We start from the raw sequence: 144179 nt of genomic DNA, 5'->3' as shown, positions 1-144179 counted from the left end.
AGTGTCAAAGGAAAGGGTTAGATAGACTCAGGAACCAACCTGAAATGGCTCCCACTAGACAAAGATGGGACAAATGGGGCATCAACAATATAACTAACTGCAATGGATTGAAGTGAACCTTGTGTGTTTAAATCTATGGTTCATACTGACACTAAAAGCAAACAGACAAACCAACCTAGAAGGATGACAGGAAACTAAATTGTTCTTTTGAAGAATGGTAAACAGAAGGATGAGTCCTGGTTTATCCTGCCTTTCCTATATGAACTGTACCACAGAGCAACCAAAGAATGAATAAGAAGAGTTTCTCTTTGCTCACAAGTTGAGACAGAATGGTAGCTTTTGTAGCCCCTCATGAATTTATAGATGTAGGCATTGGGCATCAATGGTCCCTAATATCATGAAAGGAGACACAGATATGTATCTCCTGAGAGAAGGACACACCATCACCACCACGGTTGCCTTGCCAAAAACGGGGAAAAAAACCTCAAATTTCATCAAACCTCTAGATCCAACTTCTGATTCACAGGAAAATCAGAGTACAAAGGATCTTATTAAACATACAATTAGAAAATTCAGATTGTGCAAAACTATTCCAAACAAACCATCCAAGTTTCTTTAATAAATCAACTCCAAGAAGAAAAACAAAAACCAAAGGAGAAACCTGTGGACTAAAAAAGATTTAGACATATATGAATACCTGTCCAGTGAAACTCCACATCATGTATAACTGCAAAAATGGACCCTAATTAGAATAAGGTATATTCCATGTATGTATAATATGTCAAGATGCACTCTGTCATGTACATCTAAAAAGAGCAAATAAAAAAGACTTAGAGATTTATTAACTAACAACATGTGAATCTTAGATCTTGACTCTGTTTAATTATTTTGAAAAGTGTGACAATTATGAAACAGTTGAAAATGTGGATAATGACTGAACACTTGGTGATGTAAAGAACTGCTATTGATTCTTTTAGACTTATCAGTGGTACATCAGATGAAATGATGTGATGTGTGGAATTTGTTCAATGTAATTGGGGGAAAGTAGGAAAGAGAATGGGGATATGAATGAAAAAAAAGGTTGACCAAGAGTTGATAGTTGGTCTGGCAATGAATATACAGGAATTTCTTTTCTCTTTTTAAAAATTTTTAATTTTTGTATTTCTTCTAATTAGTTGTACATGACAGTAGAATGCATTCACACATCTCGATAGATCATACATAAATGGAGTGTAATCTCATTTTTCTGATTATACATATTGTAGGGTCACATCAGTCATGCAATCATACATGTACATGAGGTAATAATGTCTGTTTCACTCTACAATCCTTCCTTCCCCCATACCCCTTCCCCTCCCTTTACTCCCTTCTACCTAATATAAAGTAACAATATTCTTCCCTACCCACCCCCATTATTGTGAATTGGCTTCCACATATCAGAGGAAACATTTGGCCTTTGGCTTTTTGGGTTTGGCTTATTTCACTTAGCATGATATTCTCTAACTCCATCCATTAACCATCAAATGCCAGAATTTCATTCTTCTTTAAATGGCTGAATAATATCCATGGTGTGTATATATATACATCACATTTTCTTTATCCATTCATCTGTTGAAGGCCATCTAGGTTGGTTCCATAGTTTAGCTATTGTGAATTGAGCTGCTATAAACATTGACATGTCTGTGTCACTGTAGTATGTTGGTTTTAAGTCCTCTGGGTATAAACCAAGGAGTGGGATAGCTGGGTCAAATGGTGGTTCCATTCCAAGTTTTCTGAGGAATCTCCACACTGCTTTCCATAATGGATGCACCAATCTGCAGTCCCACCAGCAATGTATGAGTGTACCTTTTTCCTCACATCCTCGCAAACATTTATTGTTGCTTGTATTCTTGATCATTGCCATTCTGACTGGAGTGAGATGAAATCTCAGTGTAGTTTTGATTTGCATTTCTCTAATTGCTAGAGATGATGAACATTTTTTCATGTATTTGTTGATTGATTTTATATCTTCTTCTGTGAATTGTTCAGTTCCCTAGTCCATTTATTATTTTTTATGTTGTTTTTTGAGTTCTTTATATATCCTAGAGATTAATGTTTTATCTGATGTGCATGTGGTAGATTTTCTCCCAATCTGTAAGCTTTCTCTTCACATTATTGTTTCTTTTGCTGTGAAGAAGCTTTTTAGTTAATCTATCCCATTTATTGATTCTTGATTTAACTTCTTGTGCTTTAGGGGTCTTGTTAAGGAATTCAGATCCTAGGCCAAGATGGTGAAGATTTGGGCCTACTTTTTCTTCTAGTAGTTGCTGGGTCTCTGTTCTAGTGCCTAAGTCTTTGATCCACTGTGAGTTGAGTTTCATGCAGGGTGAGATATAAGGGTTTAATTTCGTTTTGTTACATGTGGCTTTCTATTTTTCCCAGCACCATTTGTTGAATAAGCTATCTTTTCTCCTGTGAATATTTTTGGCACCTCTGTCAGTATAAGATACCTGTATTTATGTGAGTTTGTCTCTGTGTCTTCCACTCTGTACCATTGGTCTACATGTCTGTTTTGGTGCCAATACCACACTGTTTTTATTACTATAGTTCTGTAGTATAGTTTGAGGTCCAGTATTGTGATCCCTCCTGCTTCACTTTTCTTGCTAAGGATTTCTTTGGCTATTCACACAGGGGTTTCTTATACCATTCTCTTTCTATCTTGAAATCTGAATCCTTTGCCATCTGTAGCTATTTGAAATGTTCTAAAACAGTTTTTTAAAAATATAATTCACCACATTCAAAATCCAGGGCACAAACCAAGATGACTTGACCAAGGTAGATGGTTTCTGCTGCCTTCCCACCCCACCCACCACCACCTCCCCTTCCGCTAACCAAGCCACTGGATCTTTCCCTTTCCCATGGTGAGCTTATCTCAGGGACTTCGATAGCCTTCCCTGCCACTGGGTCTTCATTGTTTTAATATCTGCTTGTGAAACATAATTCACATAGCAACTGCAAGTCACCCATTTGAAACATACAATGCAATGATTTTTACACAATCACAAATGCATGCGCTGACCACCACCAGCTATTTTATAGCATTGCTCCTGAATCTTTGTCAGACATAGACTCCAGAAGTTCCTGATACCTTCAAATCCTACACAAAAGAAGATGGGGGTCTTGACCCTTTCTCTTGGAGTAGGCCTCTGCACCTTTGATGCCACGTGTCCTACAGTGAGACAAGTGTAGGTGCCATTTACTCTACACTCAGAGTAAATGCTACCTCACTGATCACCCCACCACAGAATGATGAATGATAGCCGCCCAGCATGAGCAAAGGCCTGAGGCATGAAGCGGGGAGGGTGGAACTCACAAGAATCCTTAATCATTTGAAAGTGAAAGAGGGAGGAAACAGGAGATGGAGAAATCTCAGCCCAGCTGAGGGCCCGAACGGGCCTCTAACACGGCAGATGCTGCTTGCCCCTCCCAGGGGGACGAAGCCATGCCCCACTGCCATCCACCCAGACGGAAAGCCTGTGCCACAAGCTCCCCTTTCCTGTCCCCCAGGCTCCCCTTTCCTGTCCCCTGGCCCACTCCTGAAACCTGCAAATCATGCAGGCCTGGCTTAACCCACAGCACACCTTTCAAAGCAGCAATTTTTCTTTGATTTGTAGGTGAGATGTGTCCACTGCAGGCAGGTCAGCCAGGAGCCCTTTCTCCTTCCGATCCTCCCTTCTCCGGGAATCAAGCTTCTTAAACCTTCTCTTCCCAGAGACCATCTGGATGAAAACCACTCAGGAAACTCCGCCAGGTAGAAGTCCAGAGCTCCATCTATCTTGTCCTGTCAGAGGCCAGTGCTGTGGACTTCAAGAATCCTTGTAGCTGGGGCCGCCACAGGGCTCTTGACCACAGGAGCGAGCCCTGCCTGTGCTCCAGATGTGCGCTCCATAGATGGTCCCGAGGACTGTAAAGCACCATGTTACCTTCTCCAGCCCTCACCCTACTTCTAGTCCTCTGGTCCTGCTCTGGGGTCACCCAATTGTGATATCCAGAGAAGTCATATGGTAGAGTGAGAAAAATTCACAGAGACCAAGGGCTGGATCCTGGCTCTGCTATATGACCTTGGCTAATAGAATTGACCTCTTGAATCCTCAGTGTCCCAGTCAGTCAGTAAAACTGGGGTTGTTAAAATGCACCTTGGTGAACAGTAGTAAGGATAAGGATCAAATTAGATCATGTACTTTAAAATTATTCTTTTCCTTGTTTATTTTGTCCCAGTCACCCTGACCTTGTTCCCTGAAGTTCCCAACCATCCTCCCACCTCAGGGCCTTTGCTCTTGCTGTTCCCTATGCCTGGATACTTCCCCTGCATATCTACAGCTCAAACGTTACCTTCTATCTAAGATAATGCCCGCATCCCTCATCCCTCTCTACCTCTTACCCTGCTTTAATTTTCTAAAAGCCCTAATATTACCTAACACTAAAGAGTACCAAGTTAATTGATTGCCTATGTTCCCAATGGGAATGTAAGTTCAGGGAAGGCAGGACCACATCTGTGTTGTTCCTGCTCTATCCCTGGTGCTGAGACAGTGCTGGGCACATAGTAGATTCTCAACAAATGTTTAATGAATGAAGGAATAAATGGCTGACTGCATGAACCAGTCACTTTGCACAGCACCTGGACCCTTGCAGGTGCTCAGTAAATAGGAATTATTATTATTTCTAATTGGGAGGTATTGAGAGGCCCAGAGGGGCTGGGAGCTGGACTTCTAGAAATGGGCGGGCTGAAGAGAAGAACTCAGATGAGACTCAAAAGGCCCCACCAGCTATGACATAGGTCAAGGGCAGGGATTTGCCTTCAAAGAACACCTAGCCTTCAGGAGACCTTGACCCTGCTCATTGCAAGCCCTGCTCCCCAGTATCCTCTGGGACTTGGGATGGGTTAGTAGAGGATTCCCAGGGACTTGGGTTGGGGTGGGTAGGGGATTCTCAGGGACTTGGGTTGGGTTGGGTAGGGGATTCCTAGGGTTCTGGTTCTAAGACTGGACAGAATTCCCACCCACACCTGGGCAGGGTGCCCAGCTGGCCCTACAATGGTATTGACAAGAGACTCTGTCCCCATAGGGAGTCCAAGCAGCAGAAAGTGCCCAACACAAGACAGAGTTTGCAGTGAACCTCCAGGCCAGGTAGAGAATGAGGGCAGGCCCCTCCCGCACAGCCAGAGGAGCTAGAGGACAGAAATGTGTGTGCATAGCTCTGAACTGCACCACCAGGGACCTGGTGTTTCCCAATTCAGAAAAGGTTGGGTCCCAGAGTTATGGAAGAAATCCCAGCTCCATCCCTTTAATTATGTGACCTGTGGAAAATCACTTGCCTTCTCTGATCCTCAATTTCCCCATCTGTCAGGGGGAAATAATAATAATAATAATAGGCTGATGGGATGATCATTAAGAATTATAGTTGTTACCATTTACCAGCACTGTTTGATGTATGTGTTGAGGGCAGGGTTGTTATATTATCTCATTTGATTCTCAAAACCTCCCTAATATTAGGCATTTCTATTCCAACTTTACAGAAGAGGAATCCAAGGTTCAGAATGAGTAGTGACCAGTCCAAAGTCACACAGCTAGTAAGGATCAGAGTGAAACTGGACTCAAGTCTGCTAGTTGCAAAGCCCAATTTTAACCACCATCTAGAGAATGCACTTAAAGCCCTAGTACCTGACCAGGCACAGATTCCCAATGGATGTGATTTTTTTTTTTTCTTCTTTCCCCAAGTTTTAGGTCTTGGGGTAGAGAGAAGTGGCTATGGAGCCCCAAGGGGCAGGGAGCCAGGTGGCTGTTGCCAGGATTGACACTCAGCCAAGCACAAGTGGCTGGGGCTGGCTTCCCCAGCCCCAACACCTCCTCCCCAGCCCGAGCAGACTGGGGTCATCTTCACAGAGGAAGTTCAGCCAGGTCAGGCCTGCCCCTTTCCCACAGCCCTGGAGTGACCCTCCACAGCTTTTCCACTCACCATTGGATGGAGAATTCCCTGGGGCCCATGCCCAGGGCCATTGGCATTGCACCCTCAAAAGGGGACAGCCTAATTCATATATGACCCACACCCATAAATCAGGGAGGGATAAGAGGTGGGGACATTCATAAATCCATATCAAACGGCCCCCAAATTATGACAGATGACATGGCAGTCATAAAATTGCACAAGCAAAACTCACCAAGTCATTAATTTCATGGCCGTAGAAAATAAACAGACACATTTTTTCGCGGCCCTAATAAATTTTTAAAAACTCAAAGAATGGTCCATCTGCTTCGAATAATTTTTAATTTCCTATTCTGTCTCATTCCCATTAGCTATTCCACTGAGATATTTGCTAAATTCTTTCATTTACCTCCTCCCATCTGTATTCAATTACCCTATTCCCAAATAGAGTGAGTTTTTGTTTCTCCTATGTGCGGGACAAAATACCCCCACCTGTACCCTAAAGCAAATGTTATGTGTGTTTTATTATCTGCTAGACCGTATGAGTCATTCTAACTCGATTGCCTGTACAGAAAGGCTTGGAGAGCAATGTGATTTTGATGTTTTCTGGCTTGGGTGGAAAACACCTGCCCGATTCTCAAAGCTAATCTATTAACGTGGTAAATGCTGTAGCAGATGTTCCTGAGTGAGCGAGGGGCCGCGCTGGGCTGCGACCAGGCCCAGTGTCAGGCGCATGGTGGAAATGCTCAGAGATCAGAGGCCAGCAGCGCCACTGGGGGCCAAGCTGTCACAAAGTCACATTTTCTGGCTGGGCCTTGGGCTTTGGCTGCCTGGAAGCTCCCTGCTGCCTCCCTGGGTTCTCAGCAGCCACTGGAGTTGCAAGGACATTTCAAGGTCATCTGGTCTACCCACCCCATCCCAGTTTTACAGAAGGGAGACTGAGGACCAGAGAAGAGATGTGCCTTACCCAAAGTCACACAGCACATAGGAAAAGAAGAACATTCTTTGAGGTTGCAGGTGGGTGCAGGCAGCTGAGCTGATGTAGGGCATATCATTTCCCCTAATATCTTCTACCTGGGAAAACCAGATCACATAAGGAAATTTTCGGTCTAAAATTCTATATGGCCATTTTTCCTTGTCCTGCAGGATTGGGCCAAGCCTGTGACACAGCAAAGAACTGAGAACAGAACTAAGGGGCCAAAGCCTTGCCCCAGGGTACATCAATTTCTACTCTGCATCTGCCCTGGCCCCTGTGAAGGTCCTTTGAAAAGCCCCAGGAACATGGGCTTCCAGGCAGAGCTACAGATCTACGGAGGACCTGGAGTCCCCAAAGTTACCCAGGGCAGGATCCATGTGGCTGCCCACATCTCAGTCCTTGTTGTTGCACACCAGCTCAAGGTTTCTTTCTAAGAGCCCCTGCTGTACTACCCAAGAGCTTTCTCCAGCCTGGAATCATGCTTAGTTGACACTCTGGACAGGCCAGAAGTACCAGGGGCTTGATGACCCCACGAGTAGCCCTAAAACCACAAAGAATGGAAATTGGGGGGTAAGTACCCCAGCACCCTCACCACTTGGAGGGGACAATTTTGAGACATGTCCTTGACAGCGGTTCTCAACCAGGGATAATTTTGCCCCATAGGGATAGTCAACAAAGTCTGGAGCCATTTTGGTTGGATGGTTGCTATTGGCATCTAGTGGGTAGAGGCCAGCATGCTGCTAATCATCCTGCAATGCCCAGGACAGCTCCCCACAACCAAGACTCAATAGTCAATAGTACCACAATTGAGCAACCCTGGCCTAAAACCTCTCCTAGAGGCCAGGTCACCAGCAGGATGGAGCCCCAGATGACCACACAATGTCCTGTTCATTAAGACTCGCTCTCCAGACTTCTTTCCCTCTCTGGCTCACTTCCCTGCTTCCCTGCCAGTGAGTGGGATCACCTCCCACATAACTGCTTTCACACAGATCCCTTTCTCAGGATCTGCTTTTGGGGGCACCATTCTAAGCTCGCCCATGACTTGCAGTCAGAGTAAGAACCTTAGGAGGTCTTGAAACCCATGCTTCATTTAGTCATTGAGATTGCTACCACACACATTCAGCCCCAGGGACACTCACAATGATGTGGCCACTAGAGGACATACACAAGACCACGTGGAAGCAGGCCCTTTGGTCCTAGGTGGATGCGCCAACCAACTGGACCTGTGCCCGCTCCACAACGTGACATAGGACTGGAGCACAGACCCAACATGACCCTGTCAGAACCCAGTTGACTTCTTTGCAGCAATTGACAAACTGACTCCAAAATATGTATGGACTTGCAGGGAAATGGCATAGCCAAACAATCTTGAAACAGAACCAAGCAGAAGCACTCCCACTTTCTGATTTCAAAACTTGGGGCAAAACCACAGTTATTAAGACACACTGGTAGGAGCTGGGATTGTGGCTCAGAGGTAGAGCACTTACCTAGCATGTGTGAGGCACTGGGTTTGATCCTCAGCACCACAGATAAACATTAAAAAAAAGAGAGACAGTGTGGTACTGGCACCGGGTAGATACCACAGAGCAATGGACAGCAACAGCTAACTCAAAATGAGAGAGTTAAAACTATAAAACTCTTCGAAGCAAACATGGAGGTAAATCTTCATCACCTTGGATTTGCCAAAGGATTCTCAGATATGGCCCCAAAAGCATACACAATAAAATAAAAAATAAATTGGACATAAAAACTTCTGTGCTTTTAAGGATAATACAACAGAATGAGAGAACGTATTTGTAAATCATATGTCCAATAAGGGATTTATATATGTTGAAGTTATATTATTAGGTATCTGTGCGTTTAGAACCATAATTTTCTCCTGATAAATTTAAATTTTATTGTATTGTATTTGCTGTGTCTCTAAATGGTGCCTTTTTTTTAATCTTAGAGTCCACTTTTTTCTGATGTTAATAGAACTATGCTACTCTTCTTTGGGTGAACCCAGGATTTCTTTTCTTCTTCTTTGTTGCATGCTTTAGAATTGATTGAGGGGTTCTCTTGTTCCACTTTTTCCCATTTACTGGTTTGGAAAAGAGACATTCTAACTCTTATTTTTTCACTGGTGACTTGGCATTTTGAAATTATCATATACTTTAACATACAAGGCACTTTGAAAGCTTGAATTCCATTTACAGAAGGTCTCTGTGCTTCACCTTTTGTTTAAGCCTATGGAATAGATATTGCCCTGGACTGTACCTGGATTTATTTGGATTTACTCACACTTTTATCACTTTCTTCATTCATTATTTCTTCTTATATCTTGCATTCTCTTCACGATATCAATTTTCTTCTCTTCGAGTTCCTTCTTCAAAAATTCTTTTGGGGGAGGTCTGTTTATAAACTCCTTTTCAGCATAAATGAAGATGTATTTATTTCTACCCTTATTCTTATTTTTGCATTTGATATAGAGAATATGATTCATGTGCCATAAAAGTCACCTTTTGGAAGTATACTATTCAATGGTTTTAATATATTTATAAAGTTTTGCAAACATCACCACTATCCAATCCCAGAACATTTTATTACTCAAAAAAAAAACCCACATCACATCAGCAGCCACCCCCGACTCCCCTCCCACATTCCTACCCGCTGGAAGTCATGACGGTCCTTTCTGTCTCTATGGATTTGCCTGTTCTACACACTTTATATAAATGAAGTCATACAATATATGACCTTTATGTCCAACTTCTATCACTTAGATGATAGAAGATGAGGAAGGGGAAAGAGGTGTGAGGGGGTGAAAATTGCAAACCAAAACAGAGGGGGAAGTAGCTGTAATGTCACACAGCACAATAAGGTAGCTATAGCCTACAACAATTAATTATGCTTTTTAAAATAACTAGATAAGAATTTGAAAGGTCCCAACATATAGAAGTGATAATATTTGAGGAGATAGAAATGCTAAGTCCTGACTCCTTTTTTTTTTTTTTTTTCTTCCTATTTTGGTACTGGGGTAGTTTATCATTGAGCTACATCTCCAGCCCTTTTTATATTTTGAGACAGTCTCACCAAGTTGCTAAGGCTGGCCTTGAACTTGTGATCCTCCTGCCTCAGACTCCTGAGCAGCTGAGATTACAGGGATGTGCCACCAACGCCCTGGCCATTTTTGGTTGTTTTGAGAAAATTTCATTCTGTTCCCCATAATGGCTATACTAATTTACATTCCTACCAAGAGTGTAGGAATTCCCCTTGCTCCACATCTGCACTGGCACTGTTATTTTTTGTCTTTTCTATAATAGCCATTCCAACCAGGATGAGATGAAATCTTATTATGGTTTGTATTTGCATTCTACTGATGGTGAGTGATGTGGAACATTTTTTTCCACACACCTGTTGACATTTGTATATCTTCTTTTGAGAAATGTCTAGTCAGATCATTTGCCTATTTTATTTGGATTATTTAATTTTTTGCTGTTAAGTTGGTATCACTTTTTTTTTTTTTTTTTTTTTTTGGCAGCGCTAGGGATCGAGCCCAGGGCCTTGTACATGCCAGGCAAGCGCTATACCACTGAGCCACATCCCTAGTCCAAGTTGGTGTTAACTTTTTAAAAGCTCTTAGAAGTTAGTAGTTGTTTTAGTCGCTTTTTTGCTGCTGTGACTAAAAGATCTGACCAGAACAACTGTAGAGTAGGAACAGTGTATTTGAGGGCATCAGTTTCAGAGGTCTTTGTCCAGAGAAGGTGGGCTCCATTCCTTGGGGCTTGAGGCTAGACAGAACACCATGGCAGAAGAGTATGGCAGAGGAAAGCAGCTCACATGATAATCAGAACTCAGAGAGAGAGACTGTCACTGTCCAGATACAAAATATATACCCCATAGCCACACCCCCAATGAACCACTTCCTCCAGCCACACCCCATCTGCCTCCAGTTACCCCTCAGTTAATCCCATCAGGGACTTAGTTCGATTGTTAGGTGAAGGCTATAACCCAATTATTTCTCCTCCAAACTTTCTTGTGTCTATCTCACACGTGAGCTTTGGGGGGACACCTCATATCCAAACTATAACAATAGTCTTCTTTCATTGTTACTATTGTTGATACTATTATTATCAGTCAGCCATTAATCTAATTTTTTCTAATATAGAAGTTGTGAACAGTTTTAAAAAAATTTTTTCCAATTCTTCTAAGGTCTTCTTCTCCCAGTCTTTGGTATTCCTTGAATTGATGATGATATATCTATGTATGAATTTCTTTTTATTTTCCTATTTAAGATCATTGAAGGGTCTGGGGTTGTAGCTCAATGGTAGAGTGCTTGCCTAGCACGTGTGAGGCACTGGGTTCAATCCTCAGCACCACATAAAAATAAATAAATAAAATAAAGGTATTGTTTGACTACAACCAAATATATTTTTTTAAATCACTGAAATTCTTGAATCTGAGGATTTTTTTTTTTTTTTTTTTTTTTTTTTTCAGTGCTGAGGATCAAACCCAGGGCCTTGTGTTGCAAGGCAAGCACTCTATCAACTGAGCTATCTCCCCAGCCCACTATGTTCTTTAATAATTATGGAAAATTCTCAGTAACTCTTTGAATATTGCTTCTTTCTCATTATCCATATATTTCCAAACATCTGATTAGACATATATTAGAGTTTTTCATTCCATCCTTCATGTCTCCTAACCTCTTTCATGTTTTCCATTTATTCATGATGTATTATGTGTAATTTTTTTCAGATCTGTCTTCCAGTTTACAAATTCCATCTCAAGCTGTGTCTATTCTATTCAACTGTTTCATTGAATTTTTAATTTTGTATGTAATATATTTAAATTTCTAATATTCCTGATAATTTTTATAATATCTTACTTCTTTCTTCTGCCCCAGAAACTCAAGATATGGAAGCTGCAGGTGCCCAATGACATAGGCATCCTCAGCGTGTGCCACAGTTGCAGCAGCCATTTATTTCCCTGGGGTGACACTTTCAGTTTGTTCCTGGCCTCTAGTATTCTCTTACTTTCTTACAGACTCTTCCATCCACTGAAGGGGGTTTCAAAAATATTTTTTCTAGTATTGTTAAATGTTTTATAGCTCATAAATCTATAAATCTTAAGTCATCATGTACATATATGTATATATTCACATATACACACATATATAATTCCTCTGTTCCTTTTCTAATGTTCATACTTTCAGCAAATAATTATTAAGCACCTACTGTGTGCCAAGAACTGAGCTGAGGAAATAGAGGGAAACAAGACAGAGCCTGTTCCTGCTCTCAGGATTGTCCAGGCTCCAGGGAAAACAGACACTTAACCAGGTAACTGCACCCCCATAGTTAATCACTGTTCTCCTGGAGTAAAGATGGCCAGGCTGAGATATACAGGCCAGAAACACTCTAATATTTGAATTGATTCTCTCTAAATAAATATTCAACATTTATTTAAAGGGAAGGAAAACCCCAAGTGTTTTTTCCTACCCTAGAAGGCATTAGGGAAGCTCCCTTCTGTTATCAATGTGTTGTTACTGGAACATACATCTTTTTTTTTTTTTTTTTTTTTGGTGGTACTGGGGATTGAACTCAGGGCCTTGTGCTTGCAAGGCAAGCACCCTACCAGCTGAGCTATCTCCCCAGCCCTGGAACATACATCTTTTGGGGGAAGACCAACTCCTCACCCCAACCCCAAGCTACTTAGAGAATTGATTATTTCAACCACATATAGCAGCCTCCAGGAAGGATGTTGTGGTAAATATTTTCCATCTCATTGCATTAAAACTGGTGTTTTATAGTTGCTATCCCAGCCATTCCTTAATTCTAATGTTCTGGTAACTACTGCTACATCCCAAATCACTCTAAATGATAACTATCTGCTATGGGTTGAATTATGTCCCCCAAGAGATATTTTGAATTCCTGACAACCAGCATTTCAGAATGTGACCTTGTGTAGAAATAGGGTCATTGTAGATATAACTAGTTAAGATGAGGCAAACTGGGGTAGAATGGGGTAGTCATCCAAATGACTGCTCTTCCTATAAGAGAAGGGAAATTTGGACAGAAAGACAAGGAGAACACAACGTGAAGAGAGAGGCAAACACTGATTGGCATGTCTCTAGGGCAAGGGATGCTAACCATTGCCTACAACCACCAGGAACAAAGGGACATGCCTTAACCAGATGCTTCTCTGAGCCCTCCAAAGGAAGCAGCCTTCCAGACACCTTGATTTTGGACTCTGGCCTTCTGAACTGTAAGGCAATACATTTCTGTCATTTCACCAGTTTTTGATCATTGTTCCTAGAAAGCCCTTGGGAACTAATGCACTAGCACTTTGCTTACGAATTCACAGGTAGGCAGTTCTCACTTTGTCATGCATTGCAGTTATTTTGGTGGTGGAGGCTGGGGACATCTCAAAGCTTCCTCATGCACACATCTTGAGGTCTGGGCTGAGAATATTCCAGCATCTGGAGCTGCATGAGTTGGAGCCTGAGGGTATCTCTCACTGGGCACATGGCATCCTAGGAGCCGGACTTCTTATAGAACTGACAGTTCCCAAGAGTACATGGGAGAAACTACAGAGCCTTCTTAACCAGCCCTGGAAGTCATCACTGCTGCTTCAGTTCTGGCCACAAAGACCCTCAAAGAGGACTCCCTAGGCACATGGCAGGGAACATAGACTCTGCCTCCTTAGAGGAGCAGCTAAGAATCCCTAGACACTTTTTAAAGCCACAACGAAACTAAAACCAGAGTTGTGAGATGAAACTCACTTCACTGCTTCCACTGGCCAATGAGGTCTGCAGTCCGGAGTGTTGCAGCCCTTGATGGTGGTCCATGCCCTCCAGTGTTGCAGCAGATCCCAGCTGTGCATTTCCAATTTCTTCTTTCTTCTCTGGCAAGTGGAACGCTAGGACATGCTAAGCAAAAGAAACACAACTCCTGCGGGATAATTTCTACCCCCCTGCTCCAGTGCGCAGCTCTAGGGGTTTATATAGCCCTTGGTTCACTGGTATTGGTCCAAATTTATGCTAATTAGGGTTTGGGAACCCTATTGGTCAGTTTGTGAGTCCCATTCTGGTTTGCCCTCCATTTTCTCCCGGCTTGGAGTAGCAGGAGGTTGCAATCATTAATTGCGCATGCTCAGTGGGATGCCTGGAGCTGCAAAGCTACATGGAGGGCGCTTTCACAGCAGGCGCCCCCCCCCCCCCCCCCCCCCCCCCCCCGCCCCATGTGCTGGCCAGGCTGCCACAGAGTGATGGATCCCCTTGCCTGGCTCACCTCGGCTCACCTCGGCTCACCTCGGCACTGGCCCAAGCACCTCAGGCCCGCAGCGCCTCCAACCCACTCAGGCCTCCACTCTGCCACCAATCCTTGGAAGGACTAGTAGGCCAGCTGCATGGCTTGGCAGCTGGGGAGCCATGTTAACAACGGCTCAGGGGACATCTGACTTGGGGAACTGAGGGAGGTTCCTGAGACAGCAGTGCTTGCCTACAGGAAGTCCTCAGCATGAGGAGTGAGCCAGGGGATGGGGAGTTCCAGGGACAGGAGCTGCCCTGGCCTGGAGCCTCCCAGCTGATGGCGGGAAACTGCCCCTTCTGTGCACCACCAGCCCCAGGTGTGATGGAGCCAGGGGCCAGGAATTCAGCTGAGGGCAGCTCTGTGCCAGGCCCTGGAGTCAGATAATCCACACTCTGCCCAGATGCTGCCCAAGCTGAAGGTCCATCCTGGGCTCCATCGACCACCCAGAGGTGGTGGAAGGGAAACTCAGATGTCTTCTGTACCTGACAGAGGCCCTTCCTTTTATCCTTAGTCTAAGACCATTTACAACCCTGCTTTTCCCACTAGTCTGGGGCTGGCTGACTGGAGGCCTCTCAGAGAGGGGCCAGAGTCCAAAATCAAGGTGTCAGCAGGGCTACTTCCCCAGAGGCTTGGGTACTTGGTCTCAGGATCTGGAATGGTCACTCTCTCCCTACCAATCCAGGTTGTGTCCTCTGAATTGTCCTTTGAAAGCTTCTCTTGGTCCCCACCCTGTCTCACTCTTGATAAGGACAAGATGCCTGAGGTCCCTGTGCCCCTGGTTGGGTATTTCCAGGTGATTCAGAAAATAAGTGACGGATGCCCCGATGGTCAGCATCCACGTGCATGAGGCTTTCTGGCACCGCAGGTCACACTGGAGCTGGAAGGGACCCTGAGAGAGCCTCTCCTCACCCCAGCCACACAGATGGTCACATAGAGTTAGACTACGGCCAAGGACGGTGGGCTTTCGGCCCCTTTTAGATTTGGGGGACACACTCGGAAGGGAGAATGCAGAGCAGGAAATGCAGGTGGGCTCCCGGAGGCAGAGCTGCGGTTCCGATGCCTTACCGGAGAGGCTCGGGAAGGCGGCAGTCGAAGCAGGAAGCTAGGCCAGATGTCGGGATGGCCTCTCTGAAAAGTGAATGGGCGCCCAGACAAACCACTCCTGACGGGAACTCACACAGGAGATTTTATTAGGCGGATGAACAGCGTCAGCCCTTAAGAGAGAAGAGCGCGCTTGGCGGGAGCTTCACTTAAGTAGTTGAGTTTCCCGGCTGAGGACGGTCTGGCCAATCACTGAGCAGTTAAAAATCAGCCGGCTAGGGGTTAAGCCAATGGCTGCCGAGCCCAAGTTGACAGGTGGACCAATGGCTGGCTAGGATGGCAGACTGACAGCTGGGGTGCAGTCATGCCTCCTTGCCTTTCCCCGCAGGCGTGTCCTGCGCCCAATCGCCCAGGAAGGAGCCCCAAGAGGTCGTAGGCAGCCCGAGACCCGAGGGACAGCCAGACTGCGGGGCAAACGCAGCGCCCGCCTGCTGCCTGCCACGGCCAGCCGACACCCGGCAGGTTCACCTGGGCAGAGCGCTGCGTCTGCAGCTGCGGACCTGCCACACCGCATCTGCTTGCCGGGCAGCCTACCCAGAAGCCCACTCTCCACTAGAGTGAAGCCCCAACCTGAGCCCATGGGGGATGGCAGTTCTGGAACATGAATAGCATCACAGTTAGTCCCACCTGAGGCTTAGGGTTGCCTTTTGTGCCACCATGTGAGTCTGTTATCAGCCAAGTTCTGCCCAGTGGAGGGGCGTAGGTTGGCTGTCCAGTTAGGGGGGCTCTTGTTTGACTGACCCCAGGGCTACAGGAAAGGACAGCTGTGAGCCATAAGCAGCAGCCCTCTGGGGGTTGGGTGAGCCTGCACCATAGAGGGGAAATTAGCAGCTCTCCTCCCCAGAGCCTCAGAATTCACCCCTGGCATTTGCAGTACAGATCACAGTTTCCAGGGGCATAGGCCTGTCCGCTGCCTCCTCAGTTTCCCTGTTCACAAAATGGGCCTGCAGGACCATTGCAGGGCTAGATCTCCTCCCAGACCTGCCTGTCTACGCTCCTGGGATTCCACTTCCACCCCACCCGAAGTTCCAACCAAACCCCCCCCCCCCACTTCCCATTTCCCCAGGGAGACTGAAGTGCAGTCTCCACTCAGCAGGCCTGAAACTCAAGGGAGGGCGAGGCAACAGTTTCTTGGCATGCCTACGTCCCCGCTGCCTGACGAGCAGGCCCAGGGAGTCAGTATTTCTTGAAATGTAAGTACCAAGACCACACTGGGTTGTCAGTAAATTCATTATCCCATTACACAGGCCTGAATTATTCAGCGCTCTTGAGGCCGCCCCAGGAACGTGCCCGAGCGCAGTCAATGCAGGCATTAGTGGAATGGATGGAGTCAGGCCCCAGGCAGGGTTGGTGCCAGGATGACGGATCTGGGCCCAGAGAGGCTGCCAGGTCTGGAAGGCATAAGGAGAGTCTATCCAGCAGGGCCTGGGCCCGGGGTGTTCCCAGGGGTGGGAATGGGGTTATATAAAGAGGCACAGTCCTCTCATCCCCTGAGGAACTTGTAGAGTGTGCTTTGGGGCCCCACCTGCTCAATAGGGCCCACAAACAGAAGATCTAAGCTCAGCCTCCTCCTGGCTTTGTGACCTCCAGTAGGGTGTTCACCTCTCTGGGCCTGTTTCTTCATGTGTAAATGTAGCGACGATGCCAAATGCTCCCAATAAACATTTTCCCTTTTAACTTTAATGATGGTACTGATTTTTCATTGACACATAATCACTAGAATAAAGACTATTGGCTAAAGTGTGGCCATGTGATCAGGTGCTGGTCAAAGGAATGCAAGTAGGCATATCTGTGGGAACTCTCAGGAAATTTTTCAGTTTCCTGAAGGGAAGGGAGTGAGTCCTGTTTTGTCCTTTCCTTTTCCCTGAAAACTGGAGTAAGATTGTAATGGTCGGAGCTCAAGCAGCTATCTTGCTCCATGAAGAGAAGTCACATGAGGACAATTTCCTTCAGAATAGTACAGTATTTAATAACTTTAAGCCCTGAAAACAGGAGACCTAGGTTTAAATCCCTACTCTGTCATTTATAGGCTGTGCAATTTGAGACAAGTTGCTGAATCTCTAAGCAACCCAGAAGATACTGCAGCTTTCCCATGTAGACAATAGGGAATTAAAACGGTACCTCTCCTTGTGCAGGGTTGATGTGAGGATTAACTGAGTTAATGAAGCTATAAGAAGTGATTGACACAGCTAAGTGTCATATAACTGTTAGCGGCTGTTATCCCGTTTTTTCATACCTGGCAGGACTCACCATTCGGCTCAGGAACCTGACCACCCCCTGTGCTGTCCACAGTTTTCTCTGAGTCTGGATTTTCCCTAGGGTTGGCTGCTCTTGGGCAGCAAGGTCAGGAACATTCTGAGCTTCAGCCAGGATGTGAGCAGCTTTCTCTGGGGAAAAGACCCCACCCTGAGCCAGCGAGGGTTGGAGGTAGAGACTGGGCTCCCAGGTTGGAGTCTAAAAAAGGAACTGCTCTGAGAGCCAGGTGAGGGTCTTGGGAAGAGAGAAAGAGAAACAAAGGCTCCTGACTTGTTGTGGATCCTGGGCAGCGACTGCCCCTCTCTGGGCCTCTGGGGTGTGAATCAGATCGGAGTTTCCAGCTCATTAGCCAGCAGCCAGAAGGCCAGGGTGGGAAACCAGTGAAGTTTGTTGGTTGGAGGCAACAGGGAGTGGTGGGGACTGGGGTCAGGGCACATGACCCAGCCGAGGGGAGGGACCAGGCCACCTGCTGGACAGCAAAGCGGGTCCCTGCAGGCACATTGTCCCTGAAATCCAATCCAAAGTCTTGGTGCAGCTTCTGCTTGGGTAGTGCTGGCTCCTGAAGGCAAAACACTGAGCAAGGCATGCACCACCTGTCCCCAGACCAGCTCAGGGGCCGCCAGAGCTGAGAGATGGAGCTGGGATCCTGCAGTGCAGGGCTGAGGCACGTGCCTCCCTGCCTCCCTGCCTCCCTGGGGGAACGGGTGCATGCTGAGTGTGGGGCTGGCAGGGAGGGAAGGGGGACAGGAAGTGCCACTGAGGGAGCTGGGGTCCACGCTTCCCTGGGGCAGGTGCTCTGGGCCCAGGGTGGCCGTGGGGTGAGGGAACAGGAGGTCTGCCCTGCAGCCCCAGGCCACTTTGACTACCTGAACTTCAGGCTCTTCCTCTGAGAAACAGATGTGGGAGGTTTTTGCTTCTTCACCACAGTTGGTGGGAGGCAGGTGTCCCCCCAGCCCTCCTGAGCGGGGACACCGAGGAGACTCGGGTCCTGATAGATCGGACGCTGGTCCTGACCCTTCGCTCTCCCCACGTCTTTACCACGTGGCCCTGCCAGCCTCCCCACGAGGGGGTGGTCTGCACGTCCTCACCTCCGCACTTGGGGCGTGGCCCAGGGGACCTCAGCAGACGGACGCAGGCAGGGACTGTCCACTGAGAGCATCCCCAGGCAGCCCATGGTTGCAGAAAGATCGGGACCCACAGCTTCAGCAGACCCATCCCACTAACCCTCGGGGCAAGAGAGTCAATGGTGACTTTGGAAGTAGGACCCTGGCCAAAAGGCCCAGGAGGACACGGGCTGCCCTAGCCCCATTCCCAGCTCACTGCACAGAAGCCCCCACCCCGTCTGGTCATCCACTGTCCCCAAGCTCCTGTGCCCTTGGCCCTGAGGCAGATAGAGAAACTCTCCCTGAAATGGGAATTCCCCACTTCAGGTTACAGGGAGCTGTGGCCGATCCCCACTTCCTGGCTGTGAGACCTTGGCTGCGTCACTTCTAAATTCGATCCTCACGTGGGGGTGGCTCCTAGGTCAAGGGGGACCGGGAAGGGTCGGTGAGGTGTCCCCGGTCTGCAGAAGGGTGAGAGCGGGGTGTCCAGCACTGGCATTTGGACTGCCAGTGGGGGTGGCCCTGTGGGATGGGGCATCGTTCATGAAAAACCCACACCTCAAGGGAAGGAGCCGCCCCCTCCCCCGGGGGCAAAGCTCCAAGTTCAGTGTGGAACCTGTCACTCCAGCCTGAAGGAAACATGAACAGGGTTACCCAGCAACAACACCAAATCGCCCACGGGGGCACAGGCCACAGTGTTTGGTGCTCTGTATCAATTCAGACTGCTTTGAGCGTTAACTAAAAAAATAGAAATAATAATAATAATAAATTGCTGCTTAAACACAAAGGGCTCCATCTTCTCCTATAATGAGGAGCCTGGAGGTAGATGGTTGATGGTTTTGGTTTAGGGCTCAATGATGTCTTCAAGCTCCAACACTCCGTCCTTCCTCTGACTGCCCTCACTTTTTGTTTTTTTACCCTTAGTCTTGTTGCCTCATGGCCACAAAACGGCTGCTGTGACTCTAAACATTTCATTTTTGCAAAACCGCATTCAAGGTAAGAAGAGACTAAGCAGGGAAAGGGAGTTTCTTGTTATCAGAAAGGAAAGTGTCCTGGGAAGTACTCCTTTATCTGTGGCCAGAAATGAGCCACATGGCCACCTCTAAGCAACAAGGGACAGTGAGAAAGCAGATATCTTGAGAAAAGGACAGGGATGGTTATGATGGCCTGCGACTAATCACAGTTCACCCCCCGGATGTGGGCGTGTTGCTGCCTGAACAGTATGAGGCTTCAGTCATTGTCAAGGCAGGAGGAGGGCGGGCTCTGAGGCAGACAATGTTGTTGGCTAGAAGTCCAGGAATCGGTTCACAGGACAGTGCACCAGGCAGGGCTCTTAGTTATAAACCACGGAAGCCATCTTGTGGCAAACAGCAGATTCCACTCTATTCCACTTTATTGCAAAGAGTGGAGTTCACTGTGTTGCAAATAGCTAATTCTGCTCCCCTGCAAACAGCAGGCTGTGGGAGGAACCCCGCCCAGGCACACCACAGGACTGTTCTGAAACACAGCAATCACCACCCCAGGGTGGGGGCCCGCCACACCACTGTCACACGGGCTGCCAGAGCATCCATCTCCCCCCGGCCACTGCGAACTCACACCGTCCACACTTGCTGGTGCAGGGCATCTGATTGGCAGGAGCCAGGTCATGTGCCTGCAAAGGAGTCTGGGAAGTGTTGATCTTCCTTGTGGGGAGGGAGACTCACCGTGTGGGCCAGCAGCTCAATGTGGAGTGAGAAGAGCTGCAGGGAAACCACCTGGTCAGTTCTCAAAGGAGTCCCCTGAGGCCTTGGCCACTAGATCAGTCAAAGCGTCCAGCAGAAGCAAAGACACACAGGAGTGGCGGTGACCTGGCAACCCAGGGAAACAAGAAAGACCATGTATCTCACCTGCAGGGGGCTCCCCAGATTATCCGAGTGCCGGGACGCAACTTCAGTCAGCAAAATTGCATCCCATGAAAATTCTGGTACCTGGTGAGCCTCCCAACAGAAGGAAATGACTGGACATGGTGACACACACCTGTGATCCCAGTGACTCATGAGGCTGAGGTGGGAGGACCGCCAAGTTTGAGGCCAGCCTCAGCAACTTAGAGAGACCCTAAGTAACTTAGCATGCCCCTGTCTCAAAATAAAACATGAAAAGGGCCAGGGATGTGACTCAGTGATAGAGAACCCCTGGGTTCGATCCCCAGTACCGAAAAATTAATAATAACAAAGTTAATTAGAGAAGGATGCAGGAGCCCTGGACTAGGGCCCAGTGGTAGAAGGCAAGACTGGATGTGAAGCTGAGACAGACACGGGGTCACATTGAGCGCTGCTGCTGCTGTTTTCTGACATGTGAAATTCCAGTTTGCACTTCTGGAAAAGGGACACAATGTTAGCTCCTTGAGAGAGTTGCCCTGAGGAACAGCCCCACCAAGTCCCTCAGTGCAGGGAATCATGTGTTTAAGTATCCAATGCCATGGTCTCAAGTGGGGCGGAGGGGGCCAGGTAGGGGTATTTTAAACCTCATAACCCTCCTAGGAGGCTGGAGGCTGGCCAGCAGGAGTTTGGCCCTATGTTCTCTGACATCAGCATCAGTCCTTGGTTGGTAACTTACATGGCAAAGGACACTTTGCAGATTAACTAAGGTTACTAAACAATTCACCTTAAAATAGATTAGCCTGGTGGGCCCAAGGTAATCACGTGAACCCTTAAAAGCCAAAGAGGAAGGCAGAGTAATTTAAGGTGCCCAAAAAACTCAAGGTGCCTTTGCTAGCCTTGAAGATGGAGGGGTTTGATGGGAAGGCTCAGAACTCTGTTGACAGCCAGGGAGCTTGGAAGAGGACCCCGGACTCCAAGAACTGCAGCACTGGCCAATGCCTCGACTCGAACCTGGGGAATGCCCCAGCAGAGGATCCAGCCTGGCCAAAATTCTGGCCTACACGAGTGTGAGGTAACACGTGGGTGTTATTTTAAAGCATTAGGTTTGTGGTGATTCATTACGCAGCCATAGAAAACTAAGACAGAGGACCGGGGTGTGGCTCGGTGGCAGAGCACTTGCCTAGCATGCGCAAGGCCCTGGGTTCAATCCCCAGTGCCACAAAATAAAAACAATAAAACCACTAAGACAGAAGTAACACCCCTGTGTTAGTGAGATTTTCATCACCATGACAAGATACCTGAGAACATCAGCTGAAAAGGAGGAGCTGGGCATGGTGGCACCACCTCTAATCCCAGCTACTCAGGAGGCTGAGACAGGAAGATCAGGAGTTTGAGCCAGCCTGGGCAACTTTCTAAGACCTGGTCTCAAAAAAACAGGGGAGAGGAAAGATGTATTATGGGTCACAGTTTCAGAGTTTCCAGACCATGGTCACTTGGCCCAGTGGCTTTGGTCTTGTGGTGGTCAAGTACATCATGGCAGCAGGAGCCTGTGGCAGAGGAAGACTCTTCATCATGGCAGCTGGGAAGCAAAGAGGGAAAGGGCTGAATTCCCAATATCCCCTTCAAGGCCACACCCCCAATGACCTAACTTCCTTCCATTAGGCCCCACCTCTTAAAGTGCCACCATTTCCTAAAACCACCATGGACCAGGCACCCAAGTCTTCAACACATGGACGTTTGTAGACATTTAAGTTCCAAACCCTAACAATCCCCATTATTTAGTTGAGAAACTCTGAGCTCACTGAGAACAAAGTGAATGGTGAAACCAATGTTTGAACCCAAATCCACCTGCCTCCGGAGTCCATGCTCTTGTTTTCCCCTTTGGCCTCTCCAAATGAGGAAACTGGGGCACCAGAGGAACTGCCAGTGCCCACTCCTCAGTACCTAAGCACAGAGAGGTTGGACCAGGCTATGGCTCTCATCCTCCCCAGCGCATCTGAGGAAACTGGAAGTCCCTGAATCATGGTCTATCTCCTCAGCCCACCTGCTTGAGTTGGCAATTTGGCTCCAGGAATCCTTGGAGTCCTTAAAGTCCTAGGTTAAAAGGTGCCATTCTCCCTGTGCAACCTGGCAGAACCCACCCAGATATGCTGAGACGTCAGGCCGCAAGCTTCTCTATGAAGACATCTAAAGCCAGCAAGCCCTGGAGAGCAGCCCAAAGGTATTGGGCAAACCTCACTGAATGTGGGAAGGGGTCTGAAGGGCCCTCAGGTAGGAAGCGAGTTACTGGGGCAGAACGGGGAGGGTCAGCTGGCCGCTGAGGGCATGGCCCTGAGGGCCTCCTCTTCACGTCCTAGCTTCTCAGGTGAGAGAAAACTGCTGCCCTATGAGCCAGGACAGACACACGCTCAAAGATGGATACTATTTGGCTGCCAGGGTGATTGTAAAAACCTGAAAGTCTACCCAAGGTTTAAAAGTGTTAAGTTTCACACCAAACACCAGACTTCTGACCTCTCCTGAAGAACCAGAAGCTCTGGCCACACTGGGCCCATCTTCCCACTTGTATTAGTCTGAGGTTAAGTGGCTGCAGCATCTTCTGATGGAACATGGGCTCAGGAGCAGCAGTCCCCACAGCCCGTCCACCTGCCCTCACTGGCCTCACCTGCCTGGCTCTGGGGACATTTGAGTTCCAATCCCTTAGGTGCAACTTGATTCTGTGACCTCACCCTTCTGCCCCTGCCCTGCCCAGTCCTTGAAGGCCCTAAAGCAGGGGACCCAACCTGATGTTAGCATGGTTGGAAGAAGTTGGGGTGTTAGTCTGGAAGCACGGGGCTCTCTCTCAGAACTGTCTTTGTGGACAGCTGTTCCCAGCGACCTTGTTTGGCTGAGAATATCCGAATGTCTACCTGCATCAGTCTCCTGGGTCTGAGCTGGCCGTCCACAGCCTGCTGTGGGTGCACGGGTGTGTATTAACACCTATTTTCTTTGCCCTGGTGAGCCTGCCAGTTCATTGGTGCCTAATAGGGCAGCAGCATTTAGCCAAAAGGGCAAGCGAGATATGTAGAAAGGATGCTGCCCACATCCACACGGCCCTGTGGGAAAGCCCGTCTCCCTGCACACCACCAGGATCACTGCCAAGGGGAAGCGTCAAACCCACTTGATCGTCAGCCCCAGCCTCCTAGGAAAGGGCCCTGTGACGGATCCGGAGGCAACACTTTGACTTCATGGTGAGCTGAGAGGCTGGTGCAGCCACGGAGAAGACAAGAAATGAGGAGCAAAGGCAGGAGGGAGGTGGAAAAATTAAATTTTGCGTGATCAGCAAGGTTTCAAACAATCGCTCGCCAACTGAAGTGGGTACCACGTCTATAAGTCATTCTGTTTTATAGACCATTAGGATCTCCGGAGAGAACCTGCATGGAGACCACTGCTTTTTGTTGAAATTAAAATGTCAGAGAAAAAGAAATAGAACAAAACAGGGAATCTGCAATTAATTACCAGGCCATAAAAATTCAATAATCAGGAGGCAGAGCGGCCGCAGGCCCAGAGGTATCAGAGCCAGCGTAACAAGAATGGAATACATTAATCTTTTCAAATTAGTTTTTTAATCTGACGGGGATATATGGTGACATGCCTCCCCTCCCCTCTTGCTCCCCCAACCTCCACAGCTCCGGCCTGAAGCCAGGCTCCAGGAGGAAGGTTCTGGTGTGAGCTGGGGGCCTGCAAGCCACCCAGACCCCCAGACAGGGCGGAGAGGGCCCCAGCTGAGCGCACGGAATGTGGCAGCTGGCCAGGCAGAGAAGCCCCAGAGAAGCCAGGGAAGCCTGTGCCCACTGTGTCCCAGGGCAAAAGGGGCTCGAGGTGCCTTGGACCCGAGCTTAGAGAGCAAGACAGAGACTGGGGAGTGACTTAGAGAGACCACCAGTCTCTAAGCTCTCCATTCCTTCTCTGGAAAATGGGAATGATATCCCTGCCACCCGAAGACGATGCATGCATTGCGCCCAGTACCCAGCAGGCCCTCGGCGAAGAGCCCCTGTTGCTATTTTCATTGCTGCCAGCTCTGGCAACAAGGGGCAGCGGGTACCACTAGGTCGCCATTCAGACGGCATTTATTTAGCACCTGCCGCATGCTGAGGCCCGAGGGAAGGAGTGAACAGAAGCGGCGGTCCCCACCTGGGAAAGGAGATTCATAGTAAGGTCAAAGGAACACTCGCAAGCAGGGTGTGGTGGCCCACACTGGTAATCCCAGCGACTCTGGAGGCTGAGACAGGAGAATCGCAATTGGACACCAGACCCGGCAATCTATTGAGTCCCTCCGCAATTTAGAGACCCTGTCTCGAAATTAAAAAATATAAAGTCCTGGGGATGTAGCTCAGTGGTACAGCGACCCTGGGTTCAATTCCCTGTACAAAAAAAAAAAAGAAAAAGAAAAAAAAAGAAAAAATTTAATTTAAATTATATCAAAAAAATTAAAATTACTTTTATTATTATTTTTTGGGGGGTAGGGTCAAGCAGGGTCAATGGGTAGAGAACAAAAGGAGCTTATTTTTGGAGCAGACCCACAGGCCTGGAGGCAGATGGCTACAGGTTCTCCCAGCACCCAGGGAGAGCAAGCTCCTCCCACGGCCCAACCCCGAGTCTGGGGGCAGCCATTGATTGGTCAAAGAGTCAGACCCACCCCGTTTCTCATTGGAGGTCGTGCTCTGGGCTCCCGGGCCTCCATCACAAACCTTGGCCTCCTGATGAGTCTGAGACTCTGCTAGACCCAGGATTCCCACAGCTCCAATCAATCTGCTGTACAAGTTTCTGACCTTCAGCCTCAGCCAACCTGCCCTCTCACGGACACCCACCACCCAACCCATCCGTTAGCCCCAGATGGAACTCAATACCTGGTCAGGTGAGGGGAAGCCCTCAGTGGGCTTCAAGAGCAGTCACCCCAGGGGCCTCTCCAGAGCAGCTGCAGGATGGCCTTCTGCCCTTCGGACTTTGACGCCTTTTAAATGTAACATCTGTCGCTAAGTGCCAGGCCCTATGCAAGTCCTTCACTTGGATTTTCTCAATGACTGAACTCCCGGAGTGGTCGGGACCATTAATAACTCTTACAGAAGAGGAAAATAGTGAAACTTGGGTTGCCTACCAATTCTGACAGTCCTGTTGTCTCAATTCCAGAGTCACTAAGAATACAAACCATGCGTGGTGGTTCATGCTTGTAATTCCCAGCTACTGGGGCGGCTGAGGCAGGATCGCCAAGTTTGAGGACAACGAGACAACTGAGCAACTCTCTCCAGCATTTAGTTCTGTGGCAGAGCACTTGCCTAACATGTGAGGTGTGAGGGGGCACTGGGTTCAATCCCCAGCACTCAAAACAAGAAAAATGCAAACCAGTACTGTGTCTTTCACTTTCCCAGAGGGTGGCCCACAGTGGATATTGTGGTCCGTGGATATTGTATTGTTCTGGCGGAACAACCCAGCAAGGGGGCCTCGTCTACTGTTCAGTCACTACCTCCCCAAAATGTCTTTGCTCCACTCATCATAACAGAGGCTACCATTTATTGAGCATCAACTGTGTGTCAGGCTTTGGAATCTGGCGTGTTTTATAATAAGATTGTGGTTGTCATTTTACAGAAAGGAAACTGACTCAAGAAATTGACAGGTCCAAGATCACACACTCATGTGTGGCACCCAAGGGCAGGATTCCAGCCACTAAGGATATTGTCTCAGCACTCAATTAGCCAGGTCCACCCCAGGGCTCCTCAGCACTCCCCAACCCCCGCCGTCCAGGAGTCCGGGAGGACTCCCCGCATCTCACCCCACCACAGCCCCGTTTCTTTCTGGGGCTACTTATTTGTATCACCAGTATTTATTAAACTCTAGTTACACTTGCACTCCACACACACACATCGACTTATACCCTACAGCCTCAACAGAGGTGATGGCGAGAAGAAGGCAGAAAGAGTAGGGTGTTAGAGCTGTGCTCCCAAAGCAAGGCGTCTGAACCACCAAAGCCGGTACCTCAAACCCTTGATGCGAGTCCTATTCCCGGTCCCGGCGCAGTTCCACTTGCGGCCACCAGATGGTGCCAGCCTCGCTTGAGCAGAGCTTGTAGTACGGCTATGTGGCCGCCAGATGGTGCCCGAGGCCACGACTCCGCGGGCAGAGCAGGGCGGGACAAGGTGGAGCCAGCCTGCCCGCGCGTCCAAGTCTGGCCTCGGTGGCTCCAGCGCACGTGATCTGTCGTCGTCTCCCACCCGCGCCATGACCCAGCCTGTACCCCGGCTCTCTTTGCCTGCCACGCTGGCTCTAGGCTCGGCCGCGCTGGGTGCCGCTTTCGCCACTGGCCTCTTCCTGGGTGAGCGGGGTCCGGCCGGCCTCTTCCTGGGTGAGCTGGGTCCGGTTGTGCAGCCCCCGCATAGCCCCAGTGGGCGGGCGAGCGGACGGACGCACGCACCCGGAGCAAAGGCGAGGAGCAAAGCTCACGATTCCGCGCACAAGGCTCTGGGACCACTCTGGGAGCCCCAAGCTCTGATCCACCCTCTCCCTGGCAGGGAGACGGTGGCCCCCGTGGCGATTCCGGCGACAGCAGCGCCTACTTCCCCCAGAAGACAGTCCCCTCTGGCAGTATCTGCTGAGCCGCTCCCTAAGGGAGCACCCGGCGCTACGGAGCCTGCGGCTGGTCAGTAGGGCCGGGTACGGGAAAGGGTATCCATCTCGGGCATGGTGGGTACCACGTGGCTCTGTGACCTTGGGCTGGGCGGTGGCCCTCTCTGGGCTTCCGGGTTCCTCCGCCCAGTGCAGTGGACTTTCCCTAGGGACCCCTTCCCTCTGGGCCACGCCCACTGCTGCGCCCCGCTGGGGGCGGGGGGTGTGCATCGGAAACCCGCGAGGGTGGGCGAGCGGCAGAGATGGCGTCACTCTTTCTCCAAACACAGTTGACTCTGGAACAGCCGCGGGGAGATTCCATGATGACCTGTGAGCAGGCCCAGCTTCTGGCCAACCTGGCGCGACTCATCAAGGCCAAGAAGGCACTGGACCTGGGTAGGGGCGCGAGACTCAGATCACTGGGGACCGACGTCACCGCGCTGTCCCCCACCCTGGGCTGAACTCGTCCATGTCCACATCCCCAGGCACTTTCACGGGCTACTCTGCCCTGGCGCTGGCCCTGGCGCTGCCCCCCGCCGGGCGCGTGGTGACCTGCGAGGTGGACGCAGGGCCCCCGGAGATGGGGAGGGCCCTGTGGAGGCAGGTGAGTGTCCCACACACCTGAAGCCGCGTAGCTCCGGGCACGGGAGCATGCTGGATCTGACCTCGCTCCTTCCGCAGGCCGAGATGGAGCACAAAATCGACCTGCGGCTGAAGCCAGCCCTGGAGACCCTGGGTGAGCCCCGGAGCAGGAAAGGCCTTGGCTCCATTTCCCAAATGGGGCCACCGAGTGAGAGCTAGTGGCCAGGTCTGCCCAGCGGGCCGAGGGCACTGACGCCCCCTCCCTTCACCCGGCCTCATGGTATTTGGCCACATGCAGGGGACAGGGGCGGTGATCCTGAATGGCCGGGCCCAGCCCTATCACGCCTGACCCGGCTTGGGCAGGGACTTCCGGCCACCTGGACCGCAGACTCAGGTGCCATGTGCCCTCTCTTTCCTGAAAGACGAGCTCCTGGAGGCGGGCGAGGCCAGCACCTTCGACGTGGCCGTGGTGGACGCGGACAAAGAGAACTGCGCAGCCTACTACGAGCGATGTCTGCAGCTGCTGCGCCCCGGAGGCGTGCTCGCCATCCCTAGAGTAAGGGCTAGGCCGGGGCAAAAAGAAAACACCCACTCCAGGCTGGGTCCCTGCCTCTGCCCATGGCTCCTGCCTGTGTCCCAAAGACCCCCTCTCGCCACCCTCCGGCAGAGTCCCAGGCTTTCCCCCACTGGAGTCCTGGGTCTCCCCACCCCCTGCTCCATCACCTCCCCGAGGTCCCGCCTCCACGGCTGGTTGGCTCCGCCCCTCCACAGGTACTTTGGCATGGAGCGGTGCTACATCCTCAGCAAGGGGACACCGAGGCTGAGCGTGTGCGAAACCTAAATGAGCGCATCCGAAGGGACGCCAGGGTTTACATCAGCCTCCTGCCCTTGGGCGACGGCCTCACCTTGGCCTTCAAGATCTAAGGCTGGCCTCTAGCTAGTGAGCTCATGGGAGGGAACCTGGGAACCTGACCCTCAGCTTTAAATCCTGTAATAAAGTGGGGTTGGACATAATGTCCTGATTTTCCTCCCTGTATGGCACTGAATGGAGGTGGGGAGAAGTTTTAACACAAGTAGCTTCTTCAGTGAAAGGGAACCTTGATGTCTCAGCCCCATGTGGTGACCAGAGGCCCCAGTCGCTCAAGCTTGCCTCCCCCTCACAGGGTCTGAGAGTTAGACGCAAAATACATCCTCTCTTCGTCCCATTCCCGTCTCCCTCAAGGACAGGTGAAATTCCTGGTACAGTGCAGCTGGGACTGGTGGGGAGACCTCATCTGGGAACTGACAATGTGAGAAAGAGAACTTGCAGGGGACCAGCACTGCCAAAGGTACTCCTAAGTTATGCCAGTTCTGCTGGCCATTTGCCCACATTTTCACGGAAATATCAGCTTCCCCACCTTACCTCTATAGTGGAAGCCCTGGTCAGTGACCATCACCTCTGAGAACCTGGCCACCTGGGCTAGACCTGAGAACCTCAAGGTTGGCTTGACTATATATCTTAATTTTCCCCTTAAGTCCTGAAGATAAGGGGACTGCTGTCCAAAACGTGAAGCAAACAGGCCTGTGGGTAGCAGACCTTCAGTATTACAATTTTAAACACATTTCCCAGAGGACAGAGAACTTGAGGTTTTCCAGCAAGCTAGTTTAAAGGCGAGGTGAAAAGGCAGTTAGGCTTTAGGCAGGAGCTTCAAGCTAGATTCTTTGCTTCTTTCATTCAAATATCCCCAATCCACAGGAAGATCTTATCTCCAAGACAAATGAGTCAGGTTCTTTCTACTAACCTCAAGACCTCAGGCAAAAGCTTTGCTGCCACCTGATAAGACCTGTTGGTGGAACTGCACGTAAAGACTGCGGGAAGCAGTTACAGGAGCTGCATGAACCTACAGCTGGAGATTTTCATAATCCCACAGCTCCAGGATTTACCTTGCAATCTGCACAAACCTCAGGGCCCTAGATATTACACCTACCCTCTTCTCTACTCATAAAAGCTGATTAGGATGCACACAGGTGACTGTAACTCAAACCTGTGTGCACTGCAGTCCAGATGAGTGAACCAGATGAACTCTGAATGTGACAGAAAACCCAATGATTAGCTGAGGAGTAGCAGGTCATTTAGATTTCAGGGAGCAGCAGGACCCCTAGCCAGATTTCCTCCCTGCAGGTCTCGGTTGTCTCCTGAGTACAAGTGTTGTTTTCATATGTAGCATGCATGGATACCTTTTCATTTTCTTACCTAGCAATAGGTCTAACTCAAGTTCCAACCTCCAACCTGCTCCCACACCTCTAAGAGGTGTGTCTGGGGAGACAGCCTTTTGGAGAGTCCATCCTGATTTACTTGGGCCACTCCAGTCAATTCCCCAGGACAAACAAGTGGGATCTATTTCAGTCAGCTTTTTCACTGTTGTGACCAAAAGACCTGACAAGAACAATTAGAGTAGAAAAAGTTTATTTGGGCTTCATGGTTTCAGAGGTCCTTAGTCCATAGATGGCTGACTCCATTCTTTGGGGCCTGAGGTTTGGTAGAACATCATGGCTAAAGTATGTAGGAGAAGGAAGCATCTGGGAGCATCACACCAGGAAGCAAACCGCTCTCCTCACAAAATACAAGCACCAAAGGCGTGCCCCCAGACCCACCTTCTCCAGCTACACCCTACCTGCTGTCAGTTACCAGTTAATCCCAATTATAACCCAATCATTTCACCTCTAAACTTTCCTGCATTGTCTCACACACAAGCTTTTGAGAGACACCTTATATCTAAACCAAACAAACCAGAAGAGGCCTCTTGTCCCCCCTCCATATGGAGAGCTTGCTTGAATTCTACTATCAGATTCTGCTCAACCTGCAAGTTTTTAGTATGTTATCATTTCTTGAATGAGTCCCAAAGTACTCCATTTTCTTTAGGTTTTGTATTTAGATGTGTTCAACAAATTTCCCCTTCTCTTACCTTCTTAATCCTTCAAACTGTCACCTCTCATCACAAAACTTGTTCTTTCGACTTTTCCAACCATAATCACCCATTAACATCAACTATTCATGCCCAGATGAAGGCCAAGGGAATTGCCCTTATCTCACAGTTCAATCCAGCTTTCCAGTCATCACTCCTTCCCACTAGGGCCCATATGCTTCCTCTCTCTCAGCGGTTAAGGTTCTGGATACTCCACTTCCCAACCCACTGATTTAGGGCTGCAGCACTGCTTGCAAGATAACCAATTCCACTAGAAACCAGCAAACAAGTAATTGTCTAAATATTTAAAATACAGTTCTTGTTTAGGTCATCCTTGATCACCTTCTTGTGGGAGAAAAAACCCTGCTGGTCACAATGGCAATATATTTAGGTCAAGTCTTCTGGTTCCCAGAGGTTTCTTTCAGTTGGATTAAGCCTCCAATTCCAGGGTCAGCCCAAGTTGATTTTCTGCAGCAATAGCTCACAGCGGCACTGGGGTGTGTGTGTATAACCTTTCAGCACCACCCCTACATTTTCCTGTCTTCATCACTTACTCTCTCCCACCACTCCTGGAGTTAACAATGAACCAATGTAATTCTGCACAAACTCAGAAACTAATGAGTGTGACTGTGTGTAACCTCTTATTTTATTGTAGTCTCAAAAAGCTCCTGGAATTAATTCTAGAGGCACAGAGGACTTGTGGCACAGAGTTAAGAGCAAAATGCTCACCAGAAAAATAAAGTATTGGCTAGATACCAGGGCGATTTGATCCTAGCTGGCAAATTTTTAACTGCAAATACTTGGAGCCATGAATTATGTATACTTGTTTTATTCATAATTTGTAATGTTCTGGGATACCAAAAGTAATTCTAATGATGGTTGAATTTAACAAAAAAAATCTTTACCCTCATCTTAAAACATCCACTGATCCATCTGATTCAATGGCAATATTCAATGTTAAAGGGAACATAAAAACAAACATGCACACAATTGCACAGTTTTCATAAAGGTCTATTTCATTATTGGTGTGTAGCGCATTTAACAGTTAAATACATTTAAATAATGTATAGGTGACTGCATGACTGCAGCATTGGTAACTAGATAACCAATTCAACTAGAAACCTGCTAACAAGTAACTGTCTAAATATTTAAAATACAGCTCTTGTTCAGATCATCCTTGTTTTGATCACCTTCTTGGGGGGGGGGGGGGAAGCCTGCTGGTCACAATGGAAATATATTAAGGCCAAATCTTCTGATATCCATTCCCAGAGGTTTCTTTCAGCTGGATTAAGCCTCCAATTCCAGGGCAAGCCCAAGTTTGTGGCCTCCAGCATTAATGCTCTTCCCGTCTACCAGAGCTGACAGCGTAAGCTTCACACCTGTGAACAAAGCAAACCATTATGAGGGGTGCGCAAAAGTTCACTTCTAATTACCACACAGAGCCTGGTTGTAAAACTTCCTCAGCCTGCAGCTGACCTACTAGTTCCAGCCACCAGAGGGCGCCTGGAAGCATCCAGGTACTGAGAGTTGGATTAGGTTAGTAATGCACTATCATGGGATAAGGTATCAAGTCACAGAACATAAAACGTTAGTAACAAGTTCAAAGTGTTCTAGAAAATATAATAATGCTCATACTACCCAGACCAAAATATACTGGAGAGATCAAATCATAATAGGACCCCAGAAAGGATAAACGAGACATGTGGGGACAAGTGAGGAAACCTGAACATAGTTTCCCTCTTAGGTAAAATACAGTCTTAGATATGATGGTGTTATAGTTACGAAGAAAATGTCTTACTCTTAGGCACACACGACAGGGTTGTGCATCTACATGTCTGCAGAACACTATTTAAAAACATATGCCAAAAAAGGGATTAAGTTTATGATGAAAGCGGTAAATGTCAGCAACAGGTTGGAAATACAGAACTCCCCATCCCAGACCTATTTGAAGAAACCCCATCAGACTGTATTTGAAGAAACCCTTCCAAGTCAATCAAGTGCATGCTCAAGTCATAGAAGTGCTGCTATAAAAAACAGCAAGGTACAAAATTCTATGTAAACAAGACTACAGAGACAGCCAAAGCAATGAATGAACTTGGACAAAATAAAAATTACTACATCTCAGATACAAGCGACAAAACTGAACAGGGAATGCATATTAAATAATGAGTCACTGCTGTCTTATTTGTGACAAAAGTATTGTGGTTATGCAGAATGTTATTCTGAGAAGCAAAGGAATAATCTTCTAAATGCTTGAAAGATCTGCAAATTAGAAAGCTGAGAAATGAAAATTAACTTTTAAAATACTATCAAGTTGGATATGGTGGCACATACCTGTAATCTCAGCAACTCAGGAGACAAAGGATCACCAAGTTTAAGGCCTGTTTCAGCAATTTAGTAAGACCCTTAGTAACTTAGCAAGACTTTGTCAGAAAAAAAAGGGGGGTGGAAGGAAAGAGGGTGCTGGGGATATAACTCAGTGGTAAAGCACCTGACCTATAGGTTTAACCCCCTGTACCAAAAATAATAATTATTTAAAAATAAAATACTGATGAAAAATCCTGCTTTATCAAGAATATTTGGAGCTGGGATTGTGGCTCAGTGGTAGAGTACCTGCCTAGCATGTGTGAGGCCCTGGGTTCGATTCTCAGCACCACAAATAAACAAATGAATAAAATAAAGGTCTATCAACATCTTAAAAAAAAAAAAAAAAAGAATACTTACCAGGCCTTAGAGTCTGAGTGTAGCCCACTCCAATTAAACTAGAGTTGTTGACCTTTGCCTAAAATAAAATTCAAAAGTAACAGAAAAAATTTTACACGGAAAGACAAACTCCTGTATGTTTATCATGCAGTTACAAAGAGATCAACTTAATTCATACATGAGATAGAAAATTTAATATTGTGTACTGAACCAAACAAAATCCAGATCCACTTAATTCTTGTGCATTCAACTCAAAATCAAATTATGAGTTGAGTCCAAGAATACTCTTGACATCTATTAGGATGTGTCCACAGACCCCAAACTGTCCATACAGTATAAGAGCCTAATTACTCTCATATAAACCATCCTGTTTAGTCTAGTCTAAGCACAAAAGCAGGCAAACATGTGGTCAATGAAGCCCACCAGGCTCACCAGAAGTGACACACACCAGCTGACATGCAGGGTATAAAGTTTAAATTTTTGACTTACACACATTATTACCTTCAGGACTCTTCCTAAAACCTCCAAATAGAGGTACTTCCTCCACTGAATCAGAATAATATATTATTTCACATTCTCACACTTCTCTCTAAACTACTGGGTTCTAGCTGTGTTTAACTAATCTGTGCCTGAGAGGAGGTTCCAAAGGGCATCTTTTATCAATTCAAGTCCCTGCCTTTCTTGTAGAATTCTAACGTTTTAGGATTTTGTCACAGACTTTCAAGGGCTGGCAGGAACCCTAGAGAGATAAGGAAAGGAGAAGCTCCTAGCTCCATTCTCTATTTTCATTAACCATATCAACCCACATCATAGGCCTATGGCTATAAATGGGAACACTTTGCCCTGTTTGCAAGGTCCCGGACTGTGCCTGGCTAGGTAAATTTTGCTCTTCAGCATTCTGAATATGGTATAAAGGTGATAAACAACCTGTGAGTAAAACATATTTGGAATGATTTGCTGACTATATGCTTACAATGTGTAACACTGAAACAATCTGAGAATTAAATGATTTAACTGTACAAGTTAAAGTGATCACCTAACACTTATAATTACAACACTATAACCAAGTCTTCATGGGCCACCAGTGACCATGTGAGTTATCTAAGGAAGACATACCCTCACTGATGACCTTCTTCTGCCCAACAAATTAAGAGCCTCAAACAAATAATAAAGTTCCTATTATTTAAAAGTAGGAATCAACCATCAAACAATGACAGGAGGATTAAGCAATGCTTCAAGGTGCTGCTAGATTGCAGTGACAGCAGCTTTACTTAGGTGTGAAATACTAGATAAGTTTCTGAACTAATTCCCAGCAGTTACTCAATGACACACAGGTCCCAAGCTTTCTTCCCCTTTTATGCCATGAACCACTAAGAGCTGAACAATGCTTCTGTTGGCTGGCATTCAATCCATGATGGTGACAGAGTCATACATTTGAAGAGAACAGTAATGTAAGTATCAGAGTGCACTGTGTGAATCCTGAAGTTTTTACTGCTATAGGGCAATTAGGAACAGTGAAGTGGGAGGGAAAAGGGTAATCATGAACTGAAACTGATTTCCATCTATGTCTGTTTGTCGTGATAAATCCAACTACTATGTATAACCATAAAGATCTTTAAAAAAACAAAGGCAAGAAAGAAACGGAAAAATAAATGAATCACAGCTTTCCCAATGGGAAAAGCATTCTGGGTGCTTTTCATTCTCTCTGATCACAATTGGGCTAAGATAAAACAAGACAGGCCTAAAACTTAACTGCGTAAATTATTAAAACACGCTGTCCTTAGGAATAAAGAACACTTTATGTAACAGAAATAACTTTCATGGATGGCTTAACTTTCTTTCATTCCCAGTACATACAGTACAGGCAGTTCTTGACCTATAAGCAACTGCCACACAGGAACACCTGCTAATCTGCCTGAAATTGAAGCCAACCCCTCTACACCTTCACAGGGCACTCTCTTCTACCTTAAACCACTATGGACTGAAGGCATAAACAGCTGAAAAGGACAGGGTTAGGGGTCAACCATCCCACTTTGCCCCTTTGAAGACAGGGAGGGAGTCCTCAAGATGCAGGACTTCTAGGGAAAGGTCTTAGGCAAAGTAAAAACATGCTGCACATCCTAGACAGGACTGAAATCAAGACCTGGTCCATTCCTGGCCTGCTCCCCTTTCCACTCCACCCCCCAACAACAGTTTTATGTCCTGTCCCTTGTCAAGCTTCAGTTTCTAAAGCTGCAAAACGGTATATGTACCAATGACCTTCCAGATCTAATCTCAAGATACTTCAAAAATCATAAAAAACATAAAGTTGAAGAAATAATGCTATTATTCCAGTTGAGCACAGGGGTGCAATCCTGTAATTTCAGCAATTTAGGAAGACAAAACAGGAGGATTTCAAGTTTGAGGCCAGTCTCAGCAACTTAGTGAGACTTTGTCTCAAAAGGGTTGCGGGGTATATCCTAGTAGCAGAGTACCCCTAAATTCAATCCCCAATACTGCCAAAACCAAAAAGTACCATTGTCTCCCAACACAAATAAGAACTGCTCAAGGCCCAAAACACTGGTTACCAAAAGCTTGGGGCTTGGGGTTATTAACATGAGTTCAGTAGCTTTTGAGGTTAAACAAACTTGTGTGACCTGGCCTAGAAATCAAACCTCTAACACTGTTTCCATAAAAAGATCAGCATTCCAAATTCTAATCCCAATCAACATGTAAACTGGGGATTGTCTGCACTGCAATTCAAATTTTCCACACAATTCAATATACTCAAAGACTGATTCCCACAATCCAAAACCCCATTTTAAGACCACAAAAGTACTCACAGAAATGGAAGCAGTGGGATCCAACTGATATTTAGCTGCAATGCCAAAACGAGTGCTGTTGGTACCTGATGTCCAAGCAAGGTTTACTGAAGTGTCAAGATCTTCACATACTTTCTGATAAATGGATCCTCCAAATTCTGTCCCATCATTGCTGTAAGATATCTTAAATTAGTAAATCTGAAATAATAGACAATGTAATCATTTCTAAGGCACAGGCTGATATTGTAGGACAATTAAACAAAAACCATTACTAGGGTTAGTGATGTAGCTCAGCAGTGGAGCACTTGCCTAGCATGTGCGAGGCCCTGGGTTTAATCCCCAGAACCACAAATAAATAAATAAATAAATAAATAAAATATTAAATAAAAAAATAAACAAAGTCTTTTCCTAATCCATATCTCCAATTCAGGGATGGGAACAATAAATCATGGTACATTTACCCAACAAAACTACCACACCATCATGAACAATCATGCTTTAAAATGCATAGTTATTATTATCGAAATGCATATTATCAAAATGTACCAAATAAGGGGAAAGGATTCTGAAACAGCCTTCTGAATATATTTTATTTATGTATATATACAAACATATAAAAAGGTGAAACACCAAAACATTAATAAAGATTTTATAACTAGCTTGTAGGATTATGAGAAATGGTTTCCTTCTTTGTGCTTCTCTGTTATTTACCAATACACTGTTTCCATAATGGAAAAAAAAATAAGTTCTTTCCATGTATCTATCTAACCATAGATGTATCTTTCCATGTATCTATACATACATTTTAGGCATTTCTAACAAATTGCACTCCCACATCATTTGTGATTAAATTAAATGAATGCACTGCAGCAGTCTAGCCATGCCTGATGATTCTTCCCAAAATATAAACATATCGCCAGGTATGGTAATCACATCTGTAATCCTAGTAACTTGGGAGGCTAAGGCAGAAAGACTACAAATTCAAGGTCAGCCTCAGTAATTTAGTGACACCCTGTTTCAAAAGTTTGTTGTTTTTTTTTTTTTTTAAAGGGGTGGATGGGATATAGCTCAGTGGTAAAGCACCCCTGGGTTCAATCCCCAATACCAAAAAATATAGAGAGATATATAGATGGACAGCATACCAAGCCTCTTGTGAAATGAACATTTTACTCTCTAGGCATCCAAGTATGACTAACATTTTTTATCTTATGCTTCTGGGGGTCACCCTAGAAGAAGTCAGTATAATTTTGTGAAGAGAAACCCTTGCTGGGTGCAATGATGCACACCTATAATCCCAGCAGCTTGGGAGACTGAGGCAGGAGGACTGCGAGTTCAAAGCCAGCCTCAGCAACTTAGTGAGGCCCTAAGCAATTCAATGAGACCCTGTCTCTAAATAAAATACAAAAAAAAAAAAAAAAAAAGAAACCCCCTTAGGGTGAAACTAGATTAATAAGATGATGGGAAACATCAAATACCATCCTGTGAGGGCCTGTATCACAATACCCTACAAAAGAAATACTTACACGTTAGTGTGTAGCTGAAAGTCCCCAGTCCTGTAGCCCACTGCAAAGTTATTCCTTGTCAGCTTTGATTTGGCACTGTCAAAGGTCATCTGGTACCCAGCAAGCCAGCCCTCATAACCAAAGACAGCTGAACCATGGATTGCAGGCCCAGCAAAATCAAAGTCAACATCACAACCAAGGTTTATACACTCCCTCTTGTAAGAAGACTTGATTTTACCACTTTTCTTTCTAGAAAATAAGAAAAAAACTGACTTAAAACTAATGCCAGTAGGAAAAATTTATACACATAAATTCTGCTTAGAGAGCAAACAACAGATTTAAATAAACTGCAGTATGACTGGAAAGGAAGTAACAACATGATCACAGGGTTAAAAACAGTTCAATGAACTAAAGGCAAGGACACATGGAGTAACTGAACTCCCACCACCAAAGGAAGACTGCTTTGCAGAACTGACAATCAGTCATGAAAGCCCCATAGAAACAAGTTAATTACCCAAGTTCATGCCACAATGAAGAGGCAAATATCTGAAAGCAAGCCAATGATAGCAACCGCAGTATTCCAAAAACAGAAATAGAGGTTAGCCACAGCAAGACGATTTAGCTAAATGTCAACAAATGCACAACTTTCCTAAATTGACAAGTGGAATGCTTTTCAAATTTAATGCAGATAAAATGTCCATGCTTACCCTGTATTTGGTGAAAAGGTAGTATCAAATGTCAGCTTCAAACCTTGACAAATCTATTTTGGAAGAAACAGAATACATTCAGCTTTATTTCCTTTTTGTAATACAAAAACAAAAATTAATACTACAGCACATTTCCAACATGTTACCTGGTCTTCAATTGCGATTTCTGTTCCCAGAGTGTTATCAGTGTTCCATTTTTCTGTGAAAGTCAGACCATACTCACACCATTTATATTTGGTCTCCAAGGTCCCAGTAACTTTACCAGTGTCTGTATTAGATGAACCAGATGTTGAGAATTCCTAACAAGACAATAAGAAACTTTATGAACCTTCTTACAAGCCTGGAAGAATCCACTGCCAACCTTAGACAACACTCTTAGCTCTTCACACCGTGCTACGCCCTAAGCATATACTAAAAGTGACAAATTAGCCTGTAAATAACTGCCACCTTATCTAATTACACTTTATATTCCCAACCAATCACAAGTCAACCTGTAGTTAATTCTCAAGGGAACAACAAAATGTGCACCTTTTAAAGAAAGTTCAGCTAAGGCAATTTTGAGATTCAAAATCGATGGGGGGAAAAAATGTCTGTTTTGGCACTGTCTCCAATCTTCGTGTTATTGAATAAAATAGCACAGATCCCATCACTGAAACTGGAGTTTATAGCAACTGAGATTCTATTTATTATGAAATGCTTCCTGAAAATTCTTAAAGGGAAAAGCACTCAATAGCAGCAGTACATGTCATCAGCAAGGTATTTTTAAAAATTCTTTTGATAATCATTCTGTTTTTCTGATAGTCTTCACCAGATTTCATGCCTTTCCAACCTCCTTACACATTCTCATTAAAAAAGTGGGGGAGTTTTACAGATTTACTCTACAGATGATCTATATTATACATATTGCATATACTACATTATGTATAATAAATATCAAAGAAATTATCTAACAGGGATCAATCTGAAGTACATTTAATCTTGTATTTGTAGCAAACATAGGTAATTTGCCAATCCCTAATCGTCTGCCAAATGAAAACAACAGGATGATATGAAGGACTTACCTGAAATTTAAGATTTGCTGTAGATAATCTAAGTATCTAATAATCTTAGAGAGCCCAGTATAAAAAAGCAGGCAATTGAAATCTTCCAAGATAAAATATTAAAATGCCCTGTGAGGGTTTTGATCCACAATTTTTCCTATCAATAATGGCTCTATACTCTGGCCACAAGCCAAGTCTAAAGAAGACTGATTTGATATAATAATAATAATAATAATAATAATAATAATAATAATAAAAGAAGAAGAAGAACTGATCAGAAATGTGACACCAGCAAGTTAGGAAATACCTACAATACCAATGGGGGAAGAGCAGTCATCCTTCACTTAGAAAAACAGAATATTTATAAAGCTATTGCTCTGTAGTTAAACAAATCCAAATCTCTAGGTCTTATACACAATTTCCTGAAATTATGTTTTCATTAACAGGAATTTCAAATCAAAGCTTGGTACTCAATCTCATACTAAAATGCACTGGCTTATGTTAGGAAAAAAAATTTGATACAAAATTAGAGGAGTCCTAGTGTTCAGTTCTGGGTTAAATAAATAACTCTTGAGAACCAGTTTACTTTTTGGGGTCTGCTTTCTCAAACATAATCAAAGTCTACCTCTGGAGGATTAAACTGAACTGCTACTGAAGGTTTTGCACATTTTCATGTACTCTACACAAAAGGAAAACATTATTAAAACAACATGTGTGAAACATATCATCCAGTAGACAGTTTGATGGGGAGTGAGTATGAATAGCAAATTTTTAAACCTGAGGGACAATGATTAATGACTCTAGAGGTCCCACCCCTGCCACTCATCAGTGCAAAGATCAAAAATCAGCCTATAAACATGCTAAGGAATCCTCAAGATACAATATCGATATCACCTCATGGGAAAAAATTTGAGCCAGATGACACCAATAGTTGAGCTTTTACCCTTCACTCCATCACTACACATTTTTGTCTCTACATTTTGGAGTGGTCTAAACATCTCTACAGTTCAAATGAGAAAGCAGGCCTTAGTGGAACTTGATTGGGGCAAGGTGCACATTACAGCATCTCTACCAAGATTGTTAAATTATATACATTAAGTGTAAATAAAATCACACTCTAATTCAGTTCCTATACATCTTTTATGATATTAAACCTACTTCCGTATCACTTCCTAATCCTATCCACAGTAAGTCCTCTCCAATAAAGATCTTGGTTAAGCAGTCTACTTGATGATTCTCTGATTATTCCCTGGTTATAGCTTCTCTCTCTGACTAGAAAAAAAGCTTTTAAAACACAAGGATTGAATTTCCCACTTTATTAAGAAGGCCTTTTGTGTTTCAACAAATATACAGCAAGAGTTTTTAAAGGGCCTTGATAGTTTATGAATAGGAACACACAGCCACCAAAAACCAAAGCAAACCAAACCAAACACCAGGTTATACGTGTAGATCAGTAGTAAACAAAAATCAATAAAAACCAAACCACCAAATCACTGCTCTATACCTATTAACTTGACCAAGTAAGTCACCCAACCATAACTAAATACCCAGGCTTCCTTGAAGATCAAAGGAACCAAGTGACAGATATAACAACCCCAGAAACTCAACAAGTCTGGGCATAACAAAAAACCACAACAGGATTATCTTTACTAAATACCACTTCTTTAATAAATATCACTTATATGTATAATAAGAATTTATCAAAATAATCAAGAATATTCTAACATGTATATATTACATCTACCTCCAAAACAATTACCAAACAAAAAATTTTATACTGTAAGAAAAAAAAAATTAAAAAAATTAAATTTTACTTTACCTTTTTGTATAAGTTTGTTAGGAAGGATCACCCTTCAACTACCAAAATATTAATCTCTTTAAAAATATTCAAATCAGGGCTAGGACTTCAGCTCAGTAATAGAGTGCTTGCCTAGCACATGCAAGGTTCTGGGTTTGATTCCCAGTACCATAAAAAAAACAAACAAAAAAAAAAACAAAAAAAAAAAACAACAACACTCAAATCAAAACTCTGTAAGTTCACAAAATACATGTGGAAATGTTCATGCAGGACTGCTAGAATATGATCATTATATAAATTATCAGTATACTGAAATTAATAAGTCACTGAGTATTTTTATACCCAGAACTCTGATAAGCATTAAGAGAAAAGGTTACAAAAAAGTCTAACAGGTTTCCTGCCTTCAAGCTTGTATAATCTGCCTGAGTAAACAGTCCCATATGACCAGTCTTTCCCCAGTTCCTTGTGCATACATAGTCAAATGGCAACAGACATGAAAGTTGGAAATCTAGTCCAAACCAAAATAAATCAGGTCATATGCAAATTTCTTAAAACAAAATTAACCTCTGCCTCTTCTATAAAACAGGTAGACATCTTTCAGTTATGACTATGTTACGGATTGAAAAATTATAAAGGTTCGTCAGAACTTGTTACATAGCTCACACTCACCACGCCACTGCATGACTTTGTTTTCACATCCAGTTTCACCAACCCAAAGCCTTCAAAAAGCAGAGAGCAAAAGATGATAAAAATGATTCTTTTGTTTAAAAGATGTATACCTTATGTTGACAATACTTTTTTTTTTTTTTTAAAGATTTCACATATTCCCTGGAGGGGGGATTATAAAAATATATTAATACACAATATTTAAACAAAAAAAAAAAAAATTTTTTTTTGGTACCAGGGATTGAAATCACTGAACCATATCCCCAGCCCTTTTTTTGTATTTTATTTAGACACAGGGTCTCACTGAGTTGCTCAGCACCTTGCTGTTGCTGAGGCTAGGTCTGAAAGCGATCCTCCTGACTCAGCCTCCCAAGTCTCTGAGATTACAGGTAAGCACCACCGCACCCAGTTAAACAAAAGTTTAAAAATTAGCTTCACATACACTAACTTGGTAAAAGATAGAACATCTTTATGCTGCTTTGCCTAGTGTACTGGTTTATATGTGGTCCATCAATTCCCCCAAAAAAGTTTCAAAACCATTTTAAACCTAAATATTAGATTAGAAAATCAGTTCGACTTAAATCACAGAATAGCTTATCATTACACAGACATTCAGGATATTTATCTTGAAGGGGAGAGTATCTCCAATAATCTAAAGAAAGATGGGAGTGTATGGAACAGAATCTTCAAGAAAACTCAAATTTACTTGAAAAAGCTCATAACCCTTTGAAAGGTATGTTTCAAGTCATAACCACAAAGTGAAACAGCAATATATCATAACTCTAGTCAGCCAAGGCCTAAGCTGGGGGGCGGGGGGAAGCACAAGCTTTTTCCAAAGCACAAGCTACTTTTTCTTTCTTTTTATTGGCAGTACAGACACTGAACTCAGACCCCAGAGCACTGAGCTACATCTTCAGTCCCTTTTATCTGATTTTGAAATAGGATCTTGCTAAGCTGCTCAGGCTGCCTCAAAGTTGCCATCCTTCTGCCTCAGCCTCCGGAGCAGCTGAGGTTACAGGCATGTGCCTGGCTATAACATCTATTTCAACAGAAGTTTATTCTAAAACATAACTAATAGAGTAACTAGTGCAGCAAGATATTTACTGTTTGAAAAAATTAATTTCCCTACGTAATCTAAGCACACAATTTCACTTTTGACCTGAAATTAAAATTAAAGAAGAAAATCATTCTTACCAAATCCTTTGTTGAAGATATCTCTAGCAGCTTTGCCAAGGTCAGCATACGATGGAGGAATACACATTGCTGGTAAGAAGAAACATTCCAGTGTTAAATGTTCCTGTTCTCGCACCTTCTGAAGAAAAACTAAACTATGATCTGCTGCTGCTTTTAAATTCAAGCAATCCAATTGGTTGAATTTGTTCTGATACCACCAGTGACTACACTAAAACTATACTATAATGATCCATTAAGAAAATATGGTCAACAAAAGCCTATTTCTAAAATGGATAAACATGTGGTTATACAAATTTGGTAAAGTTCTTCCAAAATAGAAAAACAGACCTTTTATTCTTAAATTTACAGTGCTTAGAGCCTCATGTCATAAGACCAAAGAACTAAGTGTACACACACACACACACAAACACACACACCTGCCAAAATTCACTGAGATGGGCTGATTTAAGTAAATAAGAAGAAATCAAAACTTAACCCTAGGCCCTTTCCCCTTTAGTAACCTCCCTAAGGTCAAAACCAACACTCAAAAGTGGAAAGAAAAACAACTTAATATTCTGAGAACTTAAATATTGGGACTTAGAAAAAACTACAGCTACTCCAGTGTCTACATCAACTAAATATCAAATGGCACTTTAAACATATTAACATGACTCTCAAGTTTTCAGCCAATGAAGTGAAACTTAAGGGCAAGCAATCTGAGCTCGTACACCAGCTCATTCATTCTACAAAGCACGTCCACGCCCTTAGGAGCACATGTAATGACCTTGCGCTCTCACAAGGCGGATAACTACTTCCGCTAGAAAAGTGACTGATCTAACCTTACAAGGATGAAATCCAACAATAAATAACTTTTTGCTTTCGAATTTGCCTAAGACACGTCCAAAAGCTGAAGATGAATGCAGTCACAGACTAACGCCCCGGGCCCGCTATCCGAGATCCAGCAGCCCAGCCCTTTCTCCGCAGAGGAAGTGATCAGACGACCCAGTGGTCACCGAAAGGGACCGGCTATTCAAATTCTTGGAGAGATGAGAGCAGGGTCGGGGAACAAGATGCGACTTTCTGATCCGCAGTTTGGACTCCGGGACACCACCGCCCCATCCCACAAAGATCCCTGCTCTACTTACGCCGCACGCAGCTCTGTCCGTAGGTCGCCATGGCGAGGCCGCAGGAAGAGGTGATCTGCGGAAGGGGCAAGAAGTGCGGTCAGCGGGGATCAGAGGCGGGTCAAAGAGCCCAAAGGGGGTGTCGGAGAGAGGGGCGAGGGGCCGCGGGGCAGCGCGGCCATCTTAGGAGCCAGGGCCGACCCCGAGTCCGGCTCGGGTCCCTGGTTGGCCGCCTAGGCCTCAGGGCTGGAGTGAGGCGGGAGCGGCGGTACCTGGAGGTCTCCTGAGGGGCGCTGCTGCCGCTTGGCTCGCAGCTAAGGCCGCTCGGCTCGCTAGGATGGGGCTGCAGCTGCTGCGGCTGGAGGGCGAAGTGAAGGAGACACCGTTCCGCCCGCCGCAACCCAGTCCTCCCCCAGCCAGGACCCCGCCGCTGCCCCGCGGGCTGTCTGCAGCGCCTGTCTGTGCAGCGCCGCCCTCTGCCCATTCCAACCTGCTCTGGAGTGGCCACGTGGACCACGGGCACCCCTGCCTCCGAGATGGGCTGCCTCGGTCCGACGGCGGGGGCCGGGAGAGTGGAAGCCGCCGGGCCTTGGATCAGGCAGCGACCAGGACAGCCCCAGAGCCGAAGGGGCGGGGAACGGCGGAAGCAGCGCATTAGCGAACGCGCGGGCGGGGGATGGGGCGGAGGCCGCGCGCGAGCGCGTCACGGGCAGGGTAGGTCGTCGGCGCGCACCACGGGGTCACGTACATCTGCCCAACGCCCTCTCAGTTCTGGTCTTCTAGAGGAGCAGTTCCACGAAAGGGGCTCCTGGAAGTAATCCGCAGGGCATTACCACCTGTCTTTCTAGTCCGAGAGAGGAGCGAGCAGGGCACAGGGGCGCCACCCTGCTCCTGCGCCCTTCCTGTCCTCGCCCATCATAGTATCATTGCGACGTTGGGCTAAGTTGTGCCTGATGACTTTCTGGGACTGCCTCTCCCTGAACACACTTGAGCTCCTCTCAGGCTGCCCCGCCCCATTCTCCCCGCTCCCGCCTCAGGGTCGCTCTTCTGTGGCCTCTACCCCACTCAGGCGTGAGACTGCTGCACAAGTTGTGGTAGGGAGACAAGCCTACTTCAGGGCCCATCCTCCTGTGGGAGAGAAGCCTGGAAAAAAATATAGGAATAGGGCTAGAACGCTGCACCCAAGTTGTCTGGGGTGCAGGAAAAGTTAGCCAAGAGAAAAAGAAATGAGCAGTCTATGTGAGATAGAAATGGGGTGAATTGGAACTTCGAATCAGTTACCTACCTCACCAGTTTAGCCCGTGGACCTCAGTTTCCTCATCTACAAAACGACAAAGTTAAATGAGATGAAGTGATCCTTCAATAGCCTTTCAGCTGTATAGCAGCAGTCTGAGCAAATCACCCCCACGCTGTCCATTTCCTTTATCTCTGAAAGTGTCTGCTCAAATGCTGTCAAGGTTCTACTCTTTCAAAACCAGGAAGGATGGCTACATGGACCTCCACAATCCAAAACGCAAATTAAAGCCGCAGCCTATTAATTTGCCTTCCATGAGCAAACCCAGCCAGCAGTCTTGCCTAGTCAAGGCTGGGTTTACTCATACTGTAAAAGGTTAGAAGGAGGGAAAGGCCTTTGCTTCTAAGAGATCAAGCTCCAGAAGCCTGAATTCATTCCTCATTCAAGCTCAGACAAGTCGGTGTTCAGTCAGCCTGGTTTCAAAGGAAACTAATATGCTTTAGGTGTGTCTGATGCTATTACAAGGCTAATGGCCAAGACTGGCATCTCCATCCCAACTGCCCCACACCACCACCTACTAGAAAAGCCCAGTCTCTGCTAAATTAGTCGCCTCCATTACCTTTCACATTGTGAATTATCAATAGCAATTTTTAAAAAATATATTTTTAGTTGTAGATGGACACAACAGCATTTTTCTATTTATTTTTATGTGGTGCTGAGGATTGAACCCAGTGCCTCACAAGTGCTAGGCAACTGCTCTACCACAGAACCACAACCCCAGCCCTCAATAGCAATTTTCAACCCTGGAAAACTTCACTTTCTTTGACACAGATCTGAGGCTTCGCCTCTCCAAACCTAAACAATGAGGACAGTATATAATGTTTGAGGAAGAAGATCTGTGGCTAAAAAAGTAATTGTAGGAGCAGAAAAGGGGGTGATCCCCTTCCTGCTCAAAATAAAGGCAGAGCAGGGTGGCACACACCTGAAACACCAGCATCTCTGGAGAATGAAGCAGGAGGATCTCAAGTTCGAGGCTAGCACAAGCAACTTGGTGAGACCCTGTCTCAAAATAAAAAATTTTAAAAAGGGGCTGAGGATGTAGCTCAGTGGTAAAGGGCCCCAGGGTTCAAGACCCAATATCAAAAAAAAAAAAAAGCTTATAGCTGATACCACTACACACAAGATAGGCTAACAAAAAAACATAATAAAATTATATTTTATTTTTATATTATTATATGTTATATATATTATTTATATTACATTTATATTATAATTTTATTTTATATTATATTTGACCATGGTTTTATATGACAAAAGAGTCTTCAAATTAAGACCCCAAAGACCTTAGATGAATTATCCATTTTTATGCTTACCTTCAATGCATGGACAGCTGTGAGGAAATATGATCAGACAAAAGGAGCATGATCTAATACTAATAGGTAATAGACTGAGGTGGGGAACTCAGCAGTATGCCTGTTCATTCTTCATGGCCTCCCTATGCAGCATTTCTTCCTCCAGGCACAGGGAAAGAAAGCACCCCTTCTGAAATGGAGTTCTTATGATCTATCAGACAAGGTCAGAGAATGCCCCACATACACTCCATAAAGGGGATTGAATCCAGGGGCACTTTGCCCCAAAATTGCATCCCCAGCCATATTTATTTTTTATTTTGAGACAGGGGCTCACTAAATTGCCCAAGCTGGTTGTAAATTTGTGATCCTCCTATGTCACTCTCTGGAGCTGCTGGGATTACAGGCATGAGCCAGATTCTTGAATGCTTTCAAGACATGAGACTTGTTGGTCGAAGACAAAAGAGTATATTACTTGTGGCACAGCAGACATAAACTTCATGTTTGCTTCAGTTCCCCTTGTCTTCTATGTCCCACAGGGTGATGCAGAAAAGCTAAGGTAGATGCTTTGAACACCTCACATTTGTTTAACAGCTGAGGAACACTGAGCTTAGGAAACACCATCTTCTAAGAAATTACTAACAAACCTGCACACTTACCCCAGAAAGAAACATCATTATGCTGCTCAGGAAATAAAATCTGTCTTCTATACCAGAGGGAGCCACTACCTTACTTCCAAGGCTAGTTACTATTCAAACATATTTGGGGAGATAGTCTGAGATGAGAGCTGTCAGACATGTAGAAACACCATGGAGAATTGTCTCCAGCTGGGCATGGTGATGCAGTCCTATAATACCTGCAACTTGGAAGAGTTACAAGTTCAAGGCCAACCTTGAAAACTTAGCAAGACCCTATTTCAAAATTAAAAAAAAAAAAAAAAAAGGTTGAGGATGGTAGTGTGCTCTGAGTTTAGTCCCCAGTACTGCAAAAAAAAAAAAAAAAAAAAAAAGAAATTTAAAATGAATGAATAATAAATAGAAGTAAAAGGGCTGGGAATGTAGCTCAGAGCTAAAGCACCGCTGGATTCAATCCCCATTACTGCCCCCAAAAAAGAGAGAAGAGGGGAATTAAACTCCATCTTTTGCACAGTGTTAAAAGAACTTGTGGGTATATTTTAAATCCATGCTCAGATCATAGCTATATTTATTTCCATTCCTCTTATATGCAAAATGCATTAGTACCTTTCAACAACTCCCCCAAACCTCTAAGCTTCTACAGTATTGTTCCTTCAAACTAAAGAAAAAAGCCTTCTGCTACACCCCCACCTCCACAGGCATCTGACACACAATGGTGAGAAAGGCCCAGCTAAAGACACCTGTCCAGATGTGGTGCACACCTGTAATCCCAGCGACTCTAGAGGCTGACGCAAGAGTATCCCAAGTTTCAGGTCAGCCTCATCAATTTAGGGAAACCCTGTCTGAAAATAAAAAAGGACTAGGGCTGTAGCTCAGTGGTAGAGCCCTCCTGGGTTCAATCCCCAGGGACAAAAATAAAGACACCATTTCAAACAGGAGGTACACAGGAGTCACAGGTCCACAGCAATTCTGAAATCCAGCCAGGCAAAATTTGGAGGCTCCTTTATTAGCCTCTCTTAAGTTGCTGAGGCTGGCTCTCTTAAGTTGCACTGCTGCCTATGCCAGAGGAGTCACCTGGGAAGAACCATCCCTAAGCACACATTCCCTAGCTCTGTTCCACACTGGGAGGGGGCCACCCCAGCCCACACATCCAAGCTCCATCCCCCTTACAACTCATACTTGTTTTTTGTTTCTGAGGATGGAACCTGGGGCACTCTACCACTGAGCTACAACCCCAGCCATTTTTTATTTGGAGACAGGATCTCACTACATTGCCCAGGCAGGGGTCAAACTTGTCATCTTCCTGCCGCAGCCTCCAGAGTCACTGGGATCACAGGTGTACACCTCCACACCCAGCACATACTCAACTCCTTGACCACCCCATGGGTTAGGGATGGGTTACTAGTAATTAAGTTCATCCTGGGAGGAAAATCCATGCAAATCCCTGAAGAAGGCTATGAACTGTTCAAATGGGAATTCTGATGTCTCCTGTATACAGAATTTGGTTTAGATGTGGAGAAGGTGGACATGGGTCCCTGTGAGCATGTTCCCTTGGCCTAAAGTGTCCTCACCCCTAGGAATGAGTGCAACCAGAGGATTAGAGTTGTGTCCTCTAATGGAGTCAGGGTGGAGGCCCCTTTTATTATTTTTATTTTTTTGGTACCGGGTATTGAACACAGGGGCACTTAACCTCTCAGCCACATCCCCAGCCCTTCTTTATATTTTATTTAGAGATAGGGTCTCACTGAGTTGTTTGGTGCCTCTCTTAAGTTGCTGAGGCTGGCTTTGAACTTGCAATCCTCCTGCTTCAGCCTCCTGAGTTGCTGGGATTACTGGTGTGTACCACCAAGCCTGGCTAATGGGTCTCTTTTGCTTAGGTTCCAGAGCAATACAAGGACCAGGGACTTGGAAATCTTTCTGTGATTGAAATGTGTTGAGATGAGAGAAAAAACAAGTTCAGGATATGGTTAGAATATGGGAAGTAGGGATATATGACTTAGCAGTGGGACATTCTTGGAGTGAGTACACATGGAAGTATGGAGTGGAAGTGAAGTTAACTGAAGTTGAGCTGGTCAGGACCAGGGAGAGGCTAGGATGTTGGTACTGTATGCCCCATGCACATTCAACATATGATGATGGGACAGGCAAGAGATGTTAAAGTCACCAGGGTGTTTCTAGGCAAGAAGTGAAGAGGACAACTCCCAGTCATGCCAAAGTCCTCAGGAAACAGAGAAGTGGCCAGGAAGTTGGTCATAAAGGATGACAACAGGCCTGGGGGTGTAGTTGAGTGATAGAGCATTTGTCTGATGTGTGAGGCCCTAGGTTTGATCCCCAGAACCATAATTTTTTTTAATTAAAGAAGAAGAATTATAACATGTAATGGATGGTAGAACTGATAGCATAAATGACAAAGGTGGTGATCTAGTAGGAGGGTGGAGGCATGAGGAAAGCAACTGCCCTTCCCATCCCCAACCAGCCCTAGAACATGGACAGGATGGAAAAATGAGCAGTCTTCCCTGGGCCCAGTATCCCTGGGAAATGTGAGGAGAGTGAGAGTATTCAGTGGTGAAGCTGAGGACTTGGTGTGGTTTGTTTTTATAACAGATCAGGGCTCTAGAGCATAGTGGACTGGGGTAGCAGGAAGGGCAGCATTGGTCCAAACCAGAAAAAAGGGAGCAGAGACAAGACAGGGGTTGAAAGTTAGGGATAGCACAGATGAGCAGAAGGGTTTGTATTTGGGGAGTTAGGACCCATGCCAGAGATGAGGGGTATTCTAGGATTTATTGAGCTCAAAAGTCAAGCCAGTACCTGTGGAAAGCCCTTATATGGTACATAATGGGGGTAGGGGAGATGCAGCTCAATAGTAGAGAACTTGCCTACCATGTGCAAAGCCCCGTTTTTGACCCCCCAGCCCCCCCACAATTTCTATACACACACACACACACACACACACACACACACACACACACACACATATATATGGCATAAAAAATCAGTGTACCTAGGTTGTTTGGAGCATACAATCTGAAGCTGCCATTTTTAGGCACACTAAAGCATGAACATTACTGATCTAGACTATCAAATTTCAGCAGTGACTGGAGAAAAAGAGGAGCATTTTTCAACTTTCCAGAGCACACACAGGATAGATTCCACTGATTAGTATTTAAAAAAAAAAAAAAAATTTGTAGTTGTAGGTAGACGGCATGCCTTTATTTTTATGTGGTGCTAGGGATCAAACCCAGTGCCTCACACATGCCAGGCAAGCACTCTGCCGTGGAGCTACAGTCCTAGCCCCTCTGATTAGTATTTAATATAAAATGTGAGGATTAAGGCAGATAATGGAGGTACAACTTAATAGGACACAAATGAAGTACAAGCTTCACAGGGCTTCTCCCAACTGACAACAGTTCTGGGATCAATGTGGAGACTGAAGTAAAAGGACTTTGCTACTCATCCTCTAGTCAGCAATCTGTGGTCTCGGAGTTCCACTTAGAATACTGGTGAAACACTGTTTTGTTCCTTAGAAAAGATCAGTATTTTCTATGGGAAAGCTTAGTTCAAAGTGGTGCGGGAAAGACTCCAGCTCAAGAGTCTTCAGTGGCTCCTACTTACCCACAGGATAGAGTCCCTGACATGAAAATTGGCCATGATCCAGACTTACACCAGTCATGTTTTCCACCTGCTGCCTGTGCCAATTCAGGTCACAGACTAGTCCCAAATCACAAGTTTGATTTGTTTTTGTTTTTTGTTTTGCTTTTTGTTACTGCCAGCCTGCTTATGCTGCTCTTTTCACCTAGAATGTCTCCCTGTCCCCTGTGTTTGGAGTTAAATCCTCTCAACCCAGGACCTACAGCATATTAAGCACATGCCCTGCCACCGAGTTACATCCCCCACCCTCAGCACACTTGTTTTTCTGACTTACCAGCCCCGATTCATTTTACTTTCTCTGAACTTTATGAAATTTGTTATATATTTTCCTAAGTTGTATTATGAAAATGTTCAAACATATAATTGGGGACAAAACTATATACACAAGGTCCTTCAAATCCACAGTTTGTTTCCATGGATTTTATCATCCACAGATTAAAAATATTTGGAAAAACTGCATCTGTATTGAACATATGCAGATTTTTTGTCATTATTCCCCTGCACAATACAGTGTAACAATTATTTTACATGCATTTTTATTGTTTTAGGCATTCTAAGTCATCTAGAGATGGCTTAAAAGTTTACAGGAGGATGTGAAAATACTATGCAATTTTATAGAAGCAACTTGAGCAACTGCGGATTTTATCCTCAAGGGGTCCTGGGACCAATCCCCCAGGGACATTTGGGATGACTGTACTGAATATCCATCCATATGTCTACTACCTAGATTTTACAATTACCATTTTGCTATACTTCCTTTCTTTATTCCACATCTATCCATCTATCCATTCATCAATCCATTCCTGAGTTTTTGTTTTCATCTTTTGCAGTACTGGGAATTGAACCCAGGGGTGTTCTACTACTGAGCTACATCTCCAGCCTTTTATTTTTTATTTTGAGATAGGGTCTCATTAAATCACTGAGTCTGGCCTCAAACTTGAAATTTTCTTCCCTTAGCTCTGGATAACTGGGATGAAAGCATGTGCCACTGCACTCAAATGGAAACTGTTTCTTACTCAACTCTATCCTACCCCCCCACCTCCCCAATATCTAAGAATGAGACTGGAGAGAATAATAAACACCATCAAAATAATCATGGCTAACACATACAAGGCATCATTGCTCCAAATATTTCATGTGCTTCATTTAATTATAACAACCTTATCTATGGAAAACATGGTAAAGTACCTGACCCAGGGTGGGTTCTTTTTTTTTTTTTTTTCTTTTTCTTTTTTTCTTTTTTATTTTTTTGAGGGGTTTAACCAGGGATTGAACCCAGGTGTACTTAACCTCTGAGCCACATCCCCAGCTCTTTTTATATTTCACTTTGAGGCAGGATCTTGCTAGGCTGCTTAGGGTCTTGATAAACTACTAAGGCTGGTTTTGAACTTACAATTCTCCTGCTTTAGCCTCTCAAGCTGCTGGGATCACAGGCCTGCACCACCAAGCCCAGCAGCTAGTTCTTTAAGTGGTGGGGAGAATTTAAGCCCAGCTCTGAGTCCGGGGCACATGCCTTTAACCAGCACTCACACTGCCTCCTATTTGTAAAGGCCTTACCCGCCAAGGTTAATATTTAAGGAACAGAGTCGACTGCTTTGGACCATCCCTATCAGGTTTGCATTTCATGAAAGAGTGTTTCCTTCAAAAAATTTTCCTTTCAAATTTGTGGTGGGTCCAAAGCCTCCACAATGAAGGTAAATGAGGAAGAGGGGAGATGGTTTCTCCCCCAAAAGTCGCTGGGTCACTGCCAAGAATGTCTCATGATTCACATCCTACGGTTGCCTGCATCTACTGTGTGGCTGCCCTGTATCTCTGGGGCTGGTGTGGGAGACAGGAGGAGGAGGGTGAGGGAGAGTTCTAAGGCCTGGGAAGTCACAAGGACAATTTGGCTGCTAGCCTCTTGGACACTCAGTTTAGAGGCAAACTGATGAGGAAGTCAGAAGGACAATGGGTCATTATTTTTGGCTGTGGGAGGTTGGTCATTTTGATACTGAATGTCATGCCTCCCATCAATTTGAATTCTCCTGGAGTTCTGGTTGGAGAAGCAATTTATAGCTGAAATGGTTCACATCCCTTTGTCTGGAGACTGGAGGCAATCCCAGGGTTGGTTATGGTTGTGAAGACTGGGGACTCCCATCCCCACTAAACATCACCGCCAGAGGACTGCATGACTCCCCTCTTCTGAACGTCTCCATGATCAGTCCATGCATCAGATTAAATATAGGTTCAGGTCCTCCATTCCACAGCCTTACTTTCTAAACCAGCACAGCTTGGCTGAATACCAATTACAAAGATGTTAATATAAATTACATACCCGAAAGAACTCTGATCAGACTGGGTAACTGTCAGATTAAACCAAGATTTCTTCAGGTAGAACTTCCCACAGCCCCACTATTGTGTGTGATGTATCTCTGAGAGAATGCAGTATGGCTCCAGATTTCTCAAAAGGGATCTCGAGAGGCTAGCATTCCAAAGAAAGTATGCTGCTCAAATATCATTCCCAGCATAGCTACCCATGACATGTGACCAGATCCTCCAGGTCTGAGGACAACCATGAAAATACACTGTTCAGATCTGCTGTGGGGAGGCACAGTAGGCCTACTATTCCAGCTGCTGCCCCTCTGGACCTACTCAAGCCACTTGGGCTGCTCCAAGCAGATGAATAAGTATGCCAGAGATGCTCATCCCCATAAAATGTGGGGCTTTTTAACAGGCAGCTTTGGCTTGAAGATGTCCCTGTGTTCAGATTCACTTTTCTTAGAATTGTACTGCCACCTGAGATTCTTCCTGTTTCTTCTTCCAGTTCTGGATCGCAATCTGAAGTTTCTCCCTCTTCTCCTTTCCAAGTATATCCCTCCATGCATCTCTTGCACTTCTAATTCCATGTTGGTATCTGTTGCTCAGAGGACCTGCACTAGATACACTAGTATCCAGCTCCTCCTAGAACCTCCCATCACTTTTATGGCATTTGTATAAACTCTTAAGGGTGTTTTCCTCATCTTCTCTAACTCCACTGAAGTGCTGAGATCTAGGCCTTATTCACTGCTGTTAAACTGTATAGGGGAACACAATGGCCATTTGCAGAAGGAAAGAGGCATCTCAGAGAAGGGGGGCAGAAGAGCCAATCAGGAGTAGCAGGTCGAGTCAGCCAATGACTCAGGGATATGTAAACACAATTGACCCTTTGAATCTGCCAGTTCTGCATCCATGGATTCAAATGATCACATAACATATTAAAAAAGAAAACTGCACCTGACTGAACATGGACAGATATTTTTCTTGTCACTCCCCTAAACAATGCAGTACAACAGCTATTTTCATAGCATTTATATTGCATTAGATATTATATTGCATAATACCTAATATATTTATATTGTACTATAAGTAATCTAGAAATCACTTACTGCATAAGAAAGGATGTGCACAGGTTATATGCAAGGACTATGCCACATATATAAAGGACTTGAGTATCTGCAAATTTTGGTATAGGGAGCTGCCCTGGAACCAAGCCCTCACGGATACTGAGGAACTACTATATACAAAATATATATATATATGCAATTTGCATAAAACATTTATATGTATATATTAAGTATTTAACATACACATGTATGAAAGAACCATATTTGAGACATATCTGCTTAATACTGGTTTGGGAAGACCACAGATGTGCTCCAGGATTCTTTGCAGAGGTGGATCTATTTAAACACTGTTAAACACAACCTAGAAGGGCTGTTTTAACCATGAAAGCCTCAGCTCAACACAGCTAGGAAAAAATAGCAGGAAAGCAAAGGAAGGAAATTACAAAGGCTGGTGACAGAAAGGTGTCAATGAAGAGACATAATTAGGACATCCAGAACCCAGGTTGTCTTGCCTAGCTCTTAGTATTGCCTTCTTGTTTAGTTCAGGGTGAAAGGCCACCTTGGTTTTATGGTTTTCCTATGGAATCTAACTTGGTAGAGGAAACCCAGCTCAACAGTGGTGGCCCCCAAAGTAACCTATCCTGAGGGTCTTTGCAGAAGCAAGCTGCAAAGGAACTGAAATTCCTGTTTTCTGTGTTCCCAGCTGTATTTTGGCCTCTGGTGAGGTTCAGAGAAAGGTTTCAACCTGTCCCAGTAGCCCAACATGGCTCTCTGATGGGAGGGAAGTTTATTCCCAAAGTCTCATTACAGCTCCAGGAAATGTTATCAGAGTAAAAAAGTGGGGCTGAGAGTATAGCTCAGAAGCCCTGGGTTCAATCCCTAGAACCTGCACCTCCCCCGCCACACACATATACACAAAAAGGGAGAAAAGTCACAGCTAGAAGAAATGCCTAAGGCCCTGTTGGGGGCACAGTCTACCACTAAGGGGCTCTCTGGGTAGGTGAAAGGGTTCCTGTATAGCCAGGTCTCCCCCACCTCCTCACAAAAGGTAACCACCATTCTGTTCTAATGGAACCTGTTTTTGCTTTTCTTCATTTAAGGCCTGTATGCTACAGGAAAGTTCTATGTGTATGGATAAGTATATAGATATGGGCTTTTGTTATTGTTTTTTGTGGGGAAGATTAGGAACAGTCGGTGCCTGTAGAGTCAGGGCTGCTGCCACTGCTCCCTACAAGTAGAAATCCACCAAGTTCATGAGGTTCCCATGTGGAGGCCAAAGTGTACAGGGATACCTCCCTCACTGCCTTCAAAACAGCATCAGTTTTCTCTTAGTTTCCAGCAACTTTATGAGACACACTACAAAGACACACCTTTTGAATGAATCATTGCTCTCTGCAATGCCAAGAACTTCAAGTATAGTTAATTCAAAATGACTAGGTCTAGCTGGTTTGACTGAATCATAAAGTATATTAAAAGAAATTCAGTTTATTTTCTTCAGGAAGCTAGAGGAACTATGCTAATAAATTGCTCTTTAGTTTGTCTTTAAGAGAAATCTGTTTTAATGAACAGATGAAAGTATTTTCTAATTTAGTCCATCCATTGTTTATGTAGAAAAGGTTACTTGTCATGTGTTTAAGTTTACTTTCTGAAATGTTTACTCTTGTTTATATCACAGTATTTTATTTTTATTTTGGTACTAGGAATTGAAACTACAGGCACTAACCACTGAGCAAGATCCCCAGTCTTTTTTATTTTTTGAGACAGGGTCTCAATTTGCAGATGTAGCTCAGTGGTAAAGTGCCCTGCGGTCCCTGGGTTTAATCCTGGGTAACACCCCCCCCCCCATGGGCCTGGTGGCACATGCCTGTAATCACAGCAACTTGGGACATTTAAGAAGGAAGATGACAAGTTTGAGGTCAGCCTGGGCAATTTAGTGAAGCTTTGCCTCAAAATAAAAAATAAAAAGGACTTGGGATGTAGTTCAGCAGTAGAACACCTCTGAATTCAATTCCCCATACCAAAAAAAAAAGAAAGAAAGAAAGAAAGAAAGAAAGAAAGAAAGAAAAAAAATTATGTCACAATCTGTCTGAAGGCTGACATTTGAAACTGGTGCTTAGAGATAATGTATTTGTGAATTCTTTACCTTTTGTTCCAAACAAGGAGACCAACTAATTATCAAGTATGGATGAAGGCAGGAAAAAACAAGAGTTCAGGACAGTGTGGAACTAGAGAGCAGCCAAGAAAACTGGAAAACACACTGACCTATTAATGAAGTGGAATCTGGTCTTGCAAGGTACAGGAGACCAATGAGAATAAGTTTTAGGAATAAAAAGCTCAATCCATTATCTGATGCCACTTAACCACACCAAAATTAAATGGTTTAAAATGATAATGTATGATGACTGGTGCTGAGCATCAACTGGAAGGTTCTTCTGACCCCCACTGGGCTTATTCCTGAGGCTGCATCAGAACTAGGCTTGTCTGGGCCTCTCTCTTCTCAACATGTTTCATCCTGGCTCCAAAAGGGTGAAAATGAAAGCAAGACCTCTTTACTTTGAGTCATATAAGATAGCTTCTGCCAGAGCAATTCACCAATGGTTGAAGAATGGTCTTCGACTTCACGATAGAGGGAGTATTTTGAGGAGAGCCTGATGTTTAATTTGCTATAATCCCAGTAACTTGGGAGGCTGAGGCAAGAGGATTATAAATCTGAGACCAGCCTGGGCAATTTAGTGAAACTTTGTCTTAATCAGCCTTTTCACTACTATGACTAAAAGATCTGACCAGAACAATTGCAGAAGAAAACTTTGAGAGCTCATGGTTTCAGAGGTCTTAGTTCACAGAAGGCTGGGTTCATTCCTCAGGGCTCAAAGTGAGGCAGATCATCATGGTAGGATGTCGGGGTTTCCAGGACCCCCAGCCTTGGGCACGGTCAAGATGGCGCCTGACGCTGAGCCAAAAGCGGCCAGCTATACAGTAAACAACCAGCGAATTCCAATGATTGGCTAGTTAACGATGTGATTAGAGCATGCCCCCCTCGTGTACCTATTCTATGCTTGCAGCTGTCCACGGTTTACCTCGTGTGCTCTTCCCTGATTGGTTGAAGTGTATATAAGCCTGGTGGGTGGGAGAGTAGAGAACGGAAGGGGTGGAAGAAGTTGGGGGCGGAAGAAGCTGGGAGTGCGCAGAAGCTGAGAGAAGAAGCTGAGAGAAGAGAAGCTGGGAGTGTGTGGAAGCTGGGAGTGTGTGGAAGCTGGGAGTAAGAGAAGTGTAGGAGAGGGACTGTGCATAATAAACTTCCAAAGCTTCAGACGTTTGTCGTGTTTCTCTCTGCAGCCAGAGGGAACGCGATAGTAGGAGACTATGGCAGAGGAAAGCCGCTCACATGATGATTAGGAAGCAGAGAGAGACTCTGCTGGCCAGATAAAAATATATATACCCAAAGTCACACCCCCAATGCCCCACCTCCTCCAGTCACACCCCACCTGCCTTCAGTTATCTGTTAATCCCATCAGGTGATTAATTCACTGATTGGGTTAAGGCTCTTGTAACCCAATCATTTCTTCTCTGCACCTTCTTACAATGTCATGTCTTCTACATGAGCTTCTGGGGGACACCATAACAGACTGGGAATGTAGCAGAGGAAGGATGAAGCTGTATAAACAGGAGGCTCATCCCCTGGGTCACCACAAGCCTGATGCTTGACATGCTCAGGAGCTCCTGGCTCGAAGTGCAGTACTGTCCTCATAATGGAAAGCTAAAGGCTGGAGCCTAATGCCTCCACTGTAGGGAGGGTAATGAGTCTCCTCCCTAGCTCTGAAAAAAAGAACAAATCACCTCATCAAGTCTGGGTCTCTCTGCTCTCAGGTCAATGCCTATATCCTAATGTTTTTCTTCTAAGTGTCCTTAGTAGTCTTTTGCTGGTTTCAGAATACTGTCCAATTGCTCTGTGAATTGGTGTATTATTTTCTCCTGAATATTGTGACATAATAGTGTCAGTTACTCTAGTTCTGGCCATCAAAGAAACAACAGTTCAAGATGGAATGGGGGAAGGACCAAACAGTTCCTATTTGCAGATGATATGATTGTCTGTAACTATGGAAAAAAAATCCTAAAAAATCTACAAAAGAACTACAACTAATGGATAAGAATTTGGCAATGCCATGAAATAAAAGGTTAGCATCCAGAAATCAAATGTTTATTTTTTTATTTTTTGGCACTGGGGATTGAATTCCAGGGGAACTCTATCAATGAGCTATATCCTTGCACTTTTAATTTTTTATTTTGAGACAGTTCCTTATGACCTCACTAAATTGTTGAAGCTGGCCTCAAACTTGCAATCCTCTTACCTCAGCATCCCAAGTTGCTGGGATTACAGATGTGCACCACAGTGCCTGGCTCAAATGTATTCTTATACACTAAACCTGTACAAGTGGGAACCAAAATTAAAAGATGAGAGAACGAAAAACTAAGCAAAATACTTGCAGTAATCATTTGTACAACTTAAGAATACTTGCACAACTGCCTATGAGGAAGGAAAAGGAAATTAGAGGAAGCTTTGAGAAACCTGCATTCTCACTCCACATATTTCTGATATGCTATAGGGGTTCCAGTGCCTCAAGATACGGGTGTGTTGAAAGGTGCTTCAGGTAATTCCAATTGATGTAGAACCAATCTGAGTGGGTGCTTCAGCATCACCTGAGAACCCGTAAGAATGAAAAATTCCTCCCTCTAATGAATCAAACTGTTAAGGTATGGTCTTACATATGTTCTAACAAGTCGGGTGATTTTGATGTTCACCTTATGCTTGTTTGAAACAGTAACTTTATATTTCATTTTGTGCCTAAGTGACAAAGATACGTGGGCTGCTGGAGGTTTGCAGCACCCTCTGCTGGTGCCCACCTGCAAAGGCTGACCTCTGAATGAGAAAAAGTTTCTCTAGTTGACCAGCATGTGAAATATTTTTGAGGAGTTAAAAAATGCTTCCTGTTACATCCACTGCTGCCTCATTTCACAGCAGTATTTCATCTCTTAACATTGCATTTTATTTCAACTCTGCTGTAGCTGCTATTTCCTTGTGCACCCTTCACTTTAAGCCTTCTAACAAAGGACCTGGAGAAGCCTGATGGACCAATCATGGATAACAGGTTCTGGGACCAGGCATTACCCTACCCAGAAGCAGCTGGGTAGGGAAGTCTTCTCTGCTTCTGCCTAAGTGTAGTATCACTTTGGGTTATAATGAGATGTGGAATAAAGATGTGAGTCACTCCCCTTCACAAATCCTCTAATGGCTTCTCATGGCACTTGAAGCAAAACTTAAGTCTTTACCAATATTCAAGGCTTATATGACTGCAGCCCTAGCTTCTTCTCTTAAGTTCATTTCCAATCACTCTTCCCATTGTTTGCTGTTAACTGTAGAACATGCCAAGGCTGTGACACTAAGCAAGGGCTTGCTGACCAATGCCCACAGAAGTCAGTATCATGGTACTTGTTTTTGCAAAGAGCTTTACTACGAAGTCGAACAGCAAGGAAGATGGTGCAAATGCTCAAATCTGCCTCCCCAATCAACTAGCAGCAAGAGAATTTATAGGAATGGGGAGAGAAACTGCTTGTTCACTGGATGTCAAGGGGGAGTTTTTAGGTTCTTTTGCACAGATGGAGATGCCATCACATCTCTTCACAATTCACATATTTTGGAAGCTTGGGTAGGGGGGAGATAACGTATTTTGTGCCAGAGATTTTGAGTTCATGATGTCAAAAATAATCAACAAGGTAGAGCTGTCTTCTCTGCACATGTCCATTTATAAAAAAATAATTTTTTGTAGTTGTAGAGGGACAGAATGCCTTTATCTTTTATGTGATGCTAAGATCAAACCCAGTGCTTCACACATACTAGTAAGTGTTCTGCCACTGAGTTACAGCCCCTGTTCCACATGTCCATTTTTTAAAAAAATATTTTTAGTTGTAGATGGACAAATATCATTTTATTTATCTTTATTTGGTGCTGAGGATCAAACCCAGTGCCTCACACATGCTAGGCAAGTGCTCTACCACTGAGCCACAATCCCAGCCCAACCACATGTCTGTTCTTGAGAAGTTGTTTTCAAACTGTCCATGAGTAGATTTTGGGGGTACTTTCAAAAAACAATTTAAGCATTTTGTTATTTAAGGATTTTATGTTCAGGTGTGTCCAAGCCTTAGCCAGCCTAGTGTACTTACTCTCTCTAAACCCACATCTACCTGCCACTTCTTCAGGCCTGTGCTTAAATGTCACCTCTGCAGCAGGCTTTACTTTTGTATTATACCAGGTGGCAGGTGATCCCTCTTACTTTCTATTCTTTTACCTACTTTTACTTACGCATCTATGTTTTGTTTATAGCACTACTGACTACCTAAAAAGTCAACACTTACCAGGCAAAGATCACCAGGGCACACCTTAGTCAAACAAAGTTAGTTTTAAAATTGCGCTTCTTGCAGCAAAAAACAAGAGGGGAAAACCTCAATAACTGAAAGCATCAGGAGAAGCTAGTATAGATTTGAGATTATGTGATGTGATCTTGAGGGTTCAAAAAAGGAAGGGAGTGGGGTGCTATTCTGGTTTGGGTGCTTTCAGAAAGCTAGGTCAATTAAGTATCTTAATTTTCATGAAGGAACAAAATAGTAGTTATTCATGTTAATGGGGGAGCATGGTTATTTTTATCATTTCTTGGTATCTATTGCTGTTGCACATTTATGAGTGAAGATGACCCATCACAGTCATGCTGAGCCCTCAGCTGATTTAAAAAAAATTTTTTTTTCATTGCTGATGGACCTTTATTTTATGTGATGCTGAGGATCAAACCGAGTGCCTCACACATGCTAGGCAAGTGCTCTACCACTGAGCCACAATCCCAGCACCCCCCCAGCTGACACTGATAATGTATAAACTTATTTATGTCCAGTAGGAGAGTACCACCACACCTAAGTCAGCTACTAGTTGACAGCGGTCGGGGATACTTTTTTTCCCCTCTTTCTTGGTGCAGTGTGTCTGTGACCTCTTTGTGTGGTACCATTTTAATGGTTACAACTGGGAAGCCTCACCATCATTATTAATTTACCCCTCTTTTGTATATAATATTAAATGAAATTTACCAAGTCCTTTCATTTTGAGCATCTCCTAAGTATTTTTCAACTCTATCTTGTCCACTTTGCATTGCTAAGATTTCTTTCTTTCTCTCTTGACTTACTACAGTGGCCTCCAGAAATATACAAGCTAATGTGAAATCTTTACAAAGAATAGGCATTGATTCTTCTTGTTGGGTCACTTAGCAATGATATTTGACTTTTTTCTCTTCTGTTTTTAACTTAGATTTGTTTTACTTATATGAATTTAGTACAAAGGATGCTTTGTTTTTCTTTTTCTTAACAGTACTTAGGGACTGAACACAGAGGCACTCTACAACAGCTACATCTCCAGCCCCCTACTTTTTTTTTTTTTTTTTTTTTTTTTTTGGTACCGGGGATTGAACTCAGGGGCACTTAACCACTAAGCCACATCTCCAGTTCTTTTTGTGTTTTATCTTAACACAGGATCTCACTGAGTTGCTTAGTGCCTCGCTAAACTGCTGAGGCTAGATTTGAACTTGCGATCCTCCTGCCTCAGCCTCCCCAGTCACTGGGTTTACCGTGCCTGGCTTCTAGCCCTTTTTATTTCTTATTTTGAGTCAGGATCTCACTAAGTTGCTGAGGGCTGGCCTCAAACTTGCAGTTCTATTGCCTTGGCCTTCCGAGTCACTGGCATTACAGGTGTGAGCCACCCTACCTGGTTCTTTCTCATACATTTGTATTTTGTCTAGAAATTAAGATTTCTGGAAGTAGGGACTTGGTTTTGTTTATCACTAAAGCACCAATGCTTACATAATGCCTGGCGTAAAACAGGCACTTAATAAATGTTGAATAAATATTGCTTCAAAACATCTTCTGGGGACTTTAGAACATCAGCCATGGCCCCCTTCTTCCTGCCGGGAGAAGTCTGTATTATTACCTTTAAATAAAACCTGCTTAATATGCTTGCCTTGGCGTGCTTCTCTAGTGTTCAATCTTCAACATTAGAAGGAGCAGAACTCGTCACCAGTAAACAGCAGTATCAGATTTGGAGGTTCCATCGAGATTTATGCCAAGAAGCACCCACCCCCAGATGACTTTACAATCTGCTCTTCCCCAACCAGGGGAAGAGGGGTCTACCTTGGACCCCTCAATTGACCCGATTTTTAAAAGGGAACTCCAAACTGCTTGCCCCTCACTGCCCCCTTTCAGCTTCGAAGCAGCCAGAACGATCGGCACCCCCTTTCTTTTCCTTAAAGCAGTTAGGAGTTCCTAAAGCAAAAGCGGGGAATGAAGCCAGAATTAAGGACAGGTAGTTAGTGTAGAAATAGGGGATCGGGTCAAATCGAGGAAATGAAGCCATGAAGCCATCTGCCTCTGGAAGTTGGAGATTGTTCCTTGAAGAATGGAATGTCAAGGATCTCCAGAGCCCATTGATTACCAAATTTACCTGCCTTTATCAAGGACTGCAAGCATGCAGCTGCTAATTAATGCCCCCCTGGGCCCTTGCCTGGCTGAATCAACTTGGCCCTCCCCCTGCCCATCGCTTCTCACTTAATGCAAAACCAGGCCTAGTCAGGTAGGCAGGAAGGGAGAGATAAGGTGGGAGATAACTGGAGAACAAGAGACTTTAACCTATAAAAGATGTAGGGTGCGCTCACTTCTTGGGACTTTAGAACATCAACCATGGCCTCCTTCTTCCTGCCGGGAGAAGTCTGTATTATTATCTTTAAATAAAACCTGCTTAAAAAAAAAAAAAAATCTCCCACCTCTCAGGTCCTACACATCTGCAGTGGAGTCTTCCCTTCAGGACAGGTAAATTTAGGTCCTTGTGTCTGTTAGATGATGGCAGGGCCAATAAGAGCTGCTGGCAGGCAGACAAGTATTAATATTACCCTTCATAGAACTTTTTTATTTTGTGTTGTGGGGGTACTGGGGATTGAGTCCAGGTGCACTTAACCACTGAGTCACATTCACAGCCCTTTTTATTTTTTGAGACAGGGTCTCGCTATGTTGCTGAGGCTGACTTTGAACTCACGAGTTTCCTGCCTTAGCCTCCCACCTTGCTGGGATTATAGAGATGTGCCACTCTTTTAAACAGAGTGAGTAACTAAATCCCCCTGATCTCCCCAGGATTAGACAGGACTTAGCTTTGTATAGGTGCTTGGGGGAATATAATGATCAGAAGAGCTACTTTCCAAAAGTAAGAAATGGCCAAGTTAAAAAAATGTGCTACTAACAAAATGGGAGAAACACTCCTCCACCTGTTAAATTATCTTCCTTTCCTAATTCTTAACATCGTACAATATCCCACCCTAAACATGTGTCTTTGGCATATTTTGAGTTGGTTATCCAGAGAAACAGAAGACCTCCACAGACACAGGAATGGCTCTGAAATCTATCCTTTTGTTACAGGGCTAGGGTCTTCTGGGAAACTGAGGCAGAAAATAGGTTCCCTGCTCAAACCCTGATTCTTGTGATCAAGTCAGAAGGATTTCGGAATTAAAAGGCATGAGTTTCTTAGAAGAGATGGGAAAAGGGACACCCTCAAGGGAGAGAGTGGGTCTCTCAGATAAGAGAGGGATGGCATCCCACATCCCTCTCCTGACTTCTAGTTTTACTGGTGTCCCCAGGAAGTTTCCAGAAAGTCTTTCCCAGGTCCACTTCTTGACTTTTGACTGAGAGCAGAATGACATCAAACTTTTAAGTTCCAGTTACCATAACCACTCTAGGTCACTTTGCCCCATACTGACCAGTTCTAATTGGAACCTGCTCTTGGAGATTTTATGGTAAGGAGGAATTATCCTTATTTCCCTGAGTTCAGGGATCTGGTCTGTGTAAGGGTCACACAAGTCCCCCCTTCAGGGTAACTTGTGTTCCTCTTATCAGCATTATTTTAGGCATGCATTTCTCCTGCAGATAACAGGTTGTTGCTGAATATGTAACATATCCTGTCCACTTAAGCCACAAGGGGCTGTAGGTAAATTGCTTTTCAAAGATGAAAACGTGGGGGTCAGCACAGTGGGCAGAGTTTATACAATTATCCCTTTAACCTCAATGTTCCCTGTTTGTCCCCTCTCATTTTCGGAAAAAGAAATGTACATGTGTCATCAAGAAACAGCTTATGCCGCAGAGGCTTTTCTCCCAGCCTAGGGCAGGAGCCTAGGACAGGAGCCTAGGACAGGTTCTTCTTAGGAAAGACAGTTTACCACAGGTGGTAGTTACCGAAGAAAATTCATATGCCTAACAAGATAACCCTTGTTTGCTGTGTACCTCTTACTCCTCCTCTCACAACCTTCCACTGCTCAATCACCTCTCTTCCCCCAAGCAGCCCAAGTCCTTATCCCTTTGTTTAGTTCATGATCTTCCTCCTCTTTGAGTCTCATACTGTGTACATGGCTTCGATGCTTATGCACATTAATAAATTGACATGCTATTTCTGTTAATCTGTATATTGTCAGTTCATTTCATAGACTAAATATTGGAACTTCAGAAGGAAAAATGTAAGTTTAAAACTTTCCTACAGCTAGACACTGTATCTTCTTGAATCCCAGTGATTTAGGGGGCTGAGGCAGCAGGATTGCAAGTTTAAGGCCAGACTCAACAAGTTAGGCCCTAAACAAAAACAACTTAGCAAGATCCTGTCTCAAAATAAAAAGTTAAAAAAAAAAGGGGCGGGGGGGAGGCTGGAAACATAGCACAGTGGTAAAGTGCTCCTGGAGTCTATCCCCAGTACAGGGCTTTTAAGAAAATAAATGACAGCCTGCAGTTTAGTTAGTCCTCCAGAAAGATTTGCACACCAATAACATTGTCACCATTCAACGATTTGCTTATTATATTACTATTTTTAAAATACTAATGCAGGGCCAGGCATTGTGGTGCATGCCTTGTAAACACAGTGACTCAAAACACACAAACCCTGTCAATACTCCCTAATATACATACTTTTTTTTCCCATTGTAATCAGAGCCCTCTAAGCCTTTGATCTCATCCTTGGTTCATTCCTGAAGGAAGGTTCAGTTAAAATTTCACATCTTTAGTGAATTTTTCTTGGACACACTTCCCCTTTCCTGCAGTTTTCAAGAAGTCTTTACTTTCTTCCCCAAACTACTAGTAGATGAAGATAGTAAATTTATCTATTGCCTCAGTGGTTCCAAACATTTCCTTCTCCTATATCAACCCTTTTTTCAAAGAGGTGGTCTAGGAAAGCTAAAATGTAAATCACCATCTCTGGATGAAAATGATACAAGTGAATCAAAAGTTCCACCTCCCTTCCTCTAACCCCTAAAGATGTTCAGTCACAGAGTCTTAAAACTACTGATCTATACAAAAATAAATAAATAAAAATTAAAAAATAAGAAAAACAAAAAACTTAAATCTCTTTTAAAACCTAAAAATAATTTTTAAAAACCCATAAAACTACTGATCTATCCCACTAAAGAATATTATTCATTATCTTTGGGCTGGGGAGATAGCTCAGTCGGTAGAGTGCTTGCCTTGTAAGCATAAGGCCCTGGGTTTCATCCCCAGTACCAAAAAAAAAAAAAAATTATTCATTATCTTTTTATGACATCATCTAGCTAGTTTAGTAACTCTCTGGGGCATGACCTCATTTTATCGACCTAAATTAAAATAACATTTCAGCAGTTATGTATTAAATACTAGCTAGCAAGGCTACAGTACTTTAACAATCTGGCCCTTAATACAACCTTTTAGGTAGGCTTCCCTCCTCCCTACTTAATGCATGTGGTTAAAAGTAGTGGAAAAACCTGACTTAGTGGCAGAGGTATAACTCATACCCAGGTCCTCAGAGTCTAAAGACAGTACATTTTCCATTCACCAAGGTGCCTCTAGGTCTGTTTTGGACTATTTTTTCCTCAGTTCCCAACAAAGACCAGCTGGGGCTATCACTACTGAGGCTACTATTAGCAGTAATCAAAAAGACAGGTTCAGTCATGGATTAAACTTAAATGGTCCTGCACTCTGTGATAGTTCTTAATGTTCCAACTATTCTATAGTTATAGGCTATTGGATCACCCTTAATCACCCTCAATCACTCTTCCCTTCTGTTCATCATTACCCCCAAAGTTCATCTGACAGAATGATGGCATCTTCCTATATAGTCTATAAGTAAAACCAACCAAACAGACAAACAATTCTAGGGGCTGGGGATGAAGCCCAGTGGTAGAGCACTTGCTTAGTAGGTACAAGGCCCTGGGTTCTATCTCAGTACTACAAAAACAAACAAAAAACAACAACTTTTAAGTGTTTTGGAATAAGCAGTTATTTGCACACACTCACACCCCTTTTGTGGTGCTGGAAGGTCCTTACAAATGATAGGCAAATGTTTGGCAAATGTTCTATCACTATGCTACATCCGAGCCTTCAATTTCTTAACCCATAATTTATTATAATAATGTAGAAAGATCACTTTTCTTTACCTTTACAGAAAAGAAAGGGGAAAGGAAAAATGAAGAATAAGTAAATGCCAGGGATTAAATACTACTGATTTCAAGTTGCAGAGCTCAATTATTTGTGAAACTTAAAATTCACTGTATAAAAAAGACATGCTGCAATAATAATGCAAAGACCTTTAAATAAGAAACTGCAATCCAACTTTCAAATGTTTTATTTTTAGTATTTTCAAACATTTTAATACAACAAAGATATAAAATAATATATATTAGTTAAATCTGGTTTTAATTTAGAATCAAGATATTTACTTATGTACAATACTGTGCTTCAAGGTATGGCTACCACAGGAACTTTCACATCTTCAAGTAATACTAGTTTCTCTGTAGACAGGGAGACTTAGGTAGATTTCTCAAACCTAAACAGTCCCACTTTAGTCCAGGCTAACATTGCTTTACCCACTGAGTACCAGTTCACTTCTTTTGATCCATATCAGAAATACTTCATAATAATTCAGATTCTCCAAATGAAAAATTATTAAAATTAGTCATTTTAAGATAACATTGCTACCTGACAATATCGCTTGGCTATGTTCAGTTCTTGCCACAACCCAGCAGTTCAGATTGAAACAGACTTGAAAATGAAATTGACAGTGCTCTTTCTACTGTTTTATCAAGTACAAACTTCCTTACTTTGAGACATGAAGTATAGTGAATAAAAAGTCCTTTGGTTAATTCAGAGTAGAATGTATTCTAAAAACCAACTTATTGGTAGCTGAAATAATGGCTTATAGACTTCCTTCATAGATATTTGTATTGAACTTGACACAAAGTAATATATATTAGTTATTTGAAATTACAGGCATTTGATTGGGTTAAGGTAAGAGGGGCACCAAAACTTCCACATTAATTTTAGTCATTCAAAGCCACTAAAAGACAGAGAGGAAACAAACAACAAAAACCACCTCCACCACTTTCCACTTTCACTGGTCCCCTTGAAGCATTCTGACCACTGATGTTACTTTACAATTCCCTGCTATGTTATGGAGTAATTCAAGCTAACTTTTTACAAATACCAATTGTTTAATCTGCCAAGTAAAGATGGCATTAAAACTGACTTGCTTTGTTGGCTTTCAAACTGTTTAAATGAAACCAATACTGCTTAAGAAAGCATTCTAAAATACAGCTCTCTTGTCTCAAATGCCTGAATACCTTAAAGAACTGAGAAATGACTATAGTATAATTACTTTTAGTACAGGATAATGTCAGTCTACAAAAAGCCTCTCAAAGAATAAACATACTAAATCAGAGAATTTTAAAAGAATATTAAGAACATTCTTAAGCATTTCGGATCTAGAATCCTTTAAATTAATGATGAAACTGCCTTCTACTGAATACATCAAAGCAGGTTAGTGTTGTAAGACTTTGTGAAGGTATGAGTAACACTTTCTAAATAGATATTCCCCAAACAGATTCTTATTAGCTGTAACAGGATTTGCTCCTCTGTTCCCTCTGTACAAATTATAGGATTTTTGAAATTCTTAGTCTTAACAGGCAAGTATAGAATAGGGCAGATTACCACTAACGGAGTTAGAGGTAACGCTATCAGTAGTTCTCCATGCCATGGGTTTTAGGTGGGGAAAAACCCACACTTATTTAATTGACTGGTTCTAAGGCTTAGCTTATTGCTTTCAGATTTAGAAGGATAGAAATAAACATACCCAGCATGTAGATGTTGAATTTTTGTCCTGGCAATTCTGGACTGAGAGAACTATGGAGAGGATAGTCATGTGGAGAATCCTGCAGCATAGCCAAAACAGGCTTCCATCCAAATTATCTGATAAACTATAAGCTTGCCTTCTTTCAAAACCTGACTCCCTATCATTTTCAGTTACCTTTCAGTACACTACCCTGCCTGGTCTTTTTAAAAAGAAAGAAAGGAAATAATGGAAAGAAAGAAAAGGAAGGGTAGAGAAGGGAAGGGAGGAAAGAGAAGAGGGCAACACTGTACCCAAGAATGTAGAAAATGCATCAAGAACTTTTGACATGAAACCTCCAGTTTTCAATTCCCCAAAGGCAAAACCCTTTGGTTCCTTCTCTACTATTCTCTTAAAGATGAAAGTCTCTCACAAGTCTGCAACTGTGGAACCAAGTACAAAATCAAAACATAAGGTAAGCCTAAGGCATGTAGCTTCTCCATCCAACCATATTCATACCCAAATTGTAAACATGAATTCCATTTTCACTAGTTAAGATTTTCACAAGAAAAAAGTATACAGACAAAAACCTGGAAATTTCTGGACAAAGCAAAAAACAACTAAAATATGCAGTTTTGTGTTTCAGTAAAACTGAAAATAATTTTGTCTCAAAGTTTTCCAGAGACTTGGAAGTGATTAATTTATGTAAACACTGCCTTGTAACAGTTAAAACAATAAATTATAAATCTAGCTTACCTTCTTCTCAAAACAGATAGGAGTAATCACAAGGCTGAAATGTTATTTTACAATCGTCACGGCAGTCTGTTGTTAGGTACTCTCAAGGTCAATAGCTCTGCAAATTAGTTGCATCTATTTTTCTATTTTGTTCTACAATAGAATCCATATGAAGGAAAGAAGACTAATGTTAGGACATTTGTCATTAATAAGCTATTCAACATTTTAAAATTAACATTGCCACAGACTTTTTTGAAACATTTTCCCAAAAGCTAACATCAGTTCCTCCCCTTGTTAAATTCAGTCCTGTCCTTTGCCATTTAGAAAAAAATGTCAGTTACATATCTTTTGACATCAAGGGTCAAATAATTTCAATAAGCATCTTTCCTTCAACAGGTTATAAAATTTCTTCAGATAAGACATTTGCTCCCTTTCCCCCCCAACCACGCACTGGGGATCAAACCCAGGGTCCCACACATGCAATTGCTCTACTACAGTGGCATTTTTGTTCCTACCATGTAACAGAATCAATAATTGAAGATATTATAAGATTCTGAAGTGCAAGATTTAAAAGCATAATAAACTTCAGTTGATGTGTCATTTCTCAAATGAGAAACAATGTTTAAAAGAGACTCAAACTGGGGTTATTCAGAACTGGCTGAAACTTGTTCATGTATTTTTTTCCCTATCCAATTCATTCAGACTCTTCTGTAGCTTATACAGGGTGGGACTATGACTCAAAGTGCAAAAATAAAATATTTCACTTAGATAAGAAGTGGCAGGCTTTTGCTATGGCCTAATTTTAGACTTCAGTATGTTAGCACCTTTTCTAGCTCCTTGTTTTAAAATGGAATGTAAAAACTATACAATTAATATTCTAAGTGACTAAGTTCCTCAAGTTGGGGGTCAATTTCCACTTCTACACCATGCTACTGTCATAACTACTATATAAAATCATTAAAAATAAAGTGACAAATGTTATCACAGAGGTGAAATTACTTAAGGTACTAAATTTTTAGTGTTGTAAACAGCAGCTAAGTTATATCATTTCCTCACTGCCAAATTAAGACTACATAGAAAGAATGTATATACACAATTATTTTAAAAAATAAGAAACAACAAAGTTTTTTTATATCCAAATATGTCTCAGATTATTTACTTCTGAGGGCCAAAAATGAGAAATTAAGGTTAACACTATACCTACAACCCGTTATAAATTTCTTTTCAAAAAAAAAAAAAATTTTTTGCATGCATACTTCCCTATTTACTGACATAAGAACTTTAACATCTCATAAAACACTCCTATTTGGCTTACTGAATAATATCATTTAAAAAGCATTAAATTGGGCTGTCATCCAACACTTACAGCACAAAGTTATTCCAGATACCCATACCTTTAAAATTGCGTTGCATTTATATTTATGAATGCAACCATTTCTCCCTAATGAATACTCAATGATGTTTATATTAAATCCTCAGAACAAAACAGAAACTGCATCTTTTGTTGAATCTTTGGTGAAAAATAGAGCCCTATTTCTGCATTAATAAGAAGGCCAATGGCATACACATCAGTACTCTGTCACCTCATGTACGGGCCCCCTTTCATTTTCCTCTTGTTTCTGGTATGCTGGTATAACTCAGTGTACTTTTCTTAATTATAATTCAGAAGGCAAAAAAAGATTTGTCAGTAAAACAAATCACTTTCCAGTCTAACAAACGAATTAATTCAAAGAACGAATATTGCTTACTTGGTAGTATTTTTCTTTACAAGGTAAAAAGAAGCTTAAAAATATTATTTCTTGATCTTTTTTTTTTTTTTTTTTTTTTTTTTTTTTTTTTGTGGTGCTGGGGATCGAACCCAGGGCCTTGTGCTTATAAGGCAAGCACTCTACCAACTGAGCTATCTCCCCAGCAAAATATTATTTCTTGACTAGAGTCCTACCGGAAATCAATAAAAATCCTTCAACTAGTTAACTACCTAAGTTGATTTGCTTCTGTTCAATAAGCAAATACTCAACAGGTAAGCGTAACAGACTGACTCCAATCAAACACTGAGTCTCTCTAAAGTAAAGGGGCAGAAAACTCTATTTAATCTTTCTGTTCAAACAGGTAGGTAAGAACTCCTGTTTTTTTCTTGTTATTTATAATCACAGTCTTGCTTAGAGCAGGAAACCCTATCAACGTATAAGCCAAAATGTAACACATCCAGGAACAACCTAGAAGAAGAAAGCAAAGTTATTCATTTTCAACAACTACTGTAAATTTAATCACAAACTCATTACAAAGATACAGTCTTCATCCAATTAGTCTTTTCATTATTGCTGGTTTTGAAAATGGCCAACAATATTCATTAGGTACTGTGCCATTAACATTGCATTCAAAAAAAGAAAACATGGGAAACCAAATTCTTGCTCTCCTACTCTGCTGATATGCTCTGGTATTGGCCAGAGTATGATAGTACAAAAAGAGTCTTGTTGTGATATAAAATGCAATAAACACATCAATGGAATAATGTTCATGGGCAGCCAAGATGAAGAAGATTCCAAAGAGGTTGAGAACCCAGGATAAAGTGTGCAAGAAATTCCAGCTTCTTGGTGTATCTAGGAAAAGGACAGAAAGATCATTTTAAAAAAGCACTCTCTCCAATGCTTTTAGTCACACATTTCTTAGGTGAGGCTGCTTCGCTCCTTCTTCAAAAGGACAAGTCAAAGGACTTTAGATAGCCCCTTGTACAGCTGGTCTAACATGCACGGAAGCACTAAATAGATACTTACATTCAGTGACAAAGAAATTCAGCATGGTTAGGACGACTGTGTGGCCACTGAACATGTAATCTCCACAAGTGTGAACGCCAGTCAGGGTCATACCAAATCCACTCCAAATTGCAAAAGCACGGTGTAATTTTTCCCATACACTGCCATATATCTACAAAGAAAACTATGAATTAGTGCTCCAAATACTTAAGAAGGGAAGAGCTTCCCAACATCCATTCCCACCAAAAACTGAAGTGAGGAATAACTTTGAAATAAGAACCAAGCAAAAGCAACAGGGCCACAGTGCAATTAATTCCAGATAGACCTCAAGAATGGTTAGTCAAAGTTTGACTAACTTAGAAAGATTTTGGTAATTAAGTGTAATAACTGTAATTCAAAGTCCTTTATAGCAGTTCCTTTATAAAGAAAAGGTTGCTATAACACAAAAACATCTCCAAGGTGTTTTTCTTTTTTCATTTTGAGATGGGGGTCTTAGTATATTGCTTAGGCTAGGCTCATATTTCAGTCTCGGCTTCCTTAGTAGCTGGGATTACAGTCATGTATTACATGCCAGCTTTTTATTCCTCCCAGAGCCCTCCCAATTTTTTCCCCCACTGTGATTGAAACCAGGGGTATTCTACCACTAAGCTATATTTCAACCTTTTATTTATTTTTTATTTTTTGGGGGTGCTGGGGATTGAATTCAGGGGCACTCAACCACTGAGCCACATCCCCAGCCCTATTTTGTATTTTATTTAGAGACAGGGTCTCACTGAGTTGCTTAGCACTTTGCTGTTGCTGAAGCTGGCTTTGAACTCAAAATCCTCCTGGTTCAGCCTCCCAAGCTAATGGGATTATAGGTATATTTTTCCACCACGCCCAGTCAGCCTTTCATTTTTTATTCTGAGACAAAGTCTTGAGAAGTGACTGAAGCTGAACTTAAACGTGCAATCATACTGCCTCAGCTTCTCGAGTAAGTAGAATTACAAGAGTAAGCCATCATGTTGCACCAAGCTTGATCTCCAAACTTTCAATGCTATATCACAGTAGTATTTGCTTGGTTATTCTTGCTTTAAGGAGTAGGTTACAGGGTTGGGGATGTAGCTCAGTGGTAAGGCAATTGCTCAGCATGTGAGATGCCCTAAGTTCAATCTCCAGTACCCACCCACCCCCCAAAAAGGAAATAGGCTACAGCAGAGATCAAAGGCTACCATTCAATATCCATTCTCCCCTTCTTCAGCAGCAACAGAAACTCAAATATAACTGATGTGGCCATGAACTTAGCCAGAACAATGTATTTTTCAGTCTTCCTTCAAGATGGGTATTGGACATATAAGTTGTATACAATAAGATATAAGCAGAAGTATAAAGGATTACTGGGAAGGGTATTTATAAAGGAAAGAGATGAGAGCTCAGAGAAATCTTTTTTACCATTTCACCTTTCCTCCTTCTAGCCTACAACTCAGACAAGATACCCCCCATGCTGGACCACAAAGTAGCTTTGAAAATGCAAGCCAAGGGTTAGGACAGTTAAGTAGAAAGATAGAAGAATCATAGGTTTTAGATAACTCTATGAAGTTATTATTCCAGGCCTGGAGTACCTACTTTCAGCCTTCTGAGAGATAATAAACCATTGTGTCCCTACTACATCATAGCCATTTTGAATTTCCTGTTGTTAGAAGTCAAAACCAACTCCAACTCCCACACCCAAACTTTAAAAAGCAATCCATTTCTACTATGTCTAATGACCAAAAGAAACAATTTCATTAGATGTCACAATCTCATTAGAAAGCTCACCCACTGATTATACACTTTTGCTTTCTGCCTCAGTTGAGGAAAAGAGGAGAGAAATTTATTATTGGCAAAAATAACGGTAAGATACTCAACAAATACACATGATTTAGTAACTCTAAGATCTCTGATGAATAGAGATGTTACTCCTAAGAAAGTAAAACCTCATCTAAACGTTTTATATGAGGTGCAGTGATATATGACTGTAATCATAGCAACATGAAAGGCTGAGGCAGGAGAATCACAAGTTTGACACCAGCCTCAGCAACTTAGAAAGCTCACCTTAAAAAATAAAAAGGGATAGGGATGAAGTTCAGTGGTAGAACACTCCTGGTTTTATTCAAACACACACAAAGAAGGTGGGGGGTGGGAAGAGGAGAGAAGAAAGAAGAGAGAGAGAAGACAGAGGAAAAGGACGTGATCTCTAGGAAAATGTCTCAAAGACAAGGAACAAGTGATGCCAGTCAAAAGAAGGCAATTACCAATTAATTACTCAAGCTTTGCCAGCATAACGGTCTCATACACTCTTCTAAAAGTGTAAAAATTAAAACACAACAGAGCAAAATGAACAGGATGCTCTGACTAGAAATTTGCATTAAGTGATCCTAACTTTAAAAAATAAATACCCTGGGCTGGGGAGATAGCTCAGTCGGTAGAGTGCTTGCCTTGCAAGCACAAGGTCCTGGGTTCGATCCCCAGCACCGCAAAAAAAAAAAAAAAAACCACCTATTTCTGGGAACATAATTTCAGTCAATTAATTTATTACAATGAAAATGCTTTATGGAACAAATAAAAAATAAAGAAAATGACTTATTGAAGTCACTGTAAGAGATTTGATTGCTAGTTAATATCTCCCTTTCAATTTTTAATGATTACTGCAAATAATACAGGTCAATAAGTAGGCTATATTATAATTCAAAGCAATTAACAGTATTTAGGACAGATTTGAAAAATATATCAATATATAAGTAACTGACAATGGAAAACAGTCATTAAAGACAGAAAATGGGCTGTCCATACTATGGAGGAATGGCATCTAACTTATTTCAGTAGCACATGTTGCAGCCCTATGCACACAAATCTATCCTTCTCTTCGGTGGCTGTCCCACAATTAAATTCCTCAGCTACCTCTCTTATCCATGTAACAAGCTTTGTGGGAGAGAAAAATATCTCACCCCAAATATACTTCTTTGGCATTATTCAGAGAACTGCATAATGTTCTAAAAATCTGTCCTGTAGTAAAAGAAATTTATATCTATTTATATTAGTGAAGTAAGTCACAGATGCAAATAGAGGCTTTCTCTAAGATATCCATATCTGCTTATGAAAGATCTTCGCATAGGAAGAAGAGATTGAAAGGGTCTGACACCTGGTCCAGACAAATATTACCACAGGCAGTTTTTGAGAGCTGTTCCTAGGAAACTTTGTCTACATCATAAGAGTTTTTGATGGCTACATAATTCTTCTCCTGAACCTCCCATGGGTTGTGTTGCTATCTGATCCCCTCTGGAAATTCTAAATCCCTAATCCTTTGTGTAATGCAAGATTTAAACTTCAACCATCTGGTCAAGTCTCATACTTTATGTATATTCCTGAATTTCTGTACAATAGTAAATGTCTTTTCTCCTGTTAATTAACTGTTTATTTCAAAAATTGAAATTATCAAAACTTCAGAGGGAAAAGAAACAATTTACAACTTCTCTACAGGGGGTCTCTGAGGTCCAGTTCCTGGGCTGGTATGGCCAGAGTAGTAGCAGAGAGGACTAACACAACTTTTCTTTCTGGATCTGCCCCTATGCAGATTTCCTGTATTGGTCACCCCCATACTTTGCCTACTCATGCACTGCTGAAAAGACTGGGTGGGAGTTCCACTGGTGGGGTGCTATGATTCTTGCCCCCACCTCTCCATGTGAAGCACCTGGACCTGTACCAGGGCCTGACCAGAGGACAAGTGCTGCAGGTCCCTCATTACTGCTGGAGCAGCCAGTACTGGAGACCCTTCTGAGTAACAGAAACAACTTTACCAGTGCCTGAGGAAATCCCTATCTCATCTGAAAGTGGCTTCTACCCAGAAATTATACAGGAAATTATACCTCACATACTCTGCTACCTACACCATACCTGTCTAAACTGCTAGTGTCTCCACCTCTTGAATGATCAGCAGAGACAGTGGTTCTTTCAACTCTGATATGTAAGTGCTGTGCCCAAATGTACTAATCACAGTTCAAAATAAACAAACAAATTAATTAACTAAATAAAATAAAACTACAGGGAGATTACACTATAACCTAGAGAGAAAATTCAAAACTGCATAACAAACTGATACTCCAAGACACACCTTTAGGAGAAAGCTGCTTATTAACAAGGCTATCCCATAAAAATAGTAGAATACATACATTTTATCAGATGTACAAACCTCAACATAGGAATCCAAGAAATATTTATAAACAAGGTAATATGACACCTCCTGATATCAAAGTGAATGAAATCTTGATAAATTTCAAAAGAATGATTTATTAAAAAGTTAAATGAGATTCAAGAGAATGATAGTTAAATGACAGTAAGAAGGCAATGCATGATATGAATGAGAAATTCAGCCTAGACAGAGATTTTGAAAAAGAACCAATCAGTAATCTTGGAAATGAAAAGCTCCATAGGTCAGATAAAATAATTCAGTTGAAAACCTCAATAATAGACTAGATTAAGCAGAGAAAGAATATTGAAGCTTGAAGACAGATCTTTTGAAATACCACATTCAGAGAGAAATAAAAAGATGTGAAAGAAAAAAAGAGGATACAAGATCTTTAAAACATCAAATCTCTGCATCATCAGCATTTTCGAAGGAGAAGAAATAAAGGTTAGAGAATAGAAAACCCATTCAATGAAATAAAAGCAGATACTTCCTAATCTTGGGATAAGACTTGGACACAGATATAGGAAGCCTACAGAACCCCAAATACACATGATCAGAAAAGATCTTTACCATGACATATTATAGTCCAATTGACAAAACAGGACAAATAATTTTAATACCTACAACAGAAAAGTATGAAGTCACTTTTAAAGGTAACTCCATAGGACTAAGAGATTTCTCAGCAGAAACCCTAATCGCCAAGAGGACATGGAATGATGTATTTGAAGTCCTGAAAGAAAATAACTTTACTATTAACCAAGATTACTATACCTAGCAAGGCTATCCTTCAGAATAGTACTATAAGAATGTTTATAGCAATGAATGCCCATATTTAAAAAAAAAAAAGAGGAAGGAAGATTTAAAGTGAACAACCTAATGGTATATCTTAAGATCCTAAAAAAAAGATAAACCCCAAATTAGAAGATCAAAGCAGAAAAAAAAAAAATGAGTATAAAAGAATGACACCAAATTGGATCTTTGAAAATTTAGATAAAATTGACAAAACTTTAACTAGACTGAGAGAGAAAGGAGAGCTAAACAAAATAAAATTAGAGATTAAAAAAAGAGACATTATGACTTATACTACAGAAATTCAAAAGACCATTAGAAATTATTTTGAGAAACTATATACTAACAGATCAGGAAATCTAGGAGAAATGGACAAATTTCTGGACTCACATAAGATCTGTCAAAACTGAACTAAGAGAACAGAAAAAACCTGAATAAATCAGTAACAAAAACGAGACTGAATCAGTTAAAAAAAAAAAAGTCTCTGAACAAAGAAACTGGATGGCTTCACTGATGAATTTTATAAAACCTTGAAGGAGGAGCTGACACTAATGTTAACTATTCCATAGAACTGAAAGGTAGTACTCTCTCAAACTCATTCTGAGGTACCAAAACTTAAGAAGGACACACGCACCAGAGTAGACCAATGTTCCTCATGAACATAGACACAGAAAACCTCAAGAAAATACGTGCAAATTGAATTTAACGGCATATCAAAAAGATCATAAAAATAACCAAGACTGTTTTAGTTTTATTCTAGGGATGCAAGGATGGTTCAACATATGCAAATCAATAAAAGTAATATATTACATAAATAAAATGAAGGATAAATGTCAGATGATCATCCCAATAGATGCAGAAACCACATATGATAAAATTCAACATGCCTTCATGATAAAGGATAAAAAAAAGTAGGCAAAAGAGGATCATAACAAACCCATAGCCAACAAAATACTGAATGAGAAAAAACTGAAAGCATTTCAGATGTCCATTCTCACTGCTCTTATTGAGCATAGTACTAGAAATTGTAGGGCAATTAAGAAAGAAAAAGTAAATAAACCAGGAGTAAGTCTAATTATCCCTGTTTAGCAGGTATGATTCTATATGTAGATTCTGCAAAAGATTATTAGAATTGATAAATTCAGGAAAAGTAGCAGGATACAAAACTAACATACAAAAATCAGCAGCTTTTCTATACAACGATAATGAATTTGCTGAGGAAAATCATGAAAGCAATTCCATTCACAACAGCCACCATGAGTAAACAAACAAAATACTTAGGAATAAACTTAACTAAGAATGTGAATGACTTCTACAATGAAAATTACAAAATACTAAGAAAGAAAATGAAAACATTAAAAAGTGGAAAGTTGGGCTGGGATTGTGGCTCAGTGGTAGAGCACTTGCCTAACACACGTAAGGCACTGGGTTTGAGCCTCATCCCCTACATAAAAACAAATAAATAAATAACATAAAGGTATTGTGTCCACCTACAACTTAAAAGAAAAAAAGTGGGAAGTCCTCTCATGTTCTTGGATTGGAAGAATATTGGTAAGATGTCCACACTATACAAAATGATGTACAGATTCAATGCAATTCCCACCAAAATACCAATGACAGTATTTACAGAATGGAAACAATACTAAAATTTATATGGAGGCAAAACAGACCCCAAAAAGCCAACGCAATCTTGAGCAGAAGCAGCAAACTAGACACATCATAACAACTGATTTCAAGATTACTACAGAGCCACAATAATAAAAATAGCATAGTATCGGCACAAACACAGACACACAGAGGCCACTGGAACAGAATAGAGAACTCAGAAATAAATCCACACATCTACCAGCAACTACTTCTCAAAAAAGGTGCCAGAAATATGCACTGGAGAAAGGTCAGCCTCTTCAAGAAATGGTGTTTTAAACTAAGCATCTATGTACGTAATACGAAGCTTGAACCCTATCTTGCATCATGCACAAAAATCAACTAAACACCTTAATTTAAGACCTGAAATTCTGAAACTACTAGAGGAGAAAGGGAAGATACTTTAAGATACTTGCATTAGCAATTATTTTCTGAATATGACTCCAAAAGTATAGGAAACAAAGGCAAAAAATGACAAGGCTACATTAAGCAAATAAGCTTCTGTTCAGTTAAAGTAACAAATTTACAGAGTAAAGAAACCATCTACAGAATGGGGGGAAATATTTTCCAGCTATTAATCTATATATAAAGAAATAAAAAGTTTAACAAAAAACTAGTAATCAGACTAAAAAACGAGCAAATTAGCTATACCCCTGGCCCTTTCTATTTTGCAACAGTCTTGCTAAATCACCCACACTGGCTATGAACTTGTGATCCTCCTGCTTCAGCCTCCTGATATTGTTAATATATCTGAAAACCAAAAGTAAATATAAATGAATCCTCAATGTCATTCTTTAGAAAGAAAAACAAATTATCACAATTTTTAATGTGTAAGTTCTTTAATTCCACAATTCTGCATTTAATAATTTATCTTAAGGTGATTCATATAATGGAATACCAGGTAGCTATTACAAAGGTGAATAACTGTACATATTTCTTCAGAAAAAGTAACATAATATTAAATAAAAAATAAGCTAAAGCCAGCATGGTGGTACACACCTGTAAAACCCAATGCCTTGGGAGGCTGAGGTAAAAAATCACAAGCTCAAAGTCAGCCGTGGCAACATAGCAAGACCCTGTCTTGAAATAAAAAAAATTAGTAAATAAAGAAATGGGAATGTAGCTCAGTGGTAAAGCATCCTTGGTTCAATCCTTAGTACCAAAAAAAATAAAGTATCCATCTATATAAACTCATGTGACTGTAAGAACTCTGCTTAAAAATGGTCTGTGCACCTGTATATAAAACTGTTAACAGTATTACTTGTGGGCTGGGGTGAAAAAAATGGGATTTATGTGAGGTTTCACTTTTTGTGCTTACATATCGATATAATTTGAATTTTTACAAAAAGCTTATGTAACTTTGTAATTAGAAAAATTTACTCTTCCTTTTTGAAAAAACCACAAAATCTCCCAGCTTTTACCTTAGAAATAAATAAGATATTTCCTTTATGTCAACTATTAAGTCATATCAACCAGTCCCCACTCCCAAGTCTCTTACTGTTCAGTGTAAACATTTCTAAAACCTAGAGAAAGTTTGTTACCCTTCAGCTCAATGATATTACTTTTAGCTCTTGATCTCTTTTGACTGCTTAATCTTCCCTAGTTGGCACGTCAGCTATTTTTTTAATACGGTACAGGAACTGATGCCTAATTTTGTTTTATAAACAACATTAAAATAACAAAGACGTCAATATGCACATTTGAATATTTGGGAGCACAGAACTAAGGCATGAAGGTTTAGAAAAGTAGAATAATAAGTTCGTTTGTCCAAATTTAACAAATTACAACGATCAATTTTTGTATATCAACGACAAATGATTTCCAAGTTCTTTTAAACATTTTGTCAACATACTCACAACCCTCTTTTTTGTTCCTATCAGCATAATTTCTCTTCTCTGTTCAACCAGAAGAGATGATGTATCTATAGTACACCAAAACAATATGCTACAAAATGCAAACAAAAAATAACAAATTTACCATTATCTGTGTATCTCAGAAAGAGTTTAGAGTACTGAGTTCTTTTTTTTTTTTTTTTTTTGGTGTATGTGGTGCTGGGGATTGAACCCAGGGCCCTGTGCATGGAAGCAAGCACTCTACTAACTGAGTACTATATTTTAAATGGGATATAGTAAAACTGCAACATTTTTTTTAAAAGGAGTGATGAGGACAATGAAGGAACCAGAGCATAAGATGCTAAGGAGATAGAAAAGGCAAAGTTGGGGAAAAAAGATAATTCAAAGAAACCTTTTTTCCTATAGCTCTAGAGCATGGAATTAGTATCAATGGATAGAAATAAAGGGAGGGAGACTCTAGCTTAAGATTTTTACTGAATTATTTTTAGGAGATTATTAGGTATTGTGAATACCAAAAAGCACATTTTAATAGTAAAAGCAAAATCTTAGCCCTATTGCAAATATAGTGCCATCAACCCAATAAGAACAAAAAGAAAGAATGATAAGAAGGTAGCAGGCTACCTTTCCAGTACACTGCAGGTGCTGTCCTGGCACGGAGAGGGAGGTCACAAACATGGTAAAGCAGCGAAGCAAGAATACAGTGCCCATCAGACTACAGAGCCTTCGCAGAAGGATTGACCTGTGAACAGAGCGACCAAAGAGGGAGAAAGATCAGAAGAAAACAATCCAAAAAACCCCAGGTATCAAATGTTTACCTAAAGAGAAAGCAAGCAGAAAAACCACTAGATTCTTTTTGAAGAAGACAAGAATCTTAGAGTACATCTAAAGCATCACTATCCGATAGAAGTGTCTGCAATGATAGAAATGTTCTATAAATTCATTGTCCAATATGCTGTTTATATGATTCTTTTTAAGTTTTTTTTTTAGTTGTCAATGAACCTTTATTTATTATTTATATGAGATGCTGAAAAACTAACCCAGTGCTTCACATGTGCTCTTCCCCTGAGCTACAACCCCAGTCCCTACATGATTTTGGAACACCTGAAATGAGGCTAGTGTAAGTGCGGAACTTAATTTAAATTTTATTTAATTTTAATTTATTTAAATTTTATTAGCCACATGTGGTTATTAGTGCCTGCCATGTTGAACAGTACAGTAAACCTAAATTAGATTCTAGGAGGATCATTATGACAAAATATGGCAAAGAAAAAGTAAGAATTATGCAAAATAGAATTAACACTAATAAGTTTAGTGTTAGTCCCATTACTCACAAATTGTTCAGATTATTTACTTACATGAGGTAAAGTTAATCACCTGAGGTTCTAGATTTTTTGTGTGAATTAGTAATACTACATTGGCTAATGATAGTAGCTGACATTCATTCTAACTTCACCTAACTTAAACTTAAGTTATAAAAAAATTTAAATATGAAGTTTCATATTAAGTATATCTGAAATAAAAATTTTGAAAAACCATAATTTGCTTAATCATGAACTGCACTATGACATCATTTTTACTGTTATATTATTTCTTTAAATGTCCTAAATTCAAACAAACTAAGATTCTTGGGGAGAGGGACTTTTGCTTTATACATTTCCAAAATGCTCCTCTTGGGCTGGGGATGTGGCTCAGTGGTGGAGTGCTTACATAGCATGCATGAGGTCCTGGGTTCAATCACCAGTAACATAAAATATATATATATATATACATATATATATAAATAATACAGAAAGAAAAAAATCAAAACAGTTCTCTGTCCCTCATAAAAAGCTTTGAACACAAGTCTAGGTATATTTCAAACTTTGGTGTGCATATCTGGGAATGGAGTCTAGGAATCTGCATTTTATCAAACATTCAGATGATCCTAATCAAAATGATACCAAACCATATTTTAAGAAATAATCTGCTTTTACTAAGTAAACCTGCATTGAACTGACCTCTACTATGCTTTGCTACACCAAGAGTTTATAAGGTAAACTCTTTTTTGCTTTCAAAACTGGATAAATTCAAATCCATGGAGTCTTATGAGACAAAAATAACCAGAAAGCAGTGGTACACATTTTTACACACCTTAAGTTTAAAGCAAACCAGAATTAAAAATATCGCTGCAAAACTGAATAAAATGGGACAGAAAGGTTCACTGTGGCCTCAAAGGGTGACAAGAATAGCAATCATCAACTGTACTTTTCACCTTCAAAGCACTGAAATAACTGCTGCTTAGGACGCAAAGCTCATAGTTGTGGTTATCTCAAGTAAAGGATTGAAACTTATAAGAAAGTGCTCTTATTCCTCTCCCACATTTCAAAGACAATGGACAGCAGATAACCACAAATTTTATACTTCTTTAAATTTTTCCTTTTTATTTAAATCAAGTAATTTTCCCCATTAGAGTAGGAAAGGAGCCTCCCTTGAACCCTTATACATTCCTTCTTTTTTTAACCAAAAAAATTCTTTCCTTTATATTTCTTGGTGAATGTGCAAAAGAAGAATTTCTCCTATTTAGCAACTTCCTATACCATCTCAAGTAAACCACAGATGTGCACAGTATGTAGAATAGACTCATTTTTTAAATGGGCCTCCTCCAAAGAGAGAACACTTTCTTCCATTTAAACATTTGAACCAAACACTATCCCTGGACGAGTTACATTTCCAATTTGTTTCTTTAAAGAAAAAAAAAAAAAAGATAAGGCTAAACTCACAGTTGATCATTCCCAATTCTGATCTTTTCCTGCAAAATACACTGACAATATTACTATGTAGGTGCTATTTAGTTTGACACTTTTGTTGATTAAATCCCAGACATTTTCCTTGTTATTAACTATATCACATGTATCAGAGAAGAAAATTAACCAGGAAAATGCAAAGGGAGGGACAAGACTTGATGACCTAACACAAGAGAGTCACTTTGTCTTTTAGTGGTGTAAGTGAGGTACCTGTGCTTGTGAAGAAGAAGAACCAGGAGCCAAATATAGCACAGAATCATGCCACATACTTCTGTCATGGCAAAGGCCCATGGGATTCTAGGAACACTGGAACAGAAAAAAATGTGTTTGAACTAGAGAGAAGTAGATACCATCCTTTTCAATAAGATATTTACTTTTCTACTAAAGACATTAAAATTGCCTTATATAACTTTTACCTCTCTCAGGAAATGGTATTTGGAGAGCCAGGAGATAAAATCCGTTTTGTAAAGTGAACCACTTCTCAGGACCTGCTTGTTGTCTGTGATTCCCAGTTATGGCTCTCTCTGAGGAAGCAATGACCCTTTTTTCTCCCACCATATAGCATGGCTAACCTGAATACACAACTACCCAAAAAGAACAGAAGAAAGATTTCTTCTTGTATGTTAACCTCAGAATCCTGACAATCAGAACTTGAAATTGTTCTTTTTTAAAATAATTATTTCTATTATCACTGTAAAATATTTAAACATATAATCCAAATAAATATGTTTATAAACACACAAATTTTTTGAAGTGTTTAAAAGTGTTTATCTGAGCTGGGGATGTAGCTCAGTGGTAGAGTACTTGCCTAGCATACACAAGGCACTGGGTTCAATCTCCAGTATTGCAAAAACAAAGAGTAAAATTAAAATTTATTTTATATGGTGTTTATTTAACTTAATTCTTGCTCTCCAGAGGCAACCACTGTCACTCTTCTAGCTATTTCATCTGGCATTAAATCTTTTAGTCACAAATTTTCCTAACACACAGTCTCTTTCTCATGCTCTTAATATTTCATGATTTTGTTTAAAATAGTTTTTGGTTTTTATGTAATGTGAGTTTGTAAATATTCATAGCTGAGTCAGCAAAGAACTCTTTAAATTAATTCCTTGTATAACTCTCCAAAGCTAATAAATACTTTTTTTATTTGGCAATACTGGGGATTTTTTTTAGGGGCACATTACCTCTGAGTTACACCCTCTTCCCTTTTTATTTTTTGAGATAGGGTATCTCTAAATGTCTGAGGCTGGCCTTGAACTTGTGATACATCCTGCCTTGGCCTCCTAAGATGCCAAAATTACAGAGGTGTACCACAGCATACAGCTATTTTATTAATTTCTCTTTTTCCTCAAGGGAAATGTCTCCTAGAGTTCTTCTTATTATTCCAATTAGAATGGCTGCATTCTACTCCTCCTGCATAGTTATTTATTGGAATAAAAGTAATTCTCACCTTGTGAATTCCTTTTTCTATATCAAATTTTCTGTTTCTAAATTTCATGTCCACCATTCTCAATTTACTCCTTTTGATGGTGACCATCTTTCAAATGTTTTTGAAGAGTCTAGAGGGCAAACTAGTTTTTAATCTAGGATTCACTGAGGTAACACAGAAAAGTCAACTTTTCACAGTACAGTTCAATAAATTTTAACAAACATAGTAATGTAACCTCCACCACAACAAAGATTAAGAACACTTTGGGGGTACTGGGGATTGAATCCAGGGGCACTTAACCACTGAACCACATCCCGGCACTTTTTGTATTTTATTTTGAGATAGGATCTCACTAAGCTGCTTAGGGTTTTGCTAAATTGCTGAGGCTGCCTCCGAACTCACAATGCTCCTGCCTCAGCCTCCTGAGCTGCTGGGATTATAGGAGTGTGCCAGGACACCAGCAGATTAAGTTCATCTTAATCACTCTAGAAAGCTCCCCCACTCCCCTCTGTAGTCAGTCCTTTCCTCCAACCTCCAGCCCAGGGGCAACTACTGACCTGACTGATGTCCCTAAAAGGCTTGCCTTTTCTAGAATGGTACATAAATGAATCGTGTAGTATTTATCCTGATACCCTTTGTATCTGGCTACTTTCACTCAGCATAATACATTTGAGATTCATCCATGTTAGTACATGTACAATTCTTTATCCCCTCACTGTCTGATGAATATTTGGGGTTATTTTCAGCATTTGATAATAACTACATACAGGGCTTGGCAGGGACATGTTTTGTTTTCTCTTGGGTAAATACGTACAAATGGCACCGTTAGGTCCTATCTTCTGTGTATGTTTAACTTCTTAAGAAATTATCAACCCCCAGGACCAGTGGCACAACTCCTGTAATCCCAGTTGCTCAATTTCTGTAATCCCAGTAACTCGTGAGGCTGAGGCAGGAGAATTGTGAGTTCAAAACCAGCCTCACCAACAGCGAGGTGCTAAGCAACTCAGTGAGACTCTGTCTCTAAATAAGATACAAAAAAGAGTTGGGGATGTGGCTCAGTGGTTGAATGCCACTGAGTTCAATCCACAGTACCACCCCACCCCCGACAAAAAAAGAGAAATTACTAACCACTTTCAAAGTAGTTATACCATTTTTCCGGGTCTATCAGCAATTTATGAGAGGAAGAGTTGTTCTGCATTCTCATCAGGATTGCTGTTTTCAGGTTTGTTTGTTTCTCTCCTTTTCATTTTAGCAATTCTAATAGTGTGGGATAGGGGAAATAAACTGAGTCTAGAAAAATAAAATGTCCTTGGTCTAGCCTGATATCCAATTGATGTTTGCCTACATTGACAATTCTAGGTCATATATTATTTTTTCACAGAATGTTAAAGGCATTGTTTCACTGTTTTCTAGCTTCCAATGTTGCTAAAAAGCTTGATGCTATTTGGATTTCCAATTTTTGTGTGCTACTTGCTTTTTCTCTTAAGAAACCTATATGATCTCTTATCTATACCCAGTTTTCTGAAATTTCACTACTATGGGTTTTGGCATGTGTCATTTTTCATTTTATATTTGACACTCAGAAGACTGCTTTAATCTGGAAACTCATGTCCTTTGGTTTTGGGAAATTTCTTTATATGACATCTTACATGGTTATCTTCACTTTCATTTTCTGTGTTGTTCCTGAACTCCTATTTGTTTATTGTTGGGCCAAACTGATTAATCTTCCCCTTTCTATTTTTCATCTCTTCGTCCTATCAGCTGGGCAATTTCACTAACATTATGACCCATCATTCTATTTGGGACTTGATGGGTTAAAATCTAAGCTCTGCTTGGTGGTATGAGGTGTGCCTATAATCCCAGTTACTTAGAGGCTGAGACAGGAGGATCTTAAGTTCAAGGCCAGCATCAGCAACTTAGTGACCCTGTCTCAAAATAAAAAAATACAAAGGGCTGGGGCTACAGCTCAGGGGTAGAGAACCCCTGGATTCAATCACTAGTATCCCCCAAAAGGTTTGTGTTCCACTTATCCTGCTGCATTCTTAAAAATCTATGTTTTAATTATCCTGCTGTATATTAAATTTACTTCATTGTTCCCTTCCTCCTTTCTTTCTTTCTTTCTAGATACTAGGGAATGAATCCAGGGCTTCACACATGTTGAGAAAGTGGTCTATCACTTTTTTTTTTTTTTTTTAAGTATTCTTCTGCTTCCTACTTTGTGTTTCCAAATTTCCTTTTTCCTGTTTGCATTGGTATGTTTTCCTCAAAGGTTTGGTTATCCTTGACTGACCATTCATATGGCCTATTTTGTAAAACAGGCTTTAGATGCATATCCTGGAACAAAGATCAGTGAAGTATTAAAAAAGATAATTAGACGTTCTACATAATTAGATATTCTGATTATGTAGACTGGACTTTGACAAACTGTAGGTTTCACCTTAGAGTAATGGGACAGAGGTCTGGTTGATTAAATAAGGATATTACCCCAACCACACTCACCTTAGCTCTTTGTCATGTAGGTTTTTCCAAGAACAACAATCTGTTATTCCACTGAGAGGACGTAGAGCTGGACTAAGGACTTAGAGGACTTAGATAAGGGAATGAGGATAGGATACAAATCTTTGCTACTTAAAGAAAGGAGCTAGAAGCCTCATTGATTAGTACATGAACTTTTAGCTAATGTAACACAGGAAACATTATGAAAACATGTGGCATCTTTGTTCTCATGGTTTCCTTGAGTCCACAGTATATCCATACTCAACTGCCTTGAAGAATATACTTCATGAGTCTTCTATTAGAATAAAGAAGGTCTGGGCTGGGGAGATAGCTCAGTTGGTAGAGTGCTTGCCTTGCAAGCACAAGGCCCTGGGTTCAATCCCCAGCACCACAAAAAAAAAAAAAAAAAAAAAAAAGAAGGTCTAAAAGCTTCTTAGATTTTTCAGTCAATTCTTCCATATTTAGTTATCTCTGCCTGGCCTTCAGTACTGCTTTGATGCCTCCTGCATTGTGAGTTTTTCGGGAGCTCTGCTGTACAAACAGACTCACCTGTTGGGCATCGTCACACTACCTCCACCCCCAATCTGACAACAGATACTTAGCTAATAGAGGAATGTATATTTCTAAGCATTTCTGGCTCTCTTTTCAAATAGGCAGCATATGCTGGCAGCTCAAGGGCAGTCATCCAACAAAGAGGCATAGCTATTGGGTGTTGAAAGCATGTTAATGCTCAGGAAAATGGAAGAGATCTGAGGGGAAACTGGAGGAACACTAACAGTACCTGCTACTGTTCTCTGATGAAAATAGCTTAAATGTTTAAGAGCACAAAGCTTTAAAAGTGAATGACACTGTAGATAAAAACTTGGTTTCAAATTCCTGTTATGTACTGAGAAAATGTCTATATAGAATTTTGTACATCAATGTTCACAGCAGCATTATTAATAATAGCCAAAAGAAGGAAACAAGCCCAAAGTCCATTGACTAATAAATGGGTAAACAAAATACGGCTTATCTACACAATGAAATATGATTGGGTAATAAAAAGAAATAGTATTGATGCATACTATAATATGGATTAATCCTGAAAACATGTTAAGTGAATGAAGCCAGATACAAAAAGGCTACATATTGTATGGTGCCATTTATATGAAATGGTCAGAACAGACATATTCATGGAAATAATGGTTGCCAGGTTCTGAAGAAAGGAGGGAAAAGAGTATGATTGCTAATGGGTACAAGTTTCTTTCGAGGATGAAGAAAATGTTTTGGCATTAGTGGTGGTGGCTATACAACTCAAAATCCTCATCGCTCTACCAAACCATTTTCCCTCCTTTCTTCCTTGTTATAGTCATTTACAGAAGTTCAGGATCATTGTCATTCTAATTCTAGTAATAATCTGTGTTCTTGCTCACTTCTATTTTCACTTCTCTTCCTATGATTTTGTCCTTTACCCTAGCACAGAGATTTCAACTCATGGGTGTAACTTAAAACTTGTCATTAAGGTTACTCCTCACAGGGCTGTGGATAGAGCTCAGTTGGTAGAGTGCTTGCCTTGAATGCACAAGGCCCTGGGTTCAAACCCTAGCACCAAAAAAAAAAGATTACTCCTCATAAACTCAATTTCATAAATCCTAGTTGTCTAATACACCTACACCATAGGTGTTTTGTTTTGTTTTGTTTTGGGGGGGGCGGTGGGAGGAGATGGTTCTGGGAATCAAATGAGGGCACTGGTCATGCTATGCACACATGTATCACAGAGCTGTGTAATCACCTCAAGCAGGCCCCTAATGCTGCTATGACAATACACAAATCTCTTCACTCTTCAGTTCTGTAGAGGACCATTTTACACTCTAGCTTTTCTCTTCAAACCTCCATTTCTTTTCTCCATTCTCACCTTCTGTACACAGAAAATAAAAGCAAACTTCCTGTGCTCCATCAGCATGTATAGCTGCCTTCTGCCTCTGTTTTCACATTTTCTACCTTCCCTGCTGTTAAAAATTAATAGTCCAAATGTTTATTCTAAGTGCTAGGTCCCATTCCTTATTATCTACACAAGGACATGGCTCCAAAAATTTTGCCTTCTTTTCATCATTGCCCATCCCCTGCAAAATGGGGTCATTCCTATTTAAGTTCAAAAAACATGCTATAATTTAGCCTATTCAAAACAAAACAAAAAACACCTTTTGATTCCATATCTCCCCCTATTCCTTCCCACACTGTAGCTTCACTTCTCTGCAGTTCTTACAGGAAAATTTGCCCTTATAAGACAGATTCGATAATCTCTAATTTCCGTGTTCCCATTCTCTTTCATCACTTCTTTGACTAATAGTTTTATTTTGAAAAATTCTGATCCTACTGAAAAAGAGTTACAAGAATAAGCACTTTTATGTTTCTCACCTAAGTCCCTCAACTATTTATAATAATTAAAAATTTGTCACATTTACTTCATTATTTCTATATATACCTATGTACACATACACACATAGTCTTTTGAGGAAGACTGAAGTCTCCCAAAATAAATTAGAGACATTATAATACTTTTCCCCTAAATACTTTGGCATTTCTAACAACAAGCACATCCTTTTCATAACTCAACCTACTATTATACCCAGGAAATTATAACACTGATTTAGTTATCATCATTTAATATGCAGTCCAAATTCAAAATTTCCTAATTATCCCAAAATGCTCTTATAGAAATATTTTTTCTTGATATAGGATCCAATTAAAGTACTGGTCTTGATTATGTCTCTTCAATTTCTCTTATAATTCCCCGATTTTTGTTTGTGATGACACTAATATTTCTAGAGATTTCAGATTACTTATCATGTAGAATGTTCCATGATTTGGATCTTTCTGATTATTTCCTAATGATTAGATTTACATTTTTAAAAAAAATTAGTGGTGGGCTGGGGAGATAGCTCAGTTGGTAGAGTGCTTGCCTTGTAAGCACAAAGCCCTGGGTTCAATCCCCAGCACCGCAAAAAAAAAAAAAAAAAAAAAAAAAGGAAAAGGAAAAAATTAGTGGTGAGCAAAATTATAGGTGATGCTGTGAACATACTTCCAATGCACATAATATTGGTTTGTTCTCTAGTGAGTGATGCTACATTTGGTCATTTGGTTAAGCTGAGACATGCCAAATTCTGCTATTGTAAAGGTACTTAATTCCCTCTGTAATTAAATAATATGTAAGATGATACTTTCAGATCATGTCACTTCACTGCTCCCAAATGGTCTTTCACCTTACTGGAGGAGGCAAAACAGTCATGCTGACCACATTTATTTGCTGATACTATTCTTGAAGGGTTTCCCATCATACCCACTATTTTTTGTTTATTACTGTAGATTCAAAGATTATTTTTCTTAATATATTATGATCCATTACCATCATTACTCTTTTTGATGTTCCAATTATCCTAATTTGTTCCGCAGGAGCCCCTTTCAACCAGTTCCAATGTTCTTTTGATATGTTTCCATTGGTTTGTGCACTTCCTTGATTTATGGCACAAATCTGCTTCTGGCTTATTTTCTACTTTCCTTTCCCCAGAGTTAAAATCAGTCACTTCTCTGAGAAGCTCTGGTCTAGTTCCTTTTGGTGGGGAATGGTAGTTATACATGATCATCCATAAGTTCAGTGTTCATTGCTGAGTTTTTCTTGCAAATCACTTACCATCATTTCATAGAAATTATCTACATTCTTTTTTTATGATTAAATAGTAATTCATTGTGTAGATGTACCCATAATATATTCAACAGTTTTCCATGGGTAAACATTTAGATTACTGCCAATATTTATAATTATTACAAATAATGTCACAATGTAATGTTTTTTTCGTATTTGTGAAGAATTACCTTCAGGCAAATTGTAATATCTTTCACATTCTCTCTTGAATCCATTACAATCAATTTTGCCCTTATTAACTTGCCATAGTCACTGATGATTGATATGTTGCTAAATCCAAAGGTCAGTTACTATCTTACATGACCTCTCTGAACATTTGACATAACCTGTTACTCTGCCTTGCACATGCTTTCTTTCTGTCTTCTTTAATGGTTTCTCCTTACTTATCGGATTTCTAAACATCAGAATGTTCTTGAGCCTGCCTAATCTTCTATCTTCTTTTCTTCCCTTATAGACTCATTTCCTAAGAAACCTTATCTACCATCATGGCTTTACTTACCCTAACTTCCTAATCTTAGTGCACGCGCGCACACACACACACACACACACACACAAAATCTCCAGTTCATATTTCCATCTCTTGACATCTGACTTGTTGTAAAAGACATCTCAAACTTAATGTGCCTCAAATTGAACCCTTAATCTTATCTACAAGTCAACTCTTTCCAAAGTCCTCCTATCTCTATAAATGGAAAATCCATCCTTTTAGATTCTCAGGCACAATTTTTGGAAAAATCCTTGATATCTTTTTCTTATACTTCAAATCCAATTCTACCAACAAATCCTACTAACTCTATTTCCAAAATATATACAGGATTTGACTCTTTTTTACTACTCCTTTACTACTACCTTTATCCAATCCAACATAATCTTTGTCTAAGTGCATTCAGTAATAACTGATTTTTTGCTTCTCCAGGCTATTCTCAATACAACAACTAGAGCAATTTTTTTAAATGGAAATTAGAGTACTCTGTTATTCTCAATACTCAATGGCTTCCCTTTTTACTTAGAATGAAAGCTAAATTCCTTAAATTGTTCAAAAGTCCCTACACAATCTGAATTCCTATCTCCTTTCAGATTTCATCTCCAACTGCTCTACCCATTTCTTACTTCTTGTTTCTTAAACATGCCAGAATACTCCCAGTTTAGAATTTTTGTCCCTCTTTCTCCTGCTGTTCCCCCAACATATCCACATGCTCTTTTCACCAGGTATCTACACACTTTCTTTCTTAGGGATTTTTGTTTATAGTTGGGAAAACTATATAGGAAAGGAGATAGAATAATCTGACAATTTCTTAAATAGTTTTCAATCAATTCTCTTTATTTTAGCATCACTCCTCACCTCCAGTGTCCATAGCTTTGAGAAATTTGCAATATAAATTAGGCTGATTTTCAGTTTTCTCCATTGAAGCCAGGGGCTCATTCATGCTAGGAAAGTAACCACTAAACTACATCCCCAGTCTTTTTTAACTCTTCAGACTGGGTCTCACTCTGTTGCCCAGGCTGGCCTACAACCTACAAATCTTCCTGCCTCAGCCTCCCAAATAACTGGCATTATAGGCATGTGCCCCCGTACCTGGTTACTTTTTTTTTTTTTTTTTTGGAGTGGTGGAGATTGATCTGAGGGTCTCACACATGCCAGGCAAGCACTCTAACACAGAGCTCAACTCCCAGACCCTACTCCACCATTGTAATGTGAACATTTTAAAATCATTTTACCTTGCTGGTTGTAGTACACTAGTACCCAGTGACTCAGGAGGCTGAGGCAGGAGGATCCCAAGTTTGAGATCAGTCTGGGCAATTTAATGAGACCCTATCTCAAAAATAAAATAAAAAGGGCTGGGGCAAAGTACCCATCAAAAATAAAAAAATATATATCATCTTAAAAATACATATACTAAGGGCTGGGGATATAGCTCAGTTGGTAGAGTGTTTGTCTTGCAAGCACAAGGCCCTGGGTTCAAATCCCCAGCACCACAGGGGGGAAAAAAAAAAATACATATACTATCAGGTACTTTTAGAAGTTCAAGGGCAAAATATTTTATAAACATAAACAAGGCACTATAAATTTTTTAAAGATTTCTTTTAAACCACAAATATAAAAATCGTTCTTATCGGTCTATTCTTATTTTTCATACAATACATATACTATATTTTTTCTATATTCAATATTTAATAAAAAACAATATTACAATTGAATCTCTTTGTACTATTTGTGGTAACTCCAATTCATCTGGCCATAAAAGAGACTGCCCATGTTTTCAGAAAAGCAGAACCTTTTCATCATTAAGGAAAAAAATGGGGGGCTGGAGATGTAGCTCAGCAGTAAAGTACTTGCCTAGCACATGTGTGGTACCTCAGCACCACATAAAAATAAATAAATAAAATAAAGGTACTGTGTCCATCTACAACTAAAAAAAAGAAAAAAGAAAAAAAAAAGGTAACAAAGTTCCAATTATTACAAATGTACTTCCAGAATACCCTTTTAAAATCAGGAATTAAACTGACAGAAAAATAAATTAAGCAGTGGTAACCTAGGTTTAAACTTTAAAGGTTTAAACTTGAAATTTAGGTATTTCAAGTTTTTTGAAATTTAGGTATTTCAAATTTAGGTATGAAATTTCAAAACATATCCTTTTATACCACCATATAAAGCAAACAGAAATTATATGTCAACCACAACCACAACAACACATATATTAGCATTGCTGTTACTATAGCAACCTTCTACAAACTAAGTATGTAGAAAAACTACTTACCTGTCTAAGAATATATCTGGGAGTGGTGGATAAGTCTGCATGTCAGGCACTCGTTCATGGACTATAACCATGATGAAAGATGTAAACCCGAATACTATAAAAACATATATACAACTCAGTATGGTCTTCCAGTACTCTGGGTCCAATCTTCGAACAGAATGTTTGTTTTTGCCATTCATGTACTGGTACTCATCAGAATTCAAGTCAGTGATGGGTCCATCACAGTCATGTGAAAGTTCTCCATTACAGAGCCAGTCTGCACTTTGAAGAGCACTGATGAATGGGGTCATGGAACCCATGGGACTGTCACTGTTGTAGCCCATTTCTTCTAAAACATCAATATGTATTTTCTGCAATTTTCGGACAGAGAGCATTAACCTTTTAATGTCCCCTAGGACTTTGATTTCCAGAGGAGGAGACCGGAGATCATATTCGGTCAATGTCAACAATGTGATTCCATCAAGTCGGTGCTTATTGCATAAAATGTCCACATATTCAAAAAAGCCTTCATCCTTCAGCCACACAGCTACATGCTTGGTAGTCCAACGGCGAATACAGAGTTGATTAGGACCTGCCATTTCTTCCTCCACTGTCTATCAAGGTAAAATACGTAAACAAAACAAAAACTTTAGTGCATCCTAACAACTTCTTCAAAGACCAAATACACTAAAACATACCAGGAACAGTCATTTACCTACATTCCTGACTGGCCTCTAGAGTCAAAGAAATAAAAATTATTAAATACTAAGTGACTTTTCAATAGATTAACATTCTATACATATAACCTCAAAAGCAGAAGAAAGGCTAATGAACTAACATTTTTGTTTGTTTTTTGTTTTCTGGCAGTGCTGTGGATACATCCAAGGGTCTCACCCATGCTGAGCAAGTGCTCTATTACTGAGTTATATCCTAAGCCCCATGGTCTAACATTTTAGAGAAAGATTTTACAAACAACTTTTCACAGCATATGGGTCATAACTTACTTAAAAAGACTACTGTTAACAATGGAAAAAAATCTCATTTTAATACTTTTCATAAAATAAGATCTAAAAGATTTCTTATATGTTAAAAACAAATCAAATCTCTGAAATCTCCATGTTCTTAGAAAAAGTATCTTTCCAACTTGACAGGGAAAAAAAAACCCCATAAAAGCAAATAGATAACTGTAATTCCAGGAAACTCTTTAAAGAATTAACATCTCTCTCTCTCTACTACACATAAAATGATTTCTCTACCAGATATACAGCCTTTAAACTAAGATATAAATTTGGGTCTTAATATCTCATTTAGAATGGAATAAGACATTTTTGGAATTTCAGTGATAAAATTTTTAAAAGAAAATGGTCTTTTCAATGTACTCATAAATTTGATGACCCATACTTCATCTTACAGCTATAAAAGGCCAATAGTGTTCTATGTTTTAAAAAGTACTTATTAATTTTACTACTTTTATCCTATTCAGATGTTTATATAATTTTCCTATTGTAAAACCTTCAGTTACCTTGGACTATATCAGGTTTATTGACTATATCAGATACTTGGGAGACAAAGTCCTACATGGAGGTAAAAGAAAAAAAAAAAAAAGGAAAAATAAAATAACACATTATTTCTCAAATGTACTTTCTCAAATACTAAAGCCTGACATTTTTCTAGATCTCTAAAAACTGACTATTTCTTTCTGAGATGGATTTTTAAAAATGTGATAGGAAACTTTAGATCATTTTTTTTTTAATGACACAATGAAAATCTATGTGAAGACAACCCAGCTTAGGGGGGGAAAAAAAAGAAAAGTTCCAAAACAAATGTTCTGTTTCTTAATCTGGACAGATAGTAGTTATATAGGTATGCTCCTTTATGAAAAGTCATCATGATCCATACTTACGATCTACACTTTTCTCTGTATATATTAAAATTTATTAAAAACAGTACTTTGAAAAGCAAAATTAAACGTTAATACAAATTTATCCTGAAAGATAAATGAATGTCCTTCACAATGTCATGGATAACATTCTCTTCCTCTCTTCCCAGATACACTATCTCCTGATTTCAGTGTTTATCACTGCCTTATGCATTTTATGCTATGAAAACCTTCTATGGTTCCTTAGGCTGAGGAAAGTGAAAAGCAGATGCTACATGCATTCTTCTCCTATCCAAACAAACTTCTTGCCATGAAGACTTAAAATAATTCAGCAATGGCAGATACTTTAATAAGTACCACTTGTATCATAAAATTATTCCAACAACAAGAAATACACTTGATAAAATTCCACCTATAGATGAATGCCATGAAAATGCCAGGTAATCATTAAGCATTTACTTCTTGATTACTAAAAGGCAATCACAGTTTTTAGAAGGCTTAAATCATGTTTTGTTTCCAAATATAATTTTTAGTTTCATCAACCTACATAGTTTTTCAGTCTTAAAAAATTAACATCACATCCATCTAAAGGAGCTCATATTTTCTAAAAAGTTTACTGCAAAATTACAAAGAAACACAATCATTCAACTCTTTTAAGCTACAGTATAGCATCTCCATCCCAAGTGTCAAGGAACTATGATTTATTCACTTTACACATGGAATTTATATATATGTAATATATATTATTTCATTCTATTATACAGCATATATAAAATTTCATAAAAATTTTGATTTTGCTGTTTTGGTTCATATACATAGCTACATAGTTTACCTATTTACATATCTCCTTTTCTTCTAGGTATACTTTGACTAAATTACTTGATCCTTAGATAGAAACAAGCCTATGCTACAAAATCAACAGCAGTTATGATGTAGCAAACCTGAGAAAGAAGCGCACTCATACAAAACAAGGCCAGATTTCATTATATTCATTACATTTCTATTCTGCTGCTTTTCCCCTTTAACAGCTTACCACCAATGGGTTCCAAGTCACTCCCATGCTTGTAGCATTATTCTTTGGTTCAGCTTCATTTCATACTCTACTCAAAATTATTATTCTTTTCTTTCAAGTTTTTTTCTTTCCTGTTTTTTCCTGTCTTAGCTCACAGTTCTTTACAACCTCCATCAAGCAAATGGGCTTATGGGCTTTGATGCTGGTGTTTTAGCTGCTAGAAAATAGGAGTTATCATACACAGAAGCCTCGTAGAAGTCTTTGAGCCTGCTGTGGGAATGCCCTAAAAGTATGACACGTTTCAGTGTTCTGTTTCATCAGGTCAGTGCATGTCCTTTAATTGTATGCTACTACATAATAGTTAGAGACCAACACTAAATCACTATGTAGCTTGTCTTGTGGAAGCCTGCATTAAAGAGATATGTTAAAAGATGATAAAAAGCTTTACTGTCCATTTAATATTTATGTTGTGCCACAGGAATTACAGGAAACAGAAGACTTTGAACAAAGAATGAGAGATACAGGTTTCATACAAATCAATAAAATGAAGAAGTTAGGTTAGTGAATGCTTTCAGTTTTAACCAATACTGGTGTGAATCAATTATCAATTAAAGGAACTTCTGCTTGTGGACAAGATTTTGTAACAAGGACCAAATTTACCCTCTGATCTGAAACAACCAAAAAACAGACAAAATATATGGGGCAGGGGCTGATTCAAGACACTGGACGTCAGATAAATCCATTGAGACAGGAAACCAATAAGTGGGTTCTATCACCCTAGTCTACTTCTTGAGAGCTTTCAAGCCAGAAGAGCATAGAATGAGAAAGCCAGGTGAGGCCTAACAGACCGCTGAGTTGAGGAAATAAAATTGAGTCTGGGGTGATCAAGGTGGCCAGTGTTTGCAGGATGAATACTGAAGAAGAGAAAGACATATAGATGGAGAACTCCAGAGATCTGCAGAGGGTCTCCCTTGAATACTGAGCTGACTCCTGACCACCAGACTGAAAAAACCTCATGATTCATGAAAGATCTTGCCATAGTAGTGAGGCAAAATTAACTCTAAAGCAAACTAATACTATTCTCACTCTTTAGGGATATTTGGCAATATTTAGAGACATTTTTGATTGTCACAACTTGGGGGCAGTACTACTAGCATCTACAGTAGGCCAGGGATGCTGATAAAAATTCTATAATGCTGGGGAGTGATATTGGCCAAATTATATTGTTATATTGTATACAAGTGCATGTACAAATATGTAACAACAAATCCCATCAATATGTACAACTAACGCACCAATAGCACCAATAAAAAATGTGGGAGAAAAATTCTGTAATGTACAGGACTCCTTCCCTCCCAATGGATCATTTGGCTCAAAATATTGGTGCTGAGCTGGCTACAGTGGCACATGCCTGTAATCCCAGCTACTTAGAAGGCTGAGGCAGGAGGATTCCAAGTTCAAGGACAACCTGAGCAACTTAGACCCTGTCTCAAAATAAAAAATAAAAAGGGCTGGGATGTAGGTGTAGGTACAGTTACGTGGCAGATGACCCTGGCTTCAAACCCCAGTACTGGGGGGTAGGTGAGGAGGCAGGTAACAAATCTCTTGAGAAAGGTTAACTAGACTAAACTATCTATGGTTCTGTGGTAAAGGTTCTCCTGGAACAAAGAGAACGAGACTGTAAGGCACCTTGGCAGAGCCAGTATCTATGTGCACAACTCTGTTGCAACTGTTCCAATTCTATAGTACAGAATACCCAATCAGAATGTATGTTACCATACAGGGGAAACAAAGGGGCTAAATGCAAGGGTAGAGGGGGCTGGACTAACAGAGTATATAAAGCAACACCAGGCTGCTCTTGGGACTCAGCCTTTGGAAACAAATCTGCTGGGCCAGTGCTGACATTAACAAACGCTGCTTCCAGCTGAAAGCCCCAGTGTCCTGTGTCTCTGTGTGAGAATACTGCAACAGTTTAGCCTAACAGATATTAAAAGAATCAAAAGGGTCAAATTGTTTTCAAGTAATTTAACTGTATTTCACAAATTCAGGAATATTAATAGGAGGAATATAAAAGTATTCAGAATTCAACAGGTAAAATTCACAGTATCTGGCACCCAGTAACAGATTATCAGGCATGCAAAGTAGGAAACTATGAAAAAAATACATCAAGACAGAAATTGACTCAACTGATACAGACAGCAGAATTAAGCAGGTAGATAAGAAAATCAACAGTTATGATAACTGTATTATGTTTTTAAAAGTTAAGAGACAGGGACACATTAAAAAAAGACCAAATTTGAATTTATACAGATGAAATTACATTAGCTATGATGAACAATACACTGGATGAGAATAAGAGTTGATCATATAGCCAGGCCATGTGGAGCATTCCTGTGATCCCAGTGACTCAGGGGGTACAGGCAGAAGGATTGCAAGAATGAGGCCAGCCTCAGCAGGATCTTAGTAAGATCCTGTCTCAAAATAAAAGGGTTGGGGATGTGGCTCAGTGGTAGAGGTCACCTGGGTTCAATCCCCAGTACCATGCCAAAAAAAAAAAAAGTGAAAGAGCTAATCTTTTAATAGGGACCCTTTAAAATTGGGGTTTTAAAGGAGGTCCCAGTAATTGTCCCAACTGACTCCATTTTGCTCCTGTGACAAATTCTCTCTCTGAGTTCTTTAAAGCTTATCTCAATTCCAGGAGCAGTGGGTTCTGTAGGCCTATACCCGATGACAAGCACCAATGCTTCCCAACCCCGCAGGGCAGGAACAACTGTCTCATAAAGGGAATCAAATTGCTCCACTCAAGCATTGATGATTCCCTGGCGCCAATCAGAACCCCACAGAACCTGTCCGGAGATAATGATCAACTAGTTCTTTTAGTACCTGAAGACAGGGCTTATTCCTTCCTTATTCCCATTCCTTCCCAGTATGGGAAATGGTCTTTTCTTACTTTCACCTGTCTCTCTTGATTGAACTCTCTTGGTTATCAGAAACTGGGGTAAGAGAGAATGGAGAGTTACTGCCTAATGGGTACAGTTCCAGTTTGAGAAGATAAAAAAAAAATTCTGGATATAGGTGGTGCTGACAGCTGCATACAAAGTTAATGTATTTAATTCCAATGAACTGTACACTTTAAAAATGGTTATGATAGTAAATTTTGGTGTAAATAAGTAGATCTATATCTCTACCTATATATATTGTGGGGGTGTGGATGGAGAGCAGGCTGTGCACCTCTCTGAGTTACTTCATGATGTATAGAACGGAAGTTTTCAGGCTATGACTAAACTTGTGTTCCTTCATTTTGTAAAGCAGTAGTTCACTAAAAGCTACTCAATTCTGCTACTCAATTCTGAGTTTAAGTGCTGAGGTGGAATGGCACTACATCTTGTTAATACAAGTAAACAACCACTATCTGCCTAGCACAACCATAAGGCATAAATCCATAATAAATTAATCGGGCCAATAAAAATGACCACCTGCGAACTTATCAGAATTAATCAGAAGCACATGGATGCAAGGACATTTACCTGTGAGTTTACTGAACACACCAAACCACCAAATGAAGGAACCCCCTAACTCAAGGGCCATAAAAGGAAGAGTCCCCTGAGACTGAACATGGAAGCATTCTGACCTGTCATCTGGTCAGGAACCTTGCCCAAGAAAATCGTCATAGTGAAAAACCTCCAAATCTCTGTCCTAGGGCTTTAGCAGAGTACAGTTTCTCCTGACTGTGATGATCGCTCCAAGTTGACGTCTCAAGCTGACATTCCAAGCCAACACTGTGAAACTGCCATTTGTCTGGATCTTGGCTTAGAAGAGTATGTTCCAGAGCTTTGATAGTTCTGTACCCTGAACAAGTTCTTCAGCTGGCTGGTTCATAATCTTATCTGACCATCTACAGTGACTGCATTTGTATGTGCTCTTTGCCTTGTTCGCTTAAGCTCTTTACTCTTCCCACCCCACCCCGCCAGGTCTGCAACCCCACCCCCTGCTGTCTTAATCCTTTCCTAGTCTTTCTGTAATCTATATGAAATTAAGATTGTAATAAATGAACTTATGTTCAATAGAAAAAAACTGGGGAGGCGGATACCAGGGACTGATTCCAGAGGCACTCAACCACTGAGCTAAGTTGCTTAGGGCCTCCCAAAGTTGCTGAGGCTGGTCTTGAACTTGTGATCCTCCTGCCTCAGTCTCCCAAGCCACTGGGATTACAGATGTGTGCCAAGGTGTCCGACCTTCTTTAATTTTAAAATTATTTTTCACTGGGAACAAAACAAGCTAGATTACAATGAAACTACACATCTACACATGTGTGTGTAGTTTTATATATATAAACTACATATATATGTGTGTGTGTAAACATATACACAAACATTTTTTTTTGATTTTGTTACTAAGGATGGAACCCTGGAATGTTCTATCACTGAACTACATCCCCAACCCTCTTAGGTTGTTGAGACATGGTCTTGCTAAATTGCTGGGAGCCTTGCTAAATTGCAAAGCTGGCTCAAACTGTCTTTTTTTTCCTTTTCTTTTTTGTACTGTAGATTCAATTCATGGAACTTTACCACTGAGTTACATCCTTGGTTGGTTGGTTGGTTGTTTTTGTTTGAGACAGGGTCTCCCTAGGTTGATGAGACTGGCCTTGAACTTTCCATACTCCTTCCTTAGCCTCCCCAGTTGCTTAGATTATAGGCATATGCCTCTGTGCCCAGCATAAAGTAATATATTCAAAATACTAAAAGGAAAAATAAGAAGTCAACCTGTAATTCTATATCCAGTGAAATATCGTTCAAAAATAAAGGTTAATCTGTAATTCAACACCTAGTGAACATCTTTCAAAAATAAGGTGAAATACCTTTTTCAGACCCACAAAAACTGACCCATTTCATCAGCAATAGGCTTGCACTACAAGAAATGTTAAAGTTCTTCAGGCAAGGAGAAAAAAATGTTACCATATGAAAATATGATTCTACACAGAGGAAGAACACTAGAAACAGTTACTACATAGGTAAACATGTAATTTTTTTTCCTTACTATTTGTATTTCTTTAAGAGATAATGTACTGGGCTGGGGGTGTAGTTCAGGAGTAGAGCACTTGCCTAATATGTATGAGGCCCCAGGTTCAAGTCCCAACACCACCACAAAGGGGGGGGGGCAATGTAATATGGGATTATATTACAGAGTAAAAAATACGTCAACCAAAGCACAAAAATTGGGAGAAATGGAAAAATATCAACAACTAAAATAAAACAAAGAGTAACAGTTAATAAGCCAACAAGGGAGCTAAAGTTTGGGGGAAAAATTCCACTGTTTTCAAACGAAGGCACAAACAGAACAAAATGGGGAAAAACAGAAAAGAAAAAAAGAAAAAAACAAAGAAGATGTTACACAAACATAACAATATCAATAATCACATTAAATGTAAAAGTCTTGGACTGGGGAGGTAGCTTAGCTTGCCTAGCATGCAGGAGGCCCTGGGTTTGATTCCTACATGTGGGAGCAAGGAGGGGAGGAAAAAAAGAAAAAGTAAATGCCCCAACTAAAAGGCTGAGAATCCGACTGCAGTGCTATGGTGGCATATGCCTAATAATCCCAGCTGCTTGAGGGGGCAAGGCAGAAGGATCATCAAGTTCAATGTCAGCCTCAGAAATTTAGCAAGGCCCTGTTTCAAAACAAAACAAAAATGACTGAGGATGAAGCTCAGTGGTCAAGTGCCCAAAAAAAAAAAGAAGGCAGAGAGTGTCAGATTATCTAAAAATATGCAACTAAGTGTTGTCTATGAGAAATATAATTTAAATATAAAAATGTAGAGAGGTGAAAAGAATGGGAAAAATAATACCATGCTAACACTAATAAAATTAGCTGAGTAATTACATTGCTATTAGAACAAGTAGATTTCAGAGTAAAGATTATAATTAGGAATTTTTTAAAGGTCATTTTATAATGATGACAAATAAATCCTAAGGGTATATGTACTACTAAATAACATGTGAAGTAAAGCTGGTAGAACTGCAAGGAGAAACAGACAACTCCACACTTTTAGTAGTCAATTCTCTTCTTTCCATAATTGAAACAATAAGTAGACAGAAGTTCAGTAAGAACAAAGATTTGAACAATACTACCAAATAATTGAGCAAACTGACACTCACAGAACATTTTACCCAAAAAGACTATACACTCCCATCCAAGTGCAGAAGGAACAATGACCAAGACAGAATATATTACAGGCTATAAAGTTAGCTGGGGTAGATTTAAGAAGGTCAAATCATACTAAATATGTTCTGTGACCATGACGCAATTAAATTAGAAGCTGGGTACAGTGGTGCACATCTGTAATCCTATAAGCTTGAGAGGCTAAGACAGGAGAATCACAAGTTCAAAGCCAGTCTCAACAACTTTGCAAGGCCCTGTCTCAAAAAAAATAAAAAAATAAAAAATGGGCAGGGGATGTGGTTTGGTGGTTAAGCACCACTAGGTTCAATAACTTGTACCAATATTAAAAAAAAAAAAAAGTTAAATAATTAGAAATCAGTAACAGAAAGATCTCCAGAAAATTTCCCAAATATTTGGGAACTAAGTAATACACACAGGTCAAAGAAGAATTCAAATGGAAAAGCATTTGATCTGAACACAAATGAAAACACCACAATACTGTAGAATTTACAGGATGCTGCTAAACCAGTATTTGCAAAATTTTTTTAGAATTAAATACTTATATAGAAAAAAATGAAGAAAGGTCTCAGAACAGTAGCCTTGGCATTTATAAAACACAGAATCTAGATAAAGAAAATTAAACTCAGAGTAAAAGGAAAATAACATGACAGCAGAAATCAGTAACAAAGATAACAGATGAAATTTACGCAAGTAAGTTTGGTAATTTAGATGAAATGGACAAATTCCTGGAAAGATACAAATTACCAAATGTCATGCAAGAAGAATAACTCTGTATCTACTAAAGGAATTGCTTATACAGTTAAAAATATTCTAACAAAACAAATTTCAGACCTAGAGGGCTTCACTGCTAAGTGACAGCAAGCATTTAAGGAAGAATACCAAATTATTTACAAACCCTTCCAGAAAAAGAAGGAATATTTCTGAATTAATTCTGAAGCCAGTGTTATCCTGATACCAAAACCAGGCAAGAAATTACAAAACTACAAACTGATATATATAATGCACAGAGATGCAAAAATTCAAAACTAATCTTAACATATCAAATCCAACATATACAAAAGAATAATATATCATAAGCAAGTGGCATTTATCCCAAGAATGCAAAGTTAATTTAACATTTGAAAATCAAAATAATTCATCATATTAACAAGTTAAATCAGAGAAATCTCAGGATCATCTCAAAAGATGAAAAAAAGCATTTGGCAAAATCTAGCATTCGTTCTTGTTAAAAATTCCCAGCAAACGTATGTGGAAATTTCATCAACTTGATAAAGGGCATCTTTGAAAAAACTATAGCTAACATCATTTTTAATGGTAAGACTGAATGTTTTCCTTCTAATACCAAGAACAAGGCAAGACTGTTCTCACTTCTATAAAAGATTATGAGAGGTACTGGGGATAGAATACAGAGACTTATGAATGCTAGGCAAGTACATCACAGAGCTACATTCCCATCCTAAATTGTTAATTGGTATGTATTTCAATTTGAGATAAAAATAAAAAAAGAGGTATATTCTAAAATCATGAGCAACTAAGAAAGAACTTAAGGATCAAAGGTTAGTACTACATTATCAAGACATTGAAAAAAATGGTCCACTTATGCAGAATCTATCAGGAGGCATTAAACTTCATTTCAAGTTGTAGATAGCAGTTGACTGTATAATGTTGAACAAAATATACCATCTTTTGTAAGGACTCTGGCAAAATTTTTTTGAAAACTATAAAAAAAAACCCAGCAACTTTTGGCATGTCAATGACTTTAAATTTGTTTCTTTTCTCTCTAAACTAGTTTAGTTCCTCCTATTCAGAAATTTCAGCAGGCTAAGAGCAAAAGAATTCAGTATTTTTTCTATAATGTTCTTCCTGAGACACTTGATGAAATGAAAAAAAGTTCAAATTATGCATAACAAAACAACTTTAAATCTGTTATTCCTTAACATCAGTGTAGCTACTCTTTAATCAATGATCACTGCATTCAATTAAGTGATCCGAATCTCTTCATAATATAAATATCTCAATTGGAATATACCACATTAAAACTGCAAATATTGTATCTGTAGGCTTAACAAACTAATAAGCACAGTCTATATAACTGCAAAAGATGACTCACAATAAACCAATTCCCTCTTCTGCCCTGTTGTTTTACCCCACCTTATCTCTGTGACTGACAAGCTACATGACAAACTGGTCACTATTGGAAAAGCAAACTTAAATAAAAGGAACATTACCATCTATGAACCACCACTGACTCAATGTCTGCGGTAGATATGATGAACTGGCACTCAGTATCCTCTTCACTCTGTTTCCTTTTACTACAGAGCCTGAAAAGCTAAACATTTTTCTTGTATCTAGGGTTCTAAATGTCAATTAGGTCCAACCAACAAAAGCTCTGACACAAAATGTGGAAAGCAAAAGGTCAAGTAGGGACCAGTTTGAGAACTGTGGAAATGCTGGTTTTGTGAGTGCACATAATTTCCAATTTTTTAGTCACTAACTTCTTGTAGGAGTTAGCTGCAGTTGTGGAACAGCAGTACAGGCTTCCTAACACCTGCTACATAGATACGATGTGTTCTTGTGTGTGATCAGTAAACTATATAGTTTATCATTTCAGCCATTTAAAGTGTACTGTTCTGCCCATTAAGTACACTTACACTGTTGTGCAACCATCACCACCATCCACCACTGGAACTTTTTCATCATCTCAAGCAGAAATTCTGCACCCATTAAGCAATTACTTCCATCTTCCCTCACTCCAAGCACATAGTAACCTCTAATCTACTTCCTGTTGCTATGAATTTACATTTTCTAGATATTTCATGTAAGGAGAATCATACAATATTTGTCCTTTTGTGTCTGGCTTAATTCACTCTGGGTAATGTCTTTAAGTCTCATCTATGATGTAACGTCAGATTTCCTTCCTATTTAAGGAAAGGAAAATATAGGCAAGTACATCACAGAGCTACATCCCCATCCTAAATTGTTAATTGGTATGTATTTCAATTTGAGATAAAAATAAAAAAAGAAGTATATTCTAAAATCATGAGCAACTAAGAAAGAACTTAAGGATCAAAGGTTAGTACTATATTATCAAGACATTGAAAAAAATGGTCCACTTATGCAGAATCTATCAGCAGGCATTAAACTTCATTCCAAGTTGTAGATAGCAGTTGACTGTACAATGTTGAACAAAGTATACCTTATCTTTTGTAAGGATAAGGTATCCTTATCCTTTACATGAAAAATATTCCTTTACATGTATATTTCACATTTGTTAATCCATTCACCTATCAACAGACACTTGGGTTGCTTTCACTTTTTGGGTATGGTGAATAAGGCAACTCTGACCTTGGGAGTACAAAAAGCTATTCAAATCTCTTTTTTAATTTCTTTTGGGTATGTACCCAAAAGTGAAACTGCAGGCTTATACAATAATTCTCCTTCATTTTTTGGAGTTACCATACCATTTTCCATAGCAGCTGCACCATTTCCCATTCCTCCAGCAATATGCACAATAGGTTCTAATTTCTCCACAGTCTCATCAACAATTATTTCTGGTTGGGGGGGGGTTGTTTGTTTATTTTTTTGTTTGTTGGTTGGTTGGTTGGTTTTTAGTTGTAGATGGACACAGTACCTTAATTTTATTTTATTTTATTTTTTTGGTTGGTTGGTTGGTTGTTTTTAGTTGTAGATGGACACAATACCTTAATTTTACTTTATTTTTTTGGTTGGTTGGTTGGTTGGTTTTTAGTTGTAGATGGACACAATACCTTAATTTTATTTTATTTTTTTTATGTGGTGCTAAGGATCAAATCCAGTGCGCCTCACACATGTTTTAGGCAAGCACTCTACACTGAGTTACAACCCCAGTCCCAGTTGGTTGGCTTTAATAACAGGTATTCCGATGAGTTTGAAGTCGTTACCATGGTGTTTTAGCTTTTTCGCTGCTGTGACTAAAAGATCTGACCATAATAATTTTAGGAGGGAAAGTTTATGTGGGGGTCACAGTTTCAGAGGTCTCAATAAGAGAAGAGGATCCATTCCTCTGGGCTCGAGGTAAAGCAGAACATCACGGTGGAAGAGTGTGACAGAAGGAAGCAGCTCATATGATGATCAGGAAGCCAAGAAAGGTCTCCGCTTGCCAGATACAAACATACCCCAAAGCCACAGCCCCAATGCCCTACCATACCCTACCACTTCAGTTACCACTGAGTCATTCCCTATCAGGAGATTAATTCACTGATTAAGACTCTCATAACCCAATAATTTCTCCTCTGAACTTTCTTGCATTGTCTCACTTGTAAGTTTTTGGGGGACACCTCACTTTCAAACCATAACACATGGTTTTGATTTGATTTGATTCCCCTAACGATTAGTAAAGCTAAACATCTTTTGATATGCTTATTGGACATTGGTGTATGTATATATATTTTTTTTTCTTTTTTTTTTTAATTTTAGAAATGCCTATTCAAGTCCTTTGCCCATTTTCATGGTTATCAGGTTGTTTGTTTTTCTGGTGTTGAGATGGTGTGTTTTTTAAACTAAATGGTTTCATGCTGGTCTCCAACTTTCTGACTGTGGCAAAGGTAGTACTCCTCTACAGGCCAGTTCAAATCATGTTCTATAAGTCATTGCTAGCAGCTCAGCCCAGAGTCTAGAGAAGTTTCTGTCTCTTGCAAATGAATCCTTTTGGAATATAAGATATAAGCCTTCAGTCCTTTGAACTGTCATCTTCCAGAGCAAGTGAAGTACCCAAAATTAAAGGCTTCAAGTTCTCACATAGGGTCCACATTTGGGTTCAAATCTAGGTAAATGAGTTCATACTGTTTCCCTTAATGACTTAGGAAACCAAGTAGGATATGGTTTTCTCCTCCCTGCTCATTAAACATATGTACTATAGCATTCTTTGGAATGCATGACATATTTTGTTTCAATTAGCTATACAACTTTTTTTTTTCAACCAAGCTCTTAATGTCAGTGGAAAAAGACTTGAGTGATAAAATATCTCATTAATAATAAATATAGCAAAAGCTCTCATCTTGCTATTTCATATAGTGTCCAGGAAGAAGACTGATCTAGTAAGTAGATTGAATAGTATAAAGAAGAATGTAGATAAATACCCCACTACAAATTAAAGAAAAGGGGAAAATGCAAAACAAGAATGCATCTAGCAGTCAGGCATGGAAGCACACCCCTGTAATTCCACTACTTGGGAGGATCCAAAGTTCCAGGTCAAACTCAGCAATTTAGTAAAATCCTCAGCAACTTCAGCAAGACCCTGTCTCAAAACAAAAAACAAAGGGCAGGGAATGCAGCTCAGTGGTAAAAGTACCCCTAGGTTCAATCCCAGTAACAAACAAACAAACAAAAAAACCCACAACCAAAATAACTTTTTAACCACTAAATTCCCCAATGCCCCTCCAAAAAGGATCACTAAAAACAATACAAGTGCAGGGAGTAGTGGTGCAGGTCTGTAGTCCCAAGAGCTCCAGAGGCTAAGGTCCTAAGAACTTAGTGAGACCCTGTCTCAAAATAAAAAATAAAAAGGGTCAGGGATGTGACTCTATGGTTAAAGTCTCCTAGTTTCAATCTCTGGTACCAAAAACAAAAAAAGCAAAAATAAGACAAACAAACAAAAAACTTTCTTTTAGATAGCTGGTTATTTCATTTGTATGAGTATACCTGGACAATTTTCATCATTAAATTTCCTTTATATTTTTACTGTAAAACTTTATGGAAAATTCTTCAGTGTTTTTCAGACAGTGTTTTATTTTGTTAGTGTTGGGAACTGAATCCAGGGCCTTGGACCTTGCACATGCTAGGCAAGAGCTCTACCACTGAGCTACATCCCCCACCCATTTCAGACAGTTTTATACCAATAAATTTGGAATGTCTAAATGCCAAGAGATAACACAGCATCACAAATTTGGTAAATTCACCAGGATCACAATCTGGTAATCAACCTCGCAGGTTTAAATCTTGATCTTGTCAGACCCCTGGAGTTAAACCCAACCAAGGGAGACCAAGAGCAAACTCACAAAGTATTGACAAACCAGAATGCTAATTCTAGCCACTTTTGTCTAGGAAGAATGCTCAAGCACCGTATCTCAGACAACTGTTACATTTTGAAGTATTTAGGAAGCTAATTTAATAACCAGAATGTTAATTTGTATAGGAAGTAATTTCAGAAAAGTCTTAAATTTAAGCAAAATCTAATCCAAATTATTATGAAATCTAATGTAACTAACATCTGCATCACACAGCAAAGTTTATTGACATTTGTTTCAATCAATGTCTGTCTGTCTGTCCCCCACACACCCGCCCTGAGCAGTGCATGATAAAAAGTCAATTCTCTTTTATCCCTCTTCAACTAAACTCTAAGGAAACTATAAATACAATGGTTCTCAATCTTGGTACACATTAGAATAATCTAAAATTTACATCTATGCCAGTAATCATTGTCCATCCAAGGGCAACTGAATCAGAATTTCCTTTTTTCATCTATTTTTGTTGTCGTTATTATATTGCAGTATAGGATCAAACTTATTATTATTATTATCATCATCATCATATTACAGTATGGGATGAAACCCAGAGTCTTACACATGCTTGGCAAGTGCCCTACCACTGAGTTACATGCCTTGCCCTTTTTAATATTTTTTTTTTAGTTGTTGATGGATCTTTATTTATTTTTATGTGGTTCTGAGGATCAAACCCAGTGACTCACACCTTAATCCTGGCTACTGGGGGACTGAAGCAGGAAGCTCACAAGTCTGGGCAATTAATTGATTCCTGTATCAAAAGTTTATTTAAAAAGGGGTAGGATGGTTTGGGGTTGTGGCTCAGTGGTAGAACGCTTGCCTAGCATGTATGAGGCACTGGGTTCGAGTCATAGCACCACATAAAAAATTAAAAAATAAAATAAAGGTTCATCAACAACTAAAAAAATTAAAATACTAAAAAAATTTTTAAATATATTTAAAAAAATTAGGGGCTTAGAGTCTGGGTATAATACCAAAATCTAAAACACAGAAAACAGAATTTTGATTATAAATAATTGATCAAATTATCTATAACTTACATATTTCTGATAATTATAAGAATAAAGGAATGAATGAATGAGTCTTCAAAATATGGTAAGAAAGCTAAAAAATAAGCATCCAGTAAATCTTTTACCATCTATAAATCCCTGGTAGGATTTAGTAGCTTTATTTGCAACTTGTCCTTTAGCTCCAAGGAAAATTTGTGTGGTATAGTGAAAAGAGCACTGAGTTTGTTGTTAAAATTCTTGGGAGTTTAATTTCAACACTAACATTAACTCCAGGCAACTAAACATCGCAGCACCTCAATACCTTTATATCCATAAAATGAGGAAGGAAAGAGATTGATAACAGAAGGAAATTAACATTTATGAACATCTACTGTAGGCCAGCCAGAGTGCATGGTGATCTCACATGTGATCTCATTCCTCTCGCCTCTTCTAATCCCCTCCTCCCACCTCCTTCTCCTCCTCCAGCAACACCTCAATTTTTGCTTCATGTTTGCCTAATTGCTTAGAGGGTTTTTCCTGCCAGTACTGTTTTATATTTTTCACTCACGAGTTTTCCAAGGAACAGATAACAAAATAAATACAAAATAGCAGCAGCAGCAACATTTATTGAATACTCAGACACCACTCTGAGACTTTATCTGTATGATCTTATTTAGTAATCACAAGTTTTAATGAGGTAGATATTACTATTAACTTCATTTTATAAATGAGACCACAAAGCATCAGAAAAATTTAAGTGATTAAGACCAAGGCCTCATTTGAAATTGGCAGAGCCAGAATTAAAATTCCAAACTTGAACATTTTGCCACATTTGCCTTATACACATATATACACATTGATCAATCATTTAATATGAAGACATGACATTCACTATAAATACTTCAACATGCATCTTGTAATAATAATGACAACTGCTGCAGAGGCAGAAGAGAGTCTTGCAAGGTAGGAAAAGGGTGTGAGGGTATCTTGATCCCAGCTTGTCCAGCCAACCAGCCCAGCACCAACCAGGATACCAGAGACAACCTGGGAGCACTTGTTGGGACCCACCATCAGCCTGGTCCACAACTCCACCAAGCACTGGTCCTGCTGGTTTGGTAATCAACAGGGCCCTCCAGCTTCTCAATCTCTAGTCTCCCAACCATCCCCTGGCCACCAACCAACCCAGTGCCTGCAGCTATGTGGCTGACCCTCAGCTTTCAACACCTGGTCCTGATTTGCCCAATACAGAACAGTTTTCCGCAACAGGCGCACAGGTCCTGGTGCTCAGCCCTCAAGACTTCTGGGAAGAGAGATCCTGATTGGGAAATCAAAAAGGCAGGGGCAGCAGAGATACAATTTAGAGACTATATTATAGACCAGGAATTATTGGGTCCGAAAGTGAGGGAAGGGGCTTAAACCAGGCTCCTGTTTCACACAAGTGACCCTAAAGGAGAGTCCTGGGGTGCAGTCTTCCAGAGGGACTGGCAATCGCTATACCCTGCCTCCAGGAGTCCACCTACAAGTCTAATCCTCCCACCTTAGTAACTGTCATCATCCTGAGAGTGGAGTCACCAGCACACTCCAGACAACCTGCCTATCAGAAGAGAAGGGAGACAGAGAAGATCTCCAATTTGTTTAATTTTCCTTCAAGATTCTTTTTCCTTTTTCTTTTCCCCATTTGTTTTTTCTTTCCTTTTCCTTTTTTCATTTCCTGCTCTCACATTCCCATCATCTTTGAAATCAAGTACCTTTCATGCATCGGGCTGTTGAAGACTGGGAGGTTTGAATAGTATATTACAGTTTTGTTGTAGATGATTCTTCTTCTTCTTCTTCTAACTTGCTCATTTTCCCCTTATTTAATCTTATCCTTGGAGTCTCTTTCTCCCTTTTCTCCTGATAACAACCAACTTGATTCCGCTTTCACACTTCCTATGATCTAGTTCCTCTATATTCTCACTTCTTACCTTAACATTACATCCTACACCCCTCCTCTGTCCTCTTTGTCCAACATTAGAAATTGTAGACCTTACTGCAAACCTAATGTTTATGCTGTAGATAATAATCAAACACATCATCTCCATTTATTACAGTACTGCTAACGTCTTAATAGGGGCTATTTGGTTTAAGGCTGCATATTGTTTGCATTGGGTGATGTTAATATTGATAACCTCCTTAAAGGGAAGGTATTGGAAACCTGCAGGGACATTATAAATCTATAGGGTGGAAATTGTAATACCTCAGAACTGCACTTCTAGAGGGGAAGATAAATGAACCCAATGTGGAAAAAAAAAAAAAAAAAAAAAAAAAAAGCACAAAGTACCCCAAACAAACCAAGATGCTATATTAATAGAATCCATTAACAGCACGGTAGAAGAAGCATCAGAAAAGGAGTTCAGAACATACATAATTAAAATGATCTGCTAAGTAAAGGATGATATGAGAGAATGAATGCAGGCAACAAAAGATCACTTCAATAAATAGTTAAAAGAGCAAATGCAGGCAACAAAAGATTATTTCAATAAAGAGAGATTCTGAAAAAAAAATCCTTGAAATGAAGGAAACAATAAACCAAATTAACTCAACAGAAACTCCAAGAATTATGGGATAACATGAAAAGAGCAAATTTAAGAATTACTGGGATTAAGGAAGGCACAGAGATACAACCTAAAGGAATGAACAATCTATTCAATGAAATATCAGAAAAATTCCCAAACCTGAAGAATGAAATGGAAAAATCAAATAAAAGAGGCTTACAGGACACTAAATGTACAAAATTATAACAGATCCACAAGAAGGCACATTATAATGAAAATGCCCAACATACAAAATAAAGATAGAATTTTAAAGGCCTTGAGAGAAAAGTATCAGATTACATATAGGAGGAAACCAATACAGATATCAGCAGATTTCTCAGCCCAGACCCTAAGCTAGGAGGGCCTGAAACAATATACCAAGCTCTGAAAGAACATGGATGCCAACCAAGAATCTTATATTCAGCAAAACTCATCTTCAGATTTGATGATGAAATAAAAACCTTCCATGATAAACAAATGTTAAAGAATTTACAAATAGAAAGCCTGCACTACAGAACATTCTCAGCAAAATATTCCATGAGGAGGAAATGAAAAACAACAATGAAAACTAGCAAAGGGAGGAACTACACTAAAGGAAAAGCCAACCAAAGGAGAAACAAGTTAAAAACCAAAAATAAGTCAAAATGACTGGGAATATAAATCATATCTCAATAATAACCCTGAATGTTAATGATCTAAACTCATTAATCAAAAGACACAGACTGGCAGATTGGATTTAAAAAAAGACCCGACGATATGCTGCCTTCAAGAGACTTATCTCATAGGAAAAGACATGCACAGATTGAAGGTGAAAGGATCAGAAAAAACATATCACACCCACAGACTGAGTAAAAAAGCAGGGATTTCCCATCCTCATATCAGATAGACCATATGTTATTGAATGAGCTCCATGAAATGAATGATGACTGGATAACAGAAGACATCAGAGGGAAATAAAAAAATTCTTAGAGGTAAACGAGAACAAAGACACAACTTATCAAAATCTCTGGGACAATATGAAAGCAGTACTTAGAGGAAAATTCATTTCATGGAGCTCATTCAATAAAAGAATGAAAAATCAACAAATAAACGACCTAACATTACATCTCAAAGCCCTGGAAAAAGAAGAAAACATCAACACCAACAGCAGTAGGAGACAGGAAATAATTAAAATCAGAGCTGAAATCAATGAAATTGAAAAAAATAAATAATTCAAAAAATTGACAAAACAAAAAGTTGGTTCTTTGAAAAAATAAAAAAATCAATAAACCCTCAGCCACACTAATGTAATGAAGAGAAAACTCAAATTACTAAAATTCATGTTGAAAAAGGAAATACCACAACAGACACTACTGAAATACAAAACATAATTAGAAGCTATTTTGAAAATCTATAGTCCAACAAAACAGAAAATCTCAAAGACAGCAACAAATTTCTAGAGACATTTTCACCCAAACTGAATCAGGAGGACATACACAATTTAAACAGATCAATTTCAAGCAATGAAATAAAAGATGCCATCAAAATCCTACCAACCAAGAAAGGGACCAGATGGATTCTCAGTCGAGTTCTACAAGACCTTCAAAGAAGAACTAATACCAATACTCAGCCGAGTTCTACAAGACCTTCAAAGAAGAACTAATACCAATACTCCTCAAAGTATTCCATGCAATAGAAAAGAAGGGAACCCTTCCAAACTCATTCTATGAAGCTAGTATCACCCTGATACCAAAAGCAGACAAAAACACATCAAGAAAAGAACGCTTCAGACCAATATCCCTGATAACACAGATACAAAAATTCTTAACAAAATTCTTGCAAATCGCATACAAAAACATATTAAAAAGACAGTGCACCATGATCAAGTAGAGTTCATGCCAGGGATGCCAGGTTGGTTCAACATCTGGAAATCAGTAAATGTAATTCATCACATCAACAGGCTTAGTGTTGAGAATCATAATCATTTCAACAGATGCAGAAAAAGCATTTGATAAAATATGGAACCCGTTCATGCTCAAAACACTAAAAAAAACAGGGATAGGAGGAACATTCCTCAACATTGTAAAGGCTATCTATGCTAAGCCCAAGACCAACATCATTCTAAATGGAGAAAAACTGAAAGCATTCCTTCAAAAAACTGGAACAAGACAGGGATGCCCTCTTTCACCACTTCTAATCAACATCGTCCTTGAAACTCTAGCCAGAACAATTAGACAGACCAAAGAAATTAAAGAGATACGGATAGGAAAAGAGAACTCAAACTATTGCTATTTGCCCACGACATGATTCTATATTTAGAGGATCTAAAAAATTCCACCAGAAAGCTTCTAAAACTCATAAATGAATTCAGCAAAGTAGCAGGATATAAAATCAACACTCATAAATCTAATGCATTTCTATTCATAAGAGATGAATCCTCTGAAAGAGAAATTAGGAAAACTACTCCATTCACAATAGCCTCAAAAAAAAAACAAACAAACAAACAAAAAAACCCTTGGAATCAATCTAACAAAAGAGGTGAAAGACCTCTACGATGAAAACTACAGAACACTAAAGAAAGAAATTAAAGAAACCCTTAGAAGATGGAAAGATCTCCCATGTTCTTGGATAGACAGAATTAATATTGTCAAAATGGCCATACTACCTAAAGTGCTATACAGACTCTATTCAATTCCAATTAAAATTCCAATAAAATCCTCACAGAAATAGAGAAAGCAATCATGAAATTCATTTGGAAAAATAAGAGACCCAGAATAGAAAAAGCAATGCTTAGCAGGAAGTTGAAGCAGGAGATATCACAATACCAGACCTTCAACTATGCTACAGAGCAATAGTAACAAAAACAGCATGGTACTGGCACTAAAATAGACAGGTAGACCAATGGTACAGCATAGAAGACACAGAGACAAAAACCACATAAATACAGTTACCTCATATTAGACAAAGGTGCCAAAAACATAGAATGGAGAAAAGATAGCTTCTTCAACCAATGGTGCTGTGGAAACTGGAAATCCATATGCAGCAAAATGAAATTAAACCCCTACCTCTCACTCTGCACAAAATGCAACTCAAAATGGATCAAGGACCTAGGAATTAGACCAGAGACTCTGCAACAAAGAGAAGAAATAGCAGGCCCAAATCTTCATCATGTCAGCTTAGTACCAGACTTCCTTAACAAGACTCCCAAAGCACAAGAAATAAAAACAAGAATCAATAAATGGGAAGGACTCAAACTAAAAAGCTTTTTCTCAGTAAAGAAAACAATCAATAATGTGAAGAGAGCCTACAGAGTTGAGAAAATCTTCACCACATGCACTTCAGATAGAGCAATAATCTCCAGAATCTATAAATAACTCAAAAAACTTAACACCAAAAATACAAAGAACCCAATCAATAAATGGGCTAAGGGGGCTGGGGAGATAGCTCAGTCGGTAGAGTGCTTGCCTTGCAAGCACAAGGCCCTGGGTTCGACCCCCAGCACTGCAAATAAATAAATAAATAAAATAAATAAATAAATAAATGGGCTAAGGAACTGAGCAGGTACTTCACAGAAGATATACATTCGATCAACAAACATGAAAAAATGTTCCACATCTCTAGTAATTAGAGAAATACAAATCAAAACTACCCTAAGATTTCATCTCACTCCAATTAGAATGGCTATTATCAGGAATACAAGCAACAACAGGGGTTGGCAAAGATGTGGGGAAAAAGGCACACTCACACATTGTTGGTGGGATTGCAAATTGGTGCAGCCACTCTGGAAAGTAGTATGGAGATTCCTTAGAAAACTTGGAATGAAACCATGATTTGACCCAGCCTAACCCTCTCCTTAGCCTATACCCAAAGGACTTAAAATCAGCATACTACAGTGACCAGTCATATCAATGTTTACAGCAGTTCAATTCACAATAGCTAGATTGTGGAACCAACCTAGATGCCCTTCAACAGATGAATGGATAAAGAAACCATGGAATATGTAACAGAATGGAATATTACTCAGTCATAAAGAAGAAAATCATGGCACTTGCAGGTAAATAGATGGAGTTGGAAAATACCATGCTAAGTGAGATAAATAAATCCCAAAAAACCAAAGGCCAAATATTTTCTCTGATAAGTGGATTCTGATATGTAATGGGAGTGGGGGTCATGAAGGGGTAAAGAAGAATGGAGGAACTTTGGATTGTGTAGGGGGAAATGAGGAGAGGGGGCAGGGAGAAGGAAAGATGATGGAATGAGACAAACATCATTGCCCTATGTACATTTATGATTACATGAATGGTGTGACACTATATCATGTACAACCAGAAAAACAAAAAGTTGTACTCCCACTTCTATACAATGAATCAAAATGCATTCTGCTATCATTTGTAGCTAAATAGAACAAACAATAAAATAAGTAAATAAATAATAAAGAAATCCAGAATAGGATAAAATGATTATCTTCAGAAATAGAAAAGGTTAAGAGATGTAGCTTGTGGCAGAACACTTGCTTAGCAAGCTCTGGGTCCTGGTTTCAGTGCCTAGCAAAACAAAAATAAACAAGTAAGAGAAGTAAAATGCACTAGAAACACGACCTAGGTGTTTTTAGGTGATCTGTAATACAGAAAGGAAGAATGGAGTAAAACTAAGGTTTCTGTATTCCAAAAATATCAATTTTGTTAACCCATTAAGCCCCAAGTTTTTAATTCTGTTATTGCAACAAAGTTGACATAGGTGCATTCAAATAGGTTGGAAGTCATAATCTACAGCTTATATGTTAGTATATTAATATCAACATGTTATAGTTATTAATGTATAATTATACTATATATTATGTTTCCTATTTAATTTTTTATAGGTGGCCCACATCTGGGATGATGGGACAAAAATGGGTTGAGACTCTGTTGCAAATAGAAACAATATATTCTCCTCACTGGCAGAAATTTGAGGTAATTAAATACCAAATCCAGATATATGCATGTATTAAACAACTGGATACAAAAGCAAACCCTTCCACTTTAGGGCTGGGGCTGTAGCTCAGTGGCAGAGTGCTTGCCTAGCACGGGTGAAGCACTGGGTTTGATCCTTAGCAATGCATAAAATAAACAAAATAAAGGTATTCTGCCCATCTACAACTATAAAAATTTTTTTTAAAAAAGTAAACCATTCCATTTCAAGCTTGCAAATATTTATTTCCCTTAAACTTTGTAACCACCACCAGGTCACTAGTCCACCATATCCCTGTGTGTACCATTATCCCAATAACATTCTTCTTCCCCCACAGTAACTACGAACCCATCTTTGTAACAATCCCTTTTCTTTATCATCTAAACCTGTATCTATAAACAATATAGTTTAGTTGAACCTAAATAAACTCTGAAATATCCCTCCTCTTCCACTAGGTATCCAGATATCTATTTGTCCTGTCACTCACAAATTCATTTTGTCTAAAAAATATAAAAGTTATATGCTGCTGTGGCTTCAGACTTTACTCTCGTGAAAACTTACTTTAACCCTTTTCTCTAGTTAATCAGTTCTTGTATTAATTGTATTAACAACCCAAAGAGGTTACATAAGAATTAAGGGAGAAGGGGAGATCATATCCTTCAAGGGAAGAAGACAAAAGCATACATTGCTCCTTGGCATGAATTACTTAATCCTTCCTGAGCTAGAAAGTCCCATGAGGATTTATTCATTTAATGTTTGTATGATAACTACAAGCAGACGTGACTGAGATTATTAGCTATCCTATCTATGCCTACTAGGAAGTAGGTAGAATGTGCAGTAACAAAATATTTTATATCAACAGTATGTTAATTCCTTTTTTTTAATAGTACTTCAGGTTGAGTCCACAGCCTCATTCATACTAGGTAAGTGCTCTACCACTGAGCTATGCCCCTATTTCTTTTTTTATTTTTTGAGACAGGATCTTGCTATATTGCTGAGGGTGGTCTCAAACTGTAACCCTCCTGCCTCAGCCTCCAGAATAACTGGGATTGTAGGCATATGCCACCATGTCCAGCTTATTATTTCTTAAAAAGAATGTATATTGTAACTCACAAATTCCTTAATTCTGAACTATGTTCACTTCATTCTTAGAAATAACCACAGGTAACAATTAGATTAGCTAAAACTTATGGCATTTATAACATATTAAAAAGTCTTCTAAGTGTTTTACTTTTCTGGTCAAATAATCCTTACAATGACCATATAAAGTAGGTGCTATTAATTTCCTCGTTTTATAAATGAAATAACTGATATAAATGGGTTAAGCAACTTACCCAAGATCAGCTTTTACTAGTAAGGAGTACAGATAAGTTTTCAACCCAGGCAATATCAAAAGTTCATGCTCTTACCTACCTACAGAACATAATGGGAGCTAAGGGCTTCAGCACTACTGCGAGAAATGGAGATCTCATACATATTAAATATTTTCTAGTTGTCAACAGAGAAATTCGTCAAAGATGTTCAGTTACATTAGATAAATATTATAACAACAAGAATGCCTAATAATGAAGGCTTTTTAAACCACAAGTTTTGTACCAAAATTGTCCCAATTTTGCATTTATTAAGTGCCTTTTTTCTTCTCTTCTCCACCCTCTCCCCCTCCTGCTCTTTTCCTATAACAGAAATTGAACTTGGGGATTGACATATGCTAGGCAAGTGCTCATGCTCTACCACTGAGCTACATCACCAGTTCAAAGCACTTCCTTTAAACTAGTGCTAGATATTAAGGTACTGGGGATATAATCTTAAGTTGTCATGTTTATTAGTCTATTAACTACTCACTATACACACAGTATGTGAAAAGAACTATACTGGGCAATGAGGCATGTACCTAGATTCTGCCCTCAATAATTTGATGGTCTAGAAAGGGATATTAAAGACTCATGAGAAAAAAAGGAAAAAGAAATTCCAATTGCTAGTTCTTTACATAACTAGCTCACTCAAACCTAAAAACAACAGGAATACAGTGGTACCTCAGATAACTTGTTAAAAAAATGGGAAGTCAAGGGAGTTAGAAAAATAAAGGTTATTTCCAGTTAGTTAAATTGACAAAGAGTTCTTAGAAATGACATTTGAGCTCAGCCTCACAGAAGGGACAAAACACTGGACAAAGACAGAGAAATAAAAGTACATTAGAAATTATATGAGTGGGCTGGGAATATAGCTCAGTTGGTAAAGTGCTTGCCTCGCAAGCACAAGGCCCTGGGTTCAATTCCCAGCACTGCAAAATAAATAAATAAATAAATTATATGAGTGAAGGTAGGAAATGATGAAACAATTAAGAACCATTAGTATTCAAAAGGCACATGGAAGTATTAGGATAAAAAAAACTACAAATTAAGCCACATCATAGAAACCGTTAATTGTCAAATTAAGGACCATGGGAACCACAGAAGATTTCTATTCAAGACATAATAAGTGTGCTTTAGAAAGAATAATCACCAGGAGGAATATAACACAGTTTATTAGGGTGAAGCCAGAATGAAAAACAGTGATGGGCTGAATGATGGAAACTACTTCTAAGAAGTAGAGGCACTGAAAGAGGAGAGTTATCTTTGAGATAGCCTCACTAGAAATAGGCTTTGAACTTTTAATTTTCTGATGGGTTCATTAAAAATAAAAAACACATGTGTGGACTACTGCTTCCAGGACTTCTGCCTACTCCAATGATATTCTATATAAAAGAAACGTAAGAGTCTGAAATATGTAGAGGAAAGTGGAATAACTAAGAAAAACAGAGTACTGAGTTCTCCAGGTATTTGTGGATGGTTGGTTGTTTTGCCACATTTATCCAACATTGAATAGGAGAGAATCAGCAACATTTAAAAGTCAACAGGTGCAGATAAAAAGAGCCCCAAGAAAAGCCTCTTTCCTCACCCAAACAACCAGAAATAAGGCAGCCTAGCAAGACAAAAACCTTTTAGACAATATTAGACAATAACCACTCTATTCCAGCCAAAACCACAGGAAAAAAAACATGACTCCCTTTCTATCCTCTCAGCAAGGGTCAAAGGGAATGGCCTGAAAAAATCTTTTTTTTTTTGTACTGGGGATTGAACCCAGGGGGTGCTTAACCACTGAGCACATCCCCAGTCATTATATATTTTTTTTAATTTTGAGACAGGATGTCACTAAGTTGCTTAGGGGCCTCACTAAATCACCCAGGTTGGCTCTGAACTTTTGATCCTGCTGCCCCAGTCTTCTGAGTCATCTGGGATTACAGGCACACACCACTGCACCCTGCAAGAGCCTAGATGTTTAACCTTGTCAGCTACTGTGACCAGTCTATATTTTCCCCCCACACCAGGGTCTTACCAGAAAAGGTCAAAAAGGAACCTGACTGTTGTTATTACCTCCCCCGACACCTAACATGGTATCAGAGGACACGACATGGGGAACCTGGACTTTCTGTCCACTTAACACTGATGAAGCACATCCACTCCCTCCTCAATGAGGTGCTGTCAGAGCAGTCCTGGTGGAGAATCAGGACTAATACCACTGCTCAGAAATAACAAGGCCAGGGCTGGGGTTATAGCTCACTCGGTAGAGTGCTTGCCTTGCAAGCAAAAGACCCTGGGTTCAATCCCCAGCACCGCAAAAAAAAAAAAAAAAAAAAAGAAATAACAAGGCCAGGGTGGGGGCTAGGGCTAAGTGGTGGAGCACTTGCCTCACATGTGTGAGGCACTGGATTTGATCCTCAGCACCATATAAAAATAAATAAATAAAATAAAAGTATTGTGTCCATCTACAACTAAAAATATTTTAAAAAAAGAGAGAGAAAGGAAGAGAGAAATAATAAGGCCATCCAGCCCCCCACTAGGGGAACAATAATGAAGTATACCTCTCCTTTCCAGCATAGTAGAAAACCTGAACCTGATTACCTGGCACTACAGAGGTAATGTCTACGGAAATATAAGGGATCTTTGAGATAACCTCACTCCATATTATGAGGGACCAATATCCTTCATGAATATTGTTATAAAAACCCCTAACAAAATATTAGCAAACAGAATTCAGCAATGTATAAAATGAATTATACACCATGTCCAAATAGGGTTTATTACAGGGATGCAAGGCTAGTTCAGTCTGAAAATCAAACAATGTTATCTACCATGTTAACCAGATAACAAAGAAAAAACACAAGGACATAGAAATAGATACAGAAAACACATCTGACAAAATTATAAACACCCAACTGTAATGAAAACTGTCAGAAAACTAGGAATAGAGAAGAAATTTGTGATAAAGAACATCCATTCTTAAACAAACTACAGTTAACGTTTATTAATGATAAAAGACTGAATTTTTCCTCTTCAGATCATATGACAAAGATGTTTATTCTTAACACTGCTGGTCAACATAATACTGGAAGTTCTAGCCAGCACGATGAGGCAAGAAAAGGAAATTAAAAGTATACATATTGGAAAGAAGAAATAAAAATATTCCTATTTGCAAATGATGATAGTCTATATGGAAAACCCCAAAGAATCTACCAAAAAAGACAAAAAAAAAAAAGGCTTAACTAGAAAGTGAGTTCACAAAGGTCATAAGGACATAAAATCAATACATAAAAATCAAGTGCAGTGGGGCTTGGCCGCATGTGCCTATAATCCCAGTGACTCAGAGAAACTAAATTAGCTAGATTGCAAATTCAAGATTGGCAATTTAGTGAGACCATGTTTCAAAATAAATAAATAAATTAAGTAAAACAGGGCCAGGCATGCAGCTCAGTGGCAGGATGCATCAAGGTTCAATACCTCAAAAGAAAAAAGAAAAAAAAAATTATGGGAGCTGGGCATGGTAGTGCATACCTGTAATCCCAGAGACTCAGGAAGCTGAGACTAAGAGAAGTGCAAATTTTAGGCCACCCTAGACAATTTAACGAGACCTGTCTCAAATTAAAAACTAAAAGAGGGCTGGAGATCTACCTAACTGTAGAGAAGCCCTGAATTCAATCCCTAGTACTGTAGCCCTCACAAAAAAAAAAAAAAAAAAAAAAAAGTTGGGGGTACAGGGTACCGCTCAATGGTAAAGCATTTACCTAGCATCTATAAAGCCCTAAATTCAATCCCCCGCACTGCAAACCTACAAACATAAAAAAAAAAGTCAATTTTTTTATGTACTGGCAATGAACACATGGACACATAAAAAATATAACCATTTATAATCACTTTAAAAAAAAATCTAACAAAACAACATAGGCCCTGTATAAATGAAAATTATAAAATAAAAAAATATCTACATAACAGATGTTCTGGGGCTAGGGTTGTAGCTCAGTGGTAGAATGCTTGCCTTGCACATGTGAGACACTGGGTTCAATCCTCAGCACATAAAATAAATAAGTAAATAAAATAAAGATATTATGTTCATCTATAACTAAAAAATATTTTTAAAAAGAGATGTTCCATGCTGATAAGGTGGCAGATACAATATGGTGAAGAAGTCAATTCTCAAAGAAATACAAAGGTTGAACACAATTCCTATGAAAATACCAGCAAGGTATTTTTGTAGATATAGACAAAAAGAGTATCTTGAAATTCACCTGGAAAAGTAAAGGAACTAGATAGCTAAAACAACTCTGAACAAAAGTAGGAAAAATCATTCTACTGAATTTCAAGATACATAGTTATGGCAATCAAGACTGTGCATTGGTAATAGATAGAAATATAGATACAGATATACAAATCAATGGAACAAAATAAAGAATTTAGAAATAGCCCCAAACCAGTATGGTCCACTGATTTTTGACAAAGATGAAAAGCAACTTAATGGTGGATAGTTAAAAAACTGCACTAAAGCAACTGGACATCCATAATCCAAGGGGAGAAAAAAAAGTTTACTAAGACTCATATGTTCAGTAAAATTTATTTCAAAACAGATTATAGTTTAAATGTAAAGAATTAAAACTACAGGACTGGTGTTGTGGCTCAGTGGTAGAGTGCTCCCCTAGCGTGTGTGAGGCAATGGGTTCAATTCTCAGGACCACATATAAATTAGTTAATTAAATAAAGGCCCATCGACAACTAAAAAAAAAAAAAATTCAAAAAAAGAATTAAAATTACAGAACTTTTAGACAAAAAGGGAAAACCTTTAGGACACAGGGCAATCACTTCCTAGATGTGAACCTAAAAGCACAACAAAAAAATAATAATAATCAGTAAAATGGACTTTATGAAACTGAGAAAATGCAAAGACTAGCAACAGACTGGGAAAATACATCTTCCATATCTGTAAGAAAGGAATCATATTTAGAATATATAACTAACTCTAAAAATTAAACAATAAAAAATACAGTTAGAAAATGGGAGAGTCATGAAGAGGCATGTCCATCAAAGATAACATACAAATGGCACATAAGCACATGAACAGATGCTCCACATCACTAGCTCTAAGAGAAATGCAAATAAAAACTATGATGAGGTATTACTACACACATATTGGAGCAGCTAAAATAAACTAACAGTATAAAATGCTGTTAAGGATGCAAAGAAATTGGACCTCTCATACTGTGGGTGGAAATGTAAAATTAAACAGCCACGCTGATGAAACAATTTCTTATAAAATTAAAGTTAGGTCAAGGGCAGTGGCACATGCCTGTGAGATGGGCTGACAGAACTGACTCCGTGAGAATGTTATAGGCCAGACTCTAAGGGAAATGACTAAACAGACTCCATTTTGCTCTGAGACTCCATATTATGTAGGAAATAAGCTTCTCCCATGGGAACACCCCACCTCTGTGCCCATCATCAGTTACTTGGTGTGACATGTTTAATAATATACAATGGCAACTCCTATGTAGTAAAGAATTGCTCTCTTTTGATTCTATTGCTCCTAAACAATGTACCATGTGAATAGTGATTATGTGGATGTTAGTAACCATTCTTTAGTTTGTACCCAGGTAAGGGTCATTTTGACCCACTTCCCCCTCTGTCGATATCTCATGTTATTAATGTGTAATTTCGAATCACAGCAACAGACACTTATGATTAATGTAATTTTTGGTATAAGAACCCCTACAACCCTGGGGTCGGGGCTGTTCTCCCAATAGCCATTTTTGGGGGCATTGTGTGAGACAGTCAGCTGGCTTAATAAAGACTCTCAAATTTGGACTTCTCACTGATGATTGGTCGTTCTTAAGTTGCGCCCCATAACACCTGTAATCCCAGCAGCTCAGGAGGCTAAAGCAGAAGGATCTCAAGTTCAAAGCCAGCTTCAGTAACTTAAGAGAGGCTCTAAGCAATTCAGGGAGACCCCATTTCTAAATAAAACACAAAAAGGGCTGGGGATGGTTGAGCACTCTGGGTTCAATACCTAGTACTCTACCCCCTAAAAATTGAACAGAGCTACTATTCAACCCAGCAGTTGTACTCCTGGGCATTTATTCCAGATAAATGAAACCTATGTCTACATAAATAAATACACACATAAGTGTATAGGTTCATAGCAGTATTACTTATAAATAGTTGAAATTAAAAAAAGATCCTACAATATATGAATAGCCAAACTGTGGCACTCCTACCATGGAATATTACTCAGCAATAAAAATGAATAAACTGAAATGGGGGGGATGGATAAACTATTGATATACACAATAACTTGGAAGACTCTCAAAGGAATTAGGATGAGGAGGGAAAAGCTAATCTCAAAAGGTCACATATGATATGATTCCATTTATGTAACATTCTCAAATTGACAAAACTATACAAATGGAATACAGATTAGTGGTTGCCAGGGGTTAAACATGGTGTGTGTTGAGGCTAGGGGGTAACAATAATAGAATAACACAGGGAAATCTTTGTAGTGATGAAATATAAGTTCTGTATCTTTATTGGGGAAATGTTACACAAAATCTATGCATGATAAAATAACACAGAACTATATAAGCACACTGCACCAATGTCAATTTCCTGGAGTTGATACTGTTTTATAATTATGTAAGATGTAACTATTGCAGGAAACTGGGTGAAAGCACATGAGATCTCTCTGTACCATCTTTGCAACTTCCTGTAAATCTACATTTCAAAACAAAGTTTAAAAACTTTTTCAAAGGAAAAAGCTCTTTAAAAATAACATGTAGCATGTGTATGCTTTTTAATAAAGAAAATACAAAACTATTAATAGTTATTCCTTAGGTGGGCTCTTTCTACATTAATTATTTCTAGAATTTCTATATTTTATACAATGAGCATGCAATACTTGGTGATCAGAAAGAAAAATAATTTTTAAGAAAATAAAAACTAGACAGGCACAGACACATACTTATAATCCCTGCTACTAAAGAGATTAAGGGAGAAGAATCACAAGTTTAAGGCCAGTCTCAATATTTAGTGAGACCCTGTCTCAAAATTTTAGAAAAGGGCTAGACATGTAGCTCAGTGGTAGAGTGCCCCTGGGTTCAATCCCCAGTAATGCCAAAAAAAAAAAAAAAAAAAAGAGCGAGAGAGAAAAAAATTGAAAATAATATTATTTTTCACTGTTCAAAACACATCACTTAAATAGATAACGAATTAAACCAATTATTAACTCACACATGCCTACACATACTAAATAAAAGACATGAAATACTGGGTTTTTTTTGTTTGTTTGTTTGTTTGTTTTTGGTACTAGGATTTGAACCCAGGGATGCTTAAGCCACATCTTCAGCCCTTTTTAATTTTGAAACAGGGTCTCACTAAGTTGCTTAAGACCTCACTTAGTTGCTGAGGCGGGCTTTGAACTTGTGATCCTCCTGCCTCAGCCTCCCCAGCCACTGGGATTACAGGCCTGCAGCACCATGCCTGGCTCAGAGTTATTTTTTGGCTTCCCTGACCATGCACTCTTATATACTAATTAAAAATTGTTGTGTATATTAAAGAACATACTTTTTTCTTTTGGCTCCCACTTACCTTTAAATTAAGATTTCACCTTTCAGGGTGTACCTATATCTGTACCACATCCAGAATTGTCTGAGCTTAGTGAATAAGAATCTGAAAGACATAGCTGTCCACTTTATTTCATTGATTATACAAAAATTTTTTTAACCTACAATCAAAATTTAGTGGTAAATTTAGTGAAGGGTTCCTGACCTGGCACATAACATACCAGTAAAGAAGGTAAGTGTGTAACCTTCTAATTCTTACTCTAATCAGTATAAAATATTTGGGCAGACTAGTGGTTGGACATATGGACTAATAAAATTTTTACTTTTAAAATGTGCTTCGCAGGGAACTGGGGATGAAGCTCAGTGCAAGCATTTGCCTAGCATACAACAAGGTCCTGTGTTTCATCCCCATAAGTAAACAGGCTACATCCCAAAATCCAATCAGCATAACAAAAAATGAGATATTGGCTCAAGACTTCATACCCTAATACATACTATGAAAATTTATTGAATTTGGACTCAAATTTTAGTGTATAGTTGTGGCAATCTCTGCTTCATGCCAATATTACATTGATGAAACTAACATCAATTTCATTTAGTCTTAAAGTTTCAAGCTAAAAATGATTTGCAGTTATTTCCAATAACTCAGTAACACAGTTTAACCCAGAAGATCCTAAATTAGGAGAATCCATGGTTCTCATCTATTAGAATTTCTTATCTTCAAGAATTTCAAAAGAATAGAAGAAGTGTCAAGATAATACTATGGCCAGGCACAGTAGCAAACATCTGTAATCCCAGCAGCTCAGGAGGCTGAGGCAGGAGGATAGTGAGTTCAAAACCAGTCTTAGCAAAAAAGCGAGGCATTAAGCAACTGAGTGAGACCCTGTCTCTAAATAAAATACAAAATAGAATTGAGGATGTGGCTCAGTGGTGGAGTGCCCTTGAGTTCAATCCCCAGTACCAAAAAAAAAAGAACAGGATAATATGTTACCATGTGTCTCTTGTCCTCCACCACAAGTCATAAGCTTTGCTAAACCCACAAACCCACAATAAAATTTAAGAGAAATACAATATAATTCACTGCCCCCAAAACATCATTCTTTTGAGGTACATATAAAGCACTATTTTATTATCAAACATTGTGGTGAAATTATTATGACCAAGTTTTCTTATTAATAGATTCACATATTACATTCAGTGCTGAAGTAAGGTTCAGTGTATAATGAAGCCACAGATCATTTCAATATGGAGGCATAAAGTCTCTAAACAGAGCTAAAAGGTTCAGCTTAAAATCTGGTGATGGCTCAAGGCCCAAGATTCAACCCCTAGCACAGAAAAAAAAAAGAAAAAAAAAAACAGTTGATGCGTGTACAAGAGAAGTATAGGATCTTCTCCATGTGTACCCTGTCCATGATCTCATTTTTAGTTAAGCACAAGCCATGAAGTAGGAATCACTGTAATGATACTTGAAATCAAATCGTTCTTTCTGTTCTTATCCTAATATTATACCCCTCCACTGTGTTATATCAGACCTTGAGAGAAAAACAAAAACAAATGCTAGTTCCAAAAGAGTTCCTAAAACACATGCAAGCAAAAAATTAAGGATAACAGCATTTGTAAAATAAGTAATACCGTACTCACAAACAAATAAAACATAAGAAGTGAAAAAAATCCAGGTTTCCTTTCCCCAAAATTTTGCAAAAAAGTAAAACATTTACTCTGGATATGAAAGGATGTAGTTCCCTTCAATAATCTAAAATCCATTAAAAGAATGAAATTATCTCATATTTTATTTATTCAATAAATACCACAATCTTTCAAAAGAGCTTTCACAGATAATTTAGCAGAATACAGAACTGTATTTATATTTCATATAAATGTCCAAAAAGGATCAAAACTATACAACTTTAAATTTTAAAAGTAGATCAACCTTCACTAACAATATATCATCATATGAAGTCAATCTTTTGACAACCTTAGTTAAAACAAACCTAAAAGCTTCTCCTTTGAAGAAATAATTATTGTTCCACTGAGCATTTAAAGATAGGACATACAGTTCATACAAAACTAATTTAACAGCTTGTTGCAATCAGTAAATTGTCGTCTTATGACAAACAACAAATATTTGTTTAGAGTAGAAAAATACTTCATCAAAAGTTCAAATAGGCCAACAACTTTGCAAAATCTATAATCAGATAAAAAGTTGGTTCGGTTCAATTTGGTTTGGGTACTGGGGATTGAACTCAGGGACACTGAACCACATCACAGCCCTATTTTGTATTTTATTTTGAGACAGGGTCTCACTGAGTTGCTTAGTGCCTCACTTTTGCTGAGACTGGCTTTGAACTTGTGATCCTCCTGCCTCAGCCTCCTGAGCTGCTGGGATTACAGGTATGTGCCACCACACCTGGCCAGATAAAAAGTTTTTAAAACATTACATGAGAAAGTCAAACTAAGACTCCATGGAGTCGTGTTATAATTTAATAATTAGAAAAGAAAATTAATTTATTTCTCATTAAGTGAATACAAATTTTACAATGATCATTTTTCTGATTTTTTTCAATTATGGTTTTGGTACTACATCTTCTATAAAAAGCATATGTGCTCACCTGTCCCAGTTCTATTAGCTGCCAACTACAAGAATTCTCTATTTTTAATTTTTTCTAGATCACTGTATTAAAATACTATTCATGTATCTGCAAAATGGAACTTGACTATTAGTCCTTCAAATCTGTCAAAAGTAAACCTCAAATTTTCAAGAGATAATTTCAGTCCTACAGTTACCAGTGAGAGGAAGATCTGGTAGGCTCAGGGACTATGATGATTTCATTTCTAGTCTTATGTGCCTTCTTAACGCAGAAACTTAAATTGGTCATATTTTTACCCTGTGGCAAATACATATGTCAACTCAAGCTGGGAAAATGGTACCACCTCACGCTGAGGGGCTGTAAAATTAAGTACCCAAATTCCTCTTTCACGTTTAATTTTTAAAATTTAAACCTAATGTATTAAATCTTTTTTAGGATTTAAACTTGCCTGGTATTTAAACTCATTTAAGAATTATGAAGAAAAAGAGAAGTACACCATTACGGTTAAAAGAAATCCAAATGATACCTTTATTTTCAGAATCACCCCTTTCACTGCTTTCTTAAAACATCACTTCCTCTGCACTACTTCCCCCAGTCCTGCAGACAAATCAGTGAATAACGCCTCTCACACTCAGATTGTTAAAGGGATCCACTGTCCACAAAACAGCGCTATGCTCCGTACCCTGCCCTAAGGATCTTTGATGACTTGAAAGACACCTACTTGTAAAATGCGAAAGCCCTAAATTAGATCCCCAAGGGCTCCTTTTCTTTCTTAACCACAATTCTCCTTTTCAATCCTTCTCTCAACCCTGTAGGTCAGACGACTTTTCATCCAACAGCCTCTTTCAGTCAAACCTAACTCCTGCCCTCCAATACCTCCGTCCCCACCCCGGTCAATTGGCCATCACGCCAAGTCGGTTCCCTTGCCCTCGCCCTGGGTTTAACCCCGGGCCAGGCCTGCTTTGCCATCCCTTCTACCCACTACCAAAGCCCCGCGCATCTCTTCCTCCAGGTGCACATTCCCGGGGACCCCTTCCACCCTCTTCCATCACTACTCTGCTCTCAAAAGCTCCAAGCCCTAGCCTCTCCGCGTCCTCCCGTCCTTCTCGCCCCTCAGCCTCTACTGACCCCTCAGCCTCCAGCGTCGTCAACCCTTCAGGCCGTCGGCTCAACAACCTCCATTTCCTCCAGATTCCATTCTAGAGCGGACTCTCCTGGCCCCCTCAACCGTCTCCCCGCGGCCCCTCGGGCTCCCTGCCCCTCGAAGCCCCCAGCTCCACCCCTGACTCCCCACTCACCCTTGGCTGCAGGCGCCCCCCAGTCTCCCCTCTCCTCAGCCTCAGCGCCCGCTCACCTCCGCGACGGGAGTCGGGCTTCCCGGACCCACCTCCGAGTCGGCGTCCGAGGCGCCGTCGGAGTCCCGGGCCCTTCGCGCCTCGCCGGAGTGGAGCACTTCGAGCGGCGGGGGCGGAACCCGGGGCGGGGAGCCGGAGTGGAGGCGGGGGCGGTGGCGGCTGCGCGCAGGCATCGCTCCGGCTCCGTCACCGCCGCTCCGGCAGCTGCTCCAAGCCGAACCGGAACTGCTTCGGGAGGCGGAGCACTACCGGCAGAAGGCGGGGCACTACCGGAGAAGGGGCGGGGCCAATACCGGAAGGGACGCGATACTCCCGCTCGCCGGAGAAATGTAGGGAAAGCGCTGCAGGATAGCTTGAGAGCGCACGCGTCAGGCCCGACGCCTAAGAGGGAGAAGGGGGCTGGTGGAGACAGAGCGGGATTGGCAAATGGGGTTGGGGACCAAGAGGAAGTTATCCTGATTCCTTTGCCGGAGGCAAGGTCCCTTTCAAGAGTCAGCCCCCAATAATCATGGCTATCATATACTTCCCTTTTACTCTCTGACAATGTCTATGCCAAATACCAGATAAATATCTCACTTAATCCTTGTTTCAGCTCTACAGTAGAGCTGAAGTAGATCATACAACACAGGCCAAAAATATCATTGCCTGACAAATCACAGTAAATCTGTGCCCAAACTGGTATTCTCATCTAAATCTGCCTACCAACCAAAATTGTTTTCACTCTACAATTCTACCCTACCCTGAGAGAAGGCCCCCTCCCAACCCAGACCTAGCACTGGCAGAAAGCAAATCTAAAGCCAGCTGCGTCCTGAGCTCTAGACCCTTCTTGGCCTTGCCTCCCCATACAGAACCAGACCAGTTTTGCTGGCTCTGAATGGGATGGGAGCATGTCCTAGGTGGACAGGAGTGCATACTGTTTCCAGGGAATTCCCTGGCATGGTCTTTCCCCTCAAGCAGGACTCAAGTAGCTGGGAACCTGCCCAACAGAGCTCATACCTGTCCCAGGCCCTCAGGGTCCCCATGAAGTCACATGAGGGAGGGTAAGACATCCTTTTTGCCCATAACCAGCTCCACCTTTTCTCAGTTTCTCCTTTGGGGCTGAAAGCCCTGATAGGCAGAAAAATCTCCTTCCTACTCTCAAAATGTCTGATGAGTGGCCCTTTGGCTCTTAAAGTCTAGAGCGATGTTCACTTCTTCTTTGATATACAATGCTCCTTCAACCTTCTCTTTAAACTGGCCATCTTCATTACAGGACCATTGTTCAAGCCTCCTGTGAACCATGGGTACCCTTTAGATGCTGTCCTCCATGTCTCCTCCCCATGTTTCTCATGACACTACAACTCAGAAAACTGCCCTGAGCTCCACAATCCAGAGGCTCATCCAACAGACATTCAGCTCCCATCCCAGACCTGCAAAACTTCTTCTATTATTCATCCTTAGAACCAACCACCTTCTCTCCAACCTGTTTTAACTTAGACCCAAATCAGACTTATACATGGCTCTAAACCTATTAATGCAACAAATGTTTCTAAGCATCTACTATGTGTTAGATACAGCACATCCTTTGTTTTTTTATGTAACCCTTGCAACAATAAAAGGTATGATTATCCTTATTTTACAGATGAAGAAACTGAAGTTAATGGAGGTAGTGATTTGCAGGAGGTATATCCTATTCCATGTTCTCAAGGAGTGTGGGGGTGGAGCCTGGCTTGGGACAAACAGGCCTCTCTGAAGGCCCCTGGGACTTGCTGAGTCACTCCTGTCCCACCTGTCCCTGCCAATCCCTGGAAGGAGAAGCGACACTGGAGAAGCAGAAGAGTGATTGCAGAGGCAGAGGGGAAGGCGGGCTGGCCCATGGCTGAGGCCTTGCTCCCACAGCTGGAGGGAGATGCCGAAGCCACGCCTTGCCCCAGCGTCCTGGAGCTAGAGGAGCTCCTGAGGGCAGGGAAGGCCTCTTGCAGCCGTGTGGATGAAGTTTGGCCCAATCTTTTCATAGGAGATGCGTGAGTGGCCACTGGCAGAGGGGTGTGAGGGTGGAGACAAGGAGAAGCACTTTACCCCATATGGATGTGTGTGGACATAAGGGGCGAAAGTTCTGTTCTTGGCATGCCAAGCCAAGGACTTTTTCCAGGACTCTCATCTGTTGGGGACAGTGCAGTGACCAGGTTTGGCCACCAGAGGGAGCAGGTATTTTTGTCTACCTGCAAGATGGGAACTTCCCACAGGTTCAGGAGTCTTCTGGCACATCCAGGACAAGTGGCCAGAAGCCTGGGGGAAAATATTTGGAGTATAACATGGGGTAGACAGAGATCCCTCTTTCTGATTCCAGCCTCCTTCCTCTGGACATAGAGTGGGTGGAGAAACCTGACTGAGGGTGAATCAGGGAAGGTGTCACCTCTAGACCTTTGCAGATTAGAGGCAGGTATGAGCTGGTGATCAAGAAAAACCGGATGTATGTGGGAGGACTGGGGCAAGAAGGGAGAGGCAGCAAGCCCCCAGGGCCAAAGCAGTCCCCTTCTTCCCACCCTGCCCAGGGGGCAGATTGCCTGGGGAAGCAAAGAGGTCTAAAGATAACCCTACAGTACCAGTTCTTCCACCAGAAAGCTTTGGGGGTGGGGCATGGGCAGCAGACCCTAGCTGGGGTTGGCTGGGCTCTAGCTCCCTCTGGACTTCATCCTTCAAAGCAGGGACCATGCAAAGCCTCCTTGGACCCTACAGCGTAGCCAGCATCCAGCCCCCTTCCTGCTCCCCCCTCCCAGGGCCACGGCAAATAACCGCTTTGAGCTGTGGAAGTTGGGCATCACCCACGTGCTGAACGCCGCCCATGGGGGCCTCTACTGTCAGGGCAGCCCTGACTTCTACGGCAGCAGTGTGACCTACCTGGGGGTGCCAGCCCACGACCTCCCTGACTTTGACATCAGCACCTACTTCTCCTCTGCAGCTGACTTCATCCACCGTGCCCTCAGCACACCTGGGGGTAGGACTTGGGACCAGAAGCCATATCCCACCCTGCTCGTCATGGGGAGGATACCCCATTTCCCTTCAATCATCAGTATGCTCCTGCTCCCATCCCTAGTTTTTAGAAATTCTCCATTTAGTGCTCCAACACTTTATCTAAACCCATTGCTTCACAGATGGGGAAACTGAGGCCAAAATAATAAGACCATGCCATGAGTTCAAAGGAGTCCTGGGCCTGGAATCCAGGTCTCACAAACAGCAGAACAATTCTTTCTCTGCAATACTCAGCCTTGGGGAATCACCGTTTGGTATCTAGATGTCTGCCCTAAAGTACTTTCAAATGTGGGGGTGGGCATGCACAGGGTACGATAAAGAAGCCTGAAGAGGCTGGCGCTCCGGCTTTGTGTTCATCCTGAAAGATGGCTGTGCCTCTAGCTATATGACCCTAGGCAAGCCAGTGTCCCTCTCTGGACTTCAGTTTCTTCATCTATGTGATGGGAATAACAAAACTACAGCTCATATCACTCTTTTTTAAATGCCCAAGGCACTTCGACACTCTTTTGTTATTCATTTATTAGCTATTATCTTCTATGTGCCAGACACTAAACTAAATTGAGGGATTCCAGACTTGAACAAGGCAGGGCCCCTGCACTCACGGAACTTGCCAAATTGTAAAGTATTGTGAATGCTACTGATGTGGGAGGGCAAATGTGAAGTGGTGTGGCAACACAGGACAGGGGTGGGGGACTTCCCTTTACAACAGTGTCCACTGGGCCACATGCAAAAATGATGAGCTGCTCTGTGATTCAAGCAATACCTCGAGTGGTCAGGAAATCATGTCTCAGCTGAAATTCAATGGATGAATAGTAGAAATTAGTCAGACCAAGATCAACAGGAACATTTTCAAGGTAGTAGGAATAGTACAGGCTTAAGGCTGGAGGTCAGAGACCATGACAGTTTCAAGGAACTGTGTTCCTTACCCAGTTCCTAGAGATGAGGGTTGAGATGGGTTCATCTTGAGATGAGGCTACAAGGTCAGGAAGGGCCAGCTCTCAGAGGGTCTTGTAAGCCATGTTAAGGATTTGAACTGCATCCCAAGGACAGACAAAATAGGTGTTGTCTACCCATTCAAAAGATCAGGAACTGAGATCCATGAAGGCTGAGTGACTTGCCCAGGGTTCCAGAGTGCCCTGAGGCAGGGTAGGGAGTGGAACTTGGGTCGGGTGGGATGGCTGGTGGGAAAGGGTCTTTCACCAGGATGTCTCCCTTAGCCAAGGTCCTGGTGCACTGTGTGGTGGGTGTGAGCCGCTCTGCCACACTGGTCCTGGCCTATCTCATGCTGCACCAGCAGCTGTCCCTGCGTCAGGCGGTGATCACTGTGAGGGAACACCGGTGGATCTTCCCCAACCGTGGCTTCCTCCACCAGCTCTGCCAGCTGGACAAGCAACTGCGGGGTGCAAGCCGGAGCTAAGAAGCCAGGTAAGGAATACACGATAGTGAAGACAGGTGCCCATGACAATGAGAAGTCAGGCAAAGGCCTGGGCAAAGAACATGTCAAGAGTTGGCTGGTGGGGCTGTGTGTGGCTGGAAATGGTGACAGGGGGCCTGCTATGCTCCCCAACCGACAGGGGTCCTCTTGCCCATTGAAGGTCTCACTGGGGCCAGGCAAGCAGTCCTCCAGTAGGACCCCTGCCTCAGTTGACCTTGATTCTTCAGACCCCAGAAGGTAGAGAAAGTCAAGGAAAAATTGGGGGTGGTAAGCATTCTGTAGAAGAGGTGAGCCTTCCCACCTGCTCCAGGCTGCCCTGTCCCACCTTGACTGAGCCTATGGGAATCATCAAATCCCACCAAGGCAGATGTGCAGCCAGGCTGATCAGTCGCACACCTCCCCCACGAAGCTCTGTGGACTGGGAAAACAAAAGGGGATATGAGCCCATGGGAATGGCGTGTTCCCAGTCTGCTCTCTCTCCTCAAACAGGATTCAAGAACCTGGAAGATCAGCAGATCTCTGATCATGCCCAATCACCCCACTTTCTCAGCCTTGGAGTCTTAGAAACCCTGACTTCTAACTTCAGCATCTTGCTCATCAGGCAGCTGTTTTGGGGGAGCTATTTGAGCAGGAAAGCACTGCACAACTTATAGAGGTACCATTTATCAAATTGTGTTACTGGAACCCCTAGAGTTGTGAAGTGCACAGCCTGCGCGCTGTACCCAGCAGCTCTGGCATTTGGGCCCCTTAGGGTGACAGGGCTGCAGAGAGGTCATCTCTCTCCATAAACCATGAATGCCAAGTCAACCTCATCCCTTTTCACCTACACCCACTTGATCTTACACCCAGGACTCGAGACAGAGCAGGTTCAGGTGATGACTCTTGCCGCTGCCCTAACAAGTTCCAGCCAGCCTGGACCTTGGTTTATCAGCCTGTAATATGAAGCATGTCTCTCTCGCAGAGCCCGTCCTTACTCCCTGCCACAGGGCTCTGCCACTTTGCAGCTCTGGCACTGACCCTGCTGGTGCTTCTGGAGGCTCTGGCCCAGGTGGATGCCAAGAAGATGCTAAGAGCCCAGCGTGGGATCCATCCTCGAGCCTGCCACTCCATCTACTTCCTCCTGTATCCCTCACCCCCTCTCGGTCACTGTCTTCAGTCCCCACAGGTGGGAGTAGGCTGCCTTGTCAGCCAAGCCCTGAGGTTGCTTGGTCAGGGACCCCAAGTTCCCTGGAGAGGGGGCAGTGGAAGAGGGTTCTAAGTGTTCCTAATAGTCCTTGGCCACAGCCACCCTCCCCCCAGCTCTCCCCAAGCTTAGGGAACACCAGCAGGAGTTGTGTGTGTGTGTGTGTGTGTGTGTGTGTGTGTGTGTGTGTTCTGGGAGTGGGAGCAGGAATGAGTTTAAGGTATGGGTATATGATGAGGGTCTCTGGATAACAAGGGAAGTTCCTAATAGGCCCAAATCCAAAGTCTCTAACTGACCAGTTAGTCTTGGGAGGGACCTTAAAGACCATCTCACAGACCTCATGGGACAGTGGGACTGGCCAGGGATAGTCTTCACGGGAGGGAGAAGATGGAAAAGGGTGAGAGCAGTTTTTGGATAAAGCTTCTGAAGGCAGAACAGGGTTCTGTAGCCCACTTACACTGCCAGTACTGCCTCCCTCAGCCTGCGTCTGCCAGAGCTTAATCTGGATCAGTTTCATCTTCACCAGCCCCCAGCTGAGGGCTGCTGGGACTGGGTACTGATGTTGGCAATACCACCAGCTTGTCCATGCTTGTGGCTAGTCTCTGTCCTCCTCCACAGATCCTTCCAGCTCCCACTTTTTGCCCCTGCTTCACACTAACCATGAAGACCAAGGGAGCCTTTTTTTTTCTTCTTCTTTTTCTTCTTTTCTTGGTGGTCCTGGGGATCAAGCCCAGGGCCTCACACATGCTAGGCAAGTGATCTTCCACTGAGCCAAATCCCAGTCCCCGAAAGGAGCTTTTAAGATGGTTGGTTTGATCTTCCCCCTTCCTGCCCAGTCATCCTCAGGCACATCCACACAAACACAGGCAGACCTTGGCTGAGCTGCCTGTGCTCCCAGCAGGGCCAGGGCCGAGGCCTAGGCTTAGGCTTGGGGGAGGTGCCTGGCTAGGCTTGGCACTGACCTACCATGAGACTAGTGGACCAGTTGGGAGTGGCAGGGGGAGGTTGGAAGGGGGGAGCAGACAGCATGCTTTATAATTAAACTCAAATCAAAAAATAGAAACAGCATCAAATGTGCAGAGACAGGCGGCTGGAAGCTGGCAGCACAAACTGCCTGTCAGAGAAGACCACAGCCTGGGCTGGACACCCCCTCAGGTGGGTGAGTGCCCCCAATTTAGGGGGGGCCTGAGCATGCTGGGTAACAGGGGCCAGGGCACAGGGGCCTGTGGGTGTCAGGTGAGGATGGAGGCTGGGTTGAGGGACTAAGTGTGTCTGAGATAAAGGCAGAGACACAGCATAAGAGTGTCAGAAAGACCTGGGCTTGAATCCTGACTCCCTCATCTGTTGGTTGTGTGATCTTGCTTAACCTCAAAGCCTTGGTTTTCTCATCTGTAAAATGGGGCTGATACTATTACCTGCTTCATAAGAGCACTATGAGGATTCAATGAGAAAACACAGGTTCTTAGCTATGTCTAGTACATAGTTTGCCCTTTCTTAGTAAGTGGTAAATATGGTAATTATTCCTGAATAAATAAACACAAAGAGATAGAGACCAAATCTCAGCCCCCAAAGAGAAGTTGCCCTCTACCTAGGATACAGCTGAGGTCTGAATGGGTAAGAGTAATTATAGTAATGACAATTATAGTATGATGCACCATTTATTGGCCATCTACCATGAGGCAGACCCTATGGAAGATGCTTTTCATTTATGATTTCATGGGATTCTTACAACTGCCTCAAGAAAGATAATGGCTCTGAGAGGCCACATAGATACAAGTAGAAGACCTGAGAATTCTACCCAGATCTGTCCTCCTCCAAGCTGCACAATGGCAGAGACCACAGCAGCCCACCCCTGGCATCCGCTTGCCACCCGCCTGGGGGCTTCTTTCCCCAGCCCCTTACTGTCCTGTCCTATGAACGCTAGTCCCACCCAGCCTGTGCCTGCTGGGGAAAAGGAGGAGGCAGAGAGGGTGGGCAGCAGGGCTGTACAGGGATACTTCCTGAGCTTCACCCTGCTATGGCTGAGGAAACTTGGAAGTATCAGACAGGACCCTCTGCCGACCAGGGCTGAAGGCAACAGAAACGAGGGGAGCTAAAGCCAAACTCTACTTCCTTTGGGAGCTTGAGGTCCCAGATGGGCAGTTGGGCCTGACTCTGACTGGTAAGGTGGGCTTGTCCCCCCAGTGGGACAATGGATCGGTGGTGGGTATATCCTGAGCATCAGGAGCCAGGCCCTAGGAGAGATCTGACCAAGAGGAGTCCAAGGACAAGTTCCATCCTCAAGAACTAGGTTGGGGTCTCTTAAGTGTTTGAGACCTGAGTTGTGCTATAGCAGCCTCTAATCCCTGACCCTCTGGAGACTCCAGGAGGAAAGAGGTCCAGTTCTTCACAGCCAGAGCTTAGCTTCCTGCTCCCTAGAACAGCTGGGCTGCACAGCACCCACTGGCCACTGGGGGGCGTCCTTACCCCACGCCAAACTCAACAGGCGTGGATCGGCTCCTGCCAGCTTCCCAAAGCTCCATCTGGTCCTGCCAGGCACTGGAGCAGCCCCACCTGGTGGCTCCAGACTAGTGTTGCTGTCGGATGCCTCTAGAGTCTAGGACCCCCTCCACCCCAACATATTACACTACCCTCTGCCCTGTGGTTACTTCATACACAGACCTTTCTCCTGCTCAGGACAGAACCCCAGAGAATTCTGAAAAGTCAGGCAATACCAGGATCTTTAGCATGAGAAAGTGTGGCCCAGACACCAGCAAAGAATTGTTCCTGCTCAGGGCCACAGAATCAGTCCTGGCCAATTCTCCTCCCTCCCTCTAAAGTTCTCTTGCCACCATTTTCAGGTGGCCTCCCATCTTCAGGGGCATAACGGGGCTAAGAGTCTTCACTCCCAGAGATGTCATGGAGGGAGGGGGCCTGAGGTTTGGAATGACGGCTGCTTCCGTCCACAATGCCTACTTCTGCTCTCAGCCCCACCCCCATGGGCTCCAAGGCCAGGTCTGGAATTCTAGCCGCTTCACAGCGTTTGTGTTCTGGACGGAACCTACCCCAGCCTTATTCCGCTCACATGCTGAGTCCTGCCCCTGCACCCAGTCCCCCATTCCCGGTCCCAGACCATGCCCTAGGTAGGTGGCAGGCCATTCAGCCTGCCCTGAGAGGTCACAGTGGGAGATGAGGGGGAAAACTGGGTCTTCACTTCCGCCATGTCCTCCAGCCACCCGCTGGGTGAGCCTGGCCAAGCCAGTGGCCTCCTGGGTGCCTGTTTCTCTCTCTGGTCCTGCCACCACTTACAACAGGGAAAAGGTGTTCTTCCCAGTTTGCACCTTCCCTAGTTACTGGTTGAGAGGATCAGGGACACTGGGCCAGGAAAGGCCCTCCTTCCCATCACAGCACCAGGCTCAGGTTCTGGTGCCACTGATGCCCCAGCTCTGCAGGGTCCCAGACACCCTGAGCCAGCTGACTCCTGACACAACCCGCCCCACTCGGGTGCGGCCTGCTGAGCTGCACTGGCCTGAGTCATGGGGGTAAGGAGGAAAAGCCCGGTGCCTGCAGGCAGATGTGTAGCTCAGCCACACCCAGGCTCCTCTGAGGAGACCCATGGGTTAGTGACCACTCTGGAATTCCCAAAGGTGGCAACTGAAAGGTTTGGGGATGGAACTGAGCACAGACCTGGACTGAAACCCCTGTCTTGCTGCTCATCAGCTACATAGCTGTGGGTGCCACTTAAAAAAAAATACTCTGAGCTTGGTGTCCTTCTAGGAGAAACAGGGACATACCATAAGGGAGGCATTAGACTTAGAAGAGGCATCAGCTCATTCAATATGGAAATGCCAATGATTATCAGTCCACAGGCGCTGACTCTCACACTGGAGAGAGACTCTGATCTCAAGGACCTGGAAGTGGGACCAGCCCTGCAAGTTCTGGGGTAGGGGGTAGAGATGAGCCACCCACGTTGGGTGCCCTCTGAAAACTGTAGCCTTCCAGAGTTTCCATCCCTACAAGGTTCAAACTTACAGGACACTTACGGGGTGGGATTGGCACTGACTGGTGTCATAAAAAGGAAACCTGAAGGCCCAAAGGCCAAAGCTTCTAACACCCATAGCCTCAGAAAAGGGCAGGAGAGAGTTCTGCTCAGCACCCCAGCAGTGATCAGGGAGTTCTGCTGCCCCTTGTGCCTGAGGGGAAGGGTCTAGGTCCCAGCCCAGCTGAGCTGGTTAGTAACCTCATTCGAAACAGCCCTTCCCACAGACCCTGCTCACAGCACCCCAAAGGCACCCCAAAGGCACCTGGCACTGCACCACAGACCTCCCTGTCAGCTGGATCCACCTGGGGGAGCCTGTCTCCAGCACTGGGGTGTTCTACTCTATTTCAGGATGAACTCACTGCAGAAGCAGGATCTCCGGAGGCCCAAGATCCACGGGGCAGTCCGGGCGTCTCCCTATCAGCCACCCACACTGGCCTCGCTGCAGCGCTTGCTGTGGGTCCGTCGGGCCACCATGTTGAACCACATCAACGAGGTCTGGCCCAACCTTTTCTTGGGAGATGCGTGAGTAAGACCTACATGGCCGTTGGAGGTGGCAGAAGGGTGTGAGGTCCACATAGGAATGGAAAACAAGCTTCTCCCAGAGTGCTCCAGGGGCAGAGGTGGCACCCTCTGCCACCCACCATCTCTTTCCATGTTTTTCTTTCTCTTACATGATTTTTACTCTTAACTGTGGAAATAGAACATAAGAAAAGTGCACAGAGCACACATGAACAGTTTCATCTCCCAAGCCAAGAAACTGGACATTTCTTGTGCCCCAGAAGCCCCTACTGAATCCATCTAACTTTTATCTTTCCCAGGGGATAACCACTCTCTAAATGTCAAAATCATTATGTCCTTGTTTTTCTTTCAAGATTTGACCACCTATGTACCTGAACAACATGAGTTTGTCTTTTAAAGTTACATGAATGGAATCATATTGTGCGTATTTTGTGGTTGGCAATGATTTGCTTAAAACTGTGAAAGACACCTATGTTGTTATGGGTAGCTGAAGTTCATTCATTTTTTATTGCTGTGCAATATTCCATTGTGTGATTATAACACAATGGATATTCTATAATATGTGGACATTTGAATTGTTTCCACTTTTTGGCAATTATAAACCATGATCCTAGGAATATTTAAGTGACATGAATCCTGGGAGAACACATGAATTTCTCTAGGTTGTGTAGGAGAGAATAGAATTGAGAGTTATTTTTTCTAAAAGATTTCTTAAACTTCTGAAAATATGAACCAAATATTTATATTTAGAAATTTTCCTTAATATTTGGAAAATGTGGATTAACATCTTGTAACAATATGACTAATATAGTATTCCTTCTCCTACACAGATATAATTCTTGTAGACTTTAAAAATGCATACACATATACATGCTTTTTCACAGTTCCTTCTTATAAAAATGCTTATATACTTTATAGTATGGCTTTGTGATCTCTTTATACAGAAAGCTTTTAAAATGAAATCATACTACATATTTTTTAAATGTTAACATTCTGCTTTGTACCCTGTATTTTTCTTGATATAGTGTAGACAACTTTATTTACCTTCATCTACCACATTTTAGTAGTTATGTAGTATTTCATCATTTTGATACACAGTAGTCCCTCTTTTCTGTGGTGGGGGATATATTCCAAGACCCCCAGTGGATATCTGACACTGAAGATAGTACCAAACACTATGTATCTTCTGTTTTTTTACCTATTCATATATACCTAGGGAAAGTTTCATTTACAAATTAGAAATAGTAAGAGAGTAACAATTAATAAAATAGAAAAGTTACTATATTAACTAAAGTACAGGTTCATGAACACAAGTACTACAATACAATGACAGTTAATCTAATAGCCTAGACAGCTACTTAGTGACTAGAGGGTGGATAGCATATACAGTGTGGATACACTGGACAAAAGAATGATTCATGTACTGGGCAGGGTACTGCAAGATTTCATACACTACTCAGAATAGTGCAAAACTTAAAATTTATGAATTGTCTACTTCTAGAATTGACAATTTAATGTTTTGGGACCATAGTTGACTGTGGGAAGCAAAACCTCAGATAAGAGAGGACTATACATACTTAATATCCTACTATAGGATTCTTAGTAGTTTTTTCCCCTAATTTTTTACTATCTTAAATATCACCAGATTCCATTTACATATATTTGGGGGCACATTCTGAATTCTTCCTTTTATTATGTCCCTAGAAGGAGAATTGCTGGGGACAAGTATATGTACATTTCTAAGGTTTTTGATGTGTGTAGCCAGTTGTCCTTCAGAAAAGTTACCCTGAATGAAAAGGAGCCTTCATTTTCAACTACAGATGTCCCTTCACTAGGGCAGTTCAGCAGTTCACATCTCTATTCTTGGAGGGAAACAGCAAGTTCCAACCCAGCGAGAGCTAACCCAGTGAGATTCATCCCCTTGTGCCCCCCTCCAGGTATGCTGCCCGGGATAAGAGCCAGCTGATCCAGCTGGGCATCACCCATGTTGTGAATGTTGCTGCAGGCAAGTTTCAAGTGGACACAGGTGCCAAGTTCTACCATGGGATGCCCCTGGAGTACTATGGCATCGAGGCTGATGACAACCCCTTCTTTGACCTCAGTGTCTACTTTCTGCCTGTTGCTCAATATATCCGAACTGCCCTCAACACTCCCCGAGGTGAGCTTCTGGGAAGGAGTTGGGTGGGATTGGGAGTTAGGCTATCCATTTCTCCAGTAGCACTGATGGGTGGGGAGTTCAGAGCACAAACCCCATCAGCAATCCTCCCACACTGTGGGGCAAATAGCTGCTACCACTTAGTGTCCCCTTCAGAGACACTCTGGAAACCAACAGTGTCAGACGTAACTACGATCTGCTGTGGTCATTGGCATAACCACATACCTCAGTAAGAGACCAGACATTAGGCAAAAGGCACAAGACCTAGTAAAGGCCCCTCCAAGATGAGGCTTTGGCACAGAGCTGCAGGGGCAGGGGAGAGGGCAGAACTGTGGAGGGTGGAAGTGGGTAGACATTCCCCCGTAATCTGACACAAATTCAGGGGACCCCAGGAGTCCAGTAACCTCCACCTCCACTGAGTTGCAAAGATGTCAGAGGAAGCACCCTGGGTCAGAAAGAAACCCCATTTGCTAACCTTAGCCCTGCCACTACTTGCTATTTGACTTTGAGTCAGCCTTCTTCCCTTGTTGGGCCTGAGGTTTCCCATCTTGCAGTGTTCCTGGATGCTATGGTGGGTAGATGGGCTGAAGGATGGCCAGGGCTGTCTTCTTTCTAAGGTGGTAAGTGATACAGGGTAGGCGTCTGACACGCAGGTTGGGTCTCCCCACAGGCCGCGTGCTGGTCCACTGTGCCATGGGGGTAAGCCGCTCTGCCACACTTGTCCTGGCCTTCCTCATGATCTGCGAGAACATGACACTGGTAGAGGCCATCCAGACGGTGCAGGCCCACCGAGATATCTGCCCCAACTCAGGCTTCCTCCGGCAACTCCAGGTTCTGGACAACCGGCTAGGGCGGGAGACGGGGCGGCTAATGACCTGACAAGCAGCCCAGAGCCCTGGCTCTCCATCCAGCATGGCCCAACCTGACAAGCCTGGACCTGGGGATAGCAGCCTCTGCTGTTTCCAGAGACCCTGAGGTGTAAACAGCCAGTAGGGGCTTAGCTGAGGCAGGGGCAGGGAGAGCTGGGTGGTGACCTTTAGCAGGTGGATTCCCCAACCCAATCAGAGATTCTTTATGCAAAAGAGAATTCAGTCTGTCTCTATAATAAAAGGTTCATCATAATAAAGACAAGAGATCTTCTGGTAGTTTGTGAGAGAATGGCTTACTCTGCAAGGGCCATGAGGTTCCAGAGAACTTACCAACTGTGATTCAGCATGATGGCAGCCCAGAGAAGAAAAGAGTGTGAGTCCATGCCAAGGTTCATTGAAGGCGGAGGGCTGGTGAGGACTGACTGGTGACATTGACCCTGGGTGCAATGCAGAGGAGTCAGGGTACAAGTGCTGAGGCTTAGAGAACTTCTTCCTTATCTTGTCCTTCTCAAACCCTACCCTAGGGTTGGGTTGTCTGATCAAGACCAAAGTTCCACGTGTTCACATCCTCCATGTGTCACTTCCTGTTGGCCCACCCTACCCAAAGCCAACAATAGAAACATGCTGTTAGGGCTGGTGATACAGCTCAGTGGTACAGTGTGTGTCTAGCACATGCAAGGCCCTGGGATAGATTCCCAGCACCACAAAACAAAACAAAACAAAAAAATCCCCCAAATACTTGCTGAGCACAAATAACATCTTTTGAAACCAAGTCAATTACACT

At 41.4% G+C, this 144179-nt stretch overlaps 4 protein-coding genes and 1 non-coding gene across 18 annotated transcripts; 2 read left to right on the top strand and 3 right to left on the bottom strand.

The window, feature by feature from the left end:
- The first annotated feature begins 26684 nt into the window (after positions 1 to 26684).
- Comtd1 (catechol-O-methyltransferase domain containing 1) lies at positions 26685 to 33182 on the top strand. Of its 4 annotated transcripts, none has more exons than XM_047552659.1 (7): positions 26688 to 26915; positions 27082 to 27209; positions 27466 to 27571; positions 27661 to 27779; positions 27857 to 27911; positions 28180 to 28313; positions 28529 to 33179. In XM_047552659.1, exons 1-7 carry the CDS (start codon positions 26792 to 26794, stop codon positions 28679 to 28681), a joined length of 819 nt encoding a protein of 272 aa, XP_047408615.1. In that variant the 5' UTR covers positions 26688 to 26791; the 3' UTR covers positions 28682 to 33179. The 4 variants fall into 4 exon arrangements, with proteins under 4 accessions (XP_047408612.1, XP_047408614.1, XP_047408615.1 ...); XM_047552660.1 differs by having other exon boundaries at positions 26690 to 26885; positions 28529 to 33175; XM_047552656.1 differs by having other exon boundaries at positions 26685 to 26915; positions 28180 to 33182.
- Vdac2 (voltage dependent anion channel 2) lies at positions 31331 to 44727 on the bottom strand. 2 transcript variants are annotated; one of them, XM_047552661.1, is made up of 10 exons: positions 44707 to 44727; positions 44238 to 44292; positions 43114 to 43182; positions 41923 to 41972; positions 38562 to 38714; positions 38416 to 38468; positions 37730 to 37957; positions 36228 to 36378; positions 33427 to 33484; positions 31331 to 32081 (listed from the first exon to the last, which is right to left on the bottom strand). In XM_047552661.1, exons 2-10 carry the CDS (start codon positions 44266 to 44268, stop codon positions 31990 to 31992), a joined length of 885 nt encoding a protein of 294 aa, XP_047408617.1. In that variant the 5' UTR covers positions 44269 to 44292; positions 44707 to 44727; the 3' UTR covers positions 31331 to 31989. The 2 variants fall into 2 exon arrangements, with proteins under 2 accessions (XP_047408617.1, XP_047408618.1); XM_047552662.1 differs by lacking the exon at positions 44707 to 44727 and adding an exon at positions 44489 to 44646.
- A 26475-nt stretch (positions 44728 to 71202) lies between these two features.
- Positions 71203 to 130413, bottom strand: Samd8 (sterile alpha motif domain containing 8). Of its 3 annotated transcripts, none has more exons than XM_047553970.1 (6): positions 130201 to 130413; positions 93763 to 94355; positions 83607 to 83702; positions 81235 to 81352; positions 72145 to 72295; positions 71203 to 71970 (listed from the first exon to the last, which is right to left on the bottom strand). In XM_047553970.1, the coding sequence occupies exons 1-6, from the start codon at positions 130372 to 130374 to the stop codon at positions 71666 to 71668; spliced, it is 1437 nt and encodes a 478-aa protein (XP_047409926.1). In that variant the 5' UTR covers positions 130375 to 130413; the 3' UTR covers positions 71203 to 71665. The 3 variants fall into 3 exon arrangements, with proteins under 3 accessions (XP_047409926.1, XP_047409929.1, XP_047409928.1); XM_047553973.1 differs by having other exon boundaries at positions 130145 to 130383; XM_047553972.1 differs by lacking the exon at positions 83607 to 83702.
- On the bottom strand, positions 71208 to 71281 carry Trnai-uau (transfer RNA isoleucine (anticodon UAU)). The gene has a single exon. It is a non-coding gene; the product is annotated as a tRNA-Ile (tRNA).
- Positions 130414 to 131986: 1573 nt separating the features above from the next.
- Dusp13 (dual specificity phosphatase 13) lies at positions 131987 to 143663 on the top strand. 8 transcript variants are annotated; one of them, XM_047551918.1, is made up of 7 exons: positions 131993 to 132204; positions 134431 to 134638; positions 135610 to 135813; positions 136892 to 136986; positions 140201 to 140374; positions 142309 to 142529; positions 143197 to 143663. In XM_047551918.1, the coding sequence occupies exons 1-7, from the start codon at positions 132056 to 132058 to the stop codon at positions 143403 to 143405; spliced, it is 1260 nt and encodes a 419-aa protein (XP_047407874.1). In that variant the 5' UTR covers positions 131993 to 132055; the 3' UTR covers positions 143406 to 143663. The 8 variants fall into 8 exon arrangements, with proteins under 8 accessions (XP_047407882.1, XP_047407879.1, XP_047407880.1 ...); XM_047551919.1 differs by lacking the exons at positions 131993 to 132204; positions 134431 to 134638 and adding an exon at positions 135147 to 135303; XM_047551926.1 differs by lacking the exons at positions 135610 to 135813; positions 136892 to 136986; positions 142309 to 142529; positions 143197 to 143663 and adding an exon at positions 132961 to 133178 and having other exon boundaries at positions 131987 to 132204; positions 140201 to 140333.
- The last annotated feature ends 516 nt before the right edge of the window (positions 143664 to 144179 follow it).

Source organism: Sciurus carolinensis, chromosome 5 (assembly GCF_902686445.1).
Source record: "Sciurus carolinensis chromosome 5, mSciCar1.2, whole genome shotgun sequence".
NCBI lineage: Eukaryota > Metazoa > Chordata > Mammalia > Rodentia > Sciuridae > Sciurus > Sciurus carolinensis.
This window is presented reverse-complemented; position numbering and strand designations above follow the sequence as displayed.

What these genes read in the sequence shown, in the direction of transcription:
- Comtd1 (XM_047552656.1), top strand. Translation starts at nt 26,792, where the DNA reads ATGACCCAGCCTGTACCCCGGCTCTCTTTGCCTGCCACGCTGGCTCTA. An exon ending in CGCTACGGAGCCTGCGGCTG is followed by an intron (nt 27,210 to 27,465) that starts GTCAGTAGGGCC and finishes CTCCAAACACAG; the next exon opens with TTGACTCTGGAACAGCCGCG. An exon ending in GGAGGGCCCTGTGGAGGCAG is followed by an intron (nt 27,780 to 27,856) that starts GTGAGTGTCCCA and finishes CTCCTTCCGCAG; the next exon opens with GCCGAGATGGAGCACAAAAT.
- Vdac2 (XM_047552661.1), bottom strand. Translation starts at nt 44,268, where the DNA reads ATGGCGACCTACGGACAGAGCTGCGTGCGGC. An exon ending in AAATCGCAATTGAAGACCAG is followed by an intron (nt 38,469 to 38,561) that starts GTAACATGTTGG and finishes CTTCCAAAATAG; the next exon opens with ATTTGTCAAGGTTTGAAGCT. An exon ending in ATCCCACTGCTTCCATTTCT is followed by an intron (nt 33,485 to 36,227) that starts GTGAGTACTTTT and finishes ATTTTATTTTAG; the next exon opens with GCAAAGGTCAACAACTCTAG.
- Samd8 (XM_047553970.1), bottom strand. Translation starts at nt 130,374, where the DNA reads ATGCCTGCGCGCAGCCGCCACCGCCCCCGCCTCCACTCCGGCTCCCCG. An exon ending in CTTCTTCTTCACAAGCACAG is followed by an intron (nt 81,353 to 83,606) that starts GTACCTCACTTA and finishes CTCTGTTCACAG; the next exon opens with GTCAATCCTTCTGCGAAGGC. An exon ending in GAATTTCTTTGTCACTGAAT is followed by an intron (nt 71,971 to 72,144) that starts GTAAGTATCTAT and finishes TCCTTTTCCTAG; the next exon opens with ATACACCAAGAAGCTGGAAT.
- Dusp13 (XM_047551918.1), top strand. Translation starts at nt 132,056, where the DNA reads ATGGCTGAGGCCTTGCTCCCACAGCTGGAGGGAGATGCCGAAGCCACG. An exon ending in TGGGCTGGACACCCCCTCAG is followed by an intron (nt 136,987 to 140,200) that starts GTGGGTGAGTGC and finishes ACTCTATTTCAG; the next exon opens with GATGAACTCACTGCAGAAGC. An exon ending in AACCTTTTCTTGGGAGATGC is followed by an intron (nt 140,375 to 142,308) that starts GTGAGTAAGACC and finishes GCCCCCCTCCAG; the next exon opens with GTATGCTGCCCGGGATAAGA.